Genomic DNA, 113,089 nt, shown 5'->3' on the forward strand with positions numbered 1-113,089 from the left:
AGTTTCAAAACTTTTTTTACTATATTTTCTTACCTTTTATAGAAGAAATTAAGGACAAATTGTTAGTTGCAGCCTAGCTCATTGGTCCATGCCCATTGCTCATGTAAAACTCTAGATTCCTGGTTTGAATATTCATTTAGGTGTCTGTTTATTTGTTGTTCTGCAGAAACACCCCTGATCCACGGCGACATTGCACCAAATACAAAGAGGAATGCCGACCCCTGCGTGACCAAAGGCTGCTTGTGGCCCAAAACTGGAAGTTACGTCTACATGCCCATCACCATCGGCCCCGAATACTGTAAGCTGCAGTGACTTTGTTTAAGAGCTACCAACGTTTCATTGTAGGGAAAAAGAGATTATGAGTTATATGTAAATATGAGCTATATAGACACTCATATGAAAAGTATTTAAGCAAGTGTGGGTTTTTACTCATCATGCCATTCAAACCTGGCAACCACTTAGTTTTTGACTCCATATCAACATGCATCTATTAATGTAAGAAAAGTGTCTTAATAACTTTCTTATTTTATATTTGCATATTACATTAATACATGATTGAATTATGAGTCTAAAAATGAGTGACACTAAGGGTTTCAAAGTACCTCCATTGCCTCCATGATCTGTGTGTCACAACCACTGCTGCTGCAACTGTTAATCATGCCAGTGAGCGGGCCAAATCAGGGTTAACCTTGTTCCTTGTTGCAGCTTGTACATGTAGCTCAAAGATGTTTGCTGAGATCATTTACACCTGCGTGGTGAATGGTGGTGGGGATTTACCTCTGTCTGTGGTGTTGAAAGAGTCATAGCAACTGAAGTTACCTGGTACTAGATCTCTGAAATGCTGTCCACATGTTTTCAGTGATGGTTATATACTCAGTTGCCTGCATAAAAATAGTGACGAGGATGAATGATGTATAACTTTAGACACACATTTTACTAATTGCCCGCGTTACAACCAAGTTCTATGTTCTATTTGCCAGCTAAGATAAGAGGATAAGAGGTGAGATTTTGAATCAATAAAGTTTCTATGCTTGAAGGAAATGTATGAACTGTTTCTCAGCAGCCTGCTCTTTGTCTCTGCAGCCATCGCAGAGCGCAACATCATCATTAACAGCCTGTTGACCTTCCATCAATACACCTGCATTCGCTTTGTCTGGCGTACTACGCAGCGGGATTACCTCAGCTTCTTCTCTGGAACTGGGTAGGCACACACACACACACACACACACACACACACACACACACACACACACACACACACACAGAGAGACACCATAAAAATGCATTTGTTACTTTCTACATCTGCTCCCATTTTCTGATCGCATGTATGTTTGGCCATCAGCTACAGTAGCCGACAGGGGCAAGCGCACAGCAACTAAAAAAAACACATGCAAATAGGCAAAACACAAGCAAATTAACAAAAAATCTTCATTAATTTCACAACACATGCGCAGCATTTAGCAAACACGCTGCAAATACACACAACAAAACCAAATATATAGACGCGCTGCAAATATAGAAACTATGCAAAATGAAAAGCACACAAACCCCGAAAACAAATGCAACAGAAAAACACTGCATCTAGATTACACAACGGAAGTTCTCCAGGCCTCTAGGGGGAGCGCTAAGTAGAATAGCTTGATATTTCAACCCCATGGAGTGAGAGAGAGCAGATGAGAGGTTTGTTTTGGAAACAGGAATAAAAGTGTAGTGAAGAGGTGGTGACATACAAATGTGCATATTCATTTTTACGTTTGGCCCTAGTCTTTTACAGTATTATAAAAGAGCAACATAGCTACCGTATTAGAGACTGACTTCTATAAGAGCTTGCTAGTTAGCCCATATACTGTATATTACTGAAAAGTAAAACACTTCTAATTAAAAAAATTGGAAAACAAATGATCCACTCTCTCTTAACATAACCTCGCCTTCCGTTGTGTAAACAAGATGCAGCATTTTTTATTTTGCATTAGTTTTCGGGGTTTGTGTGCTTTTCATTTTGCATTTTGTTTCTGTATTTGCAGCACATTTATGTATTTGGTTGTGTTGTGTGTATTTGCAGCATGTTTTCTTAATTTGCTTGTGCATGTGTTTTCTTAAGTTGCTGGGCGTTTGCCCCTGTCGGCCACCATAATAATCTAGCATTAGGTCAGTGTTTAACATATGACTCTGATCCTTTATTTAAATAAAAGTACCAGTACAAAAATGTATTACAAGTAAAGGTTCTGCATTCAAACCTTATCCTACGTACCTAAGTAAAAGTATTATCAGAAAAATGTGAATTATAAAAAGTAAAAGTGCTCTGCAGTAAAATACCCCGAGGCTAAAATAAAAGAAGAAACAGTTTTCATTTTTTGGACATTGCTCCAACCTTTGAATTCTTGTGAAAAAAACACATAATTTGAACTTTTTTGGCCTCATATAGCTCTTTAAATTAGTCCACCTAAGAAGTTAAAAGGGGAAATGTCCCTTTGGTGAACGAAAATAGAAACATGGATGATGCCTTCAACCCACTGGCCTACAGGACCCCTGATCAATTTTGATAGTTCACTTCGATTGAAGATTCCCCAACACAACACAAGAGGGACAAGGAATGCATCAACAACACCTATATTTTATACTGTGATATCACTGTGTGTGTGTGTGTGTGTGTGTGTGTGTGTGTGTGTGTGTGTGTGTGTGTGTGTGTGTGTGTGTGTGTGTGTGTGTGTCAGGTGTTGGTCCTACGTGGGCCGGCAGGGAGGCGTGCAGCAGGTCTCCCTGTTGAAAAACGGTTGTCTGTACACATCCACGGTGCAGCACGAGGTTCTCCACGCTCTGGGCTTCCATCACGAGCATGTCCGCTCCGACAGAGACACTTACGTCTCCATCCTCACCGCGAACATTCAGCCAGGTCAGGTCCCTTATACCCTCTTGATCAAAGAGTCACACATAAGGAAAGTAACAAGACTGTGTCTACAGCTGTGCTAGCAGCTCTGTGAGGCTGTTAGGCAAAACATTTGCTTTGAGCTACATGCTAACATTCTTGCAATGGCAATCCTAATTAGATGATGTTTAGCAGGTATAATGTTTAATATGTTCACCATGTCAGTTTAGTGTGTTAACATGCTAATAGTCTGGTTCAAGGGAAGTACTTTTTCAGGATAATTGCCTGTGATGTCCCTCACCTTCCGCTCTCTGTGTGTTGCCATTCTCAAACTCTGCTCGTTTGGGAAATAACAACAAATCTCCAGCTAGATAGTTATCCACTTAAAACGGCAAGTGTTGAAGAAAATTTGGATTGTGTAACAAGGCAGGCCAGCTTGGTTCTTTCGGGGAATGATGGTAAAGAATATGTTTATGCATTTACTCTCAAAGTGGGACATTTTGGGACCCATTTGTGGGATTGCTGTGGACGAAGTGCACACGGCAATACACTGGTAGGAACAAATTATGTTTAAGCATGTATCCAGCTAATTTAAATAGCTCACGTTACTGTATTATGTAAGCAGTTAACTTCTTTTAATTTTTTATTTGGCGTTTTCTTTTGCGGGACACAAATGTTCCACCAAAACAAGCTCCTTCTCGAGACTATTTGCGACCAGAGCTCAGCACCTCCCGACGATTGAGATTGGTTTAAAGAACTGCAAACAACCCAGAGCGTTTTTTTCCTCCTATGCCAGTGTGTATCTGGGTGGAGCCGAACCTTACTCCACAGCGCTGTGGAGATAGGTCTGGTAATGCAAGACTAACATGCAAAACATCTTTTGTTTCATGCATGACCCCACATGACCAATGTGGTTTAAATAAACCAAGTCAGCAGAGAGATCTACAGACTGCTGTCTAGTAGAGTTTAGATTCTCTGCCCGAGCCCGAGCCCAAATTTGAGGGTCGGGTCAGGCCCACTATCCTCGGGCCGTCCCGGGCCAGGCCCTTGATCAAGCATTTGTATTTCTTTAATCATTACTTTATTAGCCTAATTGGGTGGGGAGAAACCTATGCCTCTCCAGCTTCTCCCGTAGCTCTGGGTATATGCCCTGCACTGACTTGAGTGTGAGGTAAACTGTGCTAATTCGTGTCTCCCCCATCTGTAGCACTGTCTTAGATAATTGTGCAACCAGGCCATATTGTTTCAGATATCTCACGAGTCCTTTAGTAGCATATATGGTCTCTCCTATATCCGGAGCATTGACAGCCAGTGTGTCGGCATGCAGACCGTGGCGAAGGACAGTAGGCTATTAATTAGGTGATCGAGACAAGAAAGTCTCCTATATGGTTCCAGGGCTTTGATTATGTTGCTGCCTTGATCTGCTACCCACACTATTCGGCTGAGGGAGCTAGGGAGCTAGTTTGTTTTTAATGTTTCTTCATTTGGATCCATTTCCGATCCATTCCATTCTGAATAAACAAAACAACACAGTTTAAATGCTTCGTCCTTGTTGCATTATTCATTATGATAATTCTAAACAGATTTCTGTAGTTAAAAAAATTGTCGGGTTGAAATCAGGCTCAGGCTCATAATTACAGTTAATGTGTCGGGCCGGGCTGGGCTCGGACACAACATGCACGGGCTCAGGTAGCGTTGGGCTTGATTGGGCCCAATCTAAGCTTTACTCTCTAGCTAGCAGGGGCAAATGCTTCAATATTTTGGTCTGCTCTCTCCTCCTGTGCAGGAACTGCACAGAACTTTGTGAAGGTGGCAACTAACAACTTGGGTACTCCCTACGACTTCAACTCTGTCATGCAGTACAGCAAGTGAGTGTTTTCGAATGTATTGTCACTGTGGTGGATGAACTCAGATCTTTTACTGAAAGGGCAACTATTTTATAGCATTTTCAGGATAAAACTTGTACTAGAACATGTTTACATGCTTCAGTGTTAAAAAAACACTTTATTTTTCTCATACTTCCCATGGCTGCTGCACCTGTATTCACCCTCTGTAGGAGCTCTTGTCTCTTTAATCCCTCCTCCCAAAAAAGCCCAGTCTGCTCTGATTGGCCAGCGTGTTTCCTGGAATCTCCAGTCTGCTCCAGTTTTGTTTCACTAGCTAGTTGAAGCCAGAGCTGGAGCTACTGCAACGGAGTATATATCAGGACTTTGTACCGTGAAAAATCATCAATAAAGGCTTCTTAACCAAATACTACACAACTGGACATGTCCCAGCAGCAAAGTAACCGGAATTTGGGGAGAAATGACCAGCACTGGCTGCCAATATTACAGCTATGTCGCGTTAGCATGAAGCTACTTAATAGTTAGCAGTATGCTAATGTTAGATTGTAGTGGAATGAAGCAGCACTTTCTACCATCAAAAAACGCAGATAAAGGCTTCTGAACCAAACACTATCCAATCAGACATGTTTCAGAAGGAATGCAACCCGGAATTGGGGAGAATTTAACAACATTGGCAGCCCAGATGACATTTTTTACTACCGTTAGCCATGTAGCTACTATAGTTAGCAGTGGCCTTTAATAGAATATAGCAGCACTTTCTCATGTAACACTGGAGCGTTCAGAACAGTTGGAAATCTGAACGTTTTAGCTCACGGGGATTTCTCTAAAATATGTTTACCTCATTATTTGAACATTGTACATATGACAGAAAATACGGAAAAGCATATGTCCACTTTAAGTAAAAGAAAAAATATTACAGTGTAAAAGTAAAAAAACATTTAAAATCACAAGCAGGCCCATTTTAAATTCATATAGGTACATGATATTATTGGATTATAATTATTGGAATTAATGTCTTCATCACTTTAATGTAGCTCTTTTTAACTACTGTAAATGCTGCTGTGTAGTTTAATCTGTAATAATACATAATACTTTGTTAGTTGATTTGTATTTATAATCTGAATCTGCAGAGCAACTAGTAACTTCATTTAGCAAATACATGTAGTGGAGTAAAAAGTACAATATTTGCCTCAAAAATATATGTGTATAGTGTATTTATATCATGTATTAGGTTGCTCTCTTGTAAGTCATTATTTTCAAAGGAATGAAAATTCAAAAGAGCTAACAAACGCAATACAACTTTAATTCGGAGCCGGTGTGTGTGTGTGTGTGTGTGTGTGTGTGTGTGTGTGTGTGTGTGTGTGTGTGTGTATATACTAAACATGTTGTGTTCTGTGTTTCTCAAGATACGCCTTCTCCAAAAACGGCTTGCCAACCATCACCGCTAAGGGGAAGCCTAACCTTGAGTTTGGAAAGGCCGTACAGCTAAGTGCCAATGACATCGTTCGCGTCAACAAGATTTACAAATGCTGTAAGTAGAAAATTAACAATATTCTTTCAAATTAAAAACATAAAACACTTTTCACACATTTCACTACTGATCAGGTTATCATGTAATGACACAACAAAGGAAAATCATTTGAAATACTAAGTATTTGAGATTTTAATCAGAATCTCTTTTTTTTCTTCAGAAAATCTCCCAAATCTCCTAGAAGAACTGATGCAAGAAAATATTGGGGATAAATGCATTTTTCCTGAAAGGGAGATTACTTAGTCTTATTTTTCTTTCTTTTTAACCATTTGTGATTTGATTTAAATCATTTACTCACTTCTTTAATGATGAATTTAAAATATAAACTTTATTATTTGGTTATTGTTTTCCATCTGCAGATGATTGAATAAACTTACAAAAAAACGAGTCTTGCCTAGAAGTGTTTGTTTAAACAAAAATTGCCACTACATGATTTATATGTACAAAGAAGCAGGTGCATATTACCACATAGTATCCATCATATATCACAATTAGTTTTTTTGTTTGTTTTTTAAAGGTAGAATATGTAGTGAGAATGACTTTACTGTTTCTAAATACACCACCCCTACTGCCTGGCTTATTGGCCAGAGAGAGAGAGAGAGAGAGAGAGAGAGAGAGAGAGAGAGAGAAACAGTGGTGAAGTGGGCTAGAGAGTGAATAAAGAGGAAGCAGTGTACAAAGTGGTTATCAAAGCTCTTCTCATATTTCACAGCGATTATGTTCTAAAGCATAAAGAAATACACACACACCTCTCCAGGAATGTGCCGCATTGTCAGATTGAGTGAATGCAGAGCTTCATCATGTCTGTTTCTGTCTGCCGGTGTCAGTTAGACTTGTACGTTGATATGAAAAGCTGAGGGGCAAAGCAGCGGTTGGGAATGAGAATGGGCTGCAAACCATGCATAACCTGGGGGTTACACAACCAAAGGCACACAGGAAAATAAAGAGAAAAGAGAGAAGGGTCTCTGCATGTACAGACACCATCACACTTCTAGTGGCACATAAGTGATGTTTGAGAGGGTATGTATAGACCAATACCTTTGTATTGGTCTATACATAGTTATTTGTGGAAAGCATAATATATTATACCTTTAAGTCTCAAAAACACAACGTACGATAACCAGCCAAAACGAGACACCAATAAAGTGTAAAACAGCATTCTAAAACAATACTAGTACTTAATACTAAGGCAGTTAATCCCCTTAATGGGTAAATGTTCACCATCAGTTTAAGACCGAGTCAAAACCTAGACCAAGACTTTGAGGGGTTTAAACTGAAACAAAACCAAGACTTTCAGGGGTTTAAACCGAAACAAGACCGAGACTTTGAGGGGTTAAGACCCAAACAAGACCAAAACTCTGAGGGAGTGAGACCGACACAAGATCAAGACTTTGAGGGGTTGAAACCGAAAGAAGCCCAAGACTTTGAGGGGTTGAGACCGAGTCAAGACCAACACTTTTACATCAGCTTTTCAGTCAAGGCCAAGAATGGTTCCTATGCCTTGTAAAAGACATCCTCTTTCCCTGACATTCTGAATGTCACCCTCTTATATGATGCCATCTAGAACAGTTGCTCCACCCACTCATTAAAAGTTATGACGTGATGATTGATATCCAGTGTCTTAGTCATTCTGCACCCTGTTATTGTGGCCAACCTAAACCAGATTACTGCTATTTATTCAGTGTATTTGATAGAGAATTCATTTTTATAAAGTCTTTTATTCATCTTATTCAACCTTTTATGCTCCCCATATTATTCAGCTTATTTCCTTGTAGCAATGTCTTAATATAATTTAACCTTAAGGCTCTCTATATGCACATTTAACAATCTGCGTTTCTGTGCTTATTATACGCACAATACGATATATGTTTCTCTGAGTGTCAGCTGCTCTTCTCGGAGACAGTAAGTGTCTCACTGCAGCAAATCATGGGTTGTAAACATCTTTAGGGCCGAGGTCACTCAAAGTACATGTCCTCCAGGCGCCCGCACTTTGCCCTGGTTCCCCTAGAATAGACAACACAAAAGCATTCCTATGTATCAACAACTGTGAATCTGTGTGTGTTTTGAATAAATACGACTCTCTTGCAGAGAAACATTTGAAGTTCCCTGAGAGCAATGCTGGAGAAAGGTTGCTCACGTGCGTTCTTCCCCTTTGCAAATGTCTATTAACTGCTCATTGCCGTCTGAGTCTCGTTTTCTTGCTTGACCGTCTTTGATTTAATAAGTTTAAGTGTCCTGAACCTGACAGTATTAGGTGCTAATATTAATTGTACTTTTAAGATCTTACTTAGAAAAACAACAATCTCATCCCACATACTTTTAGTTTTGTTTAAGCATATGCACCAAAGTAGCTGTTGCTTTCCCACATCTCCAGCAGGTGTCATTATTTATCAACTTAAGTCGCTATAATTTCCTTGGGAGTCCAATAGCTGCTTTTCAGATTTTTTAAAAGAATGACTTGCGATTGTGCTTTCCTGTGAGTGTTTATGCCAGTAAGGTATTTTTTCTTTCCAATTGTTTTCAGGAATGATCACCATCAGATCTTTTTCTCAACTCATTTTCAAACCTTTAAGATTGGGTTCATGAGCTTTTCCAATTAGTTCATAAAAAGCTTTAATGTGGCAACAGCTGAAGAATAATTTACAAATCGAAATCATATTGTTAGGGTTAGTTTTAATGTTTGCCCTTATGCAATGTCTAATCTGTAAAAAGTACCAAAATTGTTTAAGTCATTTTTGATTTCGCCAAAAGGATTTTACCCCACCTTCTCCAGTCAAATCACCCAGCATGAATTCCCGATTTTACCCATGTTTTTCATATGAAAGGCTTTTAACGATGTAAAATGTTTCATTAAACCTTATAGTAGTAGTAGAGGCCTTTAGATGCGAGTAAAAGATTAGAGAAGTTCTAAATAAGTCAAAAGGCTAAATGGGGAATATAATGTGATGCACACGAAAAGTTGTTTTTCAGACACCCCTGCATGAATGGCTTCTTCTGATTGGAGGAAATTTAGTTCTGATATCAACAACTATCAGTGGTGGAAGAAGCATCTTAATATTTTACTTAAGTAAAAAGATTCCACACAATATTGTAAAAACATACTCCATAAACTGTCAACCGATCACCATCTGGTGGTGAGTTGGGTCAGGGGGTGGGGGAAGACTCTGGACAGACCTGGTAAGCCCAAAAGGGTAGTGCGGGTAAATTGGGAACGTCTGGAGGAGGCCCCTGTCCGACAGACTTTCAACTCACACCTCCGGCGGAGCTTTTCGTGCATCCCTGTGGATGCTGGGGGCATTGAACCCGAGTGGACAATGTTCAAAGTTTCCATTGCTGAAGCTGCGGTGAGGAGCTGTGGTCTCCAGGTAGGGAATGAGTCCTTACCCCAAGTGAAGGAGTTCAAGTACCTTGGGGTCTTGTTCGCGAGTGAGGGGACAATGGAGCGGGAGATTGGTCGGAGAATCGGCGCAGCGGGTGCGGTATTACATTCAATTTATCGCACCGTTGTGACGAAAAGAGAGCTGAGCCAGAAGGCAAAGCTCTCAATCTACCGGTCAGTTTTTGTTCCTACCCTCACCTATGGTCATGAAGGCTGGGTCATGACCGAAAGAACAAGATCCAGGGTACAAGCGGCCGAAATGGGTTTCCTCAGGAGGGTAGCTGGTGTCTCCCTTAGAGATAGGGTGAGAAGCTCAGTTATCCGTGAGGAGCTCGGAGTAGAGCCGCTGCTCCTTCGCGTCGAAAGGAGCCAGTTGAGGTGGTTCGGGCATCTGGTAAGGATGCCCCCTGGGCGCCTCCCTAGGGAGGTGTTCCAGGCACGTCCAGCTGGGAGGAGGCCCCGGGGAAGACCCAGGACTAGGTGGAGGGATTATATCTCTAACCTGGCCTGGGAACGCCAGTCGGAGCTGGTTAATGTGGCTCGGGAAAGGGAAGTTTTGGGTCCCCTGCTGGAGCTGCTACCCCCGCGACCCGACCCCGGATAAGCGGACGAAGATGGATGGATGGATACTCCATAAACATACTCCATCGCCAAAATGTATCTAAAAACAAGTAAAAGTAGACTACTTATTACCCGGAATGCCTCCTTAATCTGTGAAAAAAAGACATCAAATTAAATAACTTTTTTGATGATAATTTGTAGCAGAGTTAGCAAAAATTGCATAGCATGAAAATAGAAATTCTCAATTTAAGTACAATTTGTACAAATTTTCCCAATAGATGAAAGCTTAAAAAATGAACAAAACAATTCTAAATGTCCTGGCTATAATAACTAATATTAGTCTTTGAAGTTTTGGGGTTTGTTGAATTTCTTTTGTTTGTACTGAATATGTATCCCTTTGTTACTTAGTCAATGGTTTAGTTATCATTTCTTAATAAAGGCAGACATTTGTTTAATAAAAATTTACAAAAATAAAAAGTTGTGATTTTATCTTTCCACCACAAGGAGGCAGCAGTACTCCTCCAACATTTCAACAGGGATGTACCGTTAGGATCATGTTGTCCTCAGCAGTGTGATTTAACATCAGTTCTCTGTTTTACTGATGGATACTATTGTATGGTTACAATCTACGGACACGACGGTCACAGAATAAATGTAATCACAGGTTAAAGCCATCTTTTCAAAGTTCAGTGATTTTAAGTAGTACAGTGCTTGTTCATAATGTGCATGTTTGGAACGGGCCAATTGCTTGGTCTGTGGTATTGCTGCTTGTAGCATTCTCCAGAACCAAATTGTACCCCAAAATTACTTAGAGAAGGACCGCAAACCACTTAATATGCATCTTTACTGTATAGCCTACTACTGACTTACAGTGTACTTCTACATCAGAGGAAGACATTGTACTACTACATTTACCTGACAGAGAACATTGCAGATTCAAAATTGTATCACAAAATATCACAATTAAAATATGGAGTTATCAGACATTTGCCTCATGGACTCATGGCAGTGCGCTACCCATCCGGCCCATTATGAGAGCAAATCAGCAAAAAGCTGCGTTAATCAACCACCAGAACTGGACCGAGTACAGAGACAAACTCACATTCAGCCAGGCTCCGGACTGTGAGTGTGTGCCCAGAGAGACAGAGAGAGAGAGACAGAGAGAGCGAGAGAGAGACAGAGAGAGAGAGACAGAGAGAGAGAGAGAGAGAGAGAGAGAGACAGAGAGAGAGAGAGACAGAGAGAGAGAGAGAGAGAGAGAGAGAGAGAGAGAGAGAGACAGAGATACAGAGAGAGAGAGAGAGAGAGAGAGAGAGAGAGAGAGAGAGAGAGAGAGAGACAGAGAGAGAGAGAGAGAGAGAGAGAGAGAGAGAGAGAGAGAGAGAGAGAGAGGGAGAGAGAGACAGAGAGAGAGAGACAGAGAGAGAGAGAGAGAGAGAGAGAGAGACAGAGAGAGAGAGAGAGACAGAGAGAGAGAGAGAGAGAGAGAGAGCAGAGAGAGAGAGACAGAGAGACGAGAGAGAGAGAGAGAGAGAGAGACAGAGAGAGAGAGAGACAGAGAGAGAGAGAGAGAGAGAGAGAGAGAGATACAGAGAGAGAGAGAGAGAGAGAGAGAGAGAGAGAGAGAGAGAGAGAGAGAGAGAGAGAGAGAGAGAGAGAGAGAGAGAGAGAGACAGAGAGAGAGAGAGAGAGAGAGAGAGAGAGGACGAAAAGAAAAAGGTGGAAGGCAATGCAAATAAAAAATGTTTGTACATTTTAGTGTTGTCTTTTTCGTCAACGATATTGCATGTTGATATCGCCACAGTCAGCGTTTAATGATGGCGTCTCGTCTCGTATTATCGTTAACGAATGTAACACTTCAGCAGAGGTGTTCATTTTCTGACATTGCCAGACCTATCTGCACACTGCTGCGGAGGAAGCTCAGAGATTAGGTTATGTTCTGCCTCTGTTTAGAAGTGGTGAATTTACAGCTCACAGCAACGTAATACGATATAGTGTCTGGCTTTTGTTTGATATTTAGTGTTGGCAAATTACTTTTTATTGAGTTTCCTCTTAGCGAAATGCTCTGAGTGAATTTTAGCTGGGCTTTAATTGTGAAGGGTAGACATGGAAAAGCCAAAATCCAAACCCCAATTTCACTGGGTACCCATGAAGCCAAGTGTGAAGTAGATTGAACGGTTCACGAGATATTTCAAAGACAGACCCCCCACACACAGACACAGACACACACAGACACACACAGACACACACACACACACACACACACACACACACACACACACACACACACACACTTCCCGATTTATTAGATAGATGTGACAATTAGGCTGTTATAACTCTCACTATCACTACTGTGGATAATATGCACAAAAACCTTTACACTACGTTTTATGTATCGACTCAACATACGAACGAACAATTGTATTTTTCAGCAGTGGTGGAAGAAGTAACCGGACTAGATTACTTAGTTAAAGTACGAGTACAACAATGTAAAAAAATACTCCATTACAAGTAAATGTCCTGCATTCAAAACAAAAGTAAAAAGAAGTTAATTCCTTGAGTAAATGTACTTTCCACCTGTATCTCACTCACACATTTCCAAAAATGTCTCCTGCTTTTTGACTCACACGCTGTCACCCTGCAGGTTATAGACAGGACCGTGGCTTACTGGAATAGCAGTCACGAGGCACACAGGCTTTCACAGCACTGTGACAGCTTGTCTACACAGAAGTCTCAATTAGAGTGAAAGGCTTTTTTTTTCTTTTTTTCTTTTTTATAAATGCAGAGATGTCTGTGGTTTAGTTGTGGATTTCTCATTTTTTCTGAATTAAAAGACTACCTTGTACTGGTGTTACTTGGTTTGATTAAAGTTTCACACAAAGCTTTAATAGGGAATGTGTCAGGTCGATTGATTGAACTGAACCGTACATTATTGAGATGAGTTGTTGGACTAGATCTGTGTGTATGGATGCTTGCAGGAGCATTTGGTGGACAGATGGAGAATGGCAGGTCTGGGAAGTTCTTCTCCCATGATGGGCCTGGGGGAAAGAGGCTGGAGGCAGGGGGGCTGACGGAGCAGAATAAAAACAACTGAGGCAGCAGTCGTGACAGAGATGCACAGTAGCTTGGACGTTCATGGCTGTTGGACAACAAATAGAGAAATGCAATATTTTCTCGTTTGCTGGACCATTTATTAACTTAAAAGTAGATTTTTCTGTCTGTCATGGATACAACATTTTAGATACTTAGAAAGCAAAGTATTCCCCAACTTCCTCATCCAACTGGTAAAGCATCAAGTGCGTGGACAGTCCACATAAACAGATCATTTCTCTAGCTTTTTGCTGGTCTCTCGCTCTCTCTTTCTCTCTCTGCTGTTTATTTGACTGAAGTGACTCATCACTCAGCAGCGCTGGGACTCGTCTCCCAGCTCAGCCCGCTCTCATCATTTCCCTGGCAAAAAACTAAAATTAGCTGAAAATGTTAGCGCCAGCTGAAAGTGGCTTTTCACAGAAAGCTTTATTTTAAGAGGCATCCCTCTCATCAAATGAGTTGCAGGGATATGCACACTTTGTGGGTCGTGTTTCCTCATAAGCAACATGCATTAATAACTTATTGGTAATTTAACCAGGAAGATTTGGACTACATTTCAGTGCTGTTTGAATGTTATGTACAACAGAGTCTGCCGATTGTTTGTTGATGGGTAGGCTACATACTGTATGTCATTTATTTTACCTATAGATATTTTACTCTGTTGAAGGCAGGCCTATATCATTTTTCACAATTGCAGGCAACAATTAGCCACCAACGTAAGTCAAATCTAGGGCTGTTGGAACACATTTCGGAAGTCTAATCGAATTTGAATGTTAAAATACTAAAATGTATACTAATTAAATGCTGAAAATTACTGTTTGAGTGTGTATTTTTTATAAACGTGTTGACTAACATAGGCAAATCTCTCCCTTCTCGCCTTGGCCTACCTACCTACCCGCATGCAGGGGTGTCGGGGGGCGGGGATTTCAGAGTTGTGGGATGTACTGTAAATGTTTTCGTTTGAAGCGTCTCAGTTGTTCTTGGGTCAGTACGACGCTTTTGTTTAATTTGTCTCCAGGTTTCAGAAGGCAGGAATGTGTCTGCAGGCGAGTGGGAGGCAGGAGAGAAAAAACACCTTTCTTCCTTGTCAAACAGTGACCTTTAAGGTGACGAGCGGCTGTGGAGGTATGATTTCTACAGATGGTATCCCTCTCATCTAATGAGCTGCAGGCATATGCACTTGTGTGTGTGTGTGTGTGTGTGTGTGTGTGTGTGTGTGTGTGTGTGTGTGTGTGTGTGTGTCAAGGATAGTCAGGGGGTAGGAAGAAACACCTCTCTCTCTCTCTCTCTCTCTCTCTCTCTCTCTCTCTCTCTCTCTCTCTCTCACACACACACACACACACACACACACAGAGGCTGGTTGTGTCTGGAGGAGTAAAGATGAGCAGCTGGTAAAGATGAGCAGCTGGTATCTTAGCAACAGCACGTTAACGGAGGCGAGGGGAGAATGCGTCGGTGCACGCACGCACACGCACACGCGCACACACAGTTCCTTGTCGGAGCCCCTGGACAGCAGACAAACTGTTTTCAGTTAGAGCTTCCTGATGTTGAAAGCTGATACTGATATTTCTTTGGTCAATTCTTTTTTCAAAGTATTTAGTCCAAAATCTCTCTGAAACACCAGCAGTACTAGCCTGGGAAAACCCTGATGAACTTCTCAGTCTGGCCAAGAGCCCATTCAAGCCCATTTCCAATTTTTCCAAATCGAGGCACCAATCACAACCGTTGACGCGGGCTTTACACGATGACGATAGCGCAGCGACGGAAAGCAGCTTTTTGTTTACATTCAACATGACGGCCACCGAAGTGCAGCAACCCGTTGATGTCGCTGTCACTGCTACATCACCCAGATCGTTGGTCTGATTGGTTGAAGGACTATCCAATTGCGCCCAGAGGCATTTGAGCGGCGTCTGTTGGTGACGCCCCTTTGAAAATGAGCTGCGAATGAACCTTCCCTGGTGTCAACCAGGCTACTATGTGCATTTTATAAAGAAATCTTGCAGAAAATTCGCAAGAGAATTCCAAATATCGCAAATATCGCAAAAAAAAGTTTTTGCATTTGTCTGAGGTGGAAAAGTTGGCGTATGTCTAAAATATTATTTAACATAATATTCACCTGCTCTAGCTCCATACTTCACATACAGTCTTCTCATCTAACTATTGTCAAGAAACCTGACAGAAATGTGTGTACATCCCATAAATGTTGAACTATTCTTTTAAACACAGATATGATTTCCAACGAGCTTTGCAAAGAAAGTGAACTCTTCCAGGCGATGATGATGACTAGCCAACATCAGCCTGATCCGTCTGTCTTTGGTCACCTGATCACACAGAGAGAGAAAAAACTCCAGCTGCTTTTTTGAATCGAGTCCGACATCTTTTTTTTTTTTCAGAAACTGCTTCCCCCCCTTGTCATCCTCTTTTTGTGTCTCCCTCAAGTTCTATCCAATCTAAATGTGCACCTTGTTTTGATGATGCCTCTTCACCTCTCACTCGCAGTCTGTCTCACTTTCTCTATCTCACACCCTCTCTCACACACACACACACACACACACACACACACACACACACACACACACACCCACACACACCCACACACCCACACACACACACACTTCTCTCTTCGAGGGTGTGAATGGAATTGGCTTTACAAGAGACCGTAAAGGATGCATGGATGGATGAACTGAAAGATGATGGAGGGAGGAGAGTGATGGAGATGGAGGTAGAGAGAGAGAGAGAGAGAGAGAGAGAGAGAGAGAGAGAGAGAGAGGAGGGCTTTTGTAACTGGGATCAGACCTGATTCTGGTCCACAAGTACACCTCAGAAACACAAAGGCGGGAGCAGAGAGGGGATGAAGAGAGGATGGAGGAAAGAAGAAGACAGGCACAACAAGAAAGAAGGTGCAGAAAGAAACAAAAGGAAAACCTAGCATGAATACTGCAGAGTGCATCATTAATACACTATAGCTTCCTGCTAAATCAAGAACAACTCTCCGATGATGCATTGTTATTAAGTCTCTTTCTTATTCAAATCACATAGTGTGTGTATATGAAATACTGTATATAGTTCATTTTAAAGTATCAGAAATGCATCCATCAGCCATTGAATCAACTTTCCACAAGTTTGTAGGGAATTGTTTTCATTTTTAATTTAAAGATGTCCTTCCAACTTGAAACAGTTGTTGGTTCCATGTAGATCTTCCTAACCACTCAGACATATGCGATATCCATTTTTCTTTGTCCCCAGAATTCTCAAAGAAGTTGGACGCAGATCATTCAACTACAAAGCTCCTTCTGATTGGAATAATCTTCCTGTGTCTCTGAGATCTATTACCACATACCGTTGCTTCAGGACATCTTTATTTTCTCATCTTAAAACAAACTGTCTATGCCTATTTTCTGTTTATTTGTGCTGAAGACAAAACTGCTTCAATTGTTCTTTTTTTCTTATGGAATCAATTTATTATCCAGGTTATTATTATTGTATCTAATTTCTATTTTGTGTAACAGCTGGGGGTGTGGGTGGGAGAGGGTGAGCAAGCTGTCTGTATCTGTGTATTTGTAGTGTACGTTTGTTATGTAACGCTGTTCTGTTTGTATGTGTTTTATAACTATGTATTTGTGTTTATAGGACCCCCTCGAAAATGAGATGCTACATCTCAAGGGGCTTTCCCATCCTTCCAATGTCATCTGTCTATCACGTCCGCCATTGTTGTTTTGAAGTAACAGCCACGGCCATCCCACACACCTATACCACGCCCATAGCTGCACAATATTTGTTAACATGATTGTTACCGGCCGACACTTCCCCTTTAAGACAGGTAGCCATGTGGGCAACATGTGTATGTGACGCAACCTTAGTCCAACGAGGTTTGTCATGGGAAGTGAGGCTCTCCGTGTGTAGAAAAGTACTGTAAGCGGCCGCTGCCGCTACACGGTGATGCACATGCTTTTCCATGGGTAGTGAAGCAACAGTAGTCAGTGTTTTCTGCACGCTGTAAAGACGAACTAAATAAAATTTACCTGATTAATGCAATGTTATCACGACATCTCCCGGCCAGTTTTTACTGCAGAAAGCTGCTACCAGCCAGGCTAAAGCTAATAAAGTTAGCCTAAAGAAACAAGGTGTCTGTCCCAACTAACGTTACGGTTCAGAGCAGCGACGCTGGAAACGTAACACTAATGTACAACAGAAGTCTCTGTCTGTTATAACGATTTTTACACTGATTTAAAGCAACACTATGTAACTTTTCCACTTTGGTCCCCCTACAGGTTGTCTCATTGGAACTACAGCTGCAGCCAAAAGTTACATAGTGTTGCTTTAAGTGTTCCTGGATACACACAGTGTGTTGATAGTGTGTGACATGAAGGCTCTGCATGCACAGCCAACCACCAATCACAATCAATGTTGATCAATTTATCAAACAATCAAGGCTAGGCGCCGCTAGTCGACCACAACCTGAAATTTAGAGGAAGCAACATGCATGCATTATTACTATCATTCACTTTAGCCTGGATTGATATTATATGAATACAATGGTGTCATGTCAGTCAACCAGTGTATTTCTGCCTAATTTCCCTCTCCAAAATCACTTCAGAAGAGTAGTCACAGCGCTTACTTGCTTTGGTGTTTGTATAGCATTAAAGTTCAACAAAGAATGGTTCACATTAGAAAAGTTCCTTTTTCATTTTTATTTTCTATGGTGATGCACTCCCCTACAAAATCACCCCAGTAGTTGAGAATGATTTATTATTTCCAAATAGAGCTCTTTAGGTAATCTTGTGAAAATGAAAGATTGTCTTTTTTCATATCGCAGTAAAAAAATATCACAATGTCAGTTTTTTCCAATATAGTGCAGGCCTAATGGACGCTGATTCCGTTGAGCTGGTAGTTCAGACACAGACACCGAATTTTTCGTGTGATATGTGATCCCATCAATTATCGCGTGATCTTGTGATGTCCCAAGAACACAGCTGCCGTGCAAGTTAACTGAAATAAATGCGGTGTTGTGAAATCAGTTTTTATTCCTATGAAGAAAATTGATGTCTGAAGAATATGTAAAACGGGATGCAAGGAGGCGAGAAGGGGTTTGGTTAACAAGGAAAAGGATGCTGAGGGAGAGGGAGGGAGAAGGACAGAGCGGCAGTTCATGTAAAATATGTATCAAAGTGAGGTGAGAAGATGCAGGGAGGATGAGAAGCAGATGTGTTCAGTGAGACAAAAAGGTCCTTGGCACTGAGCAACATGCTTCTCCCACTCTGTCTGTCATTACAGACTCAGAGCCTCTGATCAGTAGCTTTAAAGAGTACACATCGCCAAGCCGGACATGATCACGCCATAATGACACAAGTATTAAAACACATAATTTTTGCGACTCCCAGACTACAACCACCAACCTTTGATTCACTGACATTTTTGTCTGTTGATGCCTTTAACGAGGGCACAGAAGCAGCCTGCTAGTTCTTTAAACTAAAGACTAACACATAGTTTAGCATGTTTAGTGTGTCAGCATGATTTGCTTATTAGCGCTAAACACACTGTACAGCTGAGGCTGATAGGAATGTCATTAGTCATAATCCAAAGTATGGGACAAACTGAAATGTTGATCTGATGATAGACGAAAAGTCATTCATTTAGTCAAGTTATTTCACTTCATCCTGAGTCATTTCACACAAAACCACAAATGTTAACTCAGGATGGCGCTAAAGGAAAAGTCCGGGAAAAACCAAAGTCATAGGATAGTCCAATAGTCCATCCAATAGTTGTAGAGACACAACACTTAAAAAAAAAGTGTCAAACTGCAGCTGGCGCTGGAAGAAAAGTCAGTTAACCCTTGTGTTGTCTTCCTGTCGACCATTAACTTTCATCAAAATTGAAAATCAAGTTTTTGGGCACTTTTTTCCAATGTTTATTTTATTCATGGTCAATAAACCTAACATATGAAATTATACCTAATTTATGAGTTAAACAAAGCTGAAATTATGAATTATTTTGACTAATGGTGAAGATCAGAGGATGTTGAGTGGATAATCACAGACTGGTATATGTCAAAGTTTAGTCAGGATATACTGTTTGGAAACCATAACATTTTTTCAAATGCTATAAAATTGAATAAAACACCCACAATTCAAAGTAATCATTAATTTTACCTGCAAAGAATGTTGTATGGGTTACATACAATGTACATCCATGCATCCATGTTCATTTTGGGGCAGCTTGGTTTAAAGAAACCCATATTTCTGATATAAAAAACTTTGACCCGAGGAAAACATGAGGGTTAAATCCCCAAAAGTCAGTAGGATTCATCCTCTGATAAAAAGGAAATATTCACAAAGATCAGACTGATGTGGACCTTTAGAGATTGTGACAGCACCAGTCGTGCCCCAAGACAACATTTCTTTACATTCAAGTGACAAACACCTGTCATGGCCGCAGGAATTATAGCTGTTCCTAAAATCCCTTGTTTACTTATTCACTACTCCTTATATAATAGTTCACTCTACAGCGAGCAGTACATTGAGATTTTGGACACTCATAAATTTTGCATGGAGCGGTCACTTTCACATCTATGCAATGTGACTCATTGCGTTGTGGGATTGTTAGTAGAAAGTAATGTCAATGCCATAAACTCTTAAAGCTATAGTGTGCAGTTTCTGTCGCCCCCATGAGAAATTCTAAGTAATGGAACAAAATTGTCAGCGTGTCCACATGATACAAGCCTTGACCCTAGCCCCTTCACACAGTTGCTAGTAGCCAAGGAGGACACTGAGGATTAAAAAAACATGATGGACTCTTCAGAAGAGGTCATTATCTTCACTCGAGTTTATGCGCGGGAAAGCCGCCAGATGCCACAATCTTCTGAACATAGCCATACTGAGAAATACAGAGAGAGTTGTGTGGAGCTGATAGTCTTAATTAGCATTGTAGCAACTCATTTGGCATGGCTTGAATGTAAAGGACGTTTTATTAATATCAAAAAGCTACGCACTAAAGCTTTAAGCCACAAAGTCATGGATGAGTGGATGGGTCAACAAAATGTTGGACTGCTGTTTGCAAGCATTTTGGTTTCTTTTAACCATGACCGCGACTTGTTTTTATGCCTTGACCCAACTGAATCTCAGCATTGTCGGATTAAAAAGCACTTTTATTTTTTGTGACAGTGATTTGTAACAGATTTAGAAGGCGTCAGATCAGAAAACAACTCGTTCTCTGAGGTATTTTGTAATTTTAATTTGGAGGATTTACTGATTTATAAACTGTCACACTGACTGTAATCCATGCAGCAATTTGCAAATCAAATTAGAAGTATATAAATACATTTTGCAGAGGCAGGGTTGACGTATAAGTGAAAGAAAGAAAGTGGTAGCGATTTTTTTCTCTCCTTTGCTCACACCATTAAATACATTCTGCCTTGTTAACTATCCATGTGAGGGAAAATGTTTCGGAGAGTAAACAACAATGCAGCGGCACAGCATGCCTCGTTACATTAGTACAAATCATCTACCCTGTCTGTGTGTGTGTGTGTGTGTGTGTGTGTGTGTGTGTGTGTGTGTGTGTGTGTGTGTGTGTGTGTGTGTGTGTGTGTGTGTGTGCCAATGCATTTCTAAAGCCGGGTATATGTGAGTGTGTGTGGGTGTCAGAGCGAGGATGAGAGGAGGTGGCTGGTGCTGAATCTGGGGCTCTATCTGCAACATAGTCTGACTGCTCACACAACACACTCTGTAATTGGACTCAGAGGAGCGAGGAGATCCACCCGCAGGCTTTGGATTATGCTGATATATGGAATATGTTGCCATGCTAACATTACTATCTCATATCTGGCTATATTGCACGCCAGCAGTTAGTAGAACGACAAAGTAGGGTGAGAGCCTGCTCCAAAACCTAACAGAGCATCAGGACCGACTGACACATCAGAGGCAATCTGGGTCTTGACAGTGAATTGAATTGACAGTCTTGACACAAATCAGCCCCTAGCTTGTTGCATTCTATCTCCGGAAACATTTATATTTGTACATCATAACGTAACATACACACACAATCACAGGGACACACGCTTAAAAGAGTTGACTTCACATCACAGGCAATTGATTTAGATTTCCCATCCTCTTAAGTCAGAATCAAAACAGCGTTTAGGAAACACTCCCATTAGCCCGGGTGTGGAGGGGTAGTATAGAGTCTCAGAAGTGCTAATGTTGCTCAAAGAATTTCAGTTCATAAATAAACATTTATTAAACACAATTATTAAAATGGACTGAAAAAAGAAGATAATAATGTTGTTTGACAACAGTTTTAGAATTAATGTCATCATTATGAGATCCTTACTCACGGCCCGCGGGCCAAATCCGGCCCCTCGCAAATTTTTTTATCAGGTCCGCAAATCAATGTAGGTTCCCAATAAATGTTGGCCCGCCTAGTTGTGAGCCCAACCAAAAAGACAGGAAAATGTTCGCAAACCCCAATTACAAGTCAGTCAAAGCCAAATTTGGCAGATTTGCCAACTCTGAAACTCAGAAATTCCCACAGAAGCAGAGAGTTTTCATACCCAGGCTGTGAAACAGGTGGCTGTGAGTCAGCTGTGTGGTAGCCTACTTTTGAAAACGTAATCAGAATGATTGTTTTGCTAAATTCTATGATGACAACTCAACTTTTTTTTGCCGACTTGTTTAGGGCTTCATGTGGACCAAATTCTATGTGAAAGCGCTAAATGGAACATGCAATGATACAGTCAAATATATTTTACTTTTTCTAATTAAATAAAATCATGTCAATAAACTCTACATATCTGGCCCCTGATGTGATTCTCATTTTCCAGTGTGACACCCCTACTTTAAATCATCTTTAAAGCTCCTTATTTCTGATATTTGTAATCATTCAACGCCATATTCTATGTATGAATTTAGCTATTAAGTGTCAACCGTCTAGTCTCAAAACAAAATAAAATTAATTTTTACTGTTTAACCTCCAATATGAAGGAACAGCCACATTTAAAAAATCTGTACAAACCTTTTTAATTGTATATTTGATTATTTTGTTATGATTTAGTACCTTTATTTACTGTATTATTGGCCTAATAACGGTATTATACACTATTAATGTGGCTTATTTTACTTACTCTTACCATTTATCAATACATTTTGCCTGCCTATTGATAATACTGAGCAGCATTTTTTTTCTGATAAGGCTTCATATAAACATACAGCGCAGTAAGAGTCACTACAAGTCTCAATTCTCTAATTCTGATATTCAACCGACATTTTAACCAAGTATTTAATTCTGTAACCAAAAAAGATCCACTGTAATCATCTGTTCTCTTCTTCTTCGACTCTGTGTCTTTGTCTAATGTGCCTGACGTGCTGCTAATATTTGAGTGGATTCATATGGTGAGAGCTGCAGCTCACGGCACAAACTGAAGCCACCAGGTGTTTGATGTGTGAGGAGCTCGCTCTCCATCACATCCAACCGTTTACTTAAAATTCAACTCATGTGGTTGTTTTGTCCATTAATTTGTTTGTGTAAATGGTGGTGGCTGTGTGTGTGTGGGTGTGTGTGTGTGTGTGTGTGTGTGTGTGTGTGTGTGTGTGTGTGTGTGTGTGTGTGTGTGTGTGTGTGTACTAGATATATATATATATATATATATATATATATATATATATATATATATATATATATATATATATATATATATATGTAGTAACACAGTGTAGATTTAAAGGTATACTGTTATAAATATTGCAAACATTAAGTGTGGATTCCCGGTCCCAATAATAGTAGTAGTAATAGTTTTTTTCCTTATATAGCTGAAATAATTTCTATTTCTGTCTCCATTTTTTGTGTATTTATTTTTTGTATTCCCCATTAACTGGCTAAACACCAAAAACCAAAGGTGAAAAACTGTTTTTAGTTTTTTAGTTTAGTATTTCAGTTTTCTGCAACTGCACTATTTCAAAAAGGAAATATAGCACTTTTTCCGGCACAACATTTAATTATTTAATATCAGTTATAATAATCTGAAAGGGGGGCATTCTGTTTAATGAGTACTTGTGATTCACTTGCTGCAGGTTAGGGTTAGGGTTTTAGGGTTAGGGTTTTTTTGTTCTTTTTTAATGTTAAATTACAATCTCAAAGTTCTCTTTGGAGGCACTTATGGCGATGAAGTGGTAACTGCAGGGGTGTTTTTGGATCTCACTTTCTAATTTCTTTTTAAACTTTCATCGTCTGAAGTCTTAATTCTTTTCTTTCTTTGTTCGGTAAACAGCCTTCTAGTGTCAAATTGTGCACATACATCGTTCTGCGCGACGTATCCTTATACAACGGTTTGTAAGATATCTTCGAAAAGTTATGCACAATTGTGCTGCCAAGTGGCAGAACGTGTCATTATGCTGGACTGTAGTAGGGAGATCTGGGCGCTGGTAAGATTGAGGGACATATAACATAGTTCATTTACACATACTACCAATATTTTGATACAAAGCTGGTTGAATATCTGCAAAGTATCCCTTTAAGATATTCCACTAACACCTGCAGTGGAGTTATCAGACATTTTCAGGGATCTAAAACTTGATAAACATCTGGATTTCAGTCCGTCCAAATCAAAGAGTGAGGAGCTTCTGCCTTTGTTAAATCACACTGGGACAAATCTATCTGAGATAAGACACAGAGAAACCAATTTCTACTCCCACAAGGGGTTAGGAAAAGGACCAGAATGCAATGCTGTCGTTTATAATACTGTGTGAAATACAGTGAGCCCTCCAGTGACATTTGAGTTTGAATCAAAAAGCACCAGCCACCTAAATGTAGAAAAGTATCTCATGATGTAGAAGCAGATGAAGCGGAAAATTAAATTAAATAAAAACACTCAACGTTATCATAAAACAACTCCGGGGATGAAGATTTTCTCTAATTTCATGGCAGGTGTTTTGCATTTTCCAGCTAATTAGAAACACCTGCTTGGATCTTCCTGACTGGGGTGTACTGAAACAATGGTTTAGAGTTGATTTACTCTTTAATAGAGGATTCCTCTGCAGGAGTTGTGGGTTTTGTGTCTGTGCGTTTCTGCGTTAAGATCAATTTAGGTGCCTGAGAGACTTGATGACCGACAAGTCGATAGTTGCTGGTCCAGGAGCTGAGGCTCAGCAGCTTTAGATGCTCCTGTCAGCTCTGATCAGTGTGATGGAGCAGAACGCAGGCGAACGGGCCAACACTGTGCCACAAGGGTTACTGCAGTATCAGGAAAACCAATTTCTGTCTTTGCCTCTCAAGTCCCAGCTCAAGGAGATGTCGCTGGTCTCCTGGGAGACTGCTTAATTACTCTGTGTTTGGGTGGTCTTCATGTAATATCAGCTGAAGCTGTGCTCTGCTATAGGTTGAAGAAAAAAAACGGAGAGCTAGTCCACTGGAATCTACCGCCACTATGGCTTCCTAAAGTATTTTTTTCTTTTTTTTATAGAGCACAAAATCACAAATTTGCCTCATGGTGAAGTAAATGTAAAAACTTTCCTTTCACCCTAAATGTGAGGAACTACACAATGCCTCGGTTTTTAATAATTCACCCTAAATGTTAGGGACTACACAATGCATCTGTGGTTGAAAATACACCCTAAATATTAGGGACTACACAATGCATCAGTGTTTGAAAATACACCCTAAATGTTAGGGACTATACAATGTATCTGTTTTTGAAAATACACCCTAAATGTTAGGGAATATACAATGCCTCTGTGTTATACACAAGTACACAATACACAAGTGGCTGTGCTGGGCGGGGCATTCCTGGTGAGAACATTAAATATGATCTGGGATATCCTGTTTGATCAATACATCCATCATTTTTTAAGGTCTATCCAATGCCAACACACTGCAGTACCCATGAGTTAATAATACTAATCCTCACTCACCATTGTCAGAAGGGATTTTCACTGTACATTATATATCTGTTCTCTCTGATCACATCTAAATCAAGAACCAAATGTAAACAATGCCAGAAATGTAAACAGGTTAGATATGGATGAGAAGTTTCATATAGTTCTGTATGAACAATTTTAAGGGTAACGTCTTTTTTTCAATCTGAACCCAATTTTTCCAATGTTTTTGTGTGTAGGTGACTGATGGGAAGAACAATCTTCAATTGGGTGCAATGTAATCCTACAGGACAAATGTGCATCGTCAGTTTCGTCCACTAAAAGTGTGTTTTTTATGCCACTGGCAGGCTCACATTATTATTGTAAGTGTCTGTAGGGACACTTTCCATGATGTTGTCAGAGATAGACCTTTTTTTTTTAAAAGAGTAAAATCTTCTTTGTTTAACGAGAGACAGCTCCGAGATCGCTATCTATAGAGAGATATATTTGCTCAGACTGAGTTTTTCCACCAGTGCCATATTTAGCAGTATTTATCTAATCTGCCTTTTTTTCTTCTTGTAAAGTAAAGCAGCACTCAGATGCAGCATGTGTTATGTGGTGTTTGAGGCGATCGGTCTATGTTAGCCTATCAGAGAGCCCCTGGAGAGCAGTGTGGGAGCTCCGTCTTTACTCAGTAACAGCAGAGACGAGCACACTTCACTGACCTTAACAAAACGTGTGAATTTTGTGCTGCTTCTCCCTTTTCCTTCATGTGGTTCTCTGCACATTTTCATGCATCAAAAGACATCCTAGAGATTTTATTTTACACTGATATGCTTTAATTTAAAATAGCCTCAGGGTCCTGACATTCTCTCTGTGGGAATCTTTTTTGGATATCACAAAAATGTCGTGTGACAAGTTTGGGAACTAGTCTGGATCGACGACAATTAATTTCCAGGATGTTACGGCTATGTGTGTTGCCGTTGTCTAACTCTGTTCTCTTCAGGGGTTACAGGTGACAAATCCTGGTCCCAGATGCTACTATATCAAAGTTTAGGGCAACGTTAGCAGGTCTTAACTGGATTCAGGGAAGTTTACCTGAGTTTCAAAATCATCAGTTTGTCTTCATCCTCAAAGCCTATTCTCTTGTAAAAGTTACAAAATATCCCTAGAAAAAACAAACAATAAAGCATACATTTAGCAATTGTGTTGTTTATTAAACTTATATATTTCTATAGTGAACATCTGAACATTGTTACTTTAGAAAGGACTGTCTCTGTATTCAGTGGAGGAAAGTAACGCAAGTGCAGGCCCAGATTGGCTAATCGGGAGCACCGGAAAAATTCCCAGTGGGCCTGTCTGTTTTTTTTGTTTTGTTTTTTGTTCAGTCATGGTACTGGGTTGAAATCATAGCCGAAATATATCATGGATGCTGTCCCTAAGCTGCCTGCACTCGCAGCCCCCTCTATTTATTGACAGTATTTATTTTTTCTTGCAGCCCACCGTTCTCTACATTCATACAGCCCGCTCGCACTTGCAGATTCTGGTTATCATGACGTAATTATGTTTTGATGGTGGCAGCTTGCTTAAAAACAAAACGTCACCTCGTAACGTTACACTTCAGTCAGTGGTGTTTGTTAGAGGATGCCATCTGTGAGCAAAAAGAAGCTATAAAAATAGATAACAATAAGCGCAAAAAGGGCGCTGAAATGGCGACAATTAAAAAGAGGAAAGCTCCAGAAAACGCCAAATAAAGACGATGAGACTGGTAAGCTAAGCTATACGAGCAGTGCAAGATGTTAGCAGTCGTGCAAACAAACATAATACAACGTTGGCTGCAAAGCCCCGTTCATGTTTAGAATCAAACTTTTTCTTGTAGCTCCTCAGCAGCAGCCACTAGTCCAGTTTAATGCTAACAGTGACCAGCCATGAGCCCAGAACTCCAGAGTGGGCAGGTAGGATTGCTCATTGAGTGAATATTATAAGAACTAAAATTAATATTAATGAATAGTATGGTAGGGAATTCACACGGAACCGTCGCAACTCTGCCGTCCTTATGTTAAGCCCGCCCACCGACTCTATACACGATGTGATTGGCCTGACCAGAATTTGGTTTTTCCAGCTCGCAAGCCAATGGAGAGTTGCTAGACTGACCCTGGCTGCAAATGACATTTGCTGCCTCTAGGGTGGTCTAGAGTTCTAGGCTAGCCCTGCACAAGAACATTTACTAAAGGAGTGTACTTACAGTTTTGAGGAAGGCTATCTTTGAGTATTTCCATTTTATGCTACTTTATACTTCTATTACATTTTGGAAGCCAATATTGTACAATATTGTACTACATTTACTGTATTTGACAACATGAGTTACTTTGCAGATTTAGATCATTAATACATAAATAAATAAATAAACAATAATTAAATTAATAAATTAAACTAATTAAAATTAGCAGCTGCAATAAACACAATGCATCAATTATAATCCAATAATATAATATGCATCATCTGAAATTGGCCATTTTGCGAGTACTTTTACTTTTAGCACTTTAAGTAAAGTTTAATGCTCATACTTTAACTTAAGTAAGATTCTGAATGCAGGACTTTTACTTGTAACAGAGTATTTCTGCATTGTAGTTTGGTTACTTTTCTTAATTTACTTAAGTAAGTTATCTGAGTACTTCTTCTAACCTCTAATTGTTTAGACTGCACACAACAATGCTGCTCCTTTAATTTCACGTCTTTTTCACGTGCAGCTTCAGAATTTCCTTCATGTGATTTACATTCCTCTCAGCTAAAATGGAATAAACTAAACTTAAAGTGCTGCTTTTATCCGCTTCTGTCTGAAATCATGGATCATTGTTTCAAAGATGACTAAGAATTTCCATAAATTGCCACCATTGTTGTAAACTGTGTAGCCTACAGTGCTCGAAGGGGAAGGCCTAGCAACAGTAACTAAGAGGCGGTGGTGGGGCTTAGCGAAGGGTCAGTCTACATACTGATTATACAGTCATTGTTGAAACGAATGTGATACAGTGTGATGCACTGCCGTCAGTGGATGTATTTATGCTTTTTAACAGCGAGAGATGACACAAGAGATGAGTGTGCCCTTGTGTGTTTACAGAAGTTGTCCTGTTTGTGGATGTTCATTATCACATGCAGCTAGTGGTAATCGTTCACAAAGTCCTGAGAGACGTCTGGCTGTTAAATGTGTTGAGGCAAAATCTCTCACAAGGGACAAAACATGCTAGCCTATTTCCAGTGACTGTTTATAGAGTATAGAGTATTTATTAGAAGGATAACCCCTTAAGATGCCTGCGTGAAGCTGGCCCCCCATGTCATCCAAAAATTAAAAACACTGCTGTTCGTTTGTGCTACGTTTGTGCCATAAAAAAAAGTCCAATTATTATGGACGTTATCTGACATTAAGCGTTTCTGCTTCATTAAGGCTATTGTAAGGAAAAAGCTTAACGTGAAAAAGCTTAACGTGAAAAAGCTTAACGTGGTTTAATGTACCTAAACAACGATCAATCGTCGCCAAATTTCTCTCGCATATTGCTGGATATCAAAGCAATATGAGAGAGAAATTTGGTGATGATCGATCGTTGTTTAGGTACATTAAACCACGTTAAGCTTTTAACAATGTCCCATTTTGGGGAAATTTGGACATTAATGGGGGGCTGGATGACGTCACACGTGTAATAAAGCGTAATAACATAGTAGCACAAATGTTTTCTTAACAGCACAAATCAGCACAAACGTAGCACAAACGATTGAGACCATTTTGGGGAGATTTGGACATTAATGGGGGGCTGGGTGACGTCACTGGCCAGAAAATGTAAAGTTTAATTACTTAAAAGCCTTAACAGCACAAATCATTTTTACAGCACAAACGTAGCACAAATGAATAGCAGTGTTTTTAATAATTTTTGGATGACATGGGGGGCCAGCTTCACGCAGGTCCTTAACTTGAATCCTTAAGACAATTATACAGAAAATACAAAACACATTCACACAACACTCCCAAGCCTAACTACTCCAACACCTCTGCTCCCCCCCATAAGAAATACTAAGAAAAATAAATGTTGTTTGTGAATTTAAAGGACAATTGCAGAGGGATGTGAAGTCTCTTATTGCACCACCACACCACCCATTAAAAAATGTTTTTCGCTTAATTGAATAGCAGAGAAATAAACAGCGCTCGTTTAACCAGCTATTTGTTTTTACCTCCTTAATCTAATTGAGTCAGTAATTACAGTATAATGATGCATTTTAGCAGGCCACTTAAAATGAATTCTGTTTACATTTTGTGCATTCCAATCATAGCTTAGGGAATTCAGTTTTTAAATGCATGTTGTACTTCTACATGGAAGTTTCTACTGAAATGAAATCAGTCAAGGTACCAAGGTAAAAAAAAAATTTCAAATCCAGCAGTGTGGAAAACGTATTAAAGTACTGTACCAAGGTGACTCTTTGCTAACAGCAGGTATTAATTGCTCTAAATTCCCCTTCTGTTGAGTCATGCTGCAGATTTATTTTTGGCTCCAGAGGGAGCAGGTTGTTGAGGGGGTGTCACTATAAGCTATTAGCTTTCTGCTTGTCTGTTTACTCCCAGAAATCAATGTGTACTAACAAATAAGAACAAATCGTGAAAACGAACACAAAATAAGAGGAAATTTGTTTTTATATCGCTTCTTGCATGAGGCGTATTGTCTCTTTCAGAATAAGGGCAAAAACCGCAATAGTTTGTGCAGGTTAACGTAGTCACTGTAGAACTGAAGCTCACATGCACTTATTTCCAATCCCTCATATGCATACGTCAAGGTAAACTAAATATAGCCCTGACTTAATACCCTAACATTCAGTTCTGAATTTATTTGTACTCTACTCTATTTCCAAATATATTCATACCCATTCCTTTGCATGTCTCTGGTGGCAGGAGCGCTGAGATCTTTGTCTGATGAAACTCAGTGTCCGCCCTTGAAGCGCCCCATTTTAAACCCTTTTACATGCATATCATCAGCTTTTATGAAGCCGTCAGCCGGCCGGCGCAGAGCTTCTTCAAGCCGTTCACTAGCAGAGAGAGCATGAGAGAGGCTCCAGGCCATGAAACCTTTACATCACCCTCCCCATCTTCTTCTATACCCCATCATCCCTAACCTCTGATTTGAAAACATATATGGGCCTGTGAGGGGATAAAGTTACCGCCGCCTCATGTCTCCCCCATCGCAGCCTCATCATCCAGGGAGAAACAACACAAGACAGGCTGGCAAGGAACCCCAGGGAAATATCAAAATCCAACCTGTGAGGAAGAAAAAAAGTCTGAGAGATGAAAACAGAGAGGGGGAGAAAGATGAGATGAAGCAAGACACACAGAAAATGAATGGCACAGAGAGAAGAGCGAGGGAAGGTGGTGTCAGATTAGAAAGGGAAAAGGTGGTTGAAGGAGAAAGGAGAGAAAGAAAAAGGAGGAAGGGAAGGAGGAGAGGTGAGCGGTGAGGGCGAAACAGAAAAATTGCATTTTGATGGAGGCAAATTGAATCAGCTCTGCAATGGAGGCCTCAGGGCAGAGAGACAGATTGAGACGGTCATGTCAGCACCGAGAGATTACTGCCACCTCTGTGTGTGCGTCTGTGTGTGTGTGATGTGATGATTGCCTGCCATCACCGTCTTCAAGACACTGTGACAGCCAATCCGCCATCTTTGAAGTGAATGCACGCACACACACGCATGTGCACGTACACACACACACACACACAAAACACCATCAACATGTACTAACAGGATTATGGCCGCCGGTTGAAAAATACAGCCAGCACAGGTCTGTCTGAGAGAACTCACAGCTCTGAATCTAATAGATGAAAAATAAAAAGTCACATTGAAGAAATGTGGAAACTCATTCTCAGCAGTCACTATTCCCTGTCTCACATCTGTCATCTATCAGAAACTGTGTGAAGAAGAAAATATGTCTCCCTGGATGAGCCCACGTGATCTGCTCTTAATTTACACATTGAGGGTTTAAAAATACCACGAGGATGTTCTATGTGTTTTTTCTGTGTTCTGCTGGAATGTATGGCTCATATCGGCTCCCGTCTGACACATATATTGTCTCTGCTGCACCTCCAGGCAGTTTTTGCAATTTCAAGTCACTTTTACGCGTTGAGCAGGTTTGAATGAAACAGGAGCTCACCAAAGCAAAATAAGACATACTTTAGTAATCCCTCTAGGGGAAATTCATTTTTCTTCACTCTGCTGTTATTTTATTGCCAAATTTCAGACAGTGTGGTCAACTCGTTACAGTCCGTTTCTTCAGTTGCTGGGGAATTTCATAAATTCTTTGTCATTTCTCCGGCCAAAGCAGGACTAAAAATGGCAAAGGGCCCTATTTTAATGATCTAAGCGCACGGTGTGAAGCGCATGGCGCAGGTGCGTTTAGGTGTCCAAATCCACTTTTGCTAGTTTGACGACAGAAAAAGGGTCAAAAGGGTTGTACTTACTGTCTTCATTAGTCATAGGTGTGTTTTGGTTGTAACATGCAATAAACTAATCAGAGTGTCATCTCCCATTCCCTTTAAAAGCCAGGCGCGTTTGGACCTTGGCGCATTGCTATTATGATGGCTGATTTGCACCGTAATATTTTTATTTGTAATCTTTCGCATGTTTGTGTGCTGCTGCGCTTCCCTGGGTGTGTGTAACAAGCATAGTGTGTGTGCGCGCTGTGCACGAGCCTAGGCGCATTTTACTAATGAGCTGTTAAAATAACAATGAAATGCTGCGCTATTGACTTTAGACCAGGTTTTTGTTGGTCAATGGTGCGATCACTTCCCGCTGCCTGAAGATAGCAATACACCAAGAACGCACCTGAACACACCTACTTGTAAGGCCAGCACGCCCATGGGTGCACAGATGGGCGCATGTGCATTTGCTATTTAAACGACGCGGGCGCTGGACGGGAAATTGACAACTTGTCTTAAACTAGCAAAGACTCCTGCGTTGGGTGCACATATATATATATATATATATATATATATATATATATATATATATATATACACACTTACATATATACTGTATATATCTTTGAGAATCTCTCTCTCTCTCTTTCTCTCTCACTCACACACACACACACACACACACACACACACACACACACACACACACACACACACACACACACACACACACCTGCAGCTCAGCTAGTTTTCACAGGTCTGGTATGACCACTACAGAGATGTCCTTCAACAGTCCATTAGTACTAACAGGGCAATTTTATAGAGAGACCATCAGTTTTGTCTACCAGAGCCAAATATAGACACTGAAACTGTAGAGACTGCTCAGATAACAGCTTCTATCACTTCACTACACATTCAAACACTTTTTTCTTTGACAAGATGAATATGCAGTTCTTCAGGCATTTCTTAAGTAGTTTTTTTCATATACAAGATGATCTAAAAGGAAATTGACCAGAATTATTTAAAAACTGTATTTTTGACCTAATGTGATCACTTGCCACACCTGCATCCAGAGATATGCACACACTAAAAACTCCTGGGTCAAAAACAACCCATAATGGGTTATTTTTGACCCAACTCCTGGGTTAAAAAGGGACCAACTAATTTCTGGGTTATTTCAACCCTAGAAAATTGGGTTATTCTTTTTGTCCCAACTTCTGGGTTAAATACCTGACCCAAATGTTGGGTTAAAATAACCCAACAGTGTAGTTAATATAACCCAACTTCTGGGTCAAAAGAATAACCCCAATTTTCTTGGGTTGAAATAACCCAGAAATTAGTTGGTCCCTTTTTAACCCAGGAGTTGGGTCAAAAATAAACTTGGGTCAGTATGTCAGTATGCCTTATTTCGTTTAGTTTTACATTATATTACACACTTTAAGCACTTTTACATTTGTATTGCATTACATTAAATTAAAATCTATATAAAAAAAAACCTCAATAAGACATCAGACGTCAAAATTATGTCACGAAATAGGTCAAAAATGAAAGTTATATTGACGTCAATTTGATGTCAAGATTTTGACCTCTGCTTTGTTGGCATTTGATGTCAATTCAACATGTATTTGATGTCAAGATGTCATGATGTTGATGTCATTTTTATGCTATTTTGATATACATTTAATATCAAGCTTCAATGTCAATTCAACATAAATGTGACATCAAATATTGATGTCAAAATTACATCAAAATGTATTGACATATTTTGATATAATTTCAATGTCAAGCATCACTCAATTTCAACCTAAATGTGCAACAACTGACAACATACACATACATATATGTGCAAATTATTTAATTTATGTAAAACTTACAGACATTAGAACATACATCATGTATCATGTATTGAAGTGGTGCAGTGGTTTCAAAATGTATCAATGCACAAAATCCCAATTCCTGTAGGGCATGTCTAATGTACATATGTAAGTTGTTTGTTTTTCTCCCATAGAAACCATAGTAATTTGTTTTGTGCATTACTGTATTTGATTGACATCACTATGCATCTTATCAAAATGCTATAAAATGCCCCCCTCCACTCCCTCGTGAATCCGTGCCTGTGTACCTTTTAGTCTGGGTTACACAAGGATGGCAATATCCCAACCCGTCATAAATGGTCCTAAAATGTCGGTGATTCCCGTGTGCCTGAAGACGTTTCCCTCCACACAAGGTAGGGTGACGCACACTGGCGTGTTCACGAGACTTCACGGGCCTTCTGTGGTGTCTGTTGAGGAAACACAAACACAAAACACAGAGTGAGGTCTGGTGTAACAGACATAAAATGGACTGAGTCTTTAAAGTACATATCTTAGAGTTTTACTTACATTTTGCAGCCTCGCCATAAACTCCCTCTCCTCCTCCATGTCCTGGAGTTCCTCCTCCAGTCCCGAGGTCCCTGACTCCTGGTAGGGGACAGGGGTTTTGTCCTCGGAACTGGAGGAGGACTCAGGCTTGTGGGACCTCTTCCTGGTGGTGGAGGAGGAGGAGGCTTCTGGTGACTCCGGTGATGGCACGGTGTGGGTGAGGGCCTAGCGGAAATGCGTCCCTCATCCTCTTTGACTGGGCCACGTTCAGGCTGAGGGCGTAGAAGCAGTCAGCTGTGGCCGTGTTGTGGCACATAAAGGTGGCCACCATCTTCTCGACAGAAGGTTGTTCTTGACCTTAAAACAGTAGAAGAAAAAAAGATTGCTACTGTTAGTTAAGCCAGCAAAGTTTTAACGAAATCCAGCATGAACAGATAAGTGACTGAGGAGAACTTACATGAGCAGACACAGCAGTCCTCAGGTCAGTGAAGTTGGGGGACCTTTTAAGGCCCATCTCCGCCCACGCTACCTGCAGGTGGTGCAAGAAGTTTTAGCATGGGCCCTTCCCAGCCGTGAAAAAAAAAACAGCTGGTTCGGTGGCTTGGAAGGATTTTGAGTGAAAGTTTCAATACAATGACATATACATGACAACTGACATGACAGACAGTACAAGACATACACATGATAATATAATAACTCCATTAAAATGCACCCCTCCAACAAAAAATACATTATAGAGAGAGAGAGAGAGAGAGAGAGAGAGAGAGAGAGAGAGAGAGAGAGAGAAAGCCAACCATATAACCCAGAACATAGGTAACTCTTTGAAAAATAACCCAGAAACCCAAACAACCCAGGCATTGGGTCAAAATATTAGCCTTATAACCCAGAAAATGGTTACTCTCTGAAAAAATAACCCATCATTTTAACATAACACAAATAACAGAACTGGGTTGAAGAAATAACCCCGGAGTTTTCAGTGTGTAGTTTTAATGGACGGTGCCTTAGCACATTCCCAACTATTCTCCCTTTTGCTTACATGGCAATACTGGATTGCCAAGAAAGTGAAAACAAGAAAATGTACTGAATCTATAGTAACAATGAATGTCACTTCAGTCACCAGTGAATGAGCCACGTCCTTGGCTATATTTGGACATCTCCCCACTGTGAAAACTCACTGGGCGCTGCTGGTTTTTCGGGGGTATTGACTGTATTAAGTCGGCCAAATTAAAATCAATATCCGTGGTAGTACTTTTATTCTTTTACCATAAAATGGCATGCCTTAACAACTCCAAATGATGCAGTAAAACCTTCTTAATTTCCACTTTGAATGTGAAGTTATACCGCTACCTAAGCATCTTACCTGCTTTCTCTCGGAGTCACTTTCATATATTTAATAGAAATGAAAATGTCCATGTACATATATAAAAATAAACACGTAGATTCTTAGATTTGTATAACTTAATTCTATTTGCACTTCGAAAGCGAACGCGAAAAGCACGGCTAAAAAGAGCGGAACCGGTGTCAGACCAGATGTGGTCGGATATGGCCAATAGCCGTGTCCCCTGTTTGAACGCTGTCCAAACAGGGACACGGTTATGTTCTTTGTGTGCAGAGTGTGCAGAGTGATCTCCACAATACAAAAATCTCAACATCTGGGACAAATTCTTTCCAAGTAACTTGGAGTTGAGGAAAGTGTTGTTTGTGCCTCATCTACATCACAGCATCATCTGCGTTTAATACCATCAGCAACAACAAGTGCTGGGTTTGTTATTTCTGCTGTGTGACTGAGCCCACTGTGCAGCTATATTTAGTTTGCCAGCCTGCTCCATAAAAACAGACCTAATGATGAAACTAGGGCAGCCCACAGTGACAGAGCCCCTCGCAACCTGAAGCAATGCTCTTCGAAGCCCTTGATGTTAATAACAACACATGCAAAATTTAATTTCAAACATGTTTTGCCGTAGAAAAAAAACTAAACACCCGAATCATTTTTCCGCAGTATGTTATGAAGCAGAAGGTAAATCCAAACCTCAAAGTCAAGAGTAGTGGAAAAATGTAGTGATTTAAATATGCAAGTGAAGCCTTTTGAAGCTTTTTATTTATTAGAATACAACAAGAAAACATCTTCTTTTGATATACAAAAAAAACAATGTTTTATTGCATTTTGATTCTTGTCTAGCTGGCACTTTACTAAAGCTGTCGGATAAATGTAGTGGAGTAAAAAGCAGAAAATAGAAATACTCAAGTAGGTAAGTAAGTACCTTAAATTTGTACGTAAGAAAAGTACTTGAGTAAATGTACTTAGTTACTTTCCACCACTGAGTTGAGAAACCCCATGAAGTTAGAAAATGCTAGCTAGTTTAGCTGACATTCCATATCAGGAAGATGGCTTTATCAGTCTGCAACCTTATTTACATTGCGTTGCTGTGTAAGGTAGTGGCTTGACTCACGGCAAACATCGCACGGAATGGGCAATCATTCTCACGTTATCAGGGTTTTTCCTTCATAGAGGAATTTTTGGCGCCCCTCCCAAAAAGCCACAGCGCTGCGGAGGAGGGTCTGGCGAGTCCACACAGTATTCCGGGAGGGGAGAAAAACGCTCTGGTTTATTTTCATTTCTTTAAACCCATCCCAATCATCTTGGGCGGCGGTAAGTGCCATATGGAGCAAAGGCACCTCTGCTAAACAGCCTCGGGAAGGAACTTGTTTTGGTGGAACATGTGTACGTTCAAAAGTTGTTTTAGTCGTGCAACAGAAAACTCAGATTGGACAGATAGTCTAGCTAGCTGTCTGGATTTACCCTGCAGAGATCTGAGGAGCAGTTAACCACAGTCTTCATAAATCCACCAGAGTTTAGAACGCCAACACAAAAGGAAGCCCAAGGTATCGGATATCTGGCCTAAATGAGTGAAATCCGGCGGAATTTCCGTCAGCAACGGAGCTTCAACAACCGTTGAAAAGCAGAGCATAGAATTGAATATAAGCGCTTATCTCGGTTTTACCGCCCAAAGTCTGACTGTGTTGAACTCTCGCGGGGATTTTAACAGTGGTATTTAAATATTGATATTTTTTTAAGCAGTTTTGTTGATTGGCGTTTCATTTACTCAAGCATAATTGACATTTTTGTTTATCTAATTGTCAGAAATAACAGGCAAATGCATAGATTTCTGTCAAATAAAGTAACACAGACTTACTGCCTTTACTGTACTCAATAAACCCATCATGCATACTGTCTTGTGTAGTCCCCACCCCCCAATGCCCATTCGAAGTCAGGAAAATTTTTACTTTAGCCTAAGCAGATAAAGTGTTGCCCTTCCCTACATGACAATTGTAAACATGACAAGAGTAGCAATGCATGTCAATGTCCGCTACAAACATAAAAGCTAGTTCAGTCAGGACCACTTTGTCAAAATAGATTAATTCATCTGCAATTTGTATTTTGGCGGTATGGCTCTGTTCTAGGGCCTCCCCACACTTCCACGTGCATACATGGAAAGCATGAGGCAAGGAGAGCACACCCCCCTGCCCTTCCATGTGCATACGTGGAAAGCCTTAAGCGGGGAGAGCAGCAGTGCAGGATCCCCACAGGGTACAGAAGAGAGCAGCATCAATGACAGAGACACGACGTTGATCAAGTCAGACAACAGTAATTTAAAAGGAGGAGCTGGGGTGGAGGTGGGTTGCAAGCACTAGCAGAGATGCAGCAAGGTAGGCTGGGAAAAGCAGTTTAAATAGAGTGCGCTATTTGTAAATCCAATCAAAAGAGGGAATCAGCTGAGCTATCAGCTGGTGTGCTGGCTTAGGAACTGTCATCTATGAGCTGAGATAATAGCCGAGCTTGACTCCGTGACCTGCCAGAACTTACGCTATGTTACGCTTAATCACCAACGTCAAGGTTGTCTTCAAGCGTACGTCACATAAGACGACAAGACCAAATTTCCGAATTAGCCCATAGAAATGCCACAAGAATGGAATACTACAGATCGGATTTGATTGACAATAAAAAATTTAAAAAAAAGATTGTTCAAGAAAGGGTATGAGTTATGTAGTCTTTTCTTAATAGAGCTTTTTAATGGGACAGGCTGATGATTTATGGCTGCAGAAAGGCAACTGGTTAGTATGCAAATACAGCACCAAAGAGTTGCCTGCGGTATGACACATGCCTGGCTGCCATCTGTGTTTTGAAAATCACGGCGTTAGGAATGAGATATGGATCCAAGATAATAAAAAAGCAATATATTAAAAATTGTCTAGAAAGATTCATAATCATCCAAAATGAAATACAACAAATCACCACAGCGAATCAAAAATGACTCAACATAACATAATAATTACATGGGCGCCTGGGTAGCTCACCTGGTAGAGCGTGTATGCCCATATACAGAGGCTTAGTCCTTGAGGCAGCGGTCGCCGGTTCAATTCCGACCTGTGGCCCTTTGCTGCATGTTGTTCTCTCTCCCCTTTCATCTCTAAAGCTGTCCTATCTAATATAGGCCTACAAATGCCACACACAAAAAATCTTTAAAAAAACATAATCTTTACATATTTAAATATTTGAGAAAAACAGGAAAGTGGAAGGCACGACTTCCCTCCACGGAGGTTGAGATGGAGTCTGAAGACAGTGAGTGAGCTCTCGTGGATCGCTGTGATAAATAATTAACCAGAGGGATCCCTTTAATGAAACCAGCCTGTTACATCACTGCCGTACTCAATCATTTTCTTATCAACTTTTACTCATATTCCCATTTGCACGTTTCCACAGAGGCATTAAATCCAGGCTGAGGAATAAGACACACACACACACACACACACACACACACACACACACACACACACACGCACGCACACGCACGCACACAGCATCCCAGTGGCACGGTGAACAGCTGTTTAATATGGCAGATCTGAAATTTAAATTCATTTTTGCTAAGAAATTGGTTTATATATACACTTAAGTCTTTGGTTTGACTTCTGTTTTTATTCGGTCAATTGGAAAGGAGCTTGCTAGTAGATACCATATCCAAGATAGCTTCCATTTTTACAATGTAATAACAAATTCAACGGCACTTGGTCCTCCCAAATGTAGAGGGACATATGTCTGTAATGGCTAAGTAGGCTATGTGGGCTTGTTGAAAAAGGGGAGTCTTGGTTAACTCCCCAGAAATGTTGATGTAGCCTATCTTGTACCTTCAATTATTTATTGGCATTCTTTCAAGCTCAGAGAGTTTACAAAAAAGAATCACTGCAGTGAATAAAAAAGTCCAGGCTGGCAAATATCCATAATTCTGGCTATGAAGACACGGTTTGATCAAGTACCAGGCCTGTATTTGACCTAGATTAGTGAGGTTTTATAAAAAAATATGACTGGAGTAAAGTGTTCGCTTTCCCTGCAAAACTCCTCTACAAGGATTTCAACCATCTGTCTTTCCCTCTGCTTCTCACCCTTTAAATCGATTCCCCTCATATCTATCCATCCTCACCTCATCCATTCATCTGTCTCTCTGGAAGGCATGGAGCAGTAATAAAACATAATGTCAGGGAGGATGAAGATATCAAGTTGCAGGCTTATCGCCGCATCTCTATTTCCACAGATGAGACGATGCTTTTTATTAACAAGGTCGCCTGGAGCTGCCTACGCGCCGCGTCACCTTCCATCTGAAGACACGTCTTCATTTCAAGACAGTGGGGAAACTAAAAAACATCCAACTCTGCCATTTGCGTTTATGATGAAATCTGCCTCTTGTCGTTTTTCCACATCCTCCCTTGAAATTTGTATCCTAAGAGACAACATTTCAAAAAGGTTTTTTGGACTAGCAGTTGCATTCGCAGCAGATGCTTTTCTCGCTAATTAATGCTAGCGAAGACAACTCTGACATTCACTCACCAAGAGCAACAGAAAGCACAAGCTCTCTCTTTTCCCACACTCACAGATAGAGGAAGCAAGGCATTGGTTCTGTTCATCTCTGTGCTTGGCACATTTACACCGGCTATAGGTTAATTGGATAATCCCAAGGGATTCATGACCATGAAGGACAGTGAGAGAGTCAGTACAAGACCGACAGCGAGAGCAGAGATGGAGCGACAATGGCAAGGGAGGAAAAGAGAAAATGAGGGGGACATTGGGACCAATTTACAGTCTTCTCCCATCATTAACTGATAGCTGGGGCGGGTCATTAGCTGAGTCTGTCCTGTACGCCGGTCTCATGGTGCAGGATGAGAAACACCTGCTGAAGGTGGCAGATGGCAGATTCAAGAGATCAGAAATAGACGTCCATGAGGGGGAATGGTAGATGATTCAGCTCCTGCCCTATTTTCCAATTATTCACAAGAAAAGTGGGGAATTTAGAGTTTGTTAAAACACATGGAACATTTAGATGAACTCATACAAGTGTTGGAGGTGGGCAAGCAAACATGTGGCCGTTTTCGTTCCTTAAAAGTCAAACGTCAGGTTTCCATCCAAATGTAGAGCATAGCTTATCAAATTTCGAGAAAATCCGTAAAAGAAAATTCAAACTTACGCATGTTTACCCATGCAGTTCTACCATGAGTTCTACAACAAAAATGTAAGAACTGAGAGTGCCTTGGAAAATACTTGTTTCCTTTATTTGCATGTGCCATTCTGGAGCTTTTTTATTTTATCATACTTGTTTTTGTAAATGTAACGATGCCTCTGTGTGTAATTAAAAGGTGCTCTAAGCGATGTCACGCGTTTTTTAGGCTACAACATTTTTTGTCACATACAGCAAACATCTCGCTATCCGCTAGCTGCCTGTCCCCTGAACACACTGTGAGGGTGTTTTCACACCTGTAGTTCGTTTGCTTTGGTCCAAATCAGTTGGTGAGTTTGTAAACTTGGAGCGATTTGCCCTCGGTCGGTTTGGTTTGGTTTGGTTTGGTTTGGTTTGGTTTCACACCTGGAAAAATCCAAGCGTACCAAAATGCGCCATTACAAATCAAGCAAGAACGTGCACTCCTCTCTTATTGGTTGGATGTGTCTGGGGGCAGGAGCAAGAAAGTAAATACAGGAAGAAGTTCCTGTGTTCTGGACTAGTTCATATTTCTTGCATTTCCATGGTCACACCAGCTCATTTCATTAAAATGATCAGACATTGTTTCGCGAGACACGTTACTACGTCTGCTCTGGTCACCGAGACTTCGCTCTGCTCTGTCAGCGTCTGTCTCCAATTTTAGCGGCAGCTGGTTTGACCACGGAGATACGAGTGACGGACGGCAAGCTTGACCGCTGTCTATTTCTGTGATAGAAACACTGCAAGCTGCTACAGTTTGCTGCTCTGCTGCATCGCAGATTGCTGAACACACCTGACTGCAGGAGACATTAGCTCAGAATTGCGGAGTATGTATACTTGGTGCAGTATACTCACCACAAATGAACCGCTCCAGAGTTCGACTGAAAGCGTACCTGAAACCACCTCTTCAAGCAGGTCTCGGTACGCTCGTTTGGTCCGCTTTTGGTGCGCAGAGTGTGAATGCCGCGTTCTCACCTGCCCTGACGAACCGCATCAGCGGGACAAACAAACTCTATTGCGATTCAACCGAACTAAACGAGACAGGTGTGAAAGCGCCTTGAAAAAACGCGGTCTCTGTAGATAGTCCAGGCTACACAAACGGCAACAAAAGCAAACTGCGCCAACCTGCACCACGAAACATCAGTGTTCCAGCGGTCCAGCCCATAAGTTAGTGCGCGGAAGCACAGAAGGGAGGGGGAGGGGACGGGATGAGGAGGAGGGAGGGGCGAGCTAGCCTCAGTTTTGTTTGACAATACTTTGAACGTCAACAAGAAGTGATGTCACCCAGCATCGCTTTAATGGCTCAATTCAAATTCTCTCCCTGTCCATTGGAAAGGTAAGGGACTTTGCCTCTATATGGTCATGGTTTGGTTAGGTTTAGGCACTGTGTGGTTTCGGGAAAGAAAATAGTTTGGGTTAAAATTACTTTGTGGTTTAAAGAAATGCTGACTTTGTGGTTCTTTAATAATTTTGCCTAACTTCTTCCTTTGCTCCAGACGGACAATGTTGCTTTTGGACTTTTTTTGGAATAACTGAGGCTGTCATTTTTTATTGAAGGACAGTGTCTCAAGACACAAAGGACTCTAGTGTTTTAAACATGAAATAATGCATAATCAAAACAAAAAAGTATATAAGCATTTTGCATGACTAACTCAAGTCAAGTTCTTGGTAAGAATTTTCATTGAGTTGCTTGCAATCACCACTAACTTTCTGTGTCTGTGGTTCTATGCGAACAACAATTTCTCATAAGAATATCTGAGAAGAGTAAACAGAACCTTCTGTCAGTGTGGACATGTCCTGAGCTTTCGTGGCTTCACACTCCATTACCTTCCCCCGATCAGACCAGACGCTTGTTGCCAGCCTGCCCATTAGACCTGTTTAGCCTCATTGCGTGGCCGTGCTTCACACTCTTTTAATTCTATTCCTGTGTGTTGGCCAAAACATGAAGAGCGCGCCAGTTTGCCGAGAAGAATCCAGGATGCTCGGATGCAACAGAGCGCGGCAGGCAGCCAGCCAAACGCCGGCCAAGAAAAGCAAAAGCACAGGAGGGATGTGTGCTCATTTAAATATGAGCAAGCAACAGACTGTGGAATTTGAATGAGATTATAAAGGGGGTACGGGTAGGATGAATTTCAATTTGAGAGCATTACATGTATTCTCTCTCCGTCTCTTCCCCTCGCCTCAGCCCCCTCCCCTCCCAGAGGTGAGATAATGATTCCCAACAATGAGCAGAAGGGAGGAAGTTGGCAGCGCTGTCGCCACATAGCGAAGCCCAACAGTTATTATGGCACGGCTGCTCCTCCCCTCCTATTTATCTGTGTACACACACACACTAGCAAATACTTGTGTCTCACACACACACACACACACACACACACACACACACACACACACACACACAGATCTAATTTAACAGAGCATTCCACCAACAGCTCCACTGCAGTGGAAGGAGGATGGGAGAGAGCAGATTGAATGAGAGGGGAGGGGGGTAAGGGAGGGGGTAGGGGGGTAGGAGAGAGGGAGGAGAGAGAGAGAGAGAGAGAGAGAGAGAGAGAGAGAGAGCGAGTGTAAATAGGGAGGGGAGGTTAATCCAACAGCGCTGGTGAGACAGAAGTTTCAGCTCTGCGTTTCACACACAAGGCTAGAAGATACCAAACAGACACATACATACAGGTGAGACAAGTATTCTACTTCCCCTCTACAAGGTGGTTTTAAGCCATTTTTTGCATGCTCTATAATATGATGGCGACATTCAGGTGTGAAGGTGAATGCAGTGTGAGAGCAATGAACTTGGTGCTCAGCCTCAAGTTGCGAGTGTGCAGGGATGCTGGGTGTGTGTGTGTCTGTGTGTGTGGGAGGGGGGTTGTTGCATCCTGAGGGACGAATGTCAACAAAAGAGAAAGAGAAAGAGTGCAGAATGCGTGCAAGATGTTCATTTTCAACATGGACGTTTTACACTAAAAAGGGGATGTTAAGTGTTTGCTGTAATATTAATGGCTGCTTTCCTTAAGTGCTGCGTGCTGTGCGAGTGCTGGTGGAAAAGCGCTATACTGTGTGTGTGTGTGTGTGTGTGTGTGTGTGTGTGTGTGTGTGTGTGTGTGAGTAGCAGTCGTGCTGCGTCTGAGCAGCATGCATTATACATCTGCACTGATCTCCAGAAACAGAGATACCTCAACGGGGGCAGAGGGAGAAGTGTATATACTGTAATGTGTTCATATGATATGCGATAGCTGGAGTGGTATGATGTGCTGCGTGAGAGGAGAGCAAAAAGGACAACCTGCATCTTTTATGTGTTTCAGCTGGGCCACACTTGCTTTGTCTTGTTTGTAACATCTTGACACAGTAGGTTGCGGTGCATGCATGGATATCCTATGCTTCATTTATGTCATTATCTGTGGTAGAGATACAGCAGGAAGCGGCAAATAACACCGAGGTGATAAGATCTCTCTCATCTTTAGATGGCTTTCCCACACTGAGGAGGTTGACTCCTTTTGTCTGCAGATACAGTATCTTAATCCACATCGGTGTAACGCACAGCTCTTGCAGGCAAGAGATTCAACATCTGACTGACTCAGTGTGTGTGCAGACTACACGTGTTGGGGCATATGCTTGTGTTATTTAAAGCATCCGTGTGTTTGTTGTGTGGCTGCATACAGCTGCTTCTGTCCTGTTTTATTGAAGACTGAAGGCAGCTCCTGATGTGGAGAGAGCAAACAAAGAAAGCAGCAGTTATAAAGACCCACATCTACATCGCATACACACACACTCTTAAGCACATACGCACTTTAATGACAAGTAAAGGAATGCTGGAAATCACCCTCTGAAAGCTTGGAAGGTGGTTCTGAAAATGTTTTAGCCTGCTTCTTCGAGGAAGATTGCAGCTTGGATTTACAGTTATACATTTCTAAAATAGTCAATCATTTATAGAAACTTCTTAAACCATTCCTAGAGTGTACTCCACTTCTTTGCTGTAGGCTATGTATTGTTTCCTAAAGTACGGATAAATACACTAACTTTTAGTATTCATTAGTGCAGTTTTTGTTGTTCATGACAGACATAAAGCTGAAAATAGAGCATAAGATTATTCAAACCTACAAAGATTAGCTGCCCCACACATAATTTCCAGTAACCGATACATTTATTTATGTTTATTAGTGGTGACAGTCTGAAAGCTGCACATATTGAGGACTAGTAAATACAAAAGGAAAAGAAGAAGAAGACATGCTTTATTAATCCCTTGAGGAGAAAATAACCTAAACACATGCATTAATGTATGGAGAGATGACAAAGCGAGGGGGCTGCCTCATAGGATGGCGCCCTGAGCAGTCGGCAATTTGGTGCCTTGCTCAAAGGCACCACAGTCGTGCCTAGGAGGTGAACTGGCACCTCTCCAGCTACCAGTCCACACTCTATACTTCACACTCCGTATGCAACCACTGAAATTCTGCATGCACGTGAATTCTCGCGAGTTCTTGCATAAAAAACTCAAGCAGGTGATTACAAAGCAACGAGGGAAGGATGTGTAAGTGACCTATATACCAAAATGGAGGTGCCTGACGATGATTAACGATGATTTTATACATTTATCTGAATTTATACGCAGATATCTGTTTATAGAAGTCTTCCCTCAAACTCAAACGCAATTCTCGCATATCAAGTTGCTAATCCGTCTGTAAACAATGACCGGCGCACGGAACAGGAAGTCTTGGCCCTGGCTACACCGGAACCCTAGAAAACATTGCCCCCCGAGGCAAAATCGTCGTCAGACCAATAGCTGATGGGTTCCGAGATAGGGTTACAGGTAACAGGGTAACAGAGTATAAGAGACTCGAAAGCAATGGCACGAAGCAACAAAGACATTCTGGCATTGGAAAGGAAATGGTATCTGTACTGCAGTGCTGATGACGGAACATGGAAACAGATGAGCAGGTGAATGGGACCAGTGGATTGGTCTGAGGGCATCTGTTGACAGGTAGAGAATCGCAATGAAGGGGAAGTGGAAAGTTGGCTGGAGGGAAGAATGTGACAAAAACAGTCTGTCTTTAATTTATGCAGAAATCTACGTATGCAGGAAAGGCAAAGAATCGCAACACGCTTCGTCACCTTAAGCTAACATGTTGCATGCAACAAAGGAAAACAGCTTACAAGCTACACATTTTTCAGAGTTTGATACTCAAAACCCGTTTTCGTCGGAGTATTCCTTTAAGTGATGCAGGTGACAGTATGTGAGAAGAAAGCACCACACTGCCTGTGCTCATGCCACAGCCACCTTGCACACATCTTTTCAAAAAGACATATTCAGATATTCAGGACCACAAATCCCCTAGAAAGAACAGTTTAAGTTTTATCCAAGTCGAGGCTCTGATGCCCTCAGTCTGTCTCGTTTCATGCTAAAGCTTTTCAGTAGCATTCATTTTGAAAAAGATCACCATGCTAATCGCTGTTACAATTGTGACAGTTGTTACGTTTCCCAGAGGATTTTTTTCTGATGAGAATTTCCAGGGCTGAGTCACTTTGAGTTAACTGTTAAAATTAATTTGTGTCCATAAGAGTGGATAACAAGCCTCAGACTTTCTCTGTTTCGTGCTGCAATTATTTTTAGATCTGGTTTGATTCCCGTCTCCCACACGTACCAAACACAAAGTCTTCCTCAGCCTCATGCAGAACCCTAAATCAGTGATGCCCCAGTGTAACAGTTATTTCCCATAAATAATCCATAACCAAATGTAGATGTTCCTGAATGACGATCCACAATTAGGTTCTGGCCATGATGTAGTGCAGACCAGAAATAGACCAGTGCTTAAAAGTCTGTTATTGTAAAAATTAAGCAGGTGGAGATGCTATATAAATACAGTTAAAGTATCAAATCAATCCACACAGAAATACACACAGACGTTATTTAGAAACTGTGTCTTTAAACGAGCCATCAGGACGGTTGTGATGTAACAACTATACTATATATCGGTAGAAAGCGGCAATACAGTGGTGTTACAGTCATTCCCCGGCTGCAATGACTGTGCAGACAATCCAAGAGCATAGATGCGGAAGACGGGAAACGCTGACCAATTAGAGCAGATTGGGCTTTTTTCAGGAGGGGGGCTTAAAGACACAAGCATAAAAAAACAAAGCGTTTCAGATAGAGGGTGACCACAGATATATTCAGAAAGACAGCATGATAAAAAAAATTTGCTTTTTGAACAATAAAGCATGTGAATATGTTCTAGTAGAAATCCTAAATACAAGCATAAAAGCTGAAAATGAGCATCATATGGGACCTTTAAGGTTTAAACCATTTAAAGGTTTGGTTAGAAGTAACCTGCGGAAACACAAAGGATTTACCAAAGAAAAACAAGGAAAATAATTATGCTGACTGTATCTTGTAATCATCACTTGACATAATTACGGCGATCCATATCTCATGATTCTGAGATATTTATCTTGTAATTACAGGAAGGGTAGGGGGGTCGTAATTACAAAAGAGCATCTCAATGTTCTTCCCGTGGAAAATGCAATGCACTTACGTAGTCCAACTAAATGATTTAAAAAACTGACAGCGAGCCTGAAACTGATCCTTTCTACATTTTGCAACAGAGGGGAGCCACGCTGGCGTTCTGAACAAGACTCCAGAGTGAGGCAGGAGCAACTAATTACACAAACGACCTTCTATAATTCAGCTGAGGATTGCAGTGGTAGGTTGCAGAGGTCTGTTTGTTCTGAGCTTGAAACCCCAACGTGCATCCCACACAGAAACAGAATGCAAGATCATTGAGATGGATCATTGGTCAACTGCAGGTGAATGTTGTGTAACAGTGACACAACTGTGTGAAAACAAAATATGAAATGAGAACTACCAGAGAAAGAGAGATGCAGTCAAATTGTTTTTAAGCATTCACTTCACACCCTGAGGTTTGGATTACTGCTTTACACAAGTCATAAAATAAGCCCTGAGCAAAGGGACATAACAGAACAGCAGCAGAGGACATCTTTGAGTTATACAGGGAGTCATCATCTAATAATCCCTCTGTTGCTGCACTTTTCTGTCTCTTGCAACATCCTGAAAATCTCATAAATAAAACAACATTCCTCGAAAACCAAACCCTGAACTCTCTCCTCCATCTACCAAAATGTTACCTTCACTTAAAATCTCTCTCCAGTCCCAAAAACAAAATTCCTTCAGGGGATTCTCTACATTACTATGCGTCATCGCCCTGTGATGCTTTCACTGCAGATAGAGTGACAGCGCTCAATCATCCCCTAGTAGCAGAGAGGGTTGTTTAGCTGAATATTTTAGTCTAGTCTGCCTGACTTATTGATCCTTTATGGGACTGAGGTTTGTGCAAGTAAGAATCTATGGCCCGACCATGGCTCTAAAATATCTGTAACCTAACTGTGTATTGATAAATCCACGGCGCTGTCCGTGGTGCTAAAGTAGCAGACTGATTTGTAACTGACATTTTCTCTGAGTCTGAAGTCCGAGTCCTTCTATCAGTTTGGTCTTGAATCTTGGGTAGGAGGGCTATTCAAAGAAAGAGCTGTTCATTGGGCGGTTTACTAGTTGCGGAGGGGAAAACTGGGTCCATCCCCCTGTTAAAAACCAAACAAATCGCCTACTGCGTTTAACCACAAACTACATAAACAGTCCAATGGTCAAATTAGCACCAACAGCACAAGGCAAAACTTAGCATTTTGTCTCTACACACCTTCAGGCTGCTTTTTTACTTCATGATTTTTAACTTTGCTAGGAGCGTGGCTCTAGGGATGGTACCATTGGTGGTACCGGTGGTACCGTTTGTCGATCCACCACTTTGGTCCAGACTTTGATATTTTAACAGTTGTCAGGTGGATTGCAATTAACCTTTGTTGTACGGATAGTCATGTACCCTAGAGAATGAATCCCACTGGTTTTGGTCTGGTATCTTTACACAACAATAACAATAACAAACGTCTTGACAACCATTGGATGGATTGACATGATCGTGTATACAGGCATTCATGGTGTGCAGAGGATGAATCCCTTATCATGGTAAAATAAGGGTTTGTCCAAAACTTTATGACCAAATTCCTGCAAAACTAATGCTATTCATGGTAGAATGCTGATATTAGCATTTAGCTCAAAGCAGCTCCAATGCAAAAGCTTCTGATTCAGTCAGTGACACTATTGATTAATACACTCAGTTAATGTTGTAGACTTTACATTTGTTTGTTCATGTTGTGGGACACCTCAAGTTAAATTGAAACAGTGCAGTAGAGAATTATACAAGCAAGAGCGATAAAACCAGATTATTTTTAAGCACTAAATGGATTAGCCATAAATAAATGGATACATCAGTCTCTGTTCCTCCTCTCATGGATTTCTCCCTGTATGGTTGTTAAATATCAGTGTAAAAGTAAAATGGCGGCCCCAAAAAAGAAGCACTTTGATTCTAAGGAACCTTGCATGTATTTTTGATGTTTTTAGATCGTAGAAACCCGCTGAGCCCAGTCAGCTGCCTCGCTCGTGTCTCATCTCTCACTGTCAACGTTTCCTGGCAAGACACCAGGTTGCTGCCATCGCTGTTACTCTCTCTCTCTTTTTTTCTGTCTGTAGTACAGGTTGAATGAACAGGATTGAGAGAGCAAGTCTTTCTGCTCCCGGTTTCCTTTGAACTCAGACTGTGGCATGGAGAAAGAAAGACGTTTACAGGACGGATTAGAGTTTATTAGAAACTGTTCTTTTCTCTGTTGTTAGCTTTGGCTGACAAGCCTGGCTTACACCTCAAAATCTCTTTTTATTTCTGTCATTCTCTCCATCCATGCCTTCCATCCGGTCCCCAGGCGGGTCCCGTGTCTACAGTTGAGCGGGCAAGCTGACAGCATGGTGACAAGTGGATGGACAAGGATGAAAGTGGAGGGAGGGGGGGAGGGGGACTAATGAGCGGGACAGCAGCAGCAAGGGTCCATCACTGCACCTCAAGATAACAGGCCCCCCCGACTCTCTTTCATATCTTGTCCCAAGTGACCAGGTCGCTCCATCTCCAGCTTGTACCAGTGAGGTGGGGGTAGGGGGGCTTATTAGACACTCATGCTTTTTGTCTTTCATCCTTTGTGCACTTGTTAAGGGAGGAGTAGGAGGCGACGACGCAGAGGAGGGTGGCAGAAATTGAAAGAAGATCCAATAAGGAGAAAGGATGGGAGGGTGACAATTTATTTCAGAGGATTGTCCATCTCCACCCAATACCCCCCCCCACACACACACACACACACCCACACACACACACAGTGTTTACATGAATAATGCAGGACACTGTGCGTGATGAGCTGAAGGAGGCAGCAACAGGGAGAGATATACATTATCAATCACCTGTTTTTCTTACATTCATGTTAAAAAATATGCATTACACGAGGGAATCACACAAAATATAAAAGGCAACATTCATTTTCCAGAAAACACATGTGAAATTCATGTTTTCATATGTGAAATGTCCAAAAACCACACGTGAATTTGTGTGTGAAGCACATTTCACGTGCCATTACATTTGAAAATGTTTTTGCAGGTGATGTCCAACATGTGAAATATCTTTAAATGTGATATTTTCCATGTGATAAATCCACATGTACTGTTTTGTAAGATTTAATTCTGCAATATATTTATATTATTTGATATATTTCACATTACATTTTAAACATATCACTCAATGTACAGTGTATTGATATATTAAATCTCTATAAATAAACAAAGTTGCTTAGCCAAAGATGTTTCTATGAATAAATATAAAGTCATACAGTCCGACTGCAAAAAAACAACACAAGCATCGGTGAATGCCGTCCTATTTGCTGATGGCAGTAAACGAGGCGAATATCGGCCGATCCCAATGTTCTGCCGATAAATCTGTGCATCCCAAGTTTAAATAAATGTAATCAATCTGCACATCACTGCAGAAAACCAAACTCATCAATATGTTCCTCCATTTCCCTCATTATCTTGGCAGCTGTGGTTGTGACTCAGCAGCAAGACACTGAACCTTAAATTGATCCCGATGGTAGCTCTGCTGCTGCCATCAATGTGTCTGGTGTACACTATTAACAGAGACTTGCTGACTCTGCTGCTATTACTGTAAGCACACCACTTTGGCTTTACATTTTTGTCTCAATATGCTCTTGTATTGTTCCTATTTTTTCTATTCTCATTTTAGTTTTCTATTCCTCTTGTTATTTATTGATTTTACTTTATTTTTCTGTACTCATTTCTGTCCTTGTGCTGCTGCAACAACTTAATTTCCCCACTCGGTATCAATTAGAGTTCATCAGTACACTACTCTGCAGGGGCGGAGCGAGAGGGGGGGCATCTGGGGCTCCAGGTTTCAGAATGATGAAGACAGTTGGAGAACATGTAGATACAAAACAAGATGTAGGCTCTACAGGACGTTTTTCACGGCAACCATCATGTTTTTCCCAAATGATGTAAAGATTTTGAGGCATTCTATTATCAAATGGCTTGAAAAATAGTGCACATAGCTGCCGTAAATGGAGCATGCCCCCAGACCCCCCCTAGGTATGGGCTGGGCCCCCGAATGTTTAAAACGTCTGGCTCCGCCCCTGCTACTCTGTACTGTATGTAAATGTATTGTCTCAAGCAGTGTAGTCTCACATTGCCAGACCTTCCTCCACAGCGCTGCAGTGGAGGGTCTGGATAGTCCACAAAGCATTCCGTGATGGGAGAAAAATGTGCTCTGGTTTATTGGCATTTCTTTAAACCAATCACAATCATCTTGGGCGGCGCTAAGCGACGGACGGAGCCACAGTGCCTCTGCAAAATAGCCTCGGGAAGGTTGTTTTTGTGGAACATGTGTACGTTCAAAAGTTGTTTTAGTCGTGCGAGAGAAAACTCAGATTGGACAGATAGTCTAGCTAGCTGTCTGGATTTACCCTGCAGAGATCTGAGGAGCAGTTAACCATAGTCCTCATGAATCCACCGGAGTTTAAAATGTCAACACAAAGAAAGCGGAAGGTGACAGAGATCCGTCCGAATGAGGGACATCCGGAATTTCCGGCAAAAACAGAAAATGGCCCCTCCATGGTTTTCATACAAGACAGGTCCCTGACTGAAATCCCAGTCATCTGTTCAAGATCTATTTAAGGATGACATTTTTTAGTCAGCACAGAAAACGCAGAGCCAAATTTTCATCCTCCTTTTTTTCCCAGTTTGTCCCAGAAAAAAACATCACAACTGTAAGAAAGTTCTCCTTTGTAGATCTAAAAACCTGTTTTCAATAGCCTTACTAAAGGCAGTGTGAAGTAAAAACATTAAATATTTATAAATACAAACTTTAAGAGCCACAAAAGGGATTTTAGTTCAGACTCCAGATGTCCGCTGTCACCTGAAACCTGACACAATCCTCTGGGCTTTGTCTGCACACATGCCTAACTATATGAAGTGTGCAATACAAAAGTCAGTGCGGAGATAATTCTCATTCTGATAATGGATATAATCGTAACACTAGACTGAGCACTTGTCCATCCTCCATCCTTGATATTAACCTCCAGCCAGAGGTGTGAACTTTTATATCCTTTCACCCTCAGAAGCCTGAGCTTTGATTTGGCCCTCCCAGCAGGTAGGAGGCCGACTGAGGCCGCTTCAGAACATCAGTCACACCCTCCAGCCTTCATGGAGAACAGAATGGAAGTATTGATCATTATGGAAACCTTCATGTGCGGGGATTTGTCTGCAAAGCACATGCACTTTATACATTTCTTTGCATTTTGCATCAAATTGATTGGAGGAATTGAAAGAAAGAACTGGTTTTGTGCTTTTTCTAAAATCAGCCCTGAGAGGTTTTTGCCCCGCTGAGAGAAACAGGTAAAACACATATTGATTTTTATTCTCTCTTTTTTTAAACTGGCAACTCGCTCGATAGATGTGAAAGGACACTGAAGTCTGCCGGGGGGGTTTGTGCTTTCTATGCGTGTCCCACAATGTACTGAATTATACTGACTTTTATATCCAACCTGTGGTAAATAATGACAGTTTAAGTGTACTATTGCACAGTCTCAATACCAGAATGAAGCTGTTTGGATGAAGTCTTTTGTCATGCTAGAATCGTATTGAGTAAAAATGATGAGAGCCAACATTTTGATGCTCATGTTAAAGTCTAATTCTGGTTTATTTTTATTATTTTTCGCCATCATTCCTATCAGGAACATTATACTCACCAAGTTGATTGTCTGATGGGGCAATAAACACGAGCAGTCGCTAAGATCAGACAGCTTTTAAAGAAACCAACAGGTTGGCCAAGCTAATTTAGAAATGAAAATGAACGTGAACTGTGACATTATTTCTCAAACTGTCCGTTATAAACATCCATCAGAATTTATGGGACAGACGTCCTGGTTCAGTTTGAACCTACTGTACAACAACTAGCTAAGCTGTTGGCTTCTTTTTTTAGTGCAGCAGACCTTCACTGTTTCCAATCTATGTTGTAAATGTAGTCCTACTTCACTGGATAAGTAACAACTTTGACCTGCTGGTGGCACTAGAGGAAAAGTCAGGGGGCCTCCAAAGTCAGTAGGCTTCATCCTGTGACGACATTTAATCTCTGTGCCAAATTTCATACCAATCGTGACAGATGCTGACAACGGACACAATCATTTTCCCGTTCTCCTTCATTTTGTCTTCCACATAAGTTTGCCTCACCCTAGCAAAGATCCTCTATACTAAAAGATACAAAGACATTTCAAGCAGCGCCAATGGTATGAAACGGTACACACTTCCTGTCTCCTAAAGGGGCGTGGCCTCCTTTGAAAATATAGTGAACATCGTGTGGATGGATGAAAAGTTATATTTGAATAATTTATTAAAATGTTCTTTTGCCAACATTAGATATTTACACAGCTAAAAGACATTTTTAGCATCACGGAAATTAGTTTTGTAAGGGCGTTCACGAACTTTAGCTGACGTTAGCTTCTCTGTGTTGCCAGATCTCGCGAGAGTTTGTTCCTGAGACAGAAACAAGTCTCGAACAAAGTTGGTTTTCTCCTGATGAGTCCGTCATTTTAGTGTCAGAATGTTCTGGAGATATGTGGCTTGTGAAAAATGGGTCCAATATATACTTTGGTGACTATGGGGCGAAAGAATCGCTCATAATCTGTGTTCACGTTCACTTCTCCCGTTGGAATCAATACACTCAGGACCTGCCGCTAGTCTCCTAAAGAGGCGTGGTCGTGGCGGAGCCCACGTGACACAGATACAGGAAACACACAGTTGGGGTGTCTCGGTTCTAAACAGTCTCTGACCCTAGTATCAGGCTAGCATGAGTCCTGCAAAAAACTTGCCAAAATGAACCACATGCATGTCCACATTTCTAGAGTTTGAAGCTTAAAACAACAGCGCAATGTTTGCATCAATGTTATACAATCATACAGAGAGAAATCTCCTGCAGAACTTTTTTTTTTTTTAACCCACAGTAGCAATAACCTCTCTCTCTCTTGTTACTGTTGCTATCACAGTTTCAACTGTAGAATATAAATCAAGGTCAGATGAGGAACTGCTGAAATGCATTCTGGAAAAAGAACATAATCACACATCCAAGCAGAGGTGGGTGGCTGAGGGGAGGAACAAAGGTTGTGTGCAGTTGTTTTTTTGTTCTTTACTCCTGAACATTGGATCTGAAATTAAACAATGACTATGTGGTTACAGTGCTGACTTTTCAGCTTTAAATGTAGTCCAAATGTAATGAACCGTGACACTGTAGCCCTTTTTCATACCTTTTAAACACCTGCAATAAATGAAACAAGTGGAAACAAGTTGTGAAGCTTGTTGGCAAACATTTGCTTATTTGCACATTCGGCAGATACAGAGAAACACTATCATTCATTTGGAGTCACGTGTCCACCTGATGAATGTAAGTCCATGTAATGCCAATATGGACGCGTACACACGTGTAATCCACATTCCAACCTCACAGCACAATGAAAAAATCACTAGGGCTGGGTACTGAATTTGATACTTTTTAGACACTGACCGAATTGCCTCCATAGTCAGTGTCAAAAAATGCCTTGTCATTCATTCAGTACCACATTTCAATGCCTAAGGAGCGAATGTCATCAGCGTCAGTGAGCCAATAAGTATGCAGCATGCTTCTACTAAGATCTAAAAATGTTTGCGATTGGCTGTCTAACACATTGTAGAGACACGCAGGGAAAACTACGTTACGCACAGAGACAAAGAGACAAAGATTTTCACTCACGTTGTAGGAGCTGAAAAATAAATAAAAATATTTCTGCCATAATGTAATTTCTTTTTGTTACAATAGATTTTATAAAATAGGTAATCGTTCAGGAACCGGTATCAAAGTCACGGTATTGGCAGTCTATATACACAACATTCCACTTCCGTGATTGCTTGGGTGCTGCAGGAAATTCCGCCGGATGCATGTCTTTTCGCCGATGTCAGTTCCCTTCCGCTTTCTTTGTGTTGGAATTTTAATGACTCTGGTTAACTGCTCCTCAGATCTCTGCAGAGTAAATCCAGACAGCTAGCTAGACTATCTGTCCAATTTGAGTGGTAACACTTCTTTTTTTTAACAATACCCAGCCCTAACATCACTGTCCTAACACTTTCTAACAACACTGTAGATTCCAGGAGGGAAAAATGTGGATACTTTATCCTAAAATAACTCCCTGAAATCTTGATTTGAAGCTATTGGACAGTGAAAGAGGACAGATTTAGATTCAATGTGCGTTAACGTCCTTGTTGATGACATTACAAATAAGGAGGAATAGAAAACCATTGTCATGAATAACCTCGTGCAGAACCTCGTGTTGTTGCTTATTCATATGATTTGAAGAGCTGCTTAAGACAAAGTGTCAAAGACGGTGATTATTTTCTCATCAGGATCAAGCGTCTCTCAGCAGCCCAGGATTTGGACCTGCTCTCACTGATTGTTGCGTCTATAAGGCTTTCAAGGCTGCCTGCTGCAATTCTACCAAAAATCATTTTCAAAAGGCGCTTTTACTTTAAATGGCAGAGGGAGGGGAGGAAGCAGCGGCCCCCATTACTGCCCCCTTTTGTTGTTGGGAGATGGGAGAGGTTGGCCTTGAGCTGGAGCTTCACAATGGATGTTTGTCTGAACTCATAAAGCAAAAGATATTTCATCCTTTGTGTGGGTAAACAACTGCATCAATGTGAATGTATGCCTTCAGTACTTTGAGCCCATGGACACAAACAGGAACGATGTATGATGGATCTTATGAAGACACCAAATTGGATTTTAAACTAAACCTTCTGTGAACTCAAAAATATTTCACATTATAGTCATGAATTGACTGAAATATGACTGCGGATGAAAATTGCATACAACTTGAAATGTTTTTTTTTTTTTTTTTTTTACAAAGCAAAATGTATCTAGTATGAGATGAGAGGATTGACATAAATCTGCGACAAGTATGGAGCTTGAGGTGTGACATGTTTAGCCTAGCTTAGCATAAAGACAGGAAACAAACGGAACCAGCTAGCCTGGCTCTGTTCAAAGTAAACAAAATACACCTCCCAACAACTCTAAACCTCACTTATTTACACAATGCACTGTGTCTTATTTAAGCTAAACAGAAATGTCAAAGCGACAATTTCTGTTTTCAGGCAGAGCTTTATGTTCAAAAAGTTCAGAAATCCACCTACCAACATGTCTAAAGCTCTAATTTTTTATGAATAAGTTGTTTTGTTTTGATGTTTTATATTGCCTAACAGAAATGTCCAAACTATAATTTGTGGATTTCCTGGTAACCTCACGGTGATGACAAGACTGTGTAGCTGTGTCTGAAATCCCTCCCCGTTAACTATATAGTGAACTATATTGTTTTTTAGGGATAGACCCAGGGCCGATAATCGGTCTATCCCAAAAAAATGGCCGATAATCGGTCCGTTTTTTGGCAGTTAGCAGATTATCTGTATCAGCGTTTTATTTGCCTGATAACCGATAAAGTTAATGAATTAAAAAGTGTTCTACTTTGGCTCTGCTACAGCTCTGTGTCTGATCCTCTGCTTCAGTTTCACTCACCACTGAGTCTGACTCAATGTCCCGCCCACAACGCTATCTGACTCTCTGTTACTGGCTATTATGTTTCTAATTTATTAAATAATTGCTTAAAGCATTTAAACAAAGTTTTGTTTCGGTCGATCCCTTCTGTTTTTATTATGGTTTTATATTTTAAGTGCCGTAATTCTCAGTGTCAGCACCATCGTGCTCTCCAAATTCCAACAATGGGACAAAACATTCTCTCGTTTCACTATCAGAATTTGATCCACTGGGTCTGATAACATTTGGAAAGTCTAGAAGAGCCAGATGATAAAATCATGTAATCCCCATTCAAGTTGGCGGAGCGCTAAACCCAGAAGGAGCCGGCTCGGTCAGCAGAGGTTTCTAGTACGCCTGCTCTTTGGGCCACAACAATCCCACAATGCAATGCGCCACATTTATAGATGCATAAAGTGACGATGAACCATGAGTGCCCGACATCTCAATTTACTGCTACAAATCAAACTTCTGAGTCCCTATAATAGGGAGTAGTGAATGACGGTGAACGGAGTGATTTCAGACACAGCTTGGAAAGTCACTGTTGGTATCTGTTTTCCCTCTAATATTTATGATAGGCTAGGCTAATTGTTTCCTTCTGCAAAGACATGAGCTTTATATCAACCTTGGCAAATAAGCATATATCCCAAAATGTTTTCTTTAAGAGAAACAAAGCGGATATATGGTATGAAAATATAGGCACATAAAAAGACTAGTGTGTGTGTGTGTGTGTGTGTGTGTGTGTGTGTGTGTGTGTGTGTGTGTGTGTGTGTGTGTGTGTGTGCATTAATGCATACAGTATGTGCAATGAGTGTTTGTTAATCTGGCTTTTGTGCAGCCGTGCTTGACTATACAACGGAACAATTGTTCTGTGTGGCTTTGATCTAATGAGAGAGAGCGATAGATGGATGAATGGAGGTGGGGGGGGGGGAGGTACGAGAGATTGTTTAGGGAGGAAGAGAGATGGATTTACACTTAGATCAAACTGATAGTGAACCAGCTACTACAAGAACAAAATGTAGTTCCACTTGAGCAAAGAGCTAACGATAGAAAATTGAACCACGTGGTTTTGAAGAGTGATGCAAGTACTATATTTAGAGTTAATTACAGTTATTGGCTTCTCATTCGCACTAAATTAGAGCACCAGCTTGTTGATGAAAAAATATCTGTATGTACAGCTATGCAGCTAGCCTTCAATTCCAATTACAGTTGAAGACCGCAGTTAGCCTTTGAGGATTTTCCAATCATAGTCATTCCAAATATGACAGGAAGAGAAAATGAATTAGTGCATTAATAAGGACACTGGATTCACAAAAGCTATAGCCATCAAGTTACAGATATTGTCCGTCATACCAGCAAGACACAAAGTAATTCATTTAGTACTTGTACTAGTGAGTACAAGTAGAAACCTAAAATATGGTTAACCCAACAGTAACTTACTTAGAATTATGGCTCAATCTGAACCATACAATTAACGTGCCATAAAGCCAAAACAATGAGCTTTAAAAAGAGGCTTAAAAGCTCCATAGAGCTGCAAAGTTAGCTCAAAATCTCTAATGGTTTGAACCTATAAACACCTAGTCTCGCACTGCCAGACCTTCCTCCACAGCGCTGCGGAGGAGGGTCTGGCTAGTCCACACAGCATTCCGTGATGGGAGAAAAACGTGCTCTGGTTTATTGCCATTTCTTTAAACCAATCACAATCGTCATGGGTGGAGCTAAGCGCCGCACAGAGCCACAGTGCCTCTGCTAAATAGCCTCAGGAAGGAACTTGTTTTGGTGGAACATGTACGTTCAAAAGTTGTTTTAGTCGTGCAACAGAAAACTCCGATTGGACAGATAGTCCAGCTAGCTGTCTGGATTTACCCTGCAGAGATCTGAGGAGCAGTTAACCATAGTCCTCAGAAATCCACCGGAGTTTAAAATTCCAACACAAAGAAAGCGGAAGGAAACGGACATCCAGCCGAAAAGAGGTGCATACGGCAGAATTTCTGGCAGCATCGGAGTTATACCGGAACTCGAACGTCGTGGATATAGACTAACGACCACATAACATGAAGTCAACTCCAATCACAGTGGAATCGTTCTTTAACTCCAATCTTAGTAGCTGTGAGACAAATTCAGGAGCTCCTGGTTGAGGGTTAAATGGCCTACTGTGCACCGCAGCAGGAGGACATATGAAAACACTATTAACAGGTTCTCAGAGCAGACTTAAAGGTAATATAAACTAGTAATCCTCATGCAGCCGGTGAGTCGGTTGTTTTGATTCAGTCGGAGGGCTTATGTGTTCGTTATCACCTTGAGCAGATGGCCGAGCAGTAGGTAGAAATCCACAAAAGCATCATCACACATGCACATATAGCATAAGCACATCCAACACAAGACTAAATACACATACACATGTGTACACACACACACACACACACACACACAAACATATTTCCATACATGTATGTGCACATAAATACAAATAAACTACACATACACAACCACACACATTATGCTTCACAGTATTGTATAGGCCACACACATACACAACTCATAAACTCACATTTGCACAAAGATTTTACTCAGCACATGCAGTCACACATTTCTTCAGATTCAGATACCAACAGCGACCTACGCAGCTACACACATTCCCACCCACACATCAAAAGGTATATAGGCCACACACATTTACTGTACATCCACTCCCACATAAATAGCAGCAATGCAGCCAAACAACTTCCCACACCTTCATGCTCTATTCTAAATACACTCTCACGAGAAATGTTTGCCATATTGGTTCAGCCCTCTCTCTCATCATGCACTCCCTCTCTTTCCTTGCCTTCCATTTCCTCTTCCTCCTCCTGTCCTGCGTTTCCTCCCCGTCTCAATCATTGGTTATTGATCTGTCTCCAGGGAGGAGAAATTAGTCTTTCTCCTTCCTTTATTTATAGACATGCAGTAGGGAAGATCTCAGGGAGAGTCACAACCTGAGATGGAGTCGGAGCACAGATTCAACTGTGATTTGATTGATTGATTGATTGATTGATTTATTGTCTTGATCCAGAAATCAATCAAAGGACGACATGCTAAAGTCAAATACTTATTTCCAGCACGGTCCTTGGTGTTACACACAGGAAACAATAGACAAGAAGCAGACAAACTCAGACTAAAAAGACTGTACTGTATTAAGAGGAGAAAAAAAGACAACAAAAACAAATAAGAAACAAAAATGCTGTAAAAACTATCCAATTTATCAATAAATATTCACCTTGTTCCATAAAAGCTGCTTGACCTGTCTTTTAAAAATCCCTTGTGATGATAGGAGTTTTGTAGCAGTAGGCAAACTATTCCATACCTTGATACCAGCGTAAAAGAAAGAATTTTTAATTGCATTATTAGCTGTAGGAACTATGCAGGAGCGGATGCTGAACCTAGTATTATGACTATGCTGCGTGTGGACCATGGTTACATTAGAGCATAAATATTTGGTGGCATGACCATTAACAATGTTAAACATATGGTTCTTGTGTCTTATCCGTTAGGTAAGAAGTGAACCATATGAGTGCTGAGTTACTAAAACCCATGCACTGTAATTTAGAAAATATATTGTGGTTCACAGTATTGAATGCTTTTTGCAGGTCAAGTAGTAGCATACCAACATAATTCCCTTGATCAAAATTCTGACGCACATAGTCGAAGAGTTGAATGAGACAGGTGTCACTAGAATATGCAGCTCTAAAACCAGACTGGAGCTCATATAATAGATCATGGCTGATGAGATACTCCTCCACCTGTTCATATACAAGATGCTCAAAAATCTTTGATATAGTTGACAGACTTGATACTGGCCTATAATTCCCAACATCAGCTCTGCTATTTTTCTTAAAAAGAGGGACCACCCTGGCATTCTTCATATCGTTTGGGAAAGCACCTTGACTCATGGACAGATTTATAACATGGGTAAGAATACATATATATAAGAATACACATATATATATATATATATATAACCCCAGCACTATCCCTAAGAGGAGGGGACAAGGTCTAAGCCAGTGGCCTTATTCACTGACAGGGTGGAAAGGCTCGCTCTTACTTTATCCTCTGAGACAGGACTAATTGCAAATGCACTAACTTTAAATGCTTTTTGCCACATTTATCTGAAGCACCAGGCAATTTACTGACCAGACTGCCAGCAACAGTTGTCAAGTAATGGTTGAAATGGCAGGCAATCAGCCTCCAAGCCTTCAATAATAAGCCCTGCTTTACCAGACTTTGATTTTGTTTTTGCTGTTGAGCCCATATCATTGAGAATTTTCCATAATTTTTTAGGCTGTTTTGCATTTGCAGCAATTTAAATCAGTATAAAATTTGGACTTAGCTTGCTGTACCTTGATTTCTAAGATAAGCATACGAGTTATAGTCAGCTGGGAGTTTAGACTTTTTTTTAAACTTTATGAAACATCTATTACATTATTTCTAATCAGATCAACTATTTCAGATGTCATTTAACATGCACTTCTATGCTTAATTCTTGGAGCGACTTCATCAAGAGCAGCTATGAAACGCTGCTTGAACAAATCCCAAGCCTTATCAACATCATTACATTCGAGCACATCAGACCAGTCTCTCTCAGATAGCCTTTGATTGAATACCTCAGCAGAGTACAGTTTGGTACATCTGTATTTGATGGAACAATGCTCATCTATTGGCTGAGATTTCATTTTCTTGCATGTGCAAAAAACCTGCATTATGATCACTAAAAGCCACATCCAACACACCTGACTGACTTATCATTCCACAGTCAGATACCAAAATTAAGTCAAGTCAGTGATTTGATAAAAGAGTAGAATAAAAGAGGGAGCCTGTAAAGTAATGAACCTGCCAATGTTTGGCTGTGCAATCAGTGACACATGAACACGACCACACTGATGTGCAAATGTCGTTTCCACGTTTTTGCATTTGGACTTAAATTTAAAAGTTAAATGTAGCTTCAGCGGTTGAGGAACGACGGTCCTTGAGTCTGCAAGGCTCTAACAATCCATCATATAATTTAAAAAATGCATGAAGGTCAACCTGAAAATAAGGCTGGTTTTGAAATCTTTGATCGGCTGACCTTCTGGAGACAAAAGGGTGCTCAAGCTGACAGGTTGTGCCAGCTTGAAAACACACACATAACCAATGGGCGTGTTCAGACACGGCCCCTCCGTCTCTCCCTTGCAACCTCTGGCTTTTTCTTAGAAGGGCACATCAATCTGTTAAGCCTGAGCAGACTGATTGAGAATGTCAAACACTGTTATAATCACAGTCACAGAGATTTAGTAGATACTAGGGATCAGATGACAGCGTTTGATGGCTTAAATAATTACCCAGCTGCGGAGGGAAACAACTGTCTGTTGCATGATGAAAAGAGTAGACCTGACTTATGGCTTATGCTACCCTTCCATCATGATGTCTTTCCAACACCTTACAAACAAGGAGCTCTGCTTTCAAAGTAATACAGATTGACAAATCCTTTTTCATTGCTAATGTCCATCACTCCTAACCCTATCGCCAGACAAGAAGGTCAATATTGGATTTTGCAAAACACTGGATTGCATTTAATGGCAACATTTTTTTTTTTAAATCTCTGCAATTAACTGAGTTATGGGGCGGCCTCTAGCTCACCCAGTAAGATCCTTCGCCCCATGTTGGCTGAGTCCTGCAGCGGCCCGGGTTCGAATCCGACCTTCGGCCCTTTGCTGCGTGTTGTCCCCCATCTCTCTCCCACCTGTCCTGTCTATCCACTGGCACTATACAATAAAGGGAAAAGCCCCCCAAAAAAATAATATAACTAATAAAAACTAAATAAAAATTAACTAAGTTCTGATTAATGGACAATTTGTGAAGTTTTCAACCTTGTGTATTTGGGCCGAGCATTGCACTCGCCACAGCCAGTGTCAGGGAAACAAGGACTCACGCAAACTAACATATATCAACCCATTTCGAATGTCAGCAGGGTGCGATTTGTTGGGGGGGCGCGTGGGATTTCCCCCTTTCTGGTCTACATATCTCTGCTGAATTATTTTCATCCCCGGTGGGGACCAATGTATTCCCCCCCCCCCAAAAGTGATCAACGCTACTTCACCAATAGAAGTATATTAAACTAAGTAAAGCACTGTAAAGTGAACAACACTTGACAATGTTCACGATTTAACTTCACTACCAAGACTTCAATCTTACGATAATATCAAACACGTTTCATTTTGTCGGAACCTCAAGACGAGAAAACGACTCTGACTGAGTTTTATGACCATCTTAAAACGATTGAGACGACAGGAGCACACCCCAACTCTAGCAAGACTCATGATTTAATTCCAATATTGGACATTTTGTGCGACAGTGGAATCGCTTGAAAAGTCGTTCGGTGTAAGGTCGGCATTAGGATTACTGGGCTGCCTTGTGTTTTGCCCATCGGGCCTTGCACCAGACCTCCACCCTTTACATCATGTGTGGTGAACACACACATAGGCCTGTTACAATTATTACATAGTTGTCTAAATGTCAATTTTTTTACATAAATCGCGGATTCTTATTAGCTAAGGTCTTAAGAGGTATGACTGTTGATGGTAATTGTTGATTTTGTTTAGACATGCAAAACTTTAATTATATAACTAATTATTGGTCAGACTGTGTAGCTAAAGCTATGCTAGTTGGTGGCACTTGACCCTATACACGTTCCTAACACTAAGAATAAAGAGACGTGGTTTACTTCATAAGCTGTGTACCTGTGCTACTACATTATTTGGGTCACATAACAGTGATATAAGCAAAAGATGTCTCCTAGAATTCATTCAAAACTTTAATTTAAAAAAAAACTTTACTTTAATAAAAAAAAGTAATAACTACATTTTTTATATTTGACAGAAAGAGACAATTATATTGTTAATCGCAATTATTTCTGAGACAATTAATTGTACAGACACACAGATGCACAGAAGCAGCCCTACGCTGCTCATTCAGGCATCACTCAACAGAGCTGTAGGGAGTCACCCTTCCATGCAGACAGTGACTGCTCACCTGAGACCATGTTTGCCTCGAAAGACCCCCCTGAGATCAGAGTCCTCCTGATAACACTGCAGCTGGGGTCACTGAGGCGTACAACCCTTTCATCTTCCTAAATAACACTTTTATTCAGTGCTTCAGTATTAAATTAAACTGGCAGGAAACAAAATGAAAAGGAAAACAGTATCTGAAAACACATGGTGGAACGATAGTGTAGCACTCCAGCACATCAAAGTAAACCGACTATATGTCACCATCCTGAGGCTGCAGCGAGGACACACACTCCCTTTGTCTAAATGTTTAAACAGTAAGAGGAAACCCAAGCAGATCTCTAAGTCTACTCAAGCCTCAGGGAATCCCCCAGGAGGAGATGGAGGAAGCTGCTGGACAAAAGGAGTCTGGGCTGGGGGGGTCCATCCTCTCACACATAAGCAGTGGGAGACTGGATGGATTTGAGATTATTGTTATCAGCAAAACATTGCAATTAATAATATAATTGACGGCATTAGTCCAACTAATCCGTTTCCTCTTTTATATCCATAAAGAAAATTAATAAATCTAGAGCTTCAAAATTAATCAGTGTTTCCCATACATACTTGGGCGCACCGCCCAGGTAGATTGAGACCCGCCCAGTTAGATAAAATACGGATTACATTGTTTTGATTTCGATTAATAGGTTTGAGTAATTTTTTAAAAGGACGTCGTCTTGGGCCTTGGGAAAAACTGACATTTTTCACCATTTTCTGACATTTTATAGACCAAACAACTGATCTAGAAAATAATCAACAGATTTATTGACTATGAAAATAATCGTTAGTTGGAGCACTAAATGAATCCATTAATCTCTATGTTGGCGTTTGGCCGTGATGATAAAGTGCTGGTGGTCATTTTCTGGAAGCTTACTGGTGAGTGGGGTGTAGCACCATTGTGAGGGAAGCAATGAATATATATATAGCTTCTTCTCTTGAAACAAGTATCATCAACAGCGTCCATCAAGGTAATTAACTTATTCAGGTTACAGTGAAGCTGCTCAGTGAAGTGTGACGTGGGGTTGCACTGAAAGGCACACATTAATGTAACAGTGTTCACTAAATACTTGATTAACGATTGATTGATGTGGTTTGGGTTGAAACAAGTATGTTTATCAATTATCACATATCACAGTATTCTACAGTCAATGTTGACTTTTAGTTTCACAAGGGACAAGAACAGCGGTCTCCTGGGTGAGAGTGCTGTTTGTTTGAACCATCTATCCTCCCCGTCCTCCTTCCTCTTTTGTCACTCTTTATACCATATAAGTCACAATGTAAGTCAGTAGGGACTAAATGGCATGAAGTGACACGTGAAAAGCAAAAAAAATGCGTAGTGATAACACGCAAAATGACATCTGGTGATACCAGGCTGGCTTAAACCAAGTTAACTTATTAGCTTATCTAAAATAAAATAATACTCATTTAAAATGGTGCATTTAACTATGGAAGAAGTGACAGACTAACTAAAAAACTCTATTTTTTTCAACTTCTGCTCCACTCTTTTCTGTTCAGCGCAATTGTATTGCTCCTCTCTGTGCTTAACTCCCATGGGTGCTCATTATGGAAGAGGTTTGTTTGTTTGATCTAATCTTTCATTGCCGTTTGAACCTGAAGCATCAAACTCTCTAAGGAGCACAGTCTGTCAGCATGACTAGTTGAAACGGATGCCATTACACAGACAAACAAACACCATTTCTTAGCGCAAGCTGCCATTATATCAACACGCCCAACTGCTGCATTGCCAATTTTGTTGGTACGGTAAAAAAAAAAGGAAGGAAAATAATAATATCTGCATCGAACTGGTGCTGCAGCATCTTTGTTCCTGCTGCAGCGGGACAATTAGACAAAAAACAATCAGTTGTGCCTCAGTGCCTTAAGTACAATTAACCGCTATAATTAGTTTCCATTTAAAGAGGTTGATTTTGTATAAATATACAAGGAGAACATTTAGTTTCAACAGTAAATAACTTTAAGGCTTTGGTAGTGATGCGCTGCTGTGACTGTAAAAACAGATGTAACAGACAATAAAGACAAAAATATGCAACCCATAAAGCAGAAAGTCTAATATCATTGCATTGGGAGAAATGTTTTATCATTCAGTGATGACACTCTGAAGTTTTTTTAGTTTGGCATTGCCAGATCTATCTCTACAGCGTTGTGGAGTAAGGTCTGGCTCCTCCACAGATACAATCCAGCAAAGGAGAAAGAAAATGCTCTGGGTTGTTGGCATTTCTTTAAAGCAATCACAATGGTCTTGGGCGGTGCTAAGTTTCGGTCGCAGTGACGGTGGCTCTGCAAATAGTCTCAGGAAGGAACTTGTTTTGGTGGAACATTTGCATCCCGCAAAAGAAAACGCCCCGTACAATAATAAATGACGTAAACTGTTCACACAATACAGTAACGTGAGCTATTTAAATTAGCTGGATACATGGTTAAACCTCATTAGCTCTTACCAGTGTATCGCTGTGTGTACTTCGTCCACAGCAATCTCACCAATCGCTCCCAAAACGTCCCAGTTAGAGAGGAAATGCCGTAAACGTATTCTTTGTAAATCTTTACAATCATTCCCAGAAAAAAAACCAAGCAGGCCTGCCTTGTTACAAGAGCAACATTTTCTCCAAAACTTGATATTTTAAGCGTGTAGCTTGCTAGCTCGAAGTTTGTCGTTTTCCCAAAGAGAATGGAGTAAGACAACGGCAACACACAGATGGGGGAGGCGATTATCCTGGAAATGAACGGTCGTTGATCCAGACTACTCTGAATCAAACACAGTATGTGATTCATACCAGTTACCAGTAGTTGAAAGTAACTCAATACAATTCAAGAACAATTTTGAGGTACTTGTACTTTACTTGAGAATTTCCATTTCATGCAACTTAATACTTCTACTACACTACATCTCAGAGGGAAATATTGTACTTTTCATTCCACTCCGCAGCTCCACCTCTAAATAATACTGTCGCATATTTCATAGCAGTCATATGCTACATCTACATTACTACGTTTTGGTTACAAAACAAACCAGGCCTGACGCATGTGCAAATTTTGGTGAGTTTTTGAGTATGTTTAGGCCCTATGAAAACAAGTTTGAATAGTAAAAATACACTCACCTAAAGGATTATTAGGAACACCTGTTACATTTCTCGTTAATGCAATTATCTAATCAGTGGTTTCAGTGTTTTACCTCCAAACTTGTGTTTTCCCTCAAGAGGTGAAGCTTTGTCGGTTTTTCTCTCAGATGAGTGGTTATGTGTGATGTTTACGACTGTAGTGTATAGAACCTCAATACTTTTTTCGTACCAGCTAAAATGTGCACCTCGCAATAACTGTCAAGTACCAAAAGCTGATTTTGAATGTGTGGTTGGATATGTAATGTCGTTTATTTATTCTTTGATCAGATTGTTCCTGATTTAAGTCACATTCTTTGCCACTATTTCACATTGTTGCATGTCGCTTCCCCACGTTTACTGTCTGTCTCTATTGTCAAACTGTTCAATAAATATGTATACATAAAATGATACCCACCAAAGCAAGGTTTAGTCTCCAGTTGTGAAATGTTGTTACATATTTATTCTCCTTATTATCTACCTAAGATCTTCTTCTTTGTCAGTCTATTGGTTCATGGTTATAAAAAGAAAATGAGAAGCTTAAAAAGGAGCATTGTGTAGGATTTAGTGGCATCTAGAGGGGAGTTTGAAGATTATAACCAACTGAATACCCCTCACCTCACCCTTTCCAAGCATATAGTAGAACCTACAGTGGCCTTCAGGTAACGCAAAAAATGTGAAAGGCCCTCTCTAGAGCTCGCGTTTGGTTCGTCTGTTCTGGGCTACTGTAGAAACATGGCGGGCTCTGTCAAAAAAGAGCTAGGGTACGTCCCAGGTCTTTGAATTGTATCCATGTTTCCTTTACTTGCTTCCCTTCCTCGCGTCACAGTCCGTCCCACCGATGAAGCATGGGAGAGATGCGAGGAAATCATGCAAGGAGAGAGGAAACGAAGAGATGTGTTTAAGAGGGAGGAAACGTCCTTTTCTCTGAAGAGAGTTAGCAATGGCTTTCAGGCGCTCGTCCTCGCTCATAGCTCCTTAGTGATCCATCCTCGATCCTTGATTCTTGAGGCAGGAATGATAGCTTTGAAACAGCGTTCACGACTTCCGGTTCAAGCAAGGAGATATGAAATATGAGACGTGGGAAGCAGCCCTGCTCCCTATATAAAAATGGCTCATTCTAAGCTAACAAAAACACAATGATTCCTAGTTTCAGGTGATTTTACACTAATGAAAACATAATTATCAATATTGTATTCCATTTCTGCCATTTGATCCCCCTAATTCCTACACACTGCTCCTTTAAAGATCTGAGGGTGGATTTTCATGTGGCTCAAAATGTAAGCTGTATTTATGTTATGAAGCCAATTTAAATTTTTGGATATGTTTCTGCAGAAACAATGCTGCTCCCAGCGAGCGTTGCGATTGGCCTGCTGTGCCTGTGTCATGCCGGCGGTGCGTGGGGTTTTGCACGTCTGCTGGACGATGTGGAGCTACGCTCGGCTTTCTCGGTTGCACGCACCAACAGCATGGAGGGCGGGCCCAAGATGACTGTGACCTTTGACGCCGTTTATGTCAACATCGGCGGGGATTTTGACCCCAAGGCCGGCTTGTTCCGCTGCCGTATCACCGGGGCTTACTACTTCTCCTTCACAGTGGGAAAGTTTCCGCACAAAGACCTGTCAGTGATGCTGATGAAGAACAGGAACGAGGTGCAGGCCATTGTGTACGAGGAAAACGCTGGGGAGGAGAGGAAGGTAGGTTTCCCACCTCTGAATCACCGCTCATACTCACTAGACAACGCATTCTCACGGCAGTTCGTGAAATGTTCACGTAATTCAATCTATTGATTTGTGTACACGGACACGTTTATCTAGTTTATTCCGTGATGCTCAACATGTTTTTTCAACTAATGTATTTCAATGGCAAGCATCTTTCGTGATCACAGCACGATTCTTTCTGCCAGTCGGGCTGCAGCAGAGAAGCTGTATACAGCTTTTCTATTATTGGTATTTTTAGCCTAATAACTGCTGTTTTAATCAACATTTATTCATGAGATCTTATCATGGTTTATATGTATTTCTTTTAATGTTATTATTTCGATGTTATTGCCAGGGAAGCTGGATTGCTTTGTTGTTTGATATTTTTTTAACTATAACGCTACATTAGTTTAAAAAAACGTGCTGAGCATCACAAAAAAAAAAAACGGAGATAAACGTGTCCGTGTACATGAATCAATAGATTAAATTACGTGAACATTTCACGAAGTGCCGTGAGACTGGGTTGCACTACAGCACTAAATGTGGATTAATCCGCAGCTGAAAACAGTCTAGTACTATTTTCTCCTGTTTGTTTGATAAAAACTACAGTGACCAGCTGTTTTAGGAAATTACCTGACCTGTTTTAAAGAATGAAACTATATTTGTGAGCTGTCAGATTCAGGGTAGGGAAGTCAGAAAGTATTTGTTGACTATAGAAAAATATAGAATAATGAAATTGTTATACTTAAAAAAGAAAAACTGCCTCTTCTTTGTTTGTTGGGCAAGGGCTGTGTTTCCCACAACATTTTATTTTATTTTAGCTGACCGGGAGCGGGACTAGTTAAACTGATGTGCTGGTTCGAGGTCCGCTGTAACAAGCGCTAACGTGAGCTATTGTCAGCTATCGTAGCTAAAGTAAGGCTCTATATAAAAACAACAGCAGAGAGAAACGGACTTGTGGTTTGGGAGTGAACTTGTAAAAGCCAGGGCAAGGAAGAGCTGGGCGAATCAATCTGCCGCATGCAGCTCTACCATTAAATACGATTTTAACCATTTTAAATAGTGAAACAATGTGGCGGTCAATGTTGATATTGTGGCGGGCCGTCAACGCTGACTTTAAGCAAACCGTACGGTTCATTCCAGTGGGGTGTGAGTCCCTTTGGAGTGTTCACATATACACAAACGATTCAGATTAATAGGTCTGAGTTCTTTTGGAGGGTTGAAACGGACCAAGTGTAAAAACGCCCTTTTTAGGTATCAAGATGCTGGTAGGTGTAATTGTAAACTTTGAATAGCTATTTTAGCCGCTTCCCCCTGCTTCCAGATTTTGTGCTAAGCTAAGATAACCGTGGCTCCGGCTGAGCCAGAGGTAATGTGGATGAGGAAATGTTGAAAAAGGTCTTTTAATGATGTCAAAGCTCTTCAACTGTGTCACAGTGCAACATGGCTCTTATCACAGAGAGTGTTTGTGTTTTGGGTGGGGAGTGAAAGCCGAACAGAGGGGATTACACACCGAAATCCCCTGAATGAAACGCCGCGTGAGGTAGATGATCGGATTATGTTTGGTGTCCATGTAAAAACAGACTCTCTTTGGATATTAAAGCCTGCTTCAATCCTCAGGTGCAGAGCCAGAGTGTCATGCTGCAGCTGGAGTTCGGTGATACCGTCTGGCTCCGTCTCCATGGTGACCCGCGCTACGCGCTCTACAGCAACACCGGACACTACACCACCTTCAACGGCTACCTCGTCTACCCCGACACCTACGGCTTCCAGACACACCACCACCAACATCATCCTGCCTCTAACTCCCAGCAGCCCCGGCAAGACAACACCCCACAGTTGAATAGCAACCAGGACACAGAGCACGTCAGGTCTGGAACGAGAGACGCCTTGGTGGCGGAAGAGGAGAAGGAGTTGCAACATAGGGATGAAGAGGAGGATGAGGATGACGAAGAGGACGATCAGAGATCTGCCTTCTCGGTGGGGCGCCCAGAGCATCGTGGGAGTCAACCAAGTGGGCATGCCACAGCACCAGCCGGTCGGCTTCGACACGGCGTTCGTCAACATCGGAGAAGACTTTAACGTGACGGAGGGGGTGTTCACTTGCCGCGTTCCCGGCGCCTACTACTTCTCCTTCAACGTGGGCAAGCTGCCGCAGAAGACGCTGTCCGTCAAACTGATGAAGAACCACCTGGAGGTGCAGGCAATGATCTACGACGACAGCCAGGGCGAGAAAGCTCTGCAGAGTCAGAGCTTAATGCTGTCGCTAAAAACCGGCGACACCGTCTGGCTCTACTCCCACCAGAGAGATGGTTTCGGGGCCTACAGCAACCACGCCAAGTACATCACCTTCACTGGCTTCCTGGTTTATCAGGACTTCCCCAACACCACCACCAGCAGCAGCAGCAGCAGCCAATCACATGCAGAGAAGAAACCCTAGCTGCAGCACATGAGCTAGAGACTGAACGTTGTGGGAGGAATTCATGCAGAGTGGAAAAAGTTTCCGTTCACGAAAGGTTTGTGGGTTGTGTGCAGAGTGGAGAGCTTAAATGAAAATCTTGTCAATTTCCAGCTAATGGAACCTTGAATGGCAGTAATGTGAACTCTAATTGAATATTTCACTCCATAATGGAAACTCAAGTCATTACCAGCCGAACTCTCGTTTAAGTTAGAAGTATTGTACTTCCATGTCATTGAAATTCATAGCAGAACTATCCTGTGTCCACTCTCAGTATTTAGTGATTTAAGTATTTTATATTTAAATGATTAATAGTGGGTTCAAAAGTTGACACATTCTCTGGTGGAAGAAGAAGTTAGTTCCAGCATCTCCCTTAAGATGAAAACAAAATGGCCATTCAGTCTGATTATCAGGCTCAAAGAATATGGTGATTAAATGAATTTGATGCACATTGTATGCTCTTTTTAAACTATAATTGAATTAGTAGCAGAGGGGTTTGCTCGTCCTAGTTTTTATTCTGAAGTGAAATATTATCCGTTATCCTCGTCAAAGACTAAATGTTTCTGCTCGTATGTAAAAAGTCACTTTACTTTTCTTATGTCTTTAGAGGCATGTTAAACTGGTATGAACAGTGCGTTTTGTGTAAAAATGAGTCTCTCTTTTTCATTTCGGAGCGTTTCTCGCTCAGATACTCAGCCACAGCGGTAGCAGAGGGCAACAGGACGAAACAGTTTAGGAGAAGACTGCATATCCATCCCGTACCAACTGTTGACCACATGCTACCTCTGGGCCTGCGGGGATCTGGACCATAATTTGATTTCTAATTCTAGCAGCAGTTTAATTCATTTCTTCAGATGGCAAACACTGTGGGGAAAATTGAACAGCTTCTCCCAGGCCACTGTAATATGCATGTCTGTTGAATTTCACGCTGCCGGGAGGAAGATGGTGCTGTTCAAATTGTAATGAACCTTGACTTTATGAAATCACCTTCTCTGTTGGAGAGGCACCATGTGGAGTGATACTTTGCTGTGATTGAACATTTACTTTTTTTTCTTCTTTTTCTTTTTAAATAACTGGAGGGGAATTTCTGAGAAGTGAAGTTGTATTATAAACTATGGTCTGAACACACCAGACCATTTTACTTCATGAAAACTTAAGTTTCAAATGAATATATTAAAAAAGAAGTATTAACTCAGCAAGGGAGAGCACTAACTGCAGTTTCATGAATTTAATCGATTTCTGCTGCCAACTCAATACAATAAAAGTAAAAAGAGTTTTGTGTTCTGTGCTCAAGGCATTGAAAAACGACATTTAAAGATACACTTAATATTTTTCTGTCAATGATAGACCTAAGTCTCACCGCATCAACTTTCCAGCCAAAAAAAATGACCAAATCACCAAATGATAGACACAGTCAGAGACTGGCTGGTGAACATAGTGGAGTATTTAGCAGACAAGCATTCAGACCAGTGTATTTCAACAAAGCACAACATTAAAATGAAGGTGTCTTGATGTATTTACCATGAAATATCTCAAATAAAAACACCATAGAGACAGAGAGAGAGTGCATTTAAGTCCTGCCCCCACCGGAGGGAAATCAACTCTCTGCTCTCTATTGACTTGTATTGCGTGACGGTGCCTCCTCGTCATTGCCGTCTGCTAGCAAACAGAAAAATGCTGCTGTGTGATGATATGCACTACCAGCAGGGTAAAGAACCCAAAACATAAGTTATTATAAGCTGCCAAACCGAAAAACTCAGTTTTTATAAAGACAAAAGTAACATGAGGAATCAGCAGGGAGAATGGGAAGACACTAAGCTAACGTTATGGTCAGCGTTACTATGAAGCAAGCATTTTGTTACCAAGGCAAATATCCAAATGTCAGTTTTAGGCTAACTATATTTATGTATGTTAAGCTAAAAGATTTTGACAGTATGCGACTCGTGTTACAGTGGAATGTGGAAAAATCAGAAAGCCATGCAGCATTATGTTTGCCTTAACTTGCTAACACATACCTAACATTAGCTTACTAACAGCTAACTTGTCCTCTCTGGTAGACAAAGGTTGCTAAAATAATCCTGTGACATGCTTAAATCTAATGGTTTTTGCTAGCTATAGGCACTTTCGTTAGCGCTTCCGTTAGCTGCATTTTGTGGCGCCGATTGTTTTCCCCTCCGGTGGACGTGGCTTTCAGAGTATGACGCGATGCGCTCTGTCTTTATCAAGATAAATCTGAAGGTGTGACCACAATGTGCAGTCAGAGTGGTAAAAATCTGAATTTTCTTCCAAGTCGTAAAAGTCTTCACCGAGTCACATCTCTTTTGCACCGGGGAAAGTGGCGTCACACCTCCTCTGAAAACTAATAAGAGACTTCACACTCTCCCCAGGCCTCTCTTCACTCTACACCGTCACTAATCGACAATTTCCTGTCCTGTATGGCTGCACTGACTTCTAAGAAAGTGACACATTTTTGGACAATGAGATGATAATTTATTTTTCACAGTAAGAAATTATACTGTGAGTTTGCCTCATTTCAGATAATAATGTATTCTATCACAGTCTGACCCGTGGTGGTTTCTCTATTTCAGCCTCAGTGAGAGTTCAGTGCACAGAGGTGGACCTATGATTGCTTCAGTTTTACTTTAAAGGCAGACCTGACCCAGTTCAGCAAATCATGATCAGAACTTGTGGTGTGTGAAGTGACTTGAGCATTACTCATCTGAAGCACTTGTGTGATGCATGCATGTAACTGAAAAAACAAAAAATGTAAAAGATACTTTCTCGTGACTGCTGAGCAGCTTCACGGGCCCCGTCGAAGACGCCTGTTAACTGTGTATTTTTATCAAGTGAATTCACTGTACAGTAAATGACAATATGTTGGATGTTTCTGGTCTGTGCTTATTTTTTTCCCTGATAATACTGATGGAAGATTGATCATCATGTATTAGAAACTAAGTCGAGAAGACATGAGTCAAAATGTGGTTGCAAATTCTTCCAAAATAAGCAATTGTGTATTTCTCAAAAGCACAAATCTAACCATGATGGAAAAATAACTAAAAGAATAACATTTTGACCCATGTCTTGTTTTCAGTAGTCTGGCTCATGTTGACTCTTTGAAATATTTTGAGTATTTCTTACATGTAAAATGAATGCTTCAATAAAAATGTTTGACAAAATACAAATAAAAAACAGGAAATGTACAGCCCGAACTCTTATTGCATCCATGATGTGAACCGGAGGTACATTTACTCAAGTACGAGTTCAAGGTGGTACTAAAGTTTTTCCATTTTATGCTACACTTCTACTCCACTGCACTTCAAAAAGGTAAATATTGTACTTTGTACTCCACTGCATTTGTCTGACAGCTTTAGTTACTTTTCATCCCCTTCCTGTCTGGTGAAAACCATGCATCTCCAGATGTGATCTTGAATGTTTGTGATAAACTGTGTTGCTTTATGTGTTGAGAATATTCTCTTACTTCTTAAGCTAAATAAAGTCTTTAAAAAGCCTCATGGATCAGCTGGAAAATGCATCGTCACAAAGCTGAAAACAGGGCTGTTTCATCATGACACCATGAAAAGTTGACTTTTTAGAGATACGTGCTTCTCACAGGACAGCGACGCTGCAAATAATGATTTTATAGAATATGATGCATTGTTGTAGATGGAACTACCCAACAGTATATTAAAAGGAGTTAAAATTAGCACAATCCTAAACATCTACAGCAGGAAAAAAGCGATCTGAATACTTCTTCCATCACTGATGATCTTTCAGAGAAATGAAATCTTCTTTTTTTTGGATTTTAAATTGTGTGCTGCAGCACCATCTGCTGGGGGACTGCAGCATGGCAGATTTGCGTGGCAACAAAAAGAGACTGAGAAGAAGAGAATGACATGTTGGTCACAACTAATAGAGTTCAGATATCCACAATCAAAGTAAGTAAGAATCTTTGGATCCTAATTAATATAAAAGGCCCTGAAGACCAATGTTACTAGTTTTTATGTTGATAAAGGGCTTTTACATGAATGGACAATTGTTTTGTTTCTTTTGCCAAGGTTGCACCAGTTTGGGACATTTTACGAGAGGATTTAGCAATATTTGAATCTTATGACAGAAGCTTATTTTGCCACACCGCTGTTAATCTCATACAGTCACGATGACGCAGAATGGCAGAATTTTTGAGTGTTACTGTTAAACATATCATTTATAATACCTTAAGATGCTTTTTTCCAACCTTTAACGTTGATTGTTGCTTGTTCAAGTCACGATGATTATAACGTGGAGAAATTTGTGGTAAAACCAGGGGTACATCTCAAGGCCCTTATGTGATAGCTCCTCGACTCCTCGGTCCTCGGCTGAACCGGAAGTTGTTCTGTCCCTCCTCGGTGAAGGCCGTCTCATGGCTCTTTTTTCTGCCCCGAGGAGCGAGCGAGCATCGAGGAGGGATCATCGAGGAGCTAATAGGCAAGGATACACAAGAGCCTTCCCGGAAGCCGTGCAGCTGAAGGAGTTGCTAACTCCACCCATACAGCTGACAAATTCATGTGACTCTTCACAGTGAGGAAAAGACGTCTCATCCCTCTAAAACTTGCTCGTTGCCTCTCTCCTCCCGTGATTTCTCCCGTGCCTTCTCGGTAGGACGGACTAAGACGTGAGGAAGGGAGGCAAGTGGAGGACTCAAGGAGGCAATTTAAGCAACATTAGATGCAGCTCAGGTTTCCAGAGGCTATATTTATGACTTAATTATTGCAGTGAAAACTGTTGATACGATCAAAGCATAAAATGTTTAAACAGGTAAACTTTATGGCCAAAAGCAGGGTTAGAATAAATACAATATTGTACTCAACTTTGACGATTTTTACTTAAGTAGGCTACAATTACAATCACTTTTGTACAATGTAGATTAAAATTGTTTTTTTTGAAGTAGGTTATTTAAAAAGTACTCGTTAAAAGTGCAGTAGGTAAGACTTATAAAACTAACTTTCTGTCATATTTGCTGAAACTGACTCTATGTTCCAGTAGAACTACATCAGACTCCTCTGGCACCACCTACAGCCTGTAGTGTGATTTGCAAAAATCCACCGCTCCCTGTTCAGATGCACCAATCAGGGCCAGGGGGGGGGTGTCTAACTGCGTGTCAATCACTGCTCATGCACACGCATTCATTCTCCCTTGTGGGGGGAGGGGCTTAGGAGATCGTTTTGAGCTTTAGCAGAAAGGGGGGAGGGACTGAGAAGTTGTTGATGTTCAAATTTTTTGGCTAAGTCCTGGATCTTCCTAATCCTACCTACGGCACCTTTAACGTAAAACATTACCGAGTTTTAACAAAAGAAAAAATTGTATATGATGAAGAGGTTACATGAAATACTTATTAATATAAATAACACCTTTGGGCTACAAAATTAAATGCTTTAACGTGTCAACATACACATTTCCCACCACAAAGCTCTGATGTCAATACAAACTATAAATTCTGATCCAGAGGCATTTTGGAGCCTGTTCATGCAACTGACTATCAATTTGAAATATACAACCGCCTTCCTCGGTGTAGCCTCAAAAGAATTAAACAGAGAAAGGACTAAACTCAGACAATTAGGCCCAAACAAAATGGCCGACAATAAATGACAACTGGGCACTGCGGCGGGTGCAACAAACATTGATAAAGAACAGCACTGCTACTTCTAATTGACATTAACAGCAGAATAAAACATCACCCGAGCAATAACACACAGAGGTGTATATACACAACATAAACTCTGCCACAAACACACACATTAAAGCAAAAGTGCACAATGTGTGCGCACGCACGCACACGCACACTACAACAATCACAACATTGTCCTCACTTGAACGTCATCTGTGGTCGTGCACCGAGAAGTTCTCCTCAATCTGCTCCAGGTTCAACTTCTCTGCTCCTTAATTCTCAATCAAGATATAACCTGATGTAATTCTGTGTGCGATGGGCCACTATTGGCATGACACCTAAATAAAATATCTTTCATTCATGTAACCAGTCCACTCTGCCGCTTTGTCCCATTATAACCAGTCACATATTGTCACAATCAGCAGAAATGCATCACACCTCACTCAAGGTAAAAGTTCTTCAGAGAACACAGAAGTGGAGGATCCACCATGGCATGAGCATTTTAGCATGTTAGCCACACACAGCATGCACCTGTTGGGTGTGCTGATTTCATAGGCTGATTTGGGTCACTTAGCATCTTCTTCTTCGTCTTCTTTATTTAATGGCGGGCTAAAAACCAACTTTTAGGTGTCTGCCGCCACCTACTGTATCGGAATATGCAACAACATGACCCTGTTACGTTCACCTTGTATTGGAGAGAGGGGTCACTTAGCATGCTGACCGGGTGGTGCATTAAATCACTGCCTAATTAAAGCTTTAGTGCGTAACTTTTTTATATTAATGTACATCTGTTACATTCAAGCCGTCGCCAAATGAGTTGCTACAAAGCTAATTAAGACTCAGCTCCACACCTCTCTCTCTGTATTTCTCAGTATGACTATGTCCATCATGTTTGTTTAATCCTCCGTGTCCTCCTTGGCTACTAGTAACTGCATGGAGGGGGACGGGGGGTGCGCAGTCACGGAAGGCTTGTATCATGGGGGCGGCAGAAACTATGCACTATAGCTTTAAAGGTGCAGTAAACTATGCTGTGTAAAGATTGTTGATATTTGAACTCAACTGCCAAACTCCCCCTTCAGAAGCTCCGCCCCCCAGATTCACATACAGGTAACTACTGGCTGTCCGGCACATGCTGCCTCCCCCTACCATCAACTGTCTCTGCCTGTTGCTGATTGGCTGGAATAGTGTTTTGTGGCTTGTGCACTCCTGTTTGTTTTACTTTTACTTTACAGTCTTGCAAAAACTCCACAAAAATCCTTTTGAAGTTTGTTTTATTAGTATTTTTATTTACATAAATATTTCAAGTGGGTTTTGTTCAGGATGCTAGGAGTCCCAAAACGACACTAACAGACAGAAGATGGTGATGAAACAGAGGGACGTCATTTCTTCTCAGGGGCGGCGTCTCCAGCCTCCAGTTTGGGTGCGGCCTCTTTGGGCTCTCGGTAGGCGGGGAACACCTCCCAGGGCGTGTTCAGATCAAACTTCCTGAACTCCTGCGACAGCTCCACAGGCTCCGCCACGACACGCTTCACCTCATCATCATAACGCACCTGCAGAGGGAAACATGCTTCAGTTTGCAGGTTGTTGCAATTCAATTGAAGGGGCGCTATGCAGTTTTGGCCATTTCTTCGCTGTTTTCTCTCTTTTTGCTGGCGGGTTTCTCTATAGAGCTCCCCCTACAGCTTCGGAATAGATATTTGGCAGCTCCTATGTTTACTTGTGTCTGACTCCTCGCCCGGTCAGTCTGCCGTTTCCTCTTTCTCTGTTCCTCCGACAATGCTTTCCTAGCTTTCTGCTTCTTTTTTGCCGGCTCAGCCATGACGATAGAAAACTGCCGTCAAAACTCCATCCCTACCTTGTTCTTATACCTAGCCGGTTCCTGGATGGGGGCGTGTATGTGTGCAGTGCCGTGAAGCAATTCGTTACATCGCGAGACCTGATATCACGCGATACTTCCTGACGTTGCAAGGGTGGTTTTTCCGCTCACAGGCGCTAGGGGGAAGCGAGACGACCAACATTCAACTCGAAAGATGTCATATAACCATTCCAATGACTCCGAAGCTGTTCAGTTAAGGTAAATTAAGTTTAAAAAAAACTGCATAGTTCCCCTTTAAATGTTTTAATTTGATCTAAAAGTAATTATGGTGTTTTCATGGTTATAGTTGATCAATTTCAAGGACTAAAAATAGGGATGTCCTGATCTGCCGATCCAGATCTCATTTTTAAAATATTGAATATCTGCTGATACAGAGTCCAGATCTGATACTTGTATTTGCCTAGTTAATAGAGCTGCACACCGGTTTTTTTGTTTACAAAAATAACCAAGTAAACAAAGTAACTAAAAGACATATTTTACTTAATCGTTTAACTTTTTAACATTTTTGTAAAACTCGTGTATAAAATCAACTTCTACTTAGAATGGTGTAGAGGTCTCTGGTGTAAATGATCACAGGTGATCGGGGTGACTGCTGATCCCCGATCAGTAAAAGAAAAATATACTCTGATTGGAGTATGAAATTACACAGTATGCTGGTATATGTATTACTTCATGATGGAAACAAAAATAATTATAAAAAAATTTATTAAAAATAAGCCGATATCGGCTCCAATACGATACTTTCCGAACGTGATCGGGACATCCCTATCTACAAACTGTCAGTTCTTGGTGGAAAATACAGACAGAACTACATGAGAAGCCTTTTTGTCATGACATCCTGATAAAATGATGATTTCTTAGTCGATTTTTTTAAACGGGAATGTGAAGTGTTCTTCCTCGGAAGGAGAGAAGTAAATATGATGAATTTGGGTACTGTGTTAAAATTAATAATCCATTCTTTCAACTGTTCAGGCCATACATTATTATTTCTCAGCACAAACTACCAACGATTTTCAAAGCTTGTGGCAACCCTGGATTAATTATCATGAGCTCAATTAAAAAAAAGAAAAGGAAAAAAAAAAAGAGATACAAATCACAGGATCCAGCGGTGTTTGAGATTATAGGCGACTGGGCACAGCTTCCATCCTGTCTGCAGCATTTAGAAATGGATCACACATTGATTGAAGCTGACTGAGTCGACGTGTTGCTGGCAGGACTCACTAGAGCCCGACCGGTAAAGGATTTTTAAGGCCGATATTGATACAAATATTTGGTGATTTAAAAATCCCATATTCCGATATTTTATATTATATATATATATATATATTATTTTTTTTTTAATCCAGAAACGCGTAACAAAACTAGTTATTTGTAGAGTCCTCACTAAAATAATATTATAATGCAGTTTAAAAATAAACTTGTTTGTTTTATTGTCACAAAAGAACATCAAAATATATTAACGTTCAGATAAATAAAATGTATAGAAATTAGGGCTGTCATCGTTAACGGCCGACGCGATTAATTTTTTTTTAAATCGCATGCCGGCTTCGTGTCGTGCCTAACAGGCTACTATTTTGACCCTTTGCAGCACCGTTACTTATCAAGCTGCCACTTCCTCATAACACATCCTGCTGCTGCAGGCTGCAGGCATGATGGAGAAAGACAGCAGCAATGAAATCCTGAATGGAGCTTTTTATTTTCCAAAACTCCCGGACGGCTCGTAGACAAGTCCAAAGCCATATGCACGTTGTGTAAAGCCGAATTAAAATATCACGAAGCACGTCAAGCTTGAGCTACCACCTACAATCTACCTAATATCGGCCCGCCGATATATCGGTCGGGCTCTCGAACTCACCTCTACGTATCCTGAGAGAGGGAAGTCTTTCCTGAAGGGGTGACCCTCGAAGCCGTAATCTGTCAGAATACGCCTCAGGTCTGGGTGGTTGGCAAAGTACACGCCAAACATGTCCCATACCTGCAGAAAGAAAGAAAGACACACACACACACACACACACTCTCAGTTTTTCCCAAAGTCAGTGGAATTAAATAAACACTGTGATGACTCTCCAGATCAGGCCTCGGGTCGGGACTCACCTCCCTCTCGTACCAGTTGGCGGCCATGTGGACCGGGACTGCAGAGTCCACCGGTGTTAACTCATCTGTGTACGTCTTAATGCGGAGACGAGAGTTGTAGCGCAGCGACAGCAGGTGGTACACAATCTGTAAATACACACACACAGTTTTAAAACATTCAGAAATCTTGTTTAAATGATATGCTTCTCAGATTGCCAGGATGGCCCCTGCACATACTTATTTAAATTCTAACCATAAAACTGTTAGTTTTAGAGGAGATTGTGAGCGTTAAATAAAGACAAATAATGCTTTCCTGTCAAAGCGTTGTTCTAGGAACAACATAAACTACCTTTTCAAAGTTTGTAATCTCCTGCCACAAAAGCTTGATTGGGTCCGTTCAGATGTCTGAGAGGACTACTCTTTATGGCTGAATGCTCTTTGATGCTTTTAGTTTGCAGAAAGTCCACTTTGCAAATATATGTTATTTTGTTTTTGTACATGGAGAACGAAACGCTGTACGGTGTAGGGGTGGGGAAAAGTCGATACAGCATAGTATCGTCATATTATCTGTGGCAATACTGTATCGATATACGGACGCCAAGTATCGATCGTTTAACATAAGAGTTGGTCAGTTTGTCTGCTTATAAATTGCAGAATATGTTTAAAATCGCAACAATATCGTATTGTGACATAAGTATCATGATAATATCGTATAGTGGGGCCTCTGGTGATTCCCACCCCTAGTACAACGGTTACAACTGGTTCAACCAGACGGACAACTGAAAGGGCAGAAAGAGACAAAGATCCCTCTGAGCAACAGTTGAACAAGAAGAGAAGAAATCAACAGTCGTTGGTAGAAGAAACGGGAAGCTCGGCATCTAAATGTGTGCAGATTTAAACAGGAACAGCTTCAGGTTTCAGAGTCAAGTTCACAATAAGAGCAGCCAATAAGAAGCTGGAATTACCAGGCAACGTGTTGCACAAGGTGTAATAAGGAGTTAAAAGACAAAGGCAGTTGTTTGTGACGTGTTTCTAGGCGTGCGTCTCTAGGTGCGCGTGCGGTGTGCGACGGCTACCTCAAAGCGGTTCTGCCGTGTTGGGATGTCCACAGCTGTCAGATCAATCATGTTCCTGAACTGGCCGTTGGTGTGATCCCTCAGGAAGGTCAGGACAGGGATCACTCCGTCAGGATGGATCATCACCTCCAGCTCGTTATAACAGGTCACCTACACACACACACACACTTTCAAGCCTCTTTTTTTCCCCTCTGGTTTCTTATATATATATATATATGTGTGTCTACAAATAGTCATTTTAATTGTTACAAGGGGATAGATTTAAAGCCCTATTCACACGGATTGTTACCATCTGGGGACCTCGTGTGATTTAGAAATTACCCCCGACATCTGACTTCCTTGTGGCGCGCTCCCCTGGGATAAGCGAAGCCTGCTTTTACTTGAATTTACTGACATATCTGTAGGGTTGGGTGTCGTTTAGGTTTTTTCCGATACCGGTGCTAAAGTGATACTTTTAAAACGATGCGGGTGCCTTAACGGTGCCTAAACCGATACTTTTTAAATAACTAAAAAAAGGAGCACAAAACGACAGTCGGCGACATTAAAGAACGGCTTGTTTATTGCAAAGGCCATATGGTCAAAATTAAATGACTTATTAATAATGTAATAACTTATAACAATGACTTATTTCACCAGTAAATTGCTGTTAAATGACAAAAACAACCACCAGAAGGGTATTATTATTATTTTACAATAACTTTGAATGCACCACGAGGCGTCTGTGTTATTTTTACGACAACAGCAGCTGCAGACTGTTTACGTCCTGCTGTTGGAATCGTCTACAGTGAAATACAGACAAACTTTTATCGTTTAGCTGTCAGCATTTTAACCGTGTTTAAGACCGTGACAGTGATTTGACAGTGATCCAGACTAGGTTGGCCATTAAAGGCGACGTCCGCAAGCCCCCCTGCCATCCCATATCCGTCTTCGCGAGAGGGATAAAAAGGCGCGCAGGAAACAAAAACCTTGAAAAAAAATGATATACGACCCCCCGCCAAATCACAGACACGTCGATTAGCACGGGACTAATATTATCACAGGACCTCGTGTTCGGCAAAATATGGTAGGTCATTTGCGGGGGAATTTTTACTTCACAAATTACATATACAGATTGGCAGGGGATTAAAGGTGCTGTAGGTAGGATTGCAAAGATCCAGGATTTAGTCCAAAACATTTGAAAATCAGCAACTTCTCAGTCCCTCCCCCCCTTTCTGCTAAAGCCCAAAACGGTCTCCTAAGCCCCTCCCCCCACAAGGGAGAATGAATAAGTGTGCATGAGCAGTGATTGACACGCAGTTAGACACCCCCCCTGGCCCTGATTGGTGCATCTGAACAGGGAGCGGTGGATTTTTACAAATCTCACTACAGGCTGTAGGTGGTGCCAGAGGAGCTGGATTATTTTTTTTATTACCTGCTTCATGTAGTTCTACTGGAACATAGGGTCAGTTTCAGCAAATAGGACAAAAAGTTAGTTTTATAAGTCTTACCTACTGCACGTTTAAGATCACAGACAACCTCCATAATTATTATAAATGACTAGAGGTCACCAGGTCATACTAATCCCATGTGAATAGGGCTTAAGACTGGTTTAATAAAAGCTACATTGAAAAACAAAACTGTAGAGGTCTGCTCAGGCCTGTTTTTTTTTTTTTTTTTTTTTTACGACTCCACCCCTATGTTCTTGCTGTTTTATGCATCACAAACACCCACACACCTGGAGAATTCCCTACTGCACCTGTAGTTACGTGTGTACCAAGTCTGACATCAGTAGGGCTGCAACTAATAATTTGTTTTCATTATTGATTGATGTGTCAATTATTTTCTCGATTCATCGATTAGTTGTTTGGTCGATAAAATGTCAGAAAATAGCGAAAAATGTGGATCATTGTTTCCCAAAGCCCAAGATGACGTCCTCAAATATCGTTTTGTCCACAACTTCAAATATATTTTTACTTCACAGAGGAGTGAAGAGACCAGAAAATATTCACATTTAAGAGGCAAGAATACCGATTATCAAAATAGTTGGCGAATAATGTAATAGTTGACAACTAATCGATTCATCTGTGCAGCTCTAGATGTCAGCCTGTGATCTGCCCGTTTTCATTAAATTTCTCCTAATTATTCACGCATCAGCTCTGCTTCTATTGCAACTATTCTATTGTCATCTTGGTGGATTCAAATATTAGGCCGTTCATTAGGACTTCATTGCTTTGACGCAGACCCGCACACTTCGGGTCCTTTGGTCCTTCCAGCAGCAGGAAGCACAAGGGGACGACCAGCTCTATACTATAATGCAGTGTTTCTGTATGTAGGTACGCGTACCTCTGGGGGTACTTTGGAGTACTGCAGGGGGTATGTGATCTTTTTGCAAAATGCTCATTTAAAAATATGTCATGCATAATTCCTAAAATTATTATACTATGATAATGAATGAATGAAGTGATGGATTCTGAAAATGTAGCATTTACATTGTTCTTAGTTACATGGTTATTGTTTAGTAAATCTATCACTGCCGACATTGTATTGTTCCTCTTTATATAGATGGAAAAATATTTTGCGCTGGTCAGGGGGTACTTAGCTTAAAAGGTGCTCTAAGCGATGTCACGCGTTTTTTAGGCTACAACATTTTTTGTCACATACAGCAAACATCTCCTCACTATCCGCGAGCTGCCTGTCCCCTAAACACACTGTAAAAAAAAAAAAAAACGCGGTCTTTGTAGACAGCCCAGGCTCCACACACGGCAACAAAAACAAAGTGGTCCAACCTGGACCATGCAAACATACACAAACCGTGTTCCAGCGTTCAGCCAATAACGGACAAGAAGGATTTGGGGGGTGGGAATAGCGCGCTGAAGCACAGACGGGAGGGGACGGGATGAGGAGGAGGGAGGAGCGAGCTAGTCTCTGTTTTGTTTGAAAATACTTTGAACGTCAATAAGTAGTAACGTCTCCCAACATCGCTTAGAGAACCTTTAAAAACACAATTCAGAGGGGGTACATTATTGAAAAAAGCTTGAGAACCACTGCGCTAACGAACTGACCTGGACCTGCTGGATATATTTGGGCATCATCTCAGCAACGTACTCCCCGAATGTTGCCAGCTGGCTGTGAGTGACCGCATCCTTGGGCCTGATGGTGGCTGCGTGAAGGACAGAGGAGACGAGAGGTTTAGGATTGAATACTGCACAACTCTCCTGTCCTAACAACTCCTCATTAACATTGCAAAACAGGTTGCAGTGTGACATTGTGCTTGAGTGACAACTATTTCAAGTGAATATGTGATGTAGGAAATAGGGCTGCACGATATGAGGAAAACATGCAACGTTGGATAGGGTGGTAAAAATTCTAATACCTAGGTCAGATCTGAAATAAAGCTTAATTCGACCAAGTCTTTTAAGTATTTACTCTTCGCGCAAAGAAGGTTCAGTTCATCATGACAATCTGAGAGAATAAACAAAGAGTCTTGGAGAATCACTTGCTTATTAACCCTCTCCAAGCTGACAGCAGTGGGGAGGGGGTCAAATTAACAGCCCTTCTGACAAAATCAGTGTCATATTACAATATCCAAAATGTACGACGATATCTAGCCCCATATATCGATGTCAATGTAATATAATATTGATATATTGCCCAGGCCTAGTTAGTTAATGTGTACTCACGGCTGGTCTCGGTGGTGGCGCTCTGCAGCCTGGTCTGCTGCTGGAGGAGACACGAACTCCTTGCAACTGGAAAACAAAATCAGGCGGACAGAATGAGTCAAATAATTTGTATAAACACGCCACGAAATGTCTGAATCGACAGAGCTGCAGAAGAGCTGGAGCAATGTGAGCAACACGATCAAAGTAAGGAGCAAAAACTCGTCCTACATTCCTTGAAAACATCCGTTAATGTTGCCACAAATAAACTCATCTGTCACATAAAACAACATAAACTGTCCAACGTGTCTTGTTATTCAACTGAGTGCAGGCTAACGTTAGCATTAGCTAGCTCGAAGGTCAACACTGACACATTTCGACGGTTGAAAACAACACATTGTTGTTTTCAGTGGCAGCCAAAAGACACGCCGAATCAAATGGATCATTGCAGCAAACAGCGAGTACGAAATACAATTGGTTTCTAGTCAACTTACGGTTATAACTCCTTCCAAGACCTCCGCGGACAAACCGCACCAACGACGCCGCCATGTTTTTTTTTTTTCTACAGTCGTTTTTCTTCGGGCAGAGACGCGACTGTTAGCGGGCTGTCGCCTCCTCATGGACCGGAGGAGAAGTGTTAGCTATGTCCGCAGTCTTGAGTTGGGAAAGGTTTTAGAATACTTAAAGGCAACATTACATTACGACAAGGTCCTGCTTCATTACCCAATGGTGGAAGAAGTATTCAGATCCTTCACTCCAGTAGTTCCTCAAGATCAACATGAGCCACCACTTCTGCACTATGCATATTTATTTATGTATAACTCCATGTCACCTGGTTTATACAGTAAAAGTACAACAGCATTCTCAGCTTCATGCTGTAAAATTACAGCAGTATTCTCAGCTTCATGTAGTAAAAGTACAGCAGTATTCTTAGCTTCATGCAGTAAAAGTACAGCAGTATGCATTATGCCATTTATATTCATCGGCACCTTACTCATCTGTATATCTGTGTATATATATTTTTTTACCTGTCTGTTTATAATAAGGATGTTTATAGTGTACATATTACCATTATGATTGTAACCCTTATTCTATTTTTTTATATTTCTTATAATACTTTTTGTATGTTTCCTATGTCCATTTAATGTGTATTTGTATTATTCGGAGACGTGACAAGGTCATTTCTCCAGTGTGATTAATAAAGTCTATCTTATTTTATCTTAAAGTAATAATCTTCATTTTAATACTTTGTCTGTGAAATCACTATTTATCCCAAACGGAGGTAACACAACGGTGATTGAGCCTATGGCCCACTGATGAAAGTATTGAAATATTTATGTATTTGCAGTATTGCAAACTGGGTGTCTGGTGTGACATCTCCAGGGGAAAAAAGTCTGTATTACAGTTTTCCTCCATTTTATACGCACAAAAAATGTAACTATGCACACAATTCTGAAAACTTGAAGCAAACAAGGCTGCAAACTCCAGACTGCTAAACTCTCGGCACTACTTCATTGTTTTTAGTCAAATACAAATTCTAAATCAACCACGACAGAAATCTTAAGGATTGCCACTTTAGTACATTTGTAGTAAACAAGTATTATGGAAAGGGAAATAATGTAAAGTAAGAAACAAATATGCAAAGTAACTAAATAAATACAAGTCCTGTGCAGATTATACAGTCTTTATGAGTTCCTAAAAGGTTGACATTTTGAAGATATCATTTTACAGTCTTATGATCATATGTCATGTAGTCAAACAAACAAAACAAAAACACATCAGATAACTAAAGTGGAGTAAATAATACATTCCATCTGAACTATGGACAAACAGTTATGAGGGTTCCCTGAATATACTGACTCATTTTCAGGTACTGGTACTTGAGTAAATGTACTTAGTTCATTTTTTTTAGCTCTAGCTAATACCTGCTGAAAATAAAGGAGCATAAACAACATTAGACTGTTTAGGTTATGAAGCTCATGAGCAGGGGTTTAACCCTACAACACTCTTCACAAGTAAAATAAATGATCAGTTCACTACTCTCTTTGAATTTGGGTGTTTTATTCAATTTTATATAATTTGAGAAAAAAAAAAAAAAAACGACAAAAACGGGAAAAAGTGACCAAAAAAACGTGGTTAAAAGTGACAAAAACGTTGGGGGGAAATGCGACAAAAGTGTCGAAAAAAATGCCCAAACATTGCCAAAAAAAGGTTTATTTTAATTTTTGACCCAGAAAAACAAAAAGTTGCATGGTCAACGAGAAGACAACACAAGGGTTAAATTGACTCTCGCCAAATGCGGGTAAAAATGACCTTTGGCGGGTAACATTTTAAAGTTACTAGCCAATTTAGCCGGTGACGAATGAAACAAAGCGTCTGTTTGAATCGGCAGGCTGCAGAAACGATGCAACAAGTCAGCGTTTCCAGATTGGTCTGTTTTCTGCCAAGTTCCTTGGGCAGTTTTGTGTGTCTTTGGCTTGGAAACGTAACCGACAACCGTTGGCGTGCGTGGTATCGGTTACGAGCTACGCTGAAACGGAGAAGACGAACGGAACCAGACAAACCAGAGGAGCTGAAATTAAAGTTAGTTGGGGGAACATGATCTGATTGGCTGGTAACTTTAAAAATCTACTATCCATGTTGGCTGATGATCAAAAAAGTTCATTTAAAGCCCTGGTTATGAGGCATCACAAGAACATGTGATACATTGAAATAAAGCATTTTCCAGTAAACACAGTAACAGATGAATTAAGCACTAAAATGTCCTACACTTGTCGTGCCACTGCAAATACAACAAGTACACAACAACTTGATTAAGCAAAGTGTTTTTATTTTCACAATGTTGGCTTGCTTTAAAGGACAATTCCGGCGCAAAATGAACCTAGGGTTTAATAACATGTGTATACCGAGTCGATCGTTCTTTGGGATATGTTTTCATGCTAATTGAATGTGTCTCTAGCTTGAAACAAGCTACTGCAAACCAGTGATTAGCTTGTAGGTCCCTACACGTAAACCGAAGCATTGAGAACTTTGTAAGTGTACAGACAGTTTATTAAAAATATAGATTATAAAGACAGTAGCATACCCTCTGCCCCAACTACTGGCGTTACAAGGTAATCACCGGTTTGCGGTAGCTTGTTTTAAGCTAGAGACAGGCAGAGGGTATGCTACTGTCTTTATAATCTATCTTTTTAATAAACTGTCTGCACACTTACAAAGTTCTCAATGCTTCGGTTTACATGTAGGGACCCTCATTATGCTACCGTGGAAGTGTGGTGCTATTTTGAGCCTTGTTAGTGGTGTAGAAATAGAGATTTACTCTCTGCCCCGACTACTAGCGTTACAAGCTAATCACTGGTTTGCGGTAGCTTGTTTCAAGCTAGAGACACATTTGATTAGCATGAAAACATATCCCAGAGAACGGTCGACTCGGTACACGTGTTATTAACCCCTAGGTTCATTTTGCACCGGAACTGTCCTTTAAGATTTTACTGTATTTGTGGCTGAAACAGGATTACAGGTTACAGAAACCCAAACAAGGGACTGTTTAGGTATTTGAAATGTTATTTTTTGCATTTACAATTATTTATTTGTATGTTTCAGCCACTAGCAAGAAACCAGGTAGTTAGGGAGGTAGAAGAAAGAAGTTGCAGGTTTTATGTGATAAGTGTTCATGACAATATTACGCCGTTTTTTTGCCTTCCGATATGTTGTGAATTAACTACTAAAATGTTGCCATTTCCCAGTAAAAACCCATGGTAATTTGATTTAAAAATGTTGGGGTTCAACAAGTAGTTTGGCATTTTCTTTCAGTGGGTATACATTCTGATATGGAGGACTGTACACGGCTCAGAGTCCAGTCTTCCAGCAGCTGTAGGAGGATAATGAGGTCCGACCCGCCGTCCGGCCCTCTCAGCTGGGCTGTTCACACACCTGCTGGTATTTCCTCAGCATCTCCAGCTGAGCGGAGCGCACCAGGATGTGCGGTCGAACAGACTTCAGCTTCTGACAGGCTTCCTCTGGAGTCCAGCTGTGTAACTGTCAGCCGAAAAGTGCAACGTCAAAATCAACATACTTGATATTCACTGATTGTCTGAAGAGACAGTCAGGCACAACGTTTTCATAGAATCAGAATCGTAGACTTGAAAACGTCGGGATCTTCTGTATGTTGATATCATTACTGTGGCCATTTTTGGCTTTTAAATGAAACAATGACTTTGAGGTTATCTGTTAACATTTGGCGTTTGCTTTGATTGGGTTTACATTCATACTGGGTATGAATTAGAGGTGTGTACCTTCACTGAGCTCCCGATTCGATTACCATGTCAGCGATTCGATATCTCGATGCGTCAAATACATTTTTCTATTAAAGCCATATAGGATATTTAATTCATAGCTTTTCAAGCTTCAAAAACAAAACATTCTGCAGTGCTCTAATACTAAATAAACTGGATACATAAAACTACAGCACTGAGCACATGGCACTTCCTGAATGTGCAAAACATAACAGAATATGTAAACAGAAAGGTTGTTAGGCCTACATTAAATTGTAAACAGAAATAATCGGTTATGGCCCGGCCGATTATCGATGCAGCATCGTCCATGTCCACGATTCTATGCATCGATTTGATTAATTTCAACACCTCTAGTATGAATACTGAACAGTGTTGAACCCCTCTTTATACAGCACAAAGCTTTAAATAGTGCAGCAGGACGAAGAAGACAGGACAATACCGTCCAGCCCTATAGCATACTATAGGTTATATATATTTATTGAATGATCGTGAAGATTTGAAATGAACTTTGCATTTTGCCTTTGAGCTATCCTTTTGTTTTCTTTTTCTCTCTTTCTTATGCTCTAGACTACTGCTTTCTTTCTACTGTGAACTATTGAAGACATAGGTCTACTTGATTATGTGAAGTGTGGCTGTATTTCACAGCCAAGGATTCCGACATCGCAAAATGCAACAAAAGTTTAGAAACGATTACGTGCACAGGGGGAACACGTAGAATGTATTGAAACATGCGGCGACACACCATAAAAGAGCCTTTCTTTGATGTCATTTTTCAGTTTTTCAAGAATCGGTTTAGGAATCGGAATCGTTTTAAAAGTACCAGCTCGGCATCGAAACACGTAAAAATCCAAACGATACCCAACCCTAGATATAAGTGGATGAACAAGGAGACGACATACTTTTTAAATTGCATTTACGAGCGAAATATAACGGCTATTTTAAATAGCACAATTCTAAGAAATGCCAATTCATCTGCAATGTTTTGATAGCTTGATATGTCGCTATCAGCTGGCACATAAGCACTATTACAACTTGTGCAATATGAATCATCATCATCATCAACTTCTTTCCGCAAATGTTACCTTGAATGTTGTGCGATTCAGTGCGGAAATGAATGGAAACACCTTAAAATGTATCAAATCTATTTCGATGAACCAATTTGAAGGGAAAACAGCATGTGTCGCTTTAAAGCCGTTGGATGGAAACACACTTTCACCGGCTTTATTCGCATGAATGGTTTTAGCGAACTTCAGATAATTCGATTGACAAGTGGATGGAAACATAGCTAGTGTCACCCGCCTCCCCACCGCCGCAGTTATGTACTAACCCGAATGAGGTACGCTGCAGCCAGCGTGGCGCTGCGGGAGCGTCCGGCCTTGCAGTGGACGTACACGCTGCTTCCCTGCCGTCGGTGCTGCAGGGCAAACTCCACGCCTCGGCGCAGGTTCTCCAGGCTGGGAACGCCGGTGAGGTCAACCGTGCTCAACCTCAGCTGCTCCACCCCTGCAGCCCGCCACTCCTGCCGCCAGCATCAGACACATCAAATCAAACCAGTCATTCATCAAAGGAAAAAGGCAACCTCAGATCTGTTCACACAAGAAGAAATCCATCTGTGGTGCTGAGCAGTCTGGTTTCTTTGTGGAGAATTATGTTAATAATAATAATAATAATAATAATAATAATGTATTAATCCCACGAGGGAAATTACAATGTTTTCACTCTGTTGTTATTATTATTGTACACATTGCACGAAGGCCTGAAGTACACACACATGCACTAATGGAGAGATGGGGGATGCCCATGGAAAGTTGGGGGTTCGGTGCCTTGCTCAAGAGCATCTTGGCAGTGCCCAGGAGGTGAACCTGGCACCTCACCACCATATTTTGGTCCGTATGGGGACTTGAACCCTCCGGTTCCCAACCCAACTCCCTACCGACTGAGCTACTGCCACCCCTTGAGATCCAAGGTATCTGAACTTTATCAGGATGCATAGTATCCTGGATCCATGAAATAACTGGCTTTTAAAAATAAAACTCTGCCTGCCTCTATGGGAACCTAACATAGGGGTGTACTCACTTTTGTGAGATACTGTATCATGGCTAGTAAACTAAACAACCCAAAGTTTCACCAAAGTTCAGTATCGCTTTAATTAACTGTGATTAGAGGTAACCAGCAATCCTGAACTGATAGAAAGCTGAAGTTCTTGCCGTTCTATAGATGCATGTGTGTGTCATTCCAGCATAAAAGCAAGGAGGTGAAGTTTGACCCTTAAGTGACCATGCTCCTTTTATTTGGTTTTAGTGTTTTCTCAAGTTAAAAGCCTTACATGTCTGTAATCTTTTAACATCTGATCTAATCAGCTTGAACACACCTTGGCAATCAAGAGTCCTAAGTTTTCTGCAACACTCAGGCATATTTAGGGACTACTATTGCCCTGAGGGAACAATTTTGCAGACATAAACCTTTTATTGCAAAATGCATAACTGTTATGCTTAACTGCCCCGCTAACAAGATGTTCACCTGGCTGAATCTTCAACTTCTGGGTGGAAATACAAGTCAAGTGAACTCACCTCAGCTGAGTTGCAGAAATATTTAGTCTCATACTCTTCATTCATGGTGATAACCCCTCGGACATTTTCTCTTTCTACCAGCTGCAACACAAAAAATGGCAATCATCAATTTCAATACAAACTGAAATAGAATATACAAACACATTAGCACAACCTTGAACAGCTAAGGCAGTAACATGAATCCAAAAATATCATACATAAAAGCACTGACAGGGAACATTTTACTGCATAATGAATACTTCACTCTTCTAATAGCTGATACACTCAATACTCACCTATTTACATTGGCCTTCCATGTGTTTTAATTGTCTTACCCTGTTGTGTCTGTAATTAAGTCTCTTGATGTCGTCTTAGCACTAATCACTGATCTGTAAGTGTATTTATTTTATTATTCTGTGGCTAAAGCGCTATGTACAGCACTTTGGTCAGTTTAAATGTGCTATAATACTTACTTACCGTACTTACATATTTTTACTTAAATGATCTGAATACTTCTTCCATCACTGAGTAATAAAGAGCCAGATAGACTATTATTTAGTGTTAGCTAGAGCAGTGGTTCCCCAACTTTTTTCATGTCAAGGACCCCTAAACTGACACAAATTAGACCATGGACCCCCATTTGATAAGATTTTGTTCCAGGGTCTTCTATCTGATAGGGTTTTTTTTTCTTCTTTTAGATGTTTTATTACAGAAAAGTGTATGGTGCCCAATTTGACCAAAATAGTCATACATTCTGGCATTTTATGAATGCGATTAAGTACAAATAAATGAGTCCCTTTTTTGCTGGGGATACCCTGGAACCCCCTCAAGGACCCATGTGGGTCCACACTTTGAAAAGCACTGAGCTAAAGAGGCTAATGTTTCGGCAGTCTGACCTGTTTGGTGATGGATCTGAACGGCAGCGCTCCGAGGATGACGGTCTCGTCCACTCGGTCAAACCACCGTCTCGACGTCAACTTCTCCATGACAACATTGTAGGCTAACGTCGGGTAGAAAAGCAGCCTTGCTAACGCTGCGGACATGGCTGAACTAGTTGAGTGAATTATGTAAAAGCTTAGCTTTCAAAGTCGACCAGCTTTTTTATTAATACGCACTTTTATTGTGGGCAGTGTGTCCGTAGTCTGACCTGTCTACCGAAACCGGTAACATGTCCTCCTTGTTCCGATGAATATGAAGTTCCTCCCCCGGCAGGCTGACTTCCGGCGCAAATCCTTCAGAATAAAATCCGTGACCTCCGCACAAAATCTATTTGAAAGCCACAAAGGCACAATGCAAGCAATTCGGCATCAAATCACAGCCATTAGTTCTTTGTGATAGTTTGATTGTCAATCAATCTGTTGCAAGTTTTATTTCATTATTTATTCATTTTTGGCCAATGTCCACAAAAAAAAAAAACAATCATTCAAAAGATACAGGTACCAGATTTGGCATGGCTACTTTCCATCTACAAAATCCAATAATCTTGCTGTCCTGTACTTTAAATTAACATGTTAACATTGACTTTTAATCTGAAATTAACCTTATACACCTAATCGCAAGAAAGCAAGCAAACAAACTACAAACTAACTTTTATTTTTCAAAACACAAGTTACAATATATGTCGACAAAAAGACAAGTGTACAAACTGCAAAATATGGATTTTTAAAAATCAAGTAAAAGACTGTGTTTTATGGCCCCTAGTGCTCCCAAATCGATTTATGTAGCTTTAAACCCTTGCAACACTCCCCTCTGTAGATTGCAATGTTATTCATGAGAAGATGTTGTTGAATTTGTTTTTATTTTTTTAAACAATGAGGTTCTCAAATTCTACAAGGAGTTTGAGTACTAGATATCAGAGTACTAGATACTAGATATAGCCTGTCAGACGGCCCAGTGAAAGAAGGCCTGGTATGTTAAATGTCATTGTGGACTGAAAGCTGGTCTGGCAGCCAGTTGGGCGACTTAGAAGACAATGACAGAAGCCAGAGAAGTCTAGTTCTTATCACAACATTAAGCCCACTGAAAGAAAGTCAGGCAACACTGCTTGATTTGAGAATGTTGAAGTATTCAGATCCTTTACTTAAGTAAAAGTACTAATACCATACTGTAAAAATACTCTGTTACAAGTAAAATGCCTGCATTGAAAATATTACTTAAGTAAAAGTACATAAGTATCATTAGGACAATGCACTTAAAGTATTAAAAGTAAAAGTACTCAATGTAGAAAAATCCTCCCATTTTAGAAACTGAAAACAATCCAAACAGTTGTGTGTTTAAAGGTCTAATCATTTCAGCTGGACTTGTAGACCGTTATATTGTTGGGTAGTCTAATTTATAATAAAATATCATTCAAGGTTTAAAGATACTTTGTCATATTTTATAAACTACATGTGTTTTGTGTGCAAAAATCCTAATTTGTAAAGTAACTAGTAACTAAAGCTGTCAGATGAATGTAATGGAGTAAAAAGTACAATATTTCTCTCTGAAATGTAGCGGAGTAGAAGTAGAAAGTGGCATGAAAAGCAAAGACTCAAGTAAAGTACAAACACCAACATTTGTACTTAAGTACAGTACTGGAGTAAATGTACTTAGTTACATTCCACCACTGATAAAAGGAAGTCAATAATCGGTTACACTTTACTTGAAGGTATCTACATAAGAGTGACATGACACTGTCCTGAACGTGTCATAAACATAAACTAGTCATAAACGTTTATGACATAACGCTTCTTTTAGTAAGTGTCATTCGGTTTTTGTCATGACAAGTTATGGTTATGGTCAGGGTTAGGGTTCATGTGTCATGACTGTGTCACGACAGTGTCATGTGTTCATGACAGTGTCATGTCACTCTTATGTAGATACCTTCAAATAAAGTGTTACCCATTTGTTTTTAAACAAGACGTAAACAAGAGATAAAACACCAGCAGGATTGAATGTGTAATCTGTGAACACTGTTGAGTCAACAGATGACTCAGATTCTTTCACAGCTGACAAACTTCAAACAGCTGATGTTTTGACGACGCTGAATTGCTCTCATATCTTGGAGACAGTGATCGTAGTGTGTGCAATTATTTACATTCCACTGACTGCATTTGCTAATACTTTGTGATAAGTTTAACTGGGGCTGCACGGTATTAACTAAAACCAAAATCACGATTAATTGCACATTTTACCTCGATAACGATAAATGAATCCAAATTAAAACAAATTGTGATTCGTTTTTTTTTTTTTTTTTTCCCAATAGCTCATTGGCGAGGTCTGTACTGTGAATAGGCTCAAATATTGAAGGTGAGATATTTTTTATAATTCAAAAGTGCTTATTTTTGTGATTTTTAAATAACTGAAGGAAACACAGAGAGCGGGAACTATTATGGCTATTTATTGAAAATGTATAAAATTGAAACAAAAGCACACATTGCTTTAAAGGAACACGCCGACTTATTGAGACTTTAGCTTACATACCCTGCTCATCTCCGTGCGTGGTGTAACTCTGACGCCTCCACTGCTAGCCTAGCTTAGCCCAGATCCTGGAGGTAACCGGCTCCATCTAGCCTACTGCTCCCAATAAGGGACAAAATAACACCAACATTTTCCTATTTACATGTTGTGATTTGTATAGTCACAGCGTGTACCAATAACAAGGTCACATGAGACACAGACATCTTCTAACCGTATACAAACTGGGAACTATATTCTCAGAAAGGCGAAGCACTGCTACTTCTGCTACTTGGGCGGAGTGATTTACTCACAGCACCTGAAGCCCCGTGGTGAGGAGCAGAGAGTTCATCTGGAGTTTACTCAGAGTTGGAGTAATAGAGTCAACAATTACTAGATAGTAAAAGCATAGTGACCTTGTTATTTGTACACACTGTGATTATACAAATCACAACATGTAAATAGGAAAATGTTGGCGTTATTTTGTCACTTATTGGGAGCAGTAGGCTAGTTGGAACCGGTTACCTCCAGGAGCTGTGCTAGGCTAAGCTAGCGCGGAGGGCGTCAGACAGAGTTACAACATGCACGGAGATGAGAAGGGTATGTATGGACTTATCTAACTCTGGGGGATACGGTCAATAAGCTAAAGTCCCAATAAGTCGGCGTGTTCCTTTAAATAAAAACGTCTTGTGAAAAAAAAAGTCACATTTTAGTTTTATAAAAATTATCGTCATGGGAAAAATACGTCGATAACAGCTTCAGAATTTCAATGTCATACATTTTAGAATAATCGTCCAGCGCCAAGTTTAATTTATGTGAGAATATTCGAATTTGGGTGTTTTGTTGAACACAAGCTTGAGACTAGAATGTATATTTATAGATTTAAAAAGAAAATTTGTCTTAAAAAACGTCATCAGCCAGTGCTTTTTAAGTGAAAATTAATTTATTACATGTTGACGAGCTTTTCCAAATCAGCCATGATAGTGTATTGAATTAAGATTTAACTATATTTAAAACTTTGTGCAGCATCAATATATGGTTAACTTTAACTAAGAGTCTCAATCTTAACAGCCTGTTTATACAACATATTTATCAAACAGGAATTTCTACGAAGAGAACAGTGGATACAGAAATATATACACAAATACATATGTGTAAAAACAGATTTGTATGGAACAGTGTGTGTGGTGCATGTGTGTAAAATTACACAATGCGCTGCAATACATTTTCTAAAAAAAGTGCAAAGTATTCATAATACAATTGGCCTGTAACCCCGGATTGCATAACATCAGAAAGCTAAAATTTCTTTTGTTTCTTTAAAAAAAGAATGTGCAGTACAAGATGCAGACATCTGTGTTAAAGGGTAACTATTGTTTGTTTTCAACCTGGAACCTATTTTTGTTTTCGTGTCTAAGTGACTGATGGGAACAACAATCTTTGACATTGGTCCAGTAGTAAGATAGATAGCAGCGGCGGCAAAACAAGCTACAATGTAAGTTAATAGGACAATTGTCCAGCTTGTATTTACCTTCACAAAAATGCTCATTCTGCTGCTGACACTCAGATTAATATTCTAAGTGTCTGACAACATTATGGAAAGGATTTCTGAGGTCAACCTTTCTGTTAAAGAGTAAGATCCTTTTATTTTTTATTTTTTTAAAAACATAAAAACATCGGCGAAATTGCGTTCTCTAAACCCACCAGACTCCATGTAAATAAACAGTAATTTTGGCATCGTAAAATACACTTCATTCAAAGTCGACAGAAACAAAATAAAACTATGAAAAGCCGTTTTGGGTATTCTTTCCAGTTTTCCAACCATCACAACTCTAGTTCTGGTTGAAATAAACATAGTTTACAGATTTACATGTGGAAAATATGTTGGCAATATACACACTAAAAGTATTGTTTTTTTTTTTTTTAAATGGGAGTCTGGTGGGTTTAGCGCTAGCGACTTTCAGAGCTGATTCTGGTTAAACAGAAAGGTCTCAAAGAGGTTTTAAAAAGGTCTATATCTGAAAGGATCCTTTCCATAAGGTTGTCAGACACTTGGAATATTAATCTGATTCGGTCAGTGGCAAAACGAGCACTTTTGTGAAGGTAAATACAAGCTGGACAATTGTCCTATTAACTTACATTGTAGCTTGTTTTGCCGCTGCCGACTGCAGCGATCTCACTTAATACTGGACCAATGTCAAAGATTGTTGTTCCCATCAGTCACTTAGACTCAAAAACAGAGGAAAATAGAGATCCAGGTTGAAAAAACAGTAGTTACCCTTTAACATATCAATAAAATGAGCAACATTTAGAGAGCCAAAGTAGTGTTAGTTTAACTTATACAAACATTTATTTCCCCTGCAGACAGTGACAGACCGCTGACGACAAGACACTCAGCAACTGACAACACAGTCCTTGTTTATCACTGACTTAACACTCAATATATTATTACATTCATTTACATATAAAAGCTGATAGTAGTGAAAGGCAGTGATCCTTTTTTTATCAGAGGAAATCAGAACTTCATTGAAAGGAGTATGCTAGCTGACGCAGTCCGAGTGGAGAGGTCAAAGGTTGGTGGTGGTGGAGTTCAGGATGTTGTGCTGGATCTTGGCGTCAGAGGCCTTGGACAGGTCTCGCTATGGAGACAGAAAAGCAGCCGCTAAGGATGAATCCTCCTACGTAATCAATCAATCAAATTTTATTTTAAAGCTATAGTGCGTCAACCCGTTCTCATTCCGAACTCGTAGAATAAGGACGTTTGGACAGTGGCGGTCAGCGTATCATGCGACGAAAAAGGCGTCTTTCAGCGTGTTTGTGTAACGCACCAGGGAGAGCAGCAGTTAGATAGGATTCGTGTCAGGCTTGCTATAGTCGCTTTTTTCCTTCCTCCCGCGTGTCACAGACCTGTACGCCCACCCATGACAAAAGGCACCTGACCAAGTGTCCATATTTTACGACATGAGTGTGAGAACGTGTTGAGCGCGTAGTTTGTCTCTCCCCCATGACGAATTCTAATTAATGAAAACGGTCGGTGCGTCCAAATGATACAAGCCTTCCGTGATCGCGGACGCACCCCCACCCCTCCCCCACGCATTTGCTAGTAGCCAAGGTCATTACGTTCACTCGAGTTTTTGCGCACAAAAGGTCGCCGGGCGACACCAGTTTCTAAACAAAGCCATGCTGAGAAATCCAGAGAGAGTTGTGTGGAGCTGATAGTCTTAATTAGTTTTGTAGCAACTCATTTGGCAACGGCTTGAATGTAACGGACGTTAATTATAAAAAAAGTTACGCACTAAAGCTTTAAAGTGTAAAATCCCCAGTAAACATGTTCTTAATTCACTTTACAATTTAAAAGGAACACAGAAATAATAGACAGCAACAAAACAATTGAACAGCATTAAAGCAGTAATAATAAACAATACAAAAACCAGCAACATAGGACAATAAGTGAAAAGGGTTTTGTTTGTGAAGGACAGAAAAGGATGGTTGGCTGTAGTATAATGAGTAGAGGTGAGTTTTCAATCCAGATTTAAAAAATGTCAACTGAGAGAGCTTCTTTAACATAGTAGGAGGTGGCCAGTCCACAGATGAGGGGAGAATAGGAGAATGCTCTATAACCAACTGACTTTTTGTTTGCTAGGGGAATGACCAGGAGAACAGCATCAAGGGAGCAGAGAGTATATGTATGTATGTATGTATATGGTGTAATAAGCTCAGATAAATAAGGTGGTGCGAGTCCATGCAATAATAGGACGATAACAGGGAAGGGACGACACTTAGAAGCACAATTGCAATCAACAATAAGGCCGCTTAACATTTTCTAATCATTTTGAAACAACACACTGTGAAGGCTTAGTGTGAAATATAGAGAAGACACAGATGGACTGATACGGTTTTAAACTCTGACCCATGACGAGCTTTTCACTGCAGAAACGCTATAAAGTATCAAGTTACCGAGTTATTCCATCAAGCACTCAGTTTTCGTGTAGCCATTTATACATATACAGTGTCGGTGTCCAACATAACCTCATAACCTTTCCAGGCAGTGGAGTTCTAAGGCGGGAGGCGTAACAGCTGTATGATAAGACGGTGCCGTCTCATCAAGCCAAGGTCATGGAGGAAGTAAACACATTATGTCTGTGTTGATATATTTGGTCACCTGCATTATCTTTACATTGAAGGTTCACGTAAACTTAAAGCCTCCATCAAGAGTTCAAACTGCAACGCCCGACGCAAGTGTCTTTGCTAGTTTAAGCCCGACGCAGTTGTCCATTTCCCATCCAGCGCCCACATCGTTTAAATAGCAAATGCACCTGTGCCCATCTTTGCGCGCTGGTCTTACAGGGAGGTGTGTTCAGGTGCATTCTTGGCATATTGCTACTGTATCTCAGTTTCTTCTCCTGAAAATCTCTCCATCCTGCTTAGCAAATCCGCCATCATAATAGCAACGCGCCAAGGTCCAAACGCGCCTGGCTTTTAAAGAGAATGGGAGATGACACACTGATTGGTTTATTGCATGTTACGTCCAAAACACACCTATGAATTAATGAAGACACTAAGTACAACCCTTTTGAACCATGCGCCCGGCACACAGACCCTTTTTTCCGCCATTAAACTAGAAAAGTGGATTTGTACACGCCCTAAACGCACCTGCGCTTCACGCTGCGCACCTAGATCGTTAAAATAAGGCCCAGGGACTTCAGAGAGTTGGGACGGCACAGCACGATAACACAAATTGTGGTTTCCTTACTGCCTAAATTCTTTCCTCAATTAAGTGTTCATTAAATGCTTATGTGTAATTCATCAAGGTCTCCCGGATCTTCTTCACTTATGTGAAATGAGTTGAACTGCTCCCGAGTTTTTTTTCTTAACACAGGTCACAGTAGGTTGTGGGTGCAGCTCTACTGATTAAAAATGAAACGTTTTTATTCTAACGTACATGAGAAAGATGACTGAAAAACAGGGGTGTAGAAAAGGGGTCTAGACAGACTGAGATATACAGTAGGAGCAACAATCTGTCAGAGCTGTGAAGGCTGTGGGAGTGTCAGTGACTGTGGGGTAAGACTGCGTTCAGACCGACTTGAGCCCTGTGTATAAAAATGCCCTCTAATACGTTTGACTGAGGCCAGTCTGTCTGGGCAGCAGAGAGCAGTAGAAGGCAGTGATCTCTTTGCGTGCCAACGCTTTGGCAAAAAAAGTTGAACCTAGCTCAACTTTTGCCACGACACAGCACATCATCATTGGCCAAGGTAGCTTGTTGTTCAATCAAATAGATAAAACGGTATGGTTCCGGAAGTGAACATTTGCGATTATAAGCTATAACGTCTAAACCATCCTAGGTAGAGTTACCACAAGCTACAAGATTGTGAAACGATGGTTGATGCCCCTATAGAAGCCACAAGTCTGTATGAAATCAACCCGTTTTAAGAAAAACATGTTTTATTGGCAAAGTAAAAGGGAAGCACCACACTTCCCAAAATCCTAAGCGCAACAGCGGCTTCTCGGAGTGGTGGAGCTCACTGTTACCACGGCTAGTAAGCTTCTACCATTGAAGTCTATGATGCACTGCCTGGAAGACGACGTTAGGGGCTTAAAACACCAAACAACCCTCTCTCTCCCCTTTCATGTCTGAGCTGTCCTATGATTAAAAAGGTGGAAATGCCCATAAAAATAATCTTTAAAAAACTAAAAAAACTTGTCATAAGTATTTAGCCCTTAAAGTCATGTTTCCGTTACTCAAACCGGACTTCCACGGTACCTGAAGAGAACACAGCCCCTTGTGTTTTTTTTTTTTTTAAACGCAGGGCTGATGTCAGTCTGAATGCTAAATGTGCACATTAAAGCTAAAAGCTTAAGCTAAAGAAGCATGTTATGTTGCTCTCAAAAGGGTTTCCCTTTGACTAGAGACATGCGATTACAGGCATTAGTTAGAATTACAGCAGGTTTTAGGATTCCAAACACACCTTGACTGAACCGATTCAGTGTTGAAGTCCCTCTAAAATATAAATTTACATCATTAGCATTTGTTCATCCTCTACAAAACTCTTAAATGTGTTAATACTGCACAGCAATGAGGAAAAAGAAGCAGAGAAAATAGATTAGAGACAAAAAGTGTCAATTACCACAAACTCTGAATATGTGCTGGCAACAGAGGCTATGCTGAAGTTACGCTGTGGACTAGCGGGGGTCAGCAACGCACCACTCAGAGGGCTCCCTTTCAGCTGGGCCTCGTTCTCCTTGTTGCAGCCTAGCAGGCGTGGGTTGGGCGGTTTCCCGCCGCAGGCTGGCATCCGTGCTGCTGGACCCTGGGGGACACACGGCAGGAGAGAATCCCATCAGACATGTGGCGCCAACTACCCTCTTGAACAACACAGAGATCAGAGTTAAATGGGGAAAATAAATGAATGGAGGAAGGAAGGAACAACCCCAATCCATGTTTCAAATGATCAGAATGAACGGAGGATTTAGAGTAAGTTCAGCATAGTCACGGAATCACATTCAGCAGACATCTCAGGAAAACTTTCTGGACAAATGAGAAGTAAAAAAACACTTTGACTGAAGTAATGAATATTATAATAAGCTAGTTTATCATTCTGACTTAGGGGCAGCGCCTGGGCCCAATGAATGTAACAAAGACTTCTAGAGATCTAATGATTGTAGTCAGACTTCTTTAGCAAGTTTTGTCTTTAAGCGTTTTGAGTGTTATTTATTTATTATCTGCTCAAGCTTTTCCAACGTTTCAGACACAGATATGGTGATAATATAATAATGGTGATATGTCAAAGTGACGCAAAACTACATCATAGGGACACAAAAAGACACCAAATGACCAGAGACCCAAAACAACCCCAAGGAAAACAAATTGAGGTTATATCAGAATAGGTTTACATGTTTTAATTTTCAAAAAACACCATATTTCTGTTGTACTGCACATTGCTGCAGCTCCTCTTTTCACCCTGTGTGTTGAGCTCTCTGTTTTAGCTACAGAGTGCGGCATCGCACTTCTGTTCCATCTTTGTTGGGAGTTGCACATGCTCAGTAGCTAGGTAAGGACTACTAGCCAGTCAGAAGCAGAGTATGAGGGCGTGCCATGCTAGCAGCTAGGTGATCATTATAACGTGTGTTCCAAAGTGACCACGTTCATCATGAAGTAAAGGCTGGACTACAATAGAGCTGTTTGTGAACAGTGTTTTCTGTTGGAGATGGTAAGTCCCTTTGGGGTGGACTTTGGGCTTTTTCACTTTGTAAACCTATAACGTGCACAAAAAACATAACAATAAAGGAAAGGGGAAAAAGCCAAAAAAGTATAATATGAGCACTTTAAATGCCGGGGTTTTCTTCTGCTTCTCGTTAATTGAGGTCACGTGTGCTCTTCTGTCTTGAAAATGAAACCAACCTTGTTTGCTGAGAGAGGTGGGCGGGGCACAGGAGAGCGACAGACAGTTCCACCAAAGACAGAGCGACTGGTGCTGTTGGGCGTGGCGCTGGAAATGCTGGAAGTCGCGTTAAACTGATGAGAGGGGCAGAGAGGCAGCGGGTTAGTGGTGACACAAAGCAAGACGACTACTGAACGTGCAACAAAGCAAGAAGTGACAGCGTAGCCATGAACGTGAAGCGGGTTTACCACCTTTCGTGATTTATTGGGGGTAGTAGTGGTGAGGAGTCTGCGTTTGGTGGGGGTCCGTACTGCTGTTCCGTACAGCATATCCTCCTCCGTCTGTTTGCTCTTCTTCAGATGCTGTTAAGAGTTTGAAAAGAGAAGTGTAAACAGGCCGGTAACAATGATTACATGATAGTCTAATCGCAATTTATTATTTTTTTTATTACATAATCGTCATTTCTTTGTGTAATTAGCTAAGGTCCTAAGGCGATATGGCTGTTGATGGTTATTGTCAATTGCATGTTCATTTAAGAAATAAATTCAATGTTTTATGTTACAGGGTTTGCTGCAGGTTTCACCAAGTCAAATTATAAACTTTTTAAGACCTTTTAAAAAGGAAGACGCCGACTTATTGGGACTTTCTTATTCACCGTATCCCCCAGAGTTAGATAAGTCCATACATACCCGTTCTCATCTCCGTGCATGTAGTAACTGTCTGGCGCACCCACCACTAGCCTAGCTTAGCACAGATCCTGGAGGTAACCGGCTCCAACTAGCCTACTGCTCCCAATAAGTGTCAAAATAATGCCAACATGTTCCTATTTACATGTTGGGATTTGTATAGTCACAGTTTGTACAAATAACAAGGTCACATGAGACACAGCCATCTTCTAACCGTATACAAACTGGGAACTATATTCTCAGAAAGGCGAAGCACTGCTACTTCTGCTACTTGGGCGGAGGGATTTGCTCGCAGCACCTGAGAAGCCCCGTGGTGAGGAGCAGAGAGTAACAACGGTGCTTCTCAGGTGTTGTGCTAATCACTCCGCCCAAGTAGCAGCAGTAGCAGTGCTTCGCCTTCTGAGAATATAGTTCCCAGTTTGTATACGGTTAGAAGATGGCTGTGTCTCATGTGACCTTGTTATTTGTACAAACTGACTATACAAATCCCAACATGTAAATAGGAAAATGTTGGCGTTATTTTGTCACTTATTGGGAGCAGTAGGCTAGATGGAGCCGGTTACCTCCAGGATCTGTGCTAAGCTAGGCTAGCAGTGGGTGCACCAGACAGTTACGACACGCACGGAGATGAGAAGGACTAATCTAACTCTGGGGGATACGGTGAATAAGCTAAAGTCCCAATAAGTTGCCGTGTTCCTTTAAGACCATTATGAATGAAATTTAAGACCTATGTCACAACATAAAAAACAAAAACAAACAAACAAAAAAACCCATTGATGTTAGAGTCTGGATACGTCTCTAAACGTCCCCATAGCTGGAGGATCAAATCTGTTCCGAAAGAGACTCGTGCAGCTTTGCACTCGGCTGCAATATAAGTTGCACGTTGGTCTCATTTGTAGCCGTAATACAGCAAACTATATTTGGAGTAGCGAAGAAAGAACTACAACACCACAGAATAAAAAATAAATAATAATAAAAACATTGTAAAGCGCTGCGGGAGCATTAAAATAGAAAATGAAGACCTGTTTAAAATTATTTTAGACCTAGAACACAATTCTTCAGCAAATCTAAGACTTTTTAAGACTCCGCGGAAACCCTGATGATGATAAAGAGCCGTTGTTTACTTCACAGGCTGAACCTGTGTTGTTACATTATCTGGGTCACATGCCAGTGATATATAACAAAAGATGTATCCTGGGATTTATTCAAAACTCCCAACAAAACTATTTGTTTGAAAAAGCAATACATAAATAATTTTAAAAATTTGACTGAAAGAAACAATTATGTTGTTAATCGCAATCCTTTCCGAGACAACTCATTGTACAGGAAAAATTGTGAATGGTTAAATCTCTAAGTGTCAACCCATTTCCCAGCAGACATACAGCCTATAATACAACACGGCAGCTTGGTTACCCTCTCTTGTTTCTCCTTCTCTTTCTCTATCCGGTGCAGCTCCCACTGTTCCTCCACGTACTGCAGAAACTTCTGGCCGTTTACTAGAAACTCTCGATCCTGTTCACTCTCCCACGCGTCGATCTGGGCTTTTAATTTCTTTTCAAGCTTAAAGAAAACACATACACATGACGTTAAGTTACTGTCAAATGCTTAAGAACTGTTACAAGATCTGTTACAGGGGTGTCAACTCAACTCCACTAAGGGCCACACTGGAAAAGGGCCAGACATGTTTTTGTTTCATTGAAAAAGTCAGACATCTTTGACTTTGTTATTGCATGTCGCCTTTTTTCCCTACATTTTTCTTTAGTTTTTTTGGTCATTTGTCACTTTTTTAAAATAATTTGTCTCTTTTTCTCTCACATTTTTGGCGCTTTTTGTCGACATAAAGCCCTCTAAAAGTCAGCAAAAAAAGTTCCTTAGCCATCATAGAATTTAGCAAATCAAGCAAAACAATGATTACATTTTTTTTTTTTTTTACAACCCGTTTCACAGCCTAAATATGAAAACTCTCTGCTTCTGTGGGAATTTCTGAGTCTCAAAGTCGGCAAATCTGCCAAATTCTGCTCCGAGTGTCGCGTAATTGCAGTCTGAAAAACATGTTCCCATGTTTCTGGTTTGGCGCACAACTAGGCGGGCCAGAATCTATTGTGAACCTAAATTGATAAGACGAGCCTGATCTAAATCTGCAAGGGGCCGGATTCGGCCCGCGGGCCTCGAGTTTGACACGTGGTTTAGAAAATGCTACGTGGCCTCAATGTCTTACCTTAGGCAGGCTTTTATGCAGCTCAGACCTCTGTTTCTCCTCTTTCAGAAGATTCCCTCCTCTGTTCGTGAATCGTGTTGGGTCTGTGGCTTTTTTCTTGTGAGTGACAAAGATGAGACAGACAGATTATGACTTTAATAAAACCATTATTTAACATGCAGCAGTGTTACCAGATAAATCAAATACATTCAGGGGTGTAATGATGGGATTCGTTGTTGTTGTTTTTTTAAGGTGTTCACATCTGAATAACAAAGACTGAAACGTACACCAGTGTTTCTGGAATAAATTAATCTACACGGACTGAAATTAAACAAAAAAATTCATCCTGTAATAAAGTGAAAAGCGGAACATTAATAAGTCCATTTCCTCAACTGAACCACAGGCTGCTTGGAGAATTCATTTCCATCCGCACCGTGACGAAGAAATGTACATTGCTTTTTTTGTGTTCCTATGTAGAGCTGGACAATATATCAATATTATATCGATATTGTGATATGAGACTAGATATTGTCTTACATTTTGGATATCGTAATATGACAAGTGTTTTCTTATCCTGTTTTAAAGGCTGCATTACAGTAAAGTGATGTCATTTTCTCAACTTACCAGACTGTTGTAACTGTTCTGTTATTTGCCTTTACCCACTTAGTCATTATATCCACATTACTGATGATTATGTATCAAAGATCTCATTGTGTAAATTTGTGAAAGCACCAATAGTCAACACTACAATATTGTTGCGGTATCGATAGAGGTATTTGGTCCAAAATGTCGTGACCTTTGATTTTCTCCATATCGCCCAGCCCTATTCATGTTTATTGTAATGTTTTTGTGCATCGTCTTAAAAAAGAAAAATACACAACACTATATACAATGTTTATATATTAAAGATTAGAAAAATATCTCTTTACACTAAATCTGATTATTGACCAATTGGATGGAAGATGGAGTTTCAAAAGAATTCAGATTACAGCTGCATGTCATCATCTTACTCTTATTCTGTTTTCTATTTCTTATACTTTTTGTATATATTTCCTATGTCTATTTAATAAGCATTTGTCTTATTCTGATGTGCGTGTGATTTTTCTTTTGAGCTGCTGTAACAAGGGAATTTCCCCAGTGTGGGATTAATAAAGTCTATCTTATCTTTTCTTGATCTTGTAATTTATCCCATATTTTTTTAATTGAAAAAATTGTAGCCGGCCAAAATCCTAATCGGCTCTGGTTTAGTCCCACTGGGGCGCCTTCAGATGGACGGAGCGTTTGTGTCTGTCTACTCGGAGCGTACTCACCTCTAGCTCGAGGAAGAGTCTCCAGCTGTCCTCCCACTGCTGGACGCCGTCAAAAAGCTCTTTGTGATTCTCATAATGCTGCTTCAAGCGCTGGATCTCCGCATCATGCAGACTCAACAGCTCCTCAGTAAAATCCTCTAAAAAACAGTCAATTAAAAACTCCAGCATCATTCGGATTAAGACATCTAAGGCCATGATCACACTCGGCGACTTCTTTTGACAAGAAAAAGTTGACTAGGGCACTTCTGTAGTAAAAAAAAGGAAGAAGCTGGCAGCGTTTCGGTTCCAAAAAGCAGCCGCAAATGTCTTTGTTGCTATAAAGCCACCTACACACTAGAGCTGTAACCGGGCATTAAAAGTTAGGCCTGACAGAATTCGGCCCGAGCCCGACAAGTACATTTTGATTGACAGCTTTTTAAAAGCCTGAACCCGTTTACAGCCCGACATTATTCAAATGTGCGCACGCACACAGCTCTTTTGTCAAGAATGAGTCATTTATACATACATGACTAACGTAGCTACAGGCCACTTGGAGGTTGGAACAAAGAAATAAAATAAATCTTCCAGAGGCCAGCCTCCGTTTCACCGCCTCAGCATCCATTTTCACGCTAATCGAAACGCATCACCTGACCGCTCATTTACCGCGCAACCCGTCAGATAAAACAAAGCGGTTGAGCGATCCAGAGAACGAACAGAGAGAGGGAGCGGTGCTACTAACGTTAGAGCTCCCCCAGCCGTCATTCCCTGAACAGGGAGGACCCGGTCATATTATAGAAGGCCAGCGGTCAAAAAAAAGCGCTTGACGTAGGGTGGTTTCTTTCCCCAGAAAACTTTAACTTTTTCCAACTTCAAAAAAGACTCGGGGCTGCAGAAAAAACCATCAGCGGTGGCGTTTAAAAAAAAAAAGCCATCAGGACTTTTTTGAAAACAGGGTTTACTCCGTAGTAGGGCTGAACGATTAATCGTTTTGGTAATCATGATGACCGCGATTAATCGAATGTGAAATATTTAGTTGAAGGTTTGGTGCAACATTTGATTTAACATTTTTTATTCCTCTTTCATTATTACATTATTATTGTTTAACATAATCGTAGAAGGTGCAATGTGTGGCAAAAAAATAAATAAATAATCATCGCGCATCAAATAGTAATATCTGGCAGGAAAATAGCTTTTTGATTTTTTCCCCCCAAAATTGTTCAGCCCTACTCCACAGGATTATGATGTAAAACAGATGCTGGCAGCTTCCAAAAAAAAGTGTGAAGATTGCCTAAGATGTCAAAAAAAAGAGAACCCACCGCTAAAATATGGAGCGAAGGTCTGCCGCTGGTCACTGCTGAAGAAGCACTTTTCCCAAAACACAGCGATCTCGGAGCGGATGGCGTCGGTGACGTGGCGGATGTTCAGCAGTTTGAGCTCCTCTAGACGCTGAACTTCTGCTTGTAACTGAGGAAGAAAAATAAAGTCTAAACCGAAAATAGCAGCCACAGTGCCGACACCAACAGGCAAAAAAAAATAAATAAAAATGGATGGGACTACGAAGTCCTGGTCGAATCTTCTCACCGCTTCCAGGTTCCTCTTCCTGGATGCGACCATGTGGTCGTTGAAGGCCTCCCTCTCCTCCTGGGGAACCTGCAGTCTGTCCCATAACCGCTGGATCTTCTCTCGGTGATCCTCACACACCGCCTCGTTCTCCGCCTTGCGTTCCTCCAGCTGCAGGATCAACATGAAGGCCAATTTATGCTTCTGTTGTGTACAGTTTTGCTAATAATATGTTGGACTCATGTTTATGTATATTTTCAGACATATTACCTTTGATATATTTTTTTTTTTTAAATGATTGAACAATAACTTGGGGGCTTCCCTGCAGTAACTGACTAAGGGTCCCGGACCCCCTGTTGAAGAGCTCCATTACAGATCTTACCTGACAAACGAGCAGTTTGAGTGACGTGATATTGTCTCTTGAAAGGCAGAAATGGTCCTCGTCCTCGCAGACGACGTCCTTCTCGAAGCTGGTCTCGGGGATGTGCTCCAGCTCCGCCATGTACATGGTGATCTGCTTTTTGAGGTCCATGAACTCAGCATGTCGCCGGGCCTGAAACCACGAGAGCAGGCCCCCCCCCCACCATTGGGTCAAGTAAGGATTAGATTCGGTGGTTATGACACAGTGTGTTGTTGATCCTTTGTAGCGGCCTGCTATTTGTTGTTATGACAGATGTTAGAGATGCTCCATTATGGACACAAAAAAAAATAATTAAAAAAAATAATCACAATTATTTTGGTCAATATCGAAATCAGTTATTTAACACAATTTGTCATTGACTTTTGGAAAAATGTTGCATTTACTGAACTTAAAAAATAAATAAAAAAAATTGTGAATCCGTTAAACTAACCAACAGGGAAAAGCCCTTGAACTGTGAAATTTCCCTGAATACTTTTCCCGTTGAAATTTTTGAATTGCCCTTGAAATAAATAAAAAAAATATATATATTCAAATGTTTAAATAGTATTAGACAATGCGCACAAAATACGATCAACTGTTGCCGTGCACTTTCAGTGTTTTGAAAACAATAAACAAAATACAAATAAAAGAAAAACAAACATTGTTTTTGTGATCGCTAGGAGCCGAAATCGCACAGCCCTAACTGATATGTATTTTTATATTAAAACCAATCTCTTCTTTTTTTGTAATATGTCAAATAAATAAATTCAGGAGTCCTCATTTTAAAATGATCACCCAACGTGACAACGGATTTTGGAGCAATCGAGTAAGATAACCCTCTGTAGCAGCAAATTATCAGGTATCAAGTCGCGATTACAGTCCCAAGTGGCCTAAGTTGTATCATTTGTACGTGGAAGGTAGACGTGACAGCTCCGGAGATGTATGGTGATGTAACGTGCAGACAAGAATAACTGAACAGATGCAGACGTAAGAAAGCGCGCTCCCACCTTCTCTGCGTTCTGGTTGGCGATGTGCTGGCTGAGGCTCTCCAGCTGTTCCGGTGTGGGAACAGAGTCTGGAGTGATGCCGTACGGCATGGAGCACAGGATGTCGCACAGGTCCTGGTCCTGGTCCAGCAGAGACTTCAGCTGCTGCATCCGCCGAGTCTTCTCCTTTATCAGAGCCTCCACCTGTGTGCGGATGTTCTTCTCTTGCTGGAGCATGGTGATGCCAGTCTCCTCCTGAACACACAGAGAAGATAACAAGTTCACGATTCGATCGTCTGGATCAGTGGTTCCCAACCATTTTTACATCAAGGACCCCTAAACTGACACAAATTAGACAACGTCATGGATCATAGTGTTAGCAGCTAGCTGTAAAAAACAAAGGTGTTTTTAACACTGGAGATGTTACAGTTGTTGTTACCTCAAACCCGTTTAGCTGAAGTTCCAGGCACAGGGTATCCATTTCTGCCTTGCATTTTTCAATGCTGCTTATGAGCCTCTTTTTCAGAGATTCCTCTTCTTTGATCATCATGTCTAGTAAGCTCTGGCGGACAAAGACAATCAAATCCATCAGCATTATGCAGACAGATGTGTGTGTGTGTGTGTAGATATTGAAATACTTCATCAGTATCTCATCATTGTGATGATTATATTGGCTAATATTGATAGAGATTTTTTTTTATTTCTTTCCAATCCCACTATATATCTAGTTTGGAGTTTACTTGTTGATTAATCTTTGCAGCGCTAATTATTACTACATCTTTGTTTTCAACTGTTTTTTTTCTCCACCAGTTTGTAGACTGGAAGCCTCCTCGTTGTTTCTTCAAGTGAAAACAAGTTTTTGTAAATATCAAAAGAAGGGCAATCTTGCACAGAAAGTTGGAGATCATCAGCGTTCTTCATCTAGTATTGGCTAGTAAACGCAACAGTAATAATTTAAATGGAAATAGCCAGCCGTGGCTGTACTGCAAAGACAAACTTATGCACTTGTGATCAATTGATGAAACATCCAAACACCACATCTGTGTGATGCCATTAGTCCTCATGCTGATCACATGAATGAAATGAATGCCCATATGTAATAAAAACAAAACTCTAAATGTCATAATCAAATGATACATTCATCATTTGACAGAAGATTGAGCTCTTTTCATTAGTTATGAACACCTGTCAATGTTATGGACATTACTAAGATAAATATGAAATACTGTATATTAGAGTTTGATTAATACATTTTAGTCCATCATATATATCCATCATATATATATATCCTAATCAGTGCATATCTTGGTCCCACTTTTTCATTATCAGGATATGAATATCAGGCTAAATAAACCTAGTATCTGTTATCTGTCAGGATCTAAACATATAAATAGCTCTGTGCATTCCATAGTCAATATTTTTGAACATCCCTGCACAACTCTTCCATCTTAAAATCTGATATATTGTGCATATTTGTATAGTATTTTTTCTAATTCTATATTTATGTTTCTTGACTTTGCAGTGCTTTTATTTTCTCTCACCAAAACAGTAAGGCACATTCCTTGCATGTACTTGGCAATAAAACTGATTCTGATAGTTGCAACCCAGAATGAAAAGCTCTACTTTGTTGACTAATAACCTAATGTCTCGATGGCGTAGTTTCACTCATGATTGTCCAAGTAAAAGTCCCCCCCCCACCCTCCTCTGTCGAAACCGGTTTATAATCCCACAGCTCGCGATGCATTTTCCTTGTAAATGAGCTACTTAGTTGGCAATAACCCTGATTCTGATAAACCATTTCAGATGTACCATTAACGATTTCTTAACGACTTTACAGACGTGCTGCTGTGTGGAACTCGACGTCTCACCTTAATGTGGTTCTTGACAACGTTAGTTCTCTGCAGTCTCTGGTCCTCGGGGATACCGATTTCCTCCCAGATGTCCTTCAGGTGGCAGAGCGCTTTATTCAGGCAGGACACAGCCTCTGCTGCGAGCACCTCGCTACAGGGACAGAGACAGGGAAGCATGCTCAACTCGGTTATCAATACATCGTTTCAATGACACCAACAGTGACATTTAAACCCACGCACAGAATTCACCTATCCGATCGAGCTAACCGACGTTCGCGTTAGCTTAATTTGATCAGTTAACTTTAGCCACTTGCTATCTCAATTAGCTAATATCTATTATTTTACGTTTAACAAACTGACTCCGTTGCGGGGGGAAAAAAACCGTTTGTACTTACCTCCTTCTCATTGTTAAATTCCAATAGCTTGTGTTTATCGGTGAACAGTTTAAAATAACCAACACTTGTCAAACGAGACTAGCGAAGCGTCGCCTCTCTGCCTGATCTCAGTCTGGTCCGTTTGTACACAGTTTAAAATATGCGTTCAGTGGCGTTCTGCTCTCTGATTGGCTCGTCCTGCGGGAGCGCTTGCTGTGTTAAACCAATGCCGACTGCCGGGAGGTTCAGCACTTTTTAGTTAGGGTTAACCGCCCATCGCCGGACAACTCATAAATAAAAACAAACACACTAGTTTCATAGAGGGTGTGGTGATGTTTCAGCAGCAGTTTGACACTTCATGTAACGTAACAACGGTGCTGTTGATCATTTTAGACTGAAGAATTTACAGCAGACCAGTGATGGAAGAAGTATTCAGATACTTTACTTAAGTAAAAATACTAACACCACAAACTGAAAAAAAAACTCCACTACAAGTAAAAGTATTGTATTTAAAACCTCACTAAAGTAAAAATATTACTTGCAAAATGTACTTAAAAGTACGAAAAGCAAAAGTACTCAGTCATTGTTCAGTAAAATGTTCCATGTCAGTATTTTCCTATTATATCGGATGTTTCTGGATTAATATTCCTGCTGCATTAATATTCATGTTGCATTTTACTGCTGTAGATGTGCTCATTTGAACTCCTTTATACTGTTGGGTAGTTTAATCTACAACAATGCATCTTACTCTATAAGATCATCATATGTTTGTGGCATCGGTGTCCTGTGAGAACCACGTATCTCTAAAAAGTTGAAAAACTTCAAAAACTTAATGCGTCAGAAACGCATCCCTGTTTTCAGCTTTGTGACGATGCATCTGATTCAAAAGGCTTTTTAAAGACTTAAAACGGAGAATATTCTCAACACATAAAGGAGCATGTCATCCTTCAGTTTATTACAAACATTCAACATTAACAC

At 40.7% G+C, this 113,089-nt stretch overlaps 5 protein-coding genes across 9 annotated transcripts in view; 2 read left to right on the top strand and 3 right to left on the bottom strand.

Annotated features, from left to right (window-relative positions):
• LOC144520518 (hatching enzyme 1.2-like) overlaps nucleotides 1-6,628 on the top strand; it is an 8,082-nt gene extending 1,454 nt beyond the window's left edge. For both annotated transcript variants that reach the window (XM_078254276.1, XM_078254284.1), the window contains exons 5-10: nucleotides 167-298; nucleotides 1,084-1,201; nucleotides 2,715-2,893; nucleotides 4,653-4,734; nucleotides 6,117-6,241; nucleotides 6,402-6,628. In XM_078254276.1, coding sequence (XP_078110402.1) covers nucleotides 167-298; nucleotides 1,084-1,201; nucleotides 2,715-2,893; nucleotides 4,653-4,734; nucleotides 6,117-6,241; nucleotides 6,402-6,403 — 638 coding nt within the window. In that variant the 3' untranslated portion in view covers nucleotides 6,404-6,628. The remainder of the gene's footprint in view (nucleotides 1-166; nucleotides 299-1,083; nucleotides 1,202-2,714; nucleotides 2,894-4,652; nucleotides 4,735-6,116; nucleotides 6,242-6,401) is intronic.
• Nucleotides 6,629-42,961: 36,333 nt separating this feature from the next.
• c1qtnf4 (C1q and TNF related 4) lies at nucleotides 42,962-74,010 on the top strand. The gene is given in 6 exon segments (XM_078254238.1): nucleotides 42,962-43,111; nucleotides 67,988-68,349; nucleotides 69,973-70,340; nucleotides 70,342-70,724; nucleotides 70,727-70,868; nucleotides 71,485-74,010. Coding segments are annotated over 5 exon segments (1,284 nt in total). The 5' UTR covers nucleotides 42,962-43,111; nucleotides 67,988-67,992; the 3' UTR covers nucleotides 71,519-74,010.
• Nucleotides 74,011-77,711: 3,701 nt separating this feature from the next.
• ndufs3 (NADH:ubiquinone oxidoreductase core subunit S3) lies at nucleotides 77,712-85,718 on the bottom strand. Its single transcript, XM_078254348.1, has 7 exons — nucleotides 85,609-85,718; nucleotides 85,139-85,204; nucleotides 84,521-84,618; nucleotides 81,480-81,629; nucleotides 80,425-80,550; nucleotides 80,186-80,305; nucleotides 77,712-78,004 (listed from the first exon to the last, which is right to left on the bottom strand). The coding sequence occupies exons 1-7, from the start codon at nucleotides 85,661-85,663 to the stop codon at nucleotides 77,834-77,836; spliced, it is 786 nt and encodes a 261-aa protein (XP_078110474.1). The 5' UTR covers nucleotides 85,664-85,718; the 3' UTR covers nucleotides 77,712-77,833.
• Nucleotides 85,719-87,923: 2,205 nt separating this feature from the next.
• ptpmt1 (protein tyrosine phosphatase mitochondrial 1) lies at nucleotides 87,924-93,165 on the bottom strand. The gene is made up of 4 exons (XM_078254360.1): nucleotides 92,855-93,165; nucleotides 91,980-92,060; nucleotides 90,737-90,928; nucleotides 87,924-89,152 (listed from the first exon to the last, which is right to left on the bottom strand). The coding sequence occupies exons 1-4, from the start codon at nucleotides 92,999-93,001 to the stop codon at nucleotides 89,027-89,029; spliced, it is 546 nt and encodes a 181-aa protein (XP_078110486.1). The 5' UTR covers nucleotides 93,002-93,165; the 3' UTR covers nucleotides 87,924-89,026.
• A 3,867-nt stretch (nucleotides 93,166-97,032) lies between these two features.
• On the bottom strand, nucleotides 97,033-112,266 carry prc1b (protein regulator of cytokinesis 1b). 4 transcript variants are annotated; one of them, XM_078254443.1, is made up of 15 exons: nucleotides 112,133-112,266; nucleotides 111,756-111,888; nucleotides 110,327-110,449; nucleotides 109,909-110,142; nucleotides 108,884-109,054; nucleotides 108,523-108,672; nucleotides 108,258-108,405; nucleotides 106,963-107,099; nucleotides 105,674-105,769; nucleotides 104,869-105,015; nucleotides 103,021-103,131; nucleotides 102,790-102,903; nucleotides 101,593-101,698; nucleotides 101,357-101,388; nucleotides 97,033-98,029 (listed from the first exon to the last, which is right to left on the bottom strand). In XM_078254443.1, the coding sequence occupies exons 1-14, from the start codon at nucleotides 112,141-112,143 to the stop codon at nucleotides 101,372-101,374; spliced, it is 1,698 nt and encodes a 565-aa protein (XP_078110569.1). In that variant the 5' UTR covers nucleotides 112,144-112,266; the 3' UTR covers nucleotides 97,033-98,029; nucleotides 101,357-101,371. The 4 variants fall into 4 exon arrangements, with proteins under 4 accessions (XP_078110569.1, XP_078110542.1, XP_078110560.1 ...); XM_078254416.1 differs by having other exon boundaries at nucleotides 101,516-101,698; XM_078254434.1 differs by lacking the exon at nucleotides 101,357-101,388 and having other exon boundaries at nucleotides 112,133-112,265.
• Nucleotides 112,267-113,089: the final 823 nt, after the last annotated feature.

This window comes from Sander vitreus, chromosome 1, assembly GCF_031162955.1.
Source record: "Sander vitreus isolate 19-12246 chromosome 1, sanVit1, whole genome shotgun sequence".
NCBI lineage: Eukaryota > Metazoa > Chordata > Actinopteri > Perciformes > Percidae > Sander > Sander vitreus.

What these genes read in the sequence shown, in the direction of transcription:
- prc1b (XM_078254416.1), bottom strand. An exon ending in TTCAGCTAAACGGGTTTGAG is followed by an intron (nt 110,143 to 110,326) that starts GTAACAACAACT and finishes CTGTGTGTTCAG; the next exon opens with GAGGAGACTGGCATCACCAT. An exon ending in CCAACCAGAACGCAGAGAAG is followed by an intron (nt 109,055 to 109,908) that starts GTGGGAGCGCGC and finishes TCGTGGTTTCAG; the next exon opens with GCCCGGCGACATGCTGAGTT.
- ptpmt1 (XM_078254360.1), bottom strand. Translation starts at nt 93,001, where the DNA reads ATGTCCGCAGCGTTAGCAAGGCTGCTTTTCTACCCGACGTTAGCCTAC. An exon ending in TCAGATCCATCACCAAACAG is followed by an intron (nt 92,061 to 92,854) that starts GTCAGACTGCCG and finishes TTTGTGTTGCAG; the next exon opens with CTGGTAGAAAGAGAAAATGT. An exon ending in CTGCAGCGTACCTCATTCGG is followed by an intron (nt 89,153 to 90,736) that starts GTTAGTACATAA and finishes TTCGGCTGACAG; the next exon opens with TTACACAGCTGGACTCCAGA.
- ndufs3 (XM_078254348.1), bottom strand. Translation starts at nt 85,663, where the DNA reads ATGGCGGCGTCGTTGGTGCGGTTTGTCCGCGGAGGTCTTGGAAGGAGT. An exon ending in AATATATCCAGCAGGTCCAG is followed by an intron (nt 81,630 to 84,520) that starts GTCAGTTCGTTA and finishes GTGTGTGTGTAG; the next exon opens with GTGACCTGTTATAACGAGCT. An exon ending in CCAACTGGTACGAGAGGGAG is followed by an intron (nt 80,306 to 80,424) that starts GTGAGTCCCGAC and finishes TTCTTTCTGCAG; the next exon opens with GTATGGGACATGTTTGGCGT.